The sequence below is a fragment of the Netta rufina genome (assembly GCF_964035555.1).
Source record: "Netta rufina genome assembly, chromosome: 8".
In the NCBI taxonomy this organism is placed as follows: domain Eukaryota; kingdom Metazoa; phylum Chordata; class Aves; order Anseriformes; family Anatidae; genus Netta; species Netta rufina.
In genome coordinates, this window is record NC_140131.1 from 15,421,288 (window position 1) to 15,565,466 (window position 144,179).

Sequence of the window (144,179 nt, forward strand, 5' to 3'; positions counted from 1 at the left end):
AAGCAGAAGTACTAGAATTGGAATAATGAGCTAGGAAATTGCTTATATGAAAGGAGAAACATTTGACAACTGCCTTTCCAGAAGAAAAGAAAAAAAAAAAAGTCTTCCAGTTTTATTTCTTTGACATAAATTGACTTTAAGTCTTGGTACTCAATGCTGGCATACATCAGAAATCCCACAAATAGGGCTTTTTATGTAAGTTTTTGAAGTGTTGAAATCTTTTTGGAGATTTTAGGGAGTTATATTTTATTCACCTTTGGAAAAGGAAAACCCCAGTGCCACTGACACTTTGTTTCACATTTGCCACATTATCTTTTACACGTTCTCCAGTGGAAATATCATTGGTATCTGCACTAAGAATGCTGAGCATCCAGGAGAGTTTCTAGATTTCTAACCCAGTTCCTTTTGCAGAGAAACTCTTCATGATTTTCAGTCTAATGCCTCCATACCATTGGTCATAAACTTCCTTTACAAAGGTGAGTGACATTGCATTTGTTTACCTGAGAGGAACTGCCGCACGGAAACATACGTGGGGAGTGATTCATCCAGATTGTCTTAATTGTGTTCACTGAGCCTACTATTTCTTAATACCTTGTGCCTTATTCCTGTAAAAGTTGGCTCAGAGATGAGATTTCAAGGGCTGTGCTCATGTTTAGTATGAATAGATAAAGGGGAAAAAAATACTTCAGGTTGAGGAAGTGCACAAGTAACACCAACGTCTCCTTTAAAGACAATAAGTGCAAATGAACTCAAACTTTCCTTTTGCTCTGTTGCTTTGGTTCTTGGACAGCCTGTTAAAATAAACCTGTTCAGGACCAGCTGTGAGGAGGTCTGGCAGCCGCTTGAGGAACACAGTAGTAGACAAGGTCCAAGATGGGTCACAGCAGGCATATATGCCCTGTGCTGAACTGCTGGTGTCAACCTAAGGCTTGGTGTGGTGTGTGTGTGTGTTTTTCCCTAATTAGTTTAATCATACAAAGTTTTCTAACCTTTTTAGATCTGCAGATATTAAGATGCTTCTAGAGACAGGAATATTGCTCTTAAAAGCTGTATTCAGTGACTTTAGTGCACCAGGTGAAGACCTACAAGTTACCATGGCTACCCTAAGGCGTTTCCAGGTTGCACTGGCTGAGCTCACACAGCTGGTAGCACTTGCTGTGATCAACAGGAACCAAAGGGCGGGTTCTGCTTCCACCAGACTTGTTTTGCCTCTGCTGGAGCCTGAAGTTTCTCCGCTCTGTTTGCCACAGGAAGTGGCTTCTTAGAAGTGTGGATTCTTCCTCCTTTTATGTTACCAGACAGGCTCAAACACTGAAAGAAGGTAAGAAGTTTGAGGGCTATGCCTTATGAGAAATGAATGATTGAAAAACCAAAGCCCAAGCCACAGGTGATAGCAGAAATGCTGTGGTTCCAGTCCTCATTCCAGCCTGAGTTGTTAGGTAGCAAATGTTTGCCGATATGTTGGAGAGGCTTGAAGGGAAGAAAGTTCGTCTGTTTAATAACTGTTATCCTATCAAAACGTCTATGGAAAGCATATTTTTCTTTAAATTACTTTTTATTTAAGATGTGCTGAAAGATAAATAGGGCTGAGTTAAATTTGGCTTGAAATGTCTTATGGAATAAATAAGGAAATTGGTTAAACTTTGAATTGAGGGGAGTCTGGTCCACTGTGACCTCCTGGATATGGTGTGATGGTATACACTGGTAGCTCAATGTTTTTTAAGTATTGTGAAGTTTGACCAGAAAAGTATTTAACCTTTGGTGCCAGCTGAATGTTGAGCAGATGGGCAAGTAGTTTCATGTAATTTTCCCAGAGAACTTGATCGCTATGTACATGAGACTCATAGATGGAAGCTCTTCTGAGCTGGACATTTCCAGATGCTCTTTCTGTTCCAACAGCCCCTCTGGGCTACTACTTCCCTGGCTGTAGAAGACCAGAGCCAGCTTCTCTGCTCCACTGAACTGCTGTCAGCTTATGAAAAATTCTGCATATTTTGAATCAAACCATTATTTGCTCTAGTTTTCAAAAAATGCTGATATTTCTGTTCTTTGCACTTGAATACTTACGAATCTGAACCCACGAAAGCTCTTAAATACGTTTATATGAGTGGGCTTGTTTGTACATTTAGATTATATGTATTTGTAAGGTCTGTGCTGGATGGAATCAGATGCTAGCAGCTTTCCTGTCTAACCACTTGATAAAAAAAAAGTGAACTGTTTATTATATTAGACCACTCTGTGGCACTGCTGCCAAATGCTGATTCTGTCTCAATGACGATTACTGTAGTTGTTTGCATCATAATAATTCTGCAGTAAAAATAAGTGTGACAGATGTGCTAACTGTAACTTCAAAAACCACAAAGGTTTATAAACACTGGTGACGGGGGAGGGTTCACCCTTAAGTGTTTTATCTCTGGGGTTTGATCACTGTTCTTTGTCAAATGACTGTGCTCATAAGAAGAGCAGATTTGGGCTGTACAGATCCTTGCTGTGCTGATACAGATAGAGGTGGTGAGTGGCACCAAAGAGCAGTGAAAACTCTTCAGAAAGTCTGACAACTCTCTGAGCTTGGCTGAAGGCTTTTACCCGAGTTTTCAAATTATTCTTGAAATGATACTGCTTTAAGTAAGACAACTTTTGCACGTCTCACAAGTATTGGAATTTAACACATGGGCAAACAGCCTCCACTCTCCTCAGAGACAGGCAATTACCATAACTAACACACTTTAAAAACCACTTAAAATGCCAGCATCTTCATTCTGTATTCCTGTAATAGAAGACCTGTTGGAGATGATGCTGACAGTCTCTGCTCTTGGGAAGGCTCTCCCTCCTTAAGGGTGAGGTTTTTGGGTGTTGTTCAGTGCCTGACCAAGTGGAGGTTGGTAGGAGGTGGTTTGTCTCTCAGATGCTTTACTACGGGGCCACCTGTACGTGCACATTTCTATGTATAGAATACATCTAGCAGCTCTGCAGTGGCTCCTGGGCTGAGTGTTCATCAGGCTTAAAATTTTACAGAAAAATTCCTCTTACACCTTGAGTGGTCAAACACAGCTAACGTTGATGTGCTTTGTGCTAATGACAGAAATTCTTACCTGGCTGGTGAACTTTAGGTCACGTGATGATTCACGTGAAAACCCTGCCATAGTATCTGGAGAGTTTTTCAGTGTCTGTTTTTGTAGATTGCTTCGATACAGAGTTTGTACACTAAGTCTGTCATTATGACAAGTAAGTTATTAAAGAGTAAGGCAGCTCCAGTGCAGACATGGTATCTGCCATGCGTGTGTGATCTTCATGGCCCAAAAGGCCCTTTTCTCCATCCCTGGTTAACGCTGTCAGTGCTCCCAGCTTGAGGTGAATTAAGGATGAAATGACACTGTCAGTCTGATTTTATAAGATATAAAATGAAACTGAGGTGAAATTTCTCATTGAATACTGATTCACAGTGTGTGAAGAGATTTTCCTTTTGAGTACACTTGAAAGGAATAATTACCTGCTAAAAAGGAGGAATATGATTACCTGTATCTTAATTTAAAACCAAACAAACCCAGGCTCACAAAATCTGTGAGAAGGGCACTACCAGAGTCATGGTACTGCCTATGTGTGACAGGCCGTGGGTGGCAGAGCCAGTTCTGGTCACCATGCTGCCATTCTGAGCAGGACCCTGTGGTTACCGAGTCTCAGAAAAGGCAAGAAATGGGGGAACAAATGCTTCTAATATTATTAAACTTTGTGGTTATCCAGTGCTTGTACACACATGGATGCTGAACAACAGCAATGCCTGTGTTAGGTTATAGGGTGAGTTCCGCTTTCACAGAAGTAATTTATGGCAATCCCCAGCTGTTACAATGGTAAATTATGATGAATAAAATAATTAAGTGGTGAGGAATCTGTCAGTAAACTCATAAAAGGTTGGGCACAGGGAGGCTGTAGATGGCTGCAGTCATACAGAGCTCTGAAGCTTGGGGCAAGCAAACAGAACATCACTTTAGGCTTGCTTTGTTGCTGTGTTTTTTTAAATATGAAAAGGCATGGAAAGCCAAGTCTTACACCCATTTCCTCACACGATCCTGCCTCTCAGGTCACTGAAGGAAAATGCCTTAGCTCCAGCTTGGCATTAATTGCTCTGTGTGGTGCCTTGGAGACTGGTGGTGATGGTGGTCAGTCATACAGGCAGCCACCGCCTGGTGGCTCCAGAGAAGGCCCTTGGAAGGGTGTGGAGACACCTGTGGGCTGAAGTTGATCTGTTTGTGTGTACACTCACCTGGGTTTTGTGACTGTCAGATGTCCTCTGCTGCTTGTTTCACAGCAATACCTGCTTGGCCTGATGGCAGGGTCTGCCTTTTATTTTGGTGATGCAAAAATAAGCTGTGAGTTTTATTTCTTGGCACAGGCTGATCTGTTCCAGGGATGTACTTTCCTTTGGGAAATCCCAAATCTTTGCATTCAGGACTAAGAATTAACCCCCCTGCTTTGGTTTGTGCTTTCTGTATGTAGGGACTTGCTGCTCAGACAGGCCCTGGCCCCAGGTGTAGCTGGCGCAGGTGCAAGCATGGGCCTGCTGGAAAGGGCTGCTGCAGGTCTCACAGCCAGTGGCACCCATCTGCCTGTCCCACTCCACACTGAAATTCGGACTGTGGGTCTTTGTTACAGCCCCCTCAATGGCCTTTGGCACAGACCTGGGTGGCGCAGGCTGTGCCCAGGCCCTTGTGGCGGGCAGGGACTCTCCTCAGGGGCAGAGCATGGCCAGGCTTCAGAGTAAGTGTGTGGTGTGGGGAGCAGCAATGTTCGAAGTGAGAAGTCATAAACCTGGATACTTAGACTGGTGTGGATAATCTGGTGAAAGCATTGGCTAGGCAAGGCTCTGCTCTGGGGATGTGGCTGCTTATGCTGGGACGTGTATGACTGAGTCATGGTGGAGTAGGTGAGTGTGACAGATTCCTTGCTGCTGGGATTGTAGGGTTTGTCACAGTGTGTTACAGCTGTGCTCTGCCAGCCTGAGGAGGGGGAAAGCAAGCTGGCAGCATTACAAGTCACACAGTCTGCAGAGGGGGTCCTAACAGCACTGAAGAGCTGCTGGTTAAAGATGTCTGTTCTCAAGGCCTCTCCTCGATGAAGATCAGTGCTTTCTAGAAACTGGGTTGGGTACGCTAACATGTGAGTACTGGAGAAACCAAGTCATTGCATGCTGAGAAAGGCAGAGTAAAAAGTTATCTTAACTGTCTTGTTCTGCCTTGATCCTTCTGCCCCAAAAATGTGCATTTGTCCATGGGATTTATAGCCTAGTCAAGGACTGCAGCCTAGCAACAGCTATGATAAATGCTTGGCCTTGAAATTACATAAATTCTACGACAGCAAAACGTGGAAATTTTTCTCTGCCCATATTTCAGGGCTGAATGCTTTAGTCAGTGGTTTGGGCCATCATTCCACTGAAATTACATAAAGTTAATAATGGGTTTAAAAAAAAAAGGCTATACCAAAACACAGATTGTCCTCCTAACCATAGCCTGGCCCCAAGTGTGGAAAAACATCATGATCTCTTAACCACCTGGCTGCACCCTGGTCTCAAATACTAAATGATATGCTGTGCTGAAAGTCTCACTTTAAATTCAGTGTGGGAGCCTGGCTTCTACCTAACCAAATTAAATCCAACCTTAAAAGGTTGTTATCAAGAGAATATCTTCCAGTGTCTTTTCAGGGTTGAAAGCTTGCAAATAATAGTATTAAACTTTATTAAACTTACTGAGGGATGCATCTAGAAGTACAGTTAAGGAAAAACTTGAAGCTGTTCTAGTGAATTATTTTGGAAATGTTAAGGCTTCTGCGCTGGAAATCCATTATCTAGTTATTCCTATATATCAAATGCTAGCACAGCCTCTCCTGAGGGTTTCCATTATACAGAAACTAGCAAATATATTCTTAGATGAATTTGTGGCTTTACTGTAAGATTGATTTACTCCTTCCCATTCCATCCAGCATGATTTATATTGGGTTTTCACTAGAAAACCCAATATATTTCACATTCTTGGGAAGAATACTGAGAACTAAAACTCTCAGAGTATACTAAGAATCTCTCAGAGTGTACTCTGTTGACTCGCTAGAGTTATTACTTCTCTGCTGCTGCTGAGTAAACCAGGCACTTAAAATGACGACAAAGCAGAAGTACTTAGTCTCTGTGGTTTGATTCTACTAGCTTGGTTTTAGCCCCCTTTTCTTTAGGGTAACTAAAGAAATAGAAATCCTGAGTTATGAGAAAAGACAATGAAGTTTCATAAGCAGTATCCATTGATTTTTATTTAAAAGCTTCATTCTTCTTCAAATTCCTGCACAGTTATTACTGTCACACTGCCTCAGTTAACGTCCTTGTTTCTCCTAAATATGAAACAGTGACTATTAAATGTTGCTATGAAATTATTTATCCCTCCTCCCCATTTCTAACATAAAATGTTCTTGTCTTTTTTGCCACTTTTGGGAGATGTTCAGAGCAAACAGTGTCTTTGCATTCCAAAAATGGATAAGGACATAATTTTGTCTAGTCAAGTGACCTGATTATAATCTCAGCCTCAAGCAGTGAGCAGGTGACACTCAGAGAGGCAAAAACGCAGCTCTGAAAGCACAACTGTAGTGTTAGCAAAGATGTGGTTTACACCTGAATCGTATGGGCCTGGCACCTCCCATGTTATTTAAGATTCCTTTGTAGTATTCATGGTTTGTAATGATGCTGAAACCAGCAGTTCTTCCCTTGCTTCATTTGTTTAGAGTGAGTCAGACTAAAACATCCTGAAGCACAATTACATGTGCCTTAACCTATCTTTCACGTGCTGTAAAGACCTATTCAAACTTGACACTTTCACCGAAGTGCTCATCCCAGCAGCTCTGTGAACTCCTATGCACCAGGCTTAATTCCCTTTCTACAGAACAATTAAACTACATTAGGAATATACAACCTCTGAAGACTGCCAGGATAAGATACTATTACTGGAAACCTCAAAAGAAGCACAATTAATATGTCATTAATACCACTTTGGACTGGTAGATGTGGTGCATGGTATGTATTTTCAAGGAAAATAGGTGGAAATTTACGGGAAAATTATGGGTAGGAATACACGAGGGCATGTTGCTACTGCCTTCTCAGAGCTTATGCATTAGGCTGTCTAGGTCATCTGGGACTAGTGTGCATTGCTGCAAGTGCTCTGAAAGAAAAGTGTTTGACAGCATAGCATGATAGCAGGTAAAATGAACTATGACTCATTAGAAGTGCCTGGTTGATGCATTGGGAAATCAGTCAACTCTTGTTCTTGGTTGCCTTAGTAGTGGGAAATGTGTATTCCATTTCTCAGTCTTTAGAAGTCTTGTTTAATCTGTTAGTGGACACAGGTGCTGCTTTAGTTAAGGTTTTCAGTGTACAAAGGTGCAACTAAATACGTAGCTGAATACCTTGCTTCTTGGACAGCAACAAAGCTGATAGGTCTCTTTCAGCATCAGGAATCCATTCAAAACATAACTGAGGTACCCAGGAACTCCTTGACCCAGTCCGTGTTCGCCTAGTGCCAAGGTTGCCATTTAAATCAACAAATGCAAAAGGCTCTGCTCCTGTAGTTTGTCTCCTGCCTAAGCTCACTAGGTGAGTAATTTCATCACTTATTTCCTTCTGTACATCCTTCACGACAAGTGATAAGGAAAAAAAAATACTGTGAATATTCTCCAGCTATCAACTGTGTTGACTTTTTATAAGTGCACTTGGGAGGGAAGCTGCTATTGAGAAACACAGCTGTTCAATACCGTACCGTACCAGTGGGGCTGTCTGTTCTTTGTCTCCTTGACTATCTTGTCCTGTAGGCTGTTCTTAGAAATGACAGCAAATTTAGTTCAAGATAATTGAGATGTATCTTAACAGTTAACAGCTCAAGGAAAAACACAAATTCAGAAAACAGTGTTGTCTTTAGCAGCTTTTGATATAACTTTCTTCTAAGAAGTGTTCTGTATCGTAGCATGTGATGGACCCTTCTCAGGCACATTTGACAAATTTTTAAGTCCACTTCTTTTGTCAAGTGTTCAAAGCACCACTATCAAATGAAAATTTTGTAATGTGTCTAAACTCCCTTATACTTACTGTAAGAACAAGTGAATGTAGCTTGTTGCTTTCTGTACGGTCTTGAAACTCTTTGAAGCTGGACTGGAGCCTGTTAGCCTTAACAGGTAGAGTAGATTCATCTCCAAAACAGGCAGAGGTAGATTCATCTCTAAAATTCCAACTTCCATGCTAGTGAAGCATAACGACAGGCAGAATTTTGTTGTAGTTTTGGTCTAATCTCCCTTGTTGAAGGAAATAGAACGTGTACTTTGCTTCTGAAAGCTCAGGTTCAGGAAAAAGTGACATTCTCAAGGGGGGGGGGCGAGTTTAAGCAAACATGTTTTTGTTTCTTCATCAGGTTGGCTATGCATTCTTTTTCTATCTGTATGATGAAACAGTAAAACAGAACGAGTTGAAAACTTACTTGCTTTCCATGGTTTTAATATCTGTTGGAATGTTTCCCTTAGAACTGAAAACAATTTTGGTCTGCTGTTCATGTTCACATTGCAGCAACCTATGACAAAGCTACAAGAAGCAGATACCCAGGAAATCCCTTCAAGAACCTTGTATGCTAAGCTTCACATTCATGTACGTTACCGTATCTCTGCACAAAATGGATTGTACACTTTTTCTAAGCGATGCTATCTCCTGCAAGATCAGTTGTCTTGCTTCCTTCTAAAGATAGGAGGGGTAGATGGACACTTTGTTTCATCTTAGTCATGCATACTTACTGCTTTTATTCTTCCTTTCATTAATTCTCTCAAGATTTGGCACAATAAGAGCGTTATATAAGACTAAATTGTTCTTACATAAATCTGAGTAAACGTCTTTTATGAAGTACTGGGTGCTTATAAGTAAAAATGAATCACTTCCTTTTTAAACGGGAGATTTAAACCTTGTATTTTATGTAGTTAATTGCCACAAGCCAAAATAACCTTTTGAGCTTCTTGAATTTTAACAGCTGCTGACTGGATGAAACAACCCACACTGATAAATAGAAACTTGAGAATTTCCAAAATAAATGATTCCCCATTCCAACTTCCTCTTTTGACACAAAGTCTGGCTCATTTTGCCACAATATTAGATGTTCTTAGCACTTATCTGTAGAGCCAGGGTACTGGTGTTAACATCTAAAGGATAGAAGGAGAAAGGATAACACAAGGACAGCATGAACGTGAAGATGATCCTTCAAAAACATGCAGAACAGTCAGCAGGTCAAGAAGCTCTGGTGATTAAGCTCTTGCTAGAGGCTGGCAGATTTAATAGGTTCAGGGTTCAACAGCTCAACAGTAAGAGAATAGTGTTCAACAGTAAGAGAATAATGGAAAACCTCTACATGTGTTCCCAATATACAGGGAAACAGGGTTATTCTTTGTGCATGCGTTTAAGTTAAGACAATAAATACCTGAATTATGAGGTAAGATTAGTATGTGGAATAAGACTCACCAAGTAGAGAATGTAGGAAGAAAAATTGAAGAAAAATTCATTTCTCGTCCCTTGAAGTGAGAAGTGGTGCAGGAAAACACAAGAGGCTACAGAAACAGTAGGAAGGCAGCTGGGGCTGTAGGCATGAGACGTAGTTATGCTGGAGGAGAATTTCTTTAGTCTGTCATTCTCTTCTACTACAGGCTAGTAATTGCCTGCTACAGGAGTGAGTTCCTTGCTCCACTGGATGACAAGCAAGTGCAGGAATGAAAGATTGGTGCTGGAAGAGGAAGTTTGTTTAGGAATATATTGGGCTAGCAGCAGGCAGATATCAAAAGAAGAGGTAGGTTAAAACTCAGAAACTCCCGGGCAGTCACAGTGAGATAGGAATTATGGAGAGAAGCTGAGAGAAATACTTGGTAAATATCAAACCAAGTGAATAATCCCTCTGGTGAGTGGTAGAGAAGCTCTGAGGTTGGCAAGGACATAGTTAAAATACTCTGCTAAAATAACGTGGTAATTCATCACTGCAGAAACCAAAATTCCTTGTTGGCAAATGTTGGAATAAGCGTGGGATATAGTCAATATATTAAAAGACCAGTGGATGGCAGCATATTTTTACTACCAAAATAGGGGGTTGTCATGCCATATGCTTTGGCTGCAGCCCATATGCTGACTAGAACACCACATGTCCCAAGAATTAATCCATGTTATGACTGATAAGCTAGTACCAGCTGCAAAGATTTGTGCTTTTTGTGTCATTGTTTTTTGCTGAGACAGCAGTGACCACTGCTGTAGCTGTCCCACACTGAGTCATGTGGGAGATGAGCAGCGTGTTTTATAAGGATAGGAGTGAAAGGCAGAGATAAAAAAAATGAAAGATAAAAATGTGTATAGCGTCATGATCAAGCTGTATGCACCTTCTGAAAGTTTATAAAAATATTTCATGGAACAAAAACTCAGAAGGTGAGGTCTAAAGAATCCCTCTTAGAAGTAGAAACTCTGATATTTAGTGTGTTGTTAGTCTTAAAGTAATTGTTCTGGTTCTGCTATGAAGCTGATGATTTCTTCTCAAGTTAGGAATAAAAGTGGTAGACTGTAAAGAAAATAAATCTCTTGAGATAGAAAATTCAAAAGTGAAAAACTGAGTACCCATTCAAGGTATAGCATAACACCCATCCAGCCAAAAACTGGTGAGCCTGAAGTAGTTAAAGGAAATACTTGTTTGATAATTAAACTTCAGAAAAGCCACATTCTTGTTCGCCATGTTTATTCACTGTGAGAAAAATCTTGACAAGTCATAATAGATTTGACTTACTAACATACGTGCTATCTATATTCCTTGCTTACATAAATTTCAAATGAGAAAGAAAAATCTTTTAAAAGAACAGTTTATAAATTCATTTGATAGAATAAACTTGTGAAAGCTGCAAGCCTGGAAAAAGCTTTCTTTCTTTCTCATGTTTTCTGAAGCAAAACACTTAATGTAAAGCACACCTGAACATCTGACTTGCATACACCTCAGGGGTTTTCTATGTAGTCTTCACTAAAGTGTGCTTACTAAATGTTTCACTGTACCAGAGCATGAGTTCCTCCATCAGCTTCAAAACCTGTGAACTAGATAGTCATTGTAAACAACGCTTCTGTAAAAAGGGCATTTCAAATACAAAAAGAAGAGGGCAGTAGCAGTCAAGTTTCTTTGGGAGACATTACACTGCATTTGGTTCTGACATGTTTACAAAGAGCAGCACACAAAAAGCATGGTAACCATTTCAATTATTTGAAACTCTTTAGTTTTTTAGAGCATTTGTAAAAACAGGTCTAATTATATCAGTGATATTTGCATAATTAAGTTTGAAACAAATCCTTTCGTTGGTGATAAATGCACTAAGAACTGAAATATATTAAGACAAGCTATTCTGTTTGTCAACTTGTCAGATGTGTGCTGAAGCTTCCCCTTCTAATTATAAGTACAGCACAATAGATATTTTAAAATTAACATAGAAGCTGGAATGTTTTTTCAATTGTAGCTCACTTCATCTGAGATGATTACCATGAGAAGACATGAAAAGAGAACAGGAACAAAAGCAGTGATTTATAGACGTTCTAATTTTTCACTTAGAAACTCTTCCACGCTATCTGTATTCCACTTGAGGATGCTCAGTTCTTCTGCAATGTTCCCACTGTCGTCCAGCAGCTTTAGTACAGGGTCAGAACCACGCACGTACTGAAGAAAGAAATAAGCCAGTTACTCTGGGTTGGGAAATGTATTCTCCATTTTAAATCCCTCCCCAGTTTATTTAAATCAGTTTAAGACATCAAATCAAGAATAGAAAAAAAGTCTGAATGAGTGACACCATTAGTTTAAGAGCAGTAAATGTTTCCTTTAAGATCTGGAGTAGAGTTACTTGCCCTAAATAAAATGGGTAAAAAGCAGCTTTTTAACATTTAATGTTAAAGAGAGGACGGTGGAAAAGCAAGTCAAAAAGAGATGCATGTTTCTGTCAGAAATATCTACTTGTTCTCCTTGGCCCACCACACAAACTCACACGTGCAGTGAGATAATGCCATGCACCTTGTGTTGAACGAAGGTATCATACTTCAACTGTTTTAAGTTACTAAATCTTGATTTTTGAATCAAGCAGCTAAATGATTCTTTAATCAATAGATTATTTTTTTTATCCACTTTAGAATTTTCTGGCCAATTTAACAGTGCAGTCTGCCTATAGGCTTAGCTAGTAACATAATACTTGTGAAAACTGAGTCCCCAAATACGTAATGCAAATAAAAGCTTTTAAGAGCACTGGAAGGATCTAGCCATTTAAGTTTATAGAAAACAGGAGTTCACTAGGAGTATTTTACTCTACCCTTTTACTGACCTAACCTTAGTTGGTTTCACTTAATGCAGCTAGCAGCACCTCTAATTGTTTTTCTGAATTTCTTGTAAAATAAATACCAGACCCACTTGCACATTTTTTCCTGGTAGTGCTCCATACCAATTGTAGACTAGGCTGCTTTGATGTTCAATACAGCTACAGTTTAAAATAGAAATGAAACATTCATACATGCAGAAGGAGAGAATGAATGCTTTTGAAAGAAATTGGAGGGCACACAGACATGAATACATGAGACAGACAGAGAAAATCTGTTTTAGATGTAATCTGCTGCTGAGAAGACAAATCACTTATTGCAGCCATGCATAAGTATGAAGCGACTCCAGATGGTGCCATTTGGTGAAGAGAGATGGGAGCACAAGGATGTGAGAATCGAGATGTGTATCTGTGAAGCATGCTGGAAGTTCATGTAGGATTTCAAGAGGAAGTTTTACACTAGATCCTCAAATCAAAAATTGCTTGAGCTTAAGGCAGTACAGCTTATGTGATGTTACCTATGCACCAGTCATAAGAAACATCACTCAGCATACTCAGTTGTCTAAAGCTGGATGTTTGAAGACTAAAAAAATAATCTAAGATATACTGAGGAAGATCTGAGAGAAAGGAGAAAAAAATAAAAATCTCTGAATGTATGGAAATGGCAGCTCCAGCAGAAGATGAGGGAAGAACAGAATGAGGAAAAAAGGGAACTGAAGGCATGGCAGAACAAATCAACTAAACACAAGGTATCAACAGTCAGGTCAGAACACAAGCATTCCTCACATTCTTTTAACATCTGTTTTTACTTAAGGGTTCCAATATACTTTTTCTTGGATTTAAACAACAAACAAACCTGAAAAAGCCCCATTGACAACAAATAATTGGTACCATTTACTTAGCCAATTATAGCCAATAAGCCAATTAGTGCTAGCAGCAGAAACTTGTAAAGATTTATACTGGCAAAACAAATATACATCCCCTCCTGAAGGATGATTTGATCAGCAAATAAGGAACAATCTACAAAAGGTCTGTTGCTACTACATTTAATTCTTCTTAGTATACATCCCTCCTCCCCACACCCTCAAAAACTAAAAAAACTTAGGTTACTACTCACTTTGATTTGCAGTCCCCTGAAGAGTTTTGGCTTATCACTCCTGACAAAAGCTAGAGTTTGGAGAAAAGAAAGAGAATCAAAACTTTTCCACCTGCACGGAGTAAGTTTATATTCAAGCTAGTATTCCCTTAATTATTTCTTTTGGAATGAGGCTTTAGAAGGTAGTTTCTAACAGTAAAATTCTCAATATCCTCAAAAAACTAGTAATACTAATACTATACGTAAGGAAAACCCTAATTTGGCTAGTATTCCAAACTAGCTTCTTATTTGCTTGATTTCACTGAACATTAGTGCAAACATTAAAAAAATCTATCTGCATGTACAACTGACTAGTCTTCACAAGCTCAGCCTGTGTATACGCAGATGAGAGGGAAACTGTTAGTGTTATCAAAATCTGGCTGAAGCTTTGTGAGGGAGGCTAAATATGAAACAAACACCATCAGCAGACTGCACACAAGTTGCAGCAGTGTGGGTGAAAGGGCACAGAGGAAACTGTGGGCAGAGGTGTTATTCTTGCACCCAAGAATGATTTTGTCTTAGAGATCTCCAAGATTGCATGTCGAAAAACAGCAGGAAATCAAGAATAGGAAATGAGAAGTTGGTAACTCCTCTGCTCTTAAACCTGATTGCCCTTAGGGATTTCAAGAGGGACTCTATGGCCTGTCATGTAGCTACACAGAGAGAAGTTCAGGTTTGAACTATGCTGCTGATGGACAAACTCGTCACTTGCAGGGCTTGTCAACAAACAGCAAGTGCTGATAGCAGCACAGTTCCCATATCCCTATGGCACAACACTGTCCTTGTGGTAACGTTAACTTTAAAAATAATATTCACAATATGACTTATTTCAGGGCAAAGTGTGAGCATACTCCTCTACTTCCAAACACTTTAGCCTAATGAATATCTCAGTTCTAAAAGTATTTCAAATTTTAGTCTTTATTTCTCCTTCTTACACTCCAGTTATGCTCCAGGCTGAATGTAGTATCTGTACTGACATCAAGTAGAGCCAGGATGCTCCCATGGTATCTCAGCAGAGTCTCCCCAAGCATGCACGCTGTCAGTATGGATTGACTCTTGCAGAGGTGCTGGCTGCATGTTAAGTTGCTTTTTCAAGGTTAGGCAGCAATGAATCTCTCGTGAATTGCAGGGCATCCAGCTGGTGTGTGAAGATGACTGAAGTTCAGTCCTCAGGACTGAAGTTGCATGCTGCCTTGTGAAATGCAGTACTTTCCTCAATAATTGTAAAGATGTTCCCTGACACCTTTATACCTCTCTTTGTATTACTGAAGACAGTTACCTTAACATTTCCTCAGTATGTATATACAGTGACATTTATTTTCTTCCCTCTTCCCCTGTGCTCCTGGTATAGATCAAAACCATATACTCTGCCTGCTGCACCAACCACTACACGGCATCAACTTTTTTTTTTTTTTTTTTAAAGGTGCAATAAGCTCCTAGCTACAGTTGATGCCCAAAGGGGGAAAAAAATGCTTCTGTTCTTTCTGTAGAACTGTACTCTGTCATGTTGCATGCTGTACTCATGTAACAATTTCAAATAGCACTAAATAACCACTACTTGCTCATACACCAGAGTTCAGCTCTGATTTAAACTCACAGACTCATTTTCAACTTCAGTGTTTCTCACGTCCTTTTGAGTTGTTAGTTGTCTTGGCTGTCAGTAGTAAAATGCAAAAAAAAAAAAAAAAAAAAAAAAAAGCAAAGATGTTTCTCAAGTCCACAGCAGACTGAACTATTCCATGGGGATTTTTCCCCAGTTTTTTCAATTTAAATCTAAAGCTGACATCACTGTCTAGGACTTCATATGGAAAGGAGGTTTAAAGAAGCATTTAGTGTATTTAATTGCCCAACTTACAGAGAAATGACAAGATAACACCATAAAGTCGATAAAGTTTCAGAAGCAAATCTGGACTGTGAAACTCAATTATATTCAAGAATAGCCTTCAGGGGTTAACTCAGGTTACAGCACTTTAAGCTTTCAGCAGGCATGAGGACTTGTTAATTGAGTGACAGATGAAAGCTCATTTGGACATGAGTGGTTACTCCCTGGCTGCAGTGTCAGAGAGAACAAGCTCGCATGAAATGTGAACAGAATTAGGGGGAAGCAGAAAGTATTCTGTAGTCTGTATTACATTTTGTCACTTTAAAAGCAGCTATTGCACACTCATATCAATGTCAAATGTCTAAATCCTCTGAAAGCTGAAGCACTACAGAATGTTTTTCCTGAAATTTTAGACAGCTAGAACAAAATCATTTTCTGTTAATGGTATATTTATTTCTAATGTTCATCACAGTGATTTTCTGCATTAGTCACTTGAATTTCTATGATGCAACAAAGAATAACACTCACTATATAAATAACTTAATTTCTATATTCTCAGTTTTGGAAGCTAAATTGAGAAACTAGTATCCTGACGTGCATTAAAAATACTGATTATCCTGTCAAATGCTTTTTTTCTCGTTCACAAAATCATGCTCTAGGTTGAATACACAGATGCTGAGTCAGAGGCAGCTACAGTGCACACTGTGTGACATGCAGCTGCTTGCTTACCCTGTGAAACAGTGCACATGTACCACCTCTAGCACTGCCCCAACAGTTTCCCCCCTCTATCCTGACATTAACATTATTGCTTCCTACGAGCCTGTGTCTAAGGGCTACTTACACACCTTTACACCAGCATTTAATAGTTTGATGTTTAATACTAAAATCCTAGCTATCTTCCAATTTTCCTCTCCCTGTAGCAGCTTTACAAGTAACATGCTGCAGAGAAAAAAGTATTTAATACATGGGTGAGTAGGAAAGGCATTTTGCACTGATTTCTGTAAGATGAACTCTGAGCTTGGTGCCATGACACTACGTTTTGGTGAATTAAACACCAGACTAGAAGTCAAAGCTGTTCTACTGCCTGCTTTGCAACTGTCCTGTCACATAACGTTAAGAAAATCACTTTACCTTGTGCTGTTATAAAACATGTGCAGTACCAAAGCACACGCCTTCTGTTTGAAGGCAACCCTGAGGTGAGCCTGCAGAGCATACATGATTGCCATCCAATCAACTACAACTAAAAGGTCACATTTCAGAGCACAAGACAGCCTATGAAGTTCTCCAAGGCTATCTAGTGCATGCACAAAAGGAAGAAAAGGATCAGATAAGTATCAACACTTCAAAGCCTACCCAGTACCACACTTTTTGCAAAGACAGGTACTACCTACCATTGAACTGTGCTTGTAAAGACCTAAGGTCTGCCTGTGAATACACTACAACAGAAAAAACACCGCTATTATTATAACATCCCCTTGTTTTGAGAAAGTCTGTGAAAACTAGTCTGTTGGAATTAAGACCTAGAATCCTAAATGGAGATTACTGAAAAACTGAAGTATTGCTCATGCCCAAACTGCAAATCTATGTATATGCCTGCACACGCCTGTGCTGCTGTCTCTGAGATAGGATGTACTGCAAGAAAACTTCCTGACCCCAAAGGGACACAACTCCACATCTCACCATACTAAGCTAAAGGTCTGTGCATTAGATAAATAAGTCCTAAAATTTATGAAAAAAGTTGACTATCTACTTCTAAGGACATGATCCAGATTACCAAGGATGACACGGAATAATTCACATTATTTAGTTTCCTGCTTTAGGAGAAAAGATCTGCTTGATCTGTAATTGGAAAAATCCAAAATGTTATTGGAGAAAAAATTAAAAACTCATCTGTTAATACTGGAATGAGAGTCAATATGCATTAGCAGTAAGATCTCACACTAGTCTTCAAACAACTATGCACACAGCCGAGCACTTTTAACCCTGTCTATCTCCACACACATCAGAATAAACGTAATGGCCTCAAATCAGAAAGACCTGGGGGAGATTTAAAAAACTTACTGTCCCTATCACATCAGTTTCAGATTTTAGTGCTAGGAAAGCACAAGTCATAACTAGCCAAATCTTCAGCATCATGTCAACAATAAATAAGAAAAATGTTACAAGTCTTTTAATGATGCATTTTCATGTTTCACATATTGAAATATTCCTACTAGGAAGCACATGAGTTATTTTTCAAAAGACTAATATTTTAATCAAACCATGCTACTGCATGGTACTTTGTGCAACTTGACAGTATTTTAAAGTTCAAAACTAAAAAAGTAAATGTGTTACAGGGAGTACCTGAAGCAAGCTACTACTAACACATGAGATATGTAACATACAAGAGTAGCAATGCTAGAGACACTTCTAAATCTGAAGTATTGATTTAGTTTGTATGTTTGTAATCATCTGTTTTACAAAAGATTATGAGATTATGATAAAAATGCAGGTCTCCTACCACAACATTCTACATTTCTTAGCAAGAGTTTAACTAACTTTTTTTTACAAAACGCAAGACTTAAGATGACTGGACCTTTCTGAAGTTCTTTGACCAATATTTAAGAATTAGAGAGAAAAATAACCCGGAAATAAGTGGCCTTATGTGAAAGTACAGCCCCATAACACATTGCATGTCATTTGCTAAAAGAATCCCCTCACACTTGGGGAACTTGAGCAGTACAACAGAGTGCTTGCTGCATCTCTGAAGTGAGAGGATCTAATGTGGTCGCGTACTGCATGGTCTTTGGATGAAGGTCTTTGTTACATCTACTGGGAGCACATTCATTGTCTAACTAAGGGAGCCATACAGTGAGAGGTGAGAATTACTCTCCTGATGAACAAAGACCATGCCAAGATGTGAAAGAAATGGTCAGTGAAAGAAAACCACCCAGCCTAATACAGTTTTTGTTAAACATTCTGGAAAGAACATAGGAGTCTAGACATTGTCATCTCTTATCTCATTGCGAACAGAACAGCGCTGCCACTGAAAAGTCAACTTAAAATAAATACTCTAGGTCAATCACTGGCCCACCTAATTGTGTGTTCTATTGCAGGGCCTCATCTTTATGCATGTCATTCAAAAACACTTACATTTTCTGTGTTAGCTGGTATAAGATATTGCTTCATCTATGAATCTTGCCACTTTTATTTTCAGTGCTCTACTTTGATGGATTGATAAATACTTAAGAGCTCATTTATGAAGAACAATTTGAAAACATATAGTATAGGAATTAATTTTACAGTACAACATTTATAATGCAGCAATTTCTTTTTAAGGGAAACACAACAGGAAAAATGTTTCAATACAGAAACATTTCAGTAGGACATGATGTTGGCTGGAGTCAGACTATCACATTTACCTTTTCGTTCCAACCTATAGCTCAAAGAGCACTGTTACAAATTCACATCCATAATAACAGTTGGGAATGTCTTTAAGTTTGCTACATTCAAATGGACATGGAGATAACGTGGTTACCTGTACTAACACACTTAGTTTCCCTACACACCCTTCAGTAGTACAAACCATTTAACTTGATCTTGTTTTGGTGTTTTAAAGAGTGGGAAACAAAAAGTATCTTTCCTCTAGCCTTGTGGTCAAGTAACAGAACTGTGTGTAGGTAGAGGCGGTAGAAGGAGAATCTAAAGCAGCATAACTTAGATTAATTGCAACCTGGTTTAAAATTCTTTTATTTCTTGTTCATCAATCAGCCTTCAAATGGGGTGATATTAGTACTGGCCATGATAGATGGGGATGCGCTTTTTGTGCATTTTTATTTCTAAAGCTAGATCAGTCTTTTTTTCTTTATGTCCAACTGATATTAAGTACAGTATTCGGAACTTCATTACTGAAAAAACCACTGCTGTCACCTAAGCTCTTTCCCCATTTATAACAAAATTCCAGGTTGAAATTTATCATAGAGGTTTTTCCTGCAGCTTCCTCCCCCCACACACTGATGGTATTGATTTTCCTTCTACACTGCTGTATTCTATTCACTTTAGTTGATTATCATTATCCACTGACAAAACAATTATACCGCAGGATCTGTGAAAAGAAAGTAGTTCCATAAGCACGCTATATAATTTCATCTATCAATTACTGGAGACCAGTTTCATGAGTCTCAGGTCAATGCAACTTTCCTGATGTAATATATGAAATTTATGACTACTCGTAGAAGCACTTAAAAGCGCATTTTGTCATTCGGCTGTGACAGTATTTCATATTTTAAAGAACAGTATTGGCTTTACTTACCCTGGACTTGAGGGAACCTTCCCAATTTTCATCCACATACTTCTAGGACAGCTCCTGCATAAAGCTGTAAGAATGTATAAAAGCTATTAGTAACATTAAAAATACAAATTATTAGTTTATTTATTTATCAATTTGAGGATCAATATCAAATATTTAATCTATTTGTCTTTGAGGAAAGCATAAGGCTTGACTAAACTTGATGCTTCTCTTGGATGGCAATCACTAGAGTCAGCTATGCAAGGTATTCAAAATCAATGTGATTAAAACCAAATATGAGTTCATTTCAATTCTTTAAAATGTAGTATCTAAATTAAAAAAAATATGTATTAATCTTGTGTATTGCTACATTTTTAAACTTTTTTTTTCTGCATCATGCAATTCATTCTATAGCTTGCTGCATCTTAAATATAAATTAGTAACAGATTTTTCCTGCTACTAAAAGAGAACTTCATTCTGTAAAGCTAGGCATTTAATAGGAATGGTTGTAAATTCTTAATACAAATGGTTGTCAATTCTGTTTTCCAAATCACATGTGAAGCCCCTACTGCTTGTAGGGGAGCTAACAGTTAAAAGCTTAATTTTTTATTTATTTTTTTTTGCTTCAATTCATTTCATTCCGTATACAATTAAGACCTCTGCTCTTATTTTAGATGGTGCTTTTGTAACAAATGTGCAAGTTCAGACATGGAAAAACACAACTGTTCTGAAGTAAAATTCATATTTGATTTAAAATATGAACTGTGGATACATGGAATCGAAAATAAGCTTTCACTATGAAATGTAATGAGCACCTTTCTGAAAAAGGAGTGACAAATCATAAAAGCAAAGCAGACAACTGAAATCTCAAAGTAATACAATTTTATTAAAACTTCATCATCCATCTGTGCAGGCACTATGGATGGTCAGGAGTACATCTGCATTTCAGAACGCGCATCTTCTGAATTTAGGTTCAACTCATTATTTGTCTAAATACACATGATTAGAACATGAAATACTCCAATCATTTCCAAGGAAATTATGACTTCTTGCCTGACCTGAACAGATCACTAATCATTACTTCTACAGGAAATGGAACTAAAAATACTACGTTGCATTATCTGTTTAGCACAGTATCCCAGGACCTCAACTACATTCATATTTTTCAACTAAATGTTAGATTTAAGATAAAATATTTGACTGTTAGAACCTAGTACTGCTATGAAACAACACTTGAGAGATTAAAAATACCATTTCTGAAGCTTATTTTTCACCCCAAAATAAAGATTTTCATCTTAAAAAAGAACTGATTAGAATCTCAGATACCAACCTGCATAATTAACTCCCTCTGGACTTAAACCATGAAAGTCTGAAGATGGAGGAGTTACAAAGATGGAGAAAATGTTGAACAGTGAGATTCTGAATTTCTCTTAGCCTGTCTCCATTCATTATTCTTTTAAAAACATTTATATCAGCAATCTTAGATTCAAATATTAGTTTGTATGCTCACTAAGGCCCTGAACAATGATACTGGTTCTGTGTACTGACAGTTACTTTATGCTAATTCTTGATAGAAAAATGCAATAGACATAAAAGATAAGACATGCTGTTAACTAATTATTTTCTATATGTGTACAAAAAAATAAGTACACCAAATGGTAATAGAGCATTTTTGACTTCTCATTACTGCAAATAATTCTTCCAGTTTATTTCTTCCTTTTAAACAGGGATTTCTATGGAAGCAAGATCACTGCAGGAATCTAAGATGTATAGGACATACTGTAATTGCAAAATACTCCCATTTTGTAACTCCTATCCAATAACTGATAGAAATAAAGTTTAGCAAAGAAAGCAGCTCAAGCAGTGATGCCTGCATTTTGAGCTTATAACTCTGCCGTAATTGAAGCCCAACTGTGCTGCTACTAAAAAGTTCGGATTCATGCTGGCACAAACAGCTGCTCTCTAGATGGCTAGACAAGAAAGTAAAATAAATTGACTTTATTTGTAACTCTAAACAAAGGTGTCTTTTGCACGAAATGCAGGTTTATTTGCATCACTTAGCCCACAACAAAAAGGATACTTGTTCACATCTCCTACTGCTAGTACCCCATCATGGCCAGAGCAGATGTCCACCAAACTCCCTTGCAAAGGCATTTCCTGTGCTCAAGCATTCCCAAGAATGACATGTATCACTCAGCGCAGAGGCACACAAGTATGACGAGTCAGTTCATTACACAATGCTTAACTTGTAAGTTGGTTCATTTTAAAATAATGCTTCACTTGTTTTAGCGTTCATGAAAGTGAGTTTAGTACTGCAAGCAATGAAAGAAAGACTCTCTAAACGATTACTGGTGTCCATTTTGGTGTCTCAAATAAGTACTGTTATGATTTCCATGCTGACTCATGTCTGTATCTATAAAAATCTTTGCTTTTTTTAAAGCATTCTAACAGGATGCTTTCGAAGGCTACAGTGACAAAGACTGAATTTTTCCCTCATCTTCTACAAAGCTATAACTTGAGTTAAATTTCATTCAAAAGCTTTTTTGTAAGCACATGAGTAGCTTGTAATAGTTCAAACTGATGTAATAAGGATGGCTCTTCACTACTGAGAGGGGGGAAAACACAAAAACACACCATCATGCCCAATAGAGTGGTAATTATAAGATAATAAAACACCACTTATGTAACAACAGTGTTAGGTAAAAATATTTTGTAAAAATAGTTGTTCCATTAACATTAGTGGTCCAACTAAAATAGGTGTTCAATTAACAACAAGGAACCTTGACTTAGGTGAAAGAAAGTAACATTTCTCCTGGTATTTAGAAGGGAATTGAAGCTATTTCTACAAGACAAAGTTCCAGCAATGGTTCATTTATCAATAGGTACTGTACCATAACCACAATTACTCAGACTGAAAATTCCAAAAAAGAAAAATTACGTTCCTGCTATGCAGCTGCCATAGAACCGTTGGTGTTTACAACCAAGTAAATCAAATCAAATAGAACTGAAAAAATTGTACTTAACAGAAACTGCTCCTTGATCATCATAATATGGTGTTACAGTGTAAGTGACAACAAAGTCTTGTAAAATACCTTAAGTTATTCCCTATATTTTCCATACCAGTTTCTTCCAGTTACTGACTGAGCCTGACCCTGCAGAGGTTATGAAGTGTCACTCAACTTGAATTTGTACTGCTGCTTATGATCAGCTAAAAAATTCTAGTACTGTCATGTCTTAAACATGCAATGAAATGGGTTGTTAAGATAATGCCAGACACTGGTAAAGAGCTGTCTTACGGTACCTAGATTCATTCTGGTATCTGCATATTTTCGTCTCCCAATATCAAGGGGTTTACAAACTAATTAAGCTCAGAGAACAATCAGTGAAAAAAAAAAAAAAAGCATATGACTACTGCCAGAACTCTGGAATTTTTACTCTCTTAGGTTCAAGAGAGTCTTCCACTAAATATTTACCAACAATTAATCTCTTTCCGAATGCAAAAAAAAAATTGCTCTTATGAAATTAACAGATATTTTCATTTCATATTACTATATAAGCAGATCTGCCAAAGACACCTACCTACCTTGCCCCATATCAACTCATGCTATTTTTGACTTTCCTTTAGAGTCAATAAAACTTGGGATAATTGCTGTTATTCCTATTGGCCACAGTTGCTTGGTACATACAAGACAGTATTGTTATAAAACAGCGCATGTGATTTTAGAATGCATGCAAGTTAATTTTTATTTTATTCTCCAGAAGAAGCGAAACAATAAATTAATAGTTAGTGTTTGTGACCTCATTTCTCAGGAGAGCAAACAGGAGAGACTTTGGTGCAAGTTTCTTTTGGTCTTTCCTAAACTCTCGTAACTACCAGTTCAATTGTACTTCTTTTTGTTTTTACTAGAAAATTCAATTAGTTAAGATAAAGAAATATACACCAACATGTGAAGTATTTAAACTTCTGTGAGGGAGGGAACTCAAGATGTTTGTATGGACAGTTAGTTTTCAAAATTATTCTAGTCTTCCCCTTCTCTCAAGACAGAAAATTGACAAGAATCTCTGGGTTAAGAGAGCAGCAGCCAGCAAGTCTCACTGCCAGGAGCATTATCAATTAATGTTCTGTAATGCAGAAATCCATTAAAGTCATTGCTACACAAAGATCATTTTGAAATGATGTCATAGGTAAATTTAGCTACAGAGACTCCTCTCATTCACAACTTATTATCATATGAATGAAATGTCTAACTAAATAACAGCTTGTAAACAAAGAATCAAATAGTCAAAAAAGTGTTACATATGACTTACTGCTATTCCTGTGACTAGGGGTATATAGTACAGCATCTGTGTCTGTGTGTGTGTGTATATACATATACACTATATATAAAGTATATATAGTATAGGCATATTCCTCTGAACACATCTGTTCTTCTGAAGCAGAATCTAAATTTTCGTTTATTTGTAGGAAAATAAATTTTTCAGCTTTGGTGCTAAACAAGCTCCTCTATGCAGTATTGTGTAAACATTTCTGTACTTTTCAGCCAACAACCCAGAAGCCCACAAACAACTTCTCTTCCGACCAGATCATGATTGTTAACTTTGCTCTCTGAAATGGTCTTGTGCAAGGTCAGGTAAACAAGAGATCTAAAAGGTGTGAGAGAGAAAGTGCAGAAGTTGAGCAATGAGCAGTTAAATAAATTTAGACCTCTGCAGAGCTACAGTGGAGGCACAAAGGCAAAGTGGAATAGAGAATAAGGGTGCCAGAAGAAGGGCTCCTACATACACGTGCCTACTTGAACCTAGTAAATAGGTCACATTAAAAAGTAGACAGAGAACAGTTTTTAAGCTCCAACTTTGAAATATGCTGTTTAACTTCACTACATAACTATCTACTTGCTTCTACAAGTAAAATCCCTAAATCACTCTTTTACTGTTGAGAATCTCTGCTTTTATTAGAACAGAAAGCATCTTAGGAGAGCTGCAAATAAAACAACGAGAACAGAAATCAACAACTATTTACTTGACTTTATGCATTTAATTTATTTGGAAACTGCACTTTTTGAAGTTGTTTCAACAAATGTGGAGTTAATCATTTTATCTAGATGTGTACCCAGATGAAGCAGGTCAGACTTAATTAGCTAAACTTATACCATTCCTCAGCACAGGTGCACATTAACAATTGTAACCCACATTTAGCAAATTAACCTTTATTGTTTCCCTCACATCACCTTTTTCACTGCTGAGTCTATTTATAGAGAGCTCTCCCAGCTGTAAGGCTTTCCTGCTACAGATAGATGGATGACTTGAATCTTAGTTTGTCTGAAGAAATGAACCTTCCATGAAAGTGACCCAAACACAAGAAGGTAAGTTTCTCTTGGGCAGAATAATTTTACATTTTATTTATTTACATTTTATTTTATTTTACATTACATATGATTTTTTTACATTTTACATTTCAGAAATATCTGAGTTATGTATATTGTTATATCTAGTAGAAGTTGGGCAAAAAATAATATTAAGAAGTATGTGTGTACTTCAAAAGGTATGCGCAAGGACTACTGTATCAACGTGTACCTTGTTTTACAGTGGAATCACACGCTAGAAACAGTAACGTGCACCTGAAGTAAGTTTTCTGTCTATGCCGTACATTTTAATGTCTGAAACTTCCTGTCCAACTTTTGCTTACAGCTGATGTAACCCTGCAAACTGCACAGCATTATGCTATTAGAAATACTTAACAATAGAAATTTAAAATGCTAAGTTCAAGGTGTTAGTATGCAAAATATATTTCAAAGCTCTTGTTTACAAATATTAATGATTTTTAAGGTTTGTTGCAATCCTGCACAATGCAGCTATGACATTTAATGGATTGCAGATTTCATCCCAGTATTAATTCTTAAAATCCATTTGGATTTTAACACATTCTTGAGATAAATCTAAGATAACAATTTACAATTAATGGAATATGCTTATAGCTACATTTGAAATGATCACACAGCACAAGCGAAGCTGCAGATGGAGTGCAGCTATTTTCAGCTACTGTAAAATATGGACAATCTCTCCTGCTACTACAATTTCACGCACAGTTAGCTTCACCTCCATTTCATCCTTCTGTGTTTTACACACCAGCAGCACTCTGCATCTGACAGACTGAGGCTTAAAACTTGCAGCTGTCTAAAGCAATACTGTTTAAGCTAGCTTCTGAATTAGTCTGCAGCTGAATACAAAATCTCTAGAAGAGGAGAAAATAACCAAAAGAATTTTTCCATTTTACCTACAGTAAAGTTATGAAGCAATTAAAATATTTCATTGGACAGATGGCAGCGGAATTTAAGACGTAGTGGGAGACAGGGGCGCCTTGCAGGTATTTTCAGCACTGATAATTCTCAGAATACTGGACCAGTAACAAGATGAGGATTAATAAATATCTGTCAAGAATATAAAAGAACTGAATCCCACAAACATACCTCATACAGGGTTGCCCTGATGCTACTCAGCACGAGGTATTTTGGGACTGTGCACAGGTACTTCACAGGTCATTTTTGAAAAGCAGTGATGCTGCATAAAGATTCTCAGATACACATGCTATTCCCCCTTACCTTTAATTTTAAATTCTCACTTAAAACACGGGTGCAAGTCATGCAATGAAGTAGTACTTTTTTTTTCTTTTTTTTTTTTTTTTTTTACATTTCTAACCTTTGCTACATACTTTTAAGGAGAACTAACTGTGTACTCCAAAGTCTGTCCTGGAACTATCTAATAGCATGCACGTCTGTCTTTAACACAGATAATCAGCATGATGGTAATCACCTACAAGCTAGGTGATGTACTGTAATTGTGGTTCAGAAAAAAGGTTCATCTGTTTTGAGGATATTTGAGCATGTACTCACAGCACTAACAAAATCCAGAGCACCACAGCTCTGGAGCCCTGCAATATACAAGGCTGCTAATCAGCCAGTCAGATATCTTACATCTAGATGCAGCTTTTTAGTGTAAGATTAAAAAATTTCTTCAAGCAGAAAGGTAAGGAAAAACACTTAAGATTTTTAACATCTGTTCGCTCTTAACTATCAAATTTTCAGTAGAATAAAGATTTAAGAGTAAAATCTTAAGCCCAGATGCAGACACCTACAGGAAGCAGCAGTATGTTAAACCACAAGTCAATCCAAAATGTGATGATTCTGTATATAATCCGTTTAGATATTAATATTCATGCTCAAAACTCCCAATACTAATTTTCTACTGGCTAGTCTTCACAGGAATTTACTCTGTACAAGTTTCAAAAATGCAGTAAATATGAACCATAGATTTTCAAACAGTGGCTGTGCATGAATGTAATCTTACAAAGAATTCCACACTCTGAAGCAGTGTTCAAAAGAACGTTAGAAAAGATGCTGTGTTTTAGCACTCGACAATAATGATAGAAAAATCCAATATTTCAATACAGCAGGAAATTACTCATGTTTGCAACAAAGCACAAGCAAAAAATATTAAACTGAGTAACCCAACACAGCTTAGAAAAAGCAAACTTAGATTATACCATCTCTAGGCTCCTGTGAATACACAACAGATTCCAGCTCACTGCGAAGGAATATCTCAAACAACCTTGAGACTCCTTCCAGCCCTAAGGTTTTTCTTCTACTACATTTGGCATGACTGAAATGGAAAAAGTTTTAGGACTGCAAATATTTTTAATTTAAGCCCTGATCATAAACAAGCACTTGATTAGTCTTACACAAAAGTGTGATTATCCACAAAAAGTGTGAAATCTAGGTCTGATTCCGGATAATCAGAAAAATATCTATCAATTTAAATTCTGTTCTTTCTTTGATCCAGCTTGGATTTTAATGCAATAATGTTTCCAATACAAAGTAAGTCACATATTTGAATGAATTACTAATAAATTAAGACAGATTTCTGTCCTCAGAACTTATGTTGACAGTAATGCAATACACCTCCTCTACTTTATTTCCCCAACAAATGACAACACAAATTATCCTGATCCACAGGTTCTTGTGATGTATTTTACATACACTGACAGAACTGTTATACAACTGTTTACATAAGCTGTAGGCACATTACCTGAACAAATAAAAGCACCTGCTTCTCATGTGAGGACAGGAAGCCTTGCTGCTGCCACCACAACTGTTACTCACTGCAGCACACAACCACAGGGCAGTTGCAGACTATTTCCTATTTTTACATTCCTTTTAGTACGTTTCATTAAAATTTTATTTGCAGAGTTTTCAGCTTTTGTATGTGTGCATGCATAGATACATACATACGTATTTATAAGAACAGAAGCATTCTCCAGAAATTAAACTTGCCTCAGATCTCAAAACACTTGCTTCTTGGTATTTAATGCATCTAAACACAGTAATAAGTGATTTTGTTAAAAACTCATAGGCACAGATTTATTTTTTAGTAATATGTCGAATTTAACTGACAGCAAAAGCCTGCTAGATTAATTCCATTTTGTCGGTTATTTAGCTATCTCCTAGTCATTACAAATAATTTCACCATCTCTTCTCCCCCGAGATCTCTACAGTCCTGCTGACTGTTCTATGCATTCTAGAGCACCCTTAAATTAAAGTGTATCTAAAAGCATGCATTCTTTTCACGAGTTCTGTAAAAATTCATTCTTGTTCAACACCTTAGGTAAGATAACTATTTACATACCCCAGTTAAAATAGAGGTCTTGCTTTAGCCTTTCTGATTGAAGTACAGCACAGACTCTTGAGCATTCATCCCAATCTTTCTGTTCTAACAGTGTAGGAGCTCAGCAGTCTTGTTTCTGTCACGTTCCTGCCCGTGCAGGAGTTCACCTGACGGCCGCAGCAGCCTCTTGTGCCTGGGGACTGAACAGTCCTGACCATCACACTGCATATGGGTCAGAGACCAACCAATAACTGTGATCAGCTGTTCCAGTCTCCTTCTCCTCTATTTTTGCCCTCTTCAAATCCCATACATCTTTCAATTCAAAGCAGCTGGACGCAGCTCCCAGTAGTCACTTTGCAATAGAAAAGGGCTGTCAAGAGAACCAAAGGTTCCTCTGCTCAGACCGGGACATTCCTGTAGGGCAGTAGGGCAAGTCTGCAAATCTAGACCATACATATATTGCGTTTTCCTTTTCGGATTATAATCCAGATTCTCACATATTTAGAGGTAAAAAAAAAATAATAATTTCTGCATTAAATTATTCTATAAAGGATTTAGTCTAGAACCCACCTTTCTGGTTTCCAGCTGAGCTTCTTCTTGGCAGCACTGCCTGCAGAACGGATCCAGCTGATTCAGATTGAACTGCCCGAGAAGGTTGCAAGAACTGCAGAGCAAGTTACTGGAGAAACCCAGTTCTCTGCAAGCTTCTGATGACAACTGTGCTCCATATACATATACCTGCAAATCAATACAACGTTATGTTTTAGTATTAAATTAATTGTTTTAAAGAGGAAGCTTTTAAGTTCTTTAACAAGTAGAAAGAACAATTAATCTCTGGTGACCATTTTATGACACTACCTCATGGTCTGCTCATAAGTGCAAACCACCACCTTATTTTGAGAAACGGTCTTAAAACTAATAGTGACCTCTAGACATCACTCACAATGTGTATGTTCCAAAGTATCAGACCTGCTGCTTTCACGTGTACTTCTACAACTCCAGTGTCTTTCCATTGCTAGCTCCAAAGAAAGGGCAACAGAAAAAAACGGGGAATCAGCTGAAATCCACATGGGTACGCTTCTCTAATATGTGTTTTGGAAAACAATCTCAGTTGATTTCCTATCACTGAAAACACACTCAGAAAGTAAATATAACAGCCAAGCTTGGGAAAAGCTCAAGCAGGGAGTGAGGAAGTGGACCAAAGAACTCAACAACGCACACAAGTAGGGTTTTAATTTCATTTTTGCATTGTTACAGGAAAATCAATTACACGTTTTCTGTGTAGGACACCAGTTCTGTTTTTAGAGAGCAGCCAAAACACCTTTACCAACTATCCCAGCACTTCAGTAATATATTTGGTTTTTGCTTTCACATTCTTATTTCCCTACCCAGGGAAATATCACAGGCTTGCTTAAAGCCTTTCCTTCCAGCTGCACACTGGGAAGAGAAAAAGGGAGGGAAGGAACTGAGAGAGATGAGCTTCCCAGGCACTTCTGTCTGGGTGAATGATTTTGGGCAAAAAAACAACGGATCAAACTCCAGCAAAAGGATCTGCAGGCATCTCTGTGTTCAGAGGAGTAAGAGGACATCAACAAACTGGAGTGGATGATAATAGAGCAAGAGTCAAAAGAATTATGCTGGCCCAATAGAAAATTATAGAAGAAAACTTAAATTCCCTCATTCAGCAAATTGGACTTCACATTCACCCATAATGTAACATATATACAACGTGCCAAAGCTAAGGTAGAGAGAAAAAGCACTTTCCTCCCTCAAGCTGCCATCCCAGGGCCAAATAAAAGATGTGGCACTGATGTGACAACAAATTTTAAGCATTAGGAATTGATGGAAAATATACAGGTACTGCATTACTGTTTCTGTATTTGCTAAAAAAAAAAAAAAGAGGAAAGAAATAAAGCACGTATGGAAATGCATAAAATATAGAAAAAGACTTTGAAATTATTATTTTATTCTGACAGGCAAAAAGCACTTTTTCCCACAGAACGCTGACAAATTCCTTTGCGCACATAACAGGAGGAAAGCAACAACGGGACCCAGCTGTACTGCACGAGAAGGAAGCAGCTGGGTGTCCCCGCTATTCTTCTTTATATTTTAGCACCCCAATTCCCGCACTGCGTTACAGCAACACCGCTAACTGTAACGGAAGCCTCTCGGGGCCAGAGAACAACCGCCACAAACTGCCCCGAGCTCTGCGAGCCCAACCCGCCAACGGGCCGCGCCCCGTCTCCCACCCCGGGGGCCGAGGCGGGGAGCGCCCTGAGGGCCCCTGGAGCACCGAAGCGGCGGAAGCCCCGAGGCGGAGCAGCCCCGGCCCCGGCCGCAGGCACCCGCCGAGGGGCGGGCAGGGAGCCGCGGGCAGGTCCCGGAGCCCCCCGGCCCCGCTCACCGCCTGCAGCCCCAGCAGCAGCCCGAGCCAGCCGCGTTCCGCCGCCGCCGCCATCTTGGGCCCCGCCCGCTCCTGCCAGCGTCGCCGGGGGCCCGCCGGAGGACCCCAGCCGGTGAGGGTGCCCGGATAGTTGCCTGATGGGGGAAAGGAGGAGGGGGCTACCTTCACACCGCTGGCACAGCGGGGAGGAGCGGCTCAGCCGGGGCTTTGCGCTGTTCCGGCCAGCTCGCTGTGCTCAGAGCCGCGCTCCCCGCGGGGTACACGAGGAGATCTTCCCCTCCTCAGACCGGCACTGTACGGGCAGCCCTAGAGCCGGGTCCTTTCTCCTTCCGGAACGCTGCAGCCGACCGGCGCACAGGCCCCTGGCAGCGGTGATTGACAGCCGGTCCGTCCAATAGCATTGTTCGTTCCCGGAGCACTGCTGTACCCCCGCCCAATGCGCACCGAGCAGGAGGGCGGGACCCCACGAGACCCCTCCCAACCGCGAAGCCCCGCGTGCGGGCGGGGCCGCGCTGAGCCGGGCGCGCGGAGGGGGCGGGGCCACCCTCTGCCCGGAGGGCGTGGCCTCAGCCGAGCGGGACCAATCCGGCGGGGCGAGGGGCGGGGCGGGCGCTGCCCCGCCCAATGGCGGAGGGCGAGGGGCGGGGCGCAGCGCCGGGGCTCGGCGGGCGGGCGGCGGGCGTTCGGTTGCTGAGCAGCGCGCGCAGGCGGGGGAGGGGCCGGGGGCGCCGCGCGCCGGGGCCGGGGCCGGGGCGATGTGAGCGGGCGGCGGGCCCGGTGCGCGTCCCCCGCCTCCGCCAGCGCCTCTCGGCCGCTGCCTGCCGCCGCCGCGGGCCGGGCCCCGCGTTATGTCGTGAGCCCGGGTTGCGGCGCCGCCGCCGCCGGGGCCGCCGATGGGGCTGCTCAGGATCATGGTGCCGCCCAAGCTGCAGCTGCTGGCCGTGCTGGCCTTCGGCGTGGCCGTGCTCTTCCTGGAGAACCAGATCCAGAAGCTGGAGGAGTCCCGCGGAAAGCTGGGTGAGCGGCACCGGGACGGCACCGGCACGGCGGGCGGGGAGGCCCCGGCCTTTCCCTGGGGCCCCGGGGCCCCGCGGGCGCTGAGCCGCCGCTGAGGGCGCGGGGTGAGGCCGGGGCCGCCGGCACGGGGTCGCTGCGCCCCGGAGGGTCCCGCGGTGCGGGCACGCAGCCGCTGGAGGCGCGGGGCAGCGGCAGCCCGGTGTGCCCCCCGGCCGGGCTCCTCTGAGGCACCCGCACTGCCAGCGCCCCGAGGGAAGCGGCGGTTCCAGCCGGGAGCGGGTCTGGGCACCGTGCGGCCCCTAACACCCGGCCCCTCGCACGGCCGGCCCGCGGAACCGAGCGTCAGATGGGGGCGAGTGCCGCCGGGCTGCCGCCTCTCAGCCTGCCCTGCCCGGCCTGAGCAGCAGTGGGGTGTTAGGGGCGGGAACGGACCCTGCCAGCGGCACCGGCCGACCTGCCTGAGCTCCGGGTGCTCGTGCTGTGCGCGTCTGCCACCCGAAATCGCGTAGCGATTGTCACCGAGGCGTAACCCCGGTAATTGTAAACGAAAATTTGGAGAGTGGAAGAAATCAGCAGGCAGTTTCAAGCAGGTGGAGGTGCTCAGGGTTCAGGGGTGTTTGGTACCCACCCGCTTTAAGCGCGTTGGCGCCCGCAACTTCAGAGCCTCCATTACTGGCAGCGTGTGGTACTTTAGGAGAATCCAGCGCCTGGCGTTGAAGGGATCAACATAATGCAACCTGAGAATAGAGCTTTTTGCTGGAGAGACTTCCTCCTTAACATACATGCAATGGATGTAAGTTACATATCTAGAGGATTAAAAAGACAGAGCTTGGGCTATGGTGGTGCAAGCATCTAATTACTGTGTTCTGCTGATTTCATTTTGTGAGGAAAAGGGAAAACTATTGTAAAGTATCCATTAAAAGTACGATGGAAAGATTTGCTTTGTGAGCAACTTACCAGTGATCCTCTAAAACCTAAGGGGGGCAAAAAGGGCTTTCAGCAGCAGTTTTGAACTTTGGTTCTGTTTCTGAACTTGAGTGTATGCTTTGTTAAAGAGTGTCTGGTTGGCTGAATGTCTCCCTTTTTTATCTGGTGTATATTTTAAGACTAGCAAATGTTAGTGTTTCACTGTAGAAATCACTTGACTGTGTCTGTGACATTACCACAGAGCTGTAGTATGGCGAATGGCTTCCTCTGAGCCAAGCTCGTGGCTGGCCCGAGGGGCCTGTGCTGCTGTCCTTCCCCCTGCCCGCCTAAGGAGCGATTGCAGCCATGTGAGAAGCACAAGGGCACGGCGATGGAACAGAGGGGTTCTGGCCTCTGGGCTGTGTGTCAGTGGGCTCTTCGTGTGCTACATGCATGTATTAATGTCAGGTGATAAGCTGTCATCCCGGAAAGAAGTAAGGAGTACTTACTATGCTGCGAGTAGGAGAGCAGAGTTACTTCAGATTTTATAGCAGATAAACTAATTCTGCAATTTGTCAGTAGTTCTAGTAGTAAGCATTCAGTCGTATGTTCTGATAGAAAGAGTTTTTTCCAATGTCTTCACAAAAGGGTGACTCCTGGTTCTGTACTGGTGCACAGAGTTGGTATCTGTGCACCATGTTGGTATCCTGCCTGCAACAAGAAATTGAGTGTGTTTCAGGGGAAGAAAGTAAGGGAACCTCTTTCTTCCCGTAAGTGCGATTCCTTTATATAGAGAGAATTCAGTCACCCTGGGAATTTTTTCTTTTTAAGTTGGGAAGTTTAAGAGAGAGAAGCAAATGACCATCACAAATGCTTATGTTGCATTTATCTCTCCAATAAAATTGTGATCCTAATACTGTTTTAAAACGTATTTGTAAAACCCATGTGCTTCTTCATCATATGAATGGTAACTATCAGAAATGAAGAATATCAAAATATTCATTAGCTCTGCAGCTTTTGGACTTCTTAAGCTCTTTACAAGTAGCCTGCAGTGGTGAGATCACAAACACAGCCCTGTCACAACCCTATTCCAGGTATATATTTGGTGAGATTTGTACCTAAGGCTATAAATCTTTCATTTCATTTTGTTTTCAAGTTTACACATTAAGGGCAGCTAAACTGGCAGCTGCTGCAGACCAAGCCGTCAGAACTGCAGTGGTTTTGTTTAAGCCTAGTGTATAGACTTGCCCATTAGCTATACGACCACGTAGCCCTAACAGGGAACATCGCACGTGGAAGGCAGATGTTGATGATTGCACGACCATTCATGGAACCGGGGTGTTGTGTAACCATACCCTTTGGTTTTTGAAAGCCTGGCAGGGGCAGCTACACCTATGTATACCCATGGATCTAGTATTGAACACGTGCCGGGCTGTCTCCTGTGTTGCCATTAGTGTTTGTGGCGAGTTGAATCATAAAAGCGAACCAGCCGTCTCCTCTCTTCCCTGCCCAAGAGCCTCTGATGTGGCAGAGGGGAGAAGGAATCAAAGAGGGAAGTTGGTGCCTGTCCCAGTTCTATTAAACACGGTGTATTCCACAATGGCAGGTACTGGAAGTGTTTTGGTGTTGGAATGAGGGTTGGGGGAAGAGAGTGCCTTCTTGAGGGACTGTCTGTAGGGCTGCTCAGCCAAGGCGAGCATAGCTGACCACAGAGGGTGACCGCTGTGCAATGGAAATGAAATAATACTGCTGTCTTCTAGCTGTTTAGTTATACTTATGTATTGGATTTAAAGAACAGACTTGGTCTGAGCAACATAAGGATTGATTGACTATTATGTTTCAGATTATTCCTTCAGACCATGCTGAAATGCTGGTCAGCTGTACAGTTGGGAGTATTTCTTCTGCTATGTGCTAAACAAACTTCAGGCTCATCGCATCTGATAATTTAACACCTTGCATTCAGTATATCTAAGTCTGTCATTTGGAGGAAATTTTGTACTAATTTGGGATTAATTTCTTGTTCTTCTTGTAAGTGCATGAATAATTTGAAAGGCTAAGGCTCTTTCTCTAAGCCAAGGGAAATAAATGTAATTGGTGATTAATTGATTGCCAGGTTGCATTAGTTTTTTCTTTCATCCATTACTTAGCACCTGTGGCTCTACTGGGTAGTATTGTTCTGAGCACCGTGCAGGTACGTAATGAACCACTGTTCCTTTGCAGTTAAATGGTTTAACTTCTCAGCAGTTAAATCTTATGCTTTCTAGCAATATAAGAGCGTGTACTGTTTTGGGATGTTGAAATAATGGGCTTTTTTCACTTAATTTGGAAAAAATGTACTGTCAGTATGCTTGCCAGTTGTGCGTGCTTGGAAAATCACCTGGAAAAATTCGTAAATTGTCCCTTATAATATAGCATGTGTGCTTGTTAGTGTATTGTTTATACTTGAACCTCATTTTTAGAAGTTGTTAATGATTGTTGGTAGTTTTGGCTATGCACAGCTATGCAAATAGTTTCCTAGCATTTCTTTTAAATATAGATCTGTTGCCCAATAGTTATTGTTTTATTCTGAGTAGCCTGAGGCACTCTTTCAGAAGCTGTTTTCATGTGTAGTATTTCCAGAAATAAGAGTGTTAATGCTGCTTTCTCCAGGCAGCGAAAGGTTCTTGCACCTTGCCTTGCCAGTGTCCTCATCCTTTTGCGTTTGCCCCCTTGCTGTTCCCCTTCACCATTCCCCCTTTCATTCAGACATTTCCAGAATGTCTTACCCCACTCCCATGCTATGCTTGTACACCCTGTTGAAAGAAGTGTAGAAAAGAAATTGTATAAATGTTGTATTTATTTTGTTTGTTATTTGTATGCTATTTTATATTTCCTTATTTTACTGGGAACGAGTATTGCAGCTGCTGCTGTTCTTTTTCTGTGAGATGGGTGATGTCTGAATTCTGACTAATTCAGCGCATGTTCTCCAGCACGTACCAAGACGGTTCAGACTTGCTAATAGGCTTTGAGGCTTGATCTCACCCCTTTCTGCTGGCACTCTGATATCCCTGTTTCTGGCAGAGAAAATAAGAGAGGCACAGTTGGGTTTTCTTTTTTTCTTTCTCCTTTCCTGTCGAGCTGCACACGAGGAACTTTCATATTGTTGCACTTGGTTTGCAGGCCTCATACTTTTAGAGGAAAAGGAGTTAGTGATGTGATGAGAGCTGTCTTTGCTTCTAATAACTCTTTGCAACAGCACCTGCTGTCTGTCCAGGGAATAGTTCTGTTAAAGATATTTTGAGGGCAGTTCTGAGAAATTAAGTGGGCCTGAGAAACGAGATAAAACACGCAGCTCCGGTCACTCCTGCCACGTAGCTCAGGGGATGAGGCAATCACCAGATAAGGCACGGCCTCTTTCTAGGCTCTCCATTGGAAAGGGTCAGATTTGGGCCAGTACATGTCTGTGTAAGCTACTTCTTAATGTACCAAGCTGTAGAAGAGCAAAAAGACCCGTAATACCATCTTCAAAGGAAATCCTGGGAAAGAGCTATGACTACAGCCTGGGATAGAAAGGGCTCGTTGGACAGCCAAAGAAGTGCAAGCACTGTGCTCTTTGATTTAACACAGTGCTGTGGATTCGGTAACAGCAGCTGCGAAGTAGGGAATTGGTTAAAGGCTAAGAAACTCAAGAAAGAGTCTTTAAAGGATTTTAAATCCTGCTCTTCCACGTGATTGTTTTCCCATGTAGAAAGGGAGATTGGGTTGTTTGATGTACCTTGCTGGTTTCAGCGGTGTGCTTGGCACTGGGCATGTAAAAGTGGTAACAACTACTGGAAATCAGAAAAAGTCATTTTTAATGACTGTATTTACTCTGTGATAAAGCACCTAAAAGAATGGTATTATGGTATAATGCTATGTCAGTGCTGCTTTTGTTTTTATTGTCCATTTTCTACTTCTGATCATGGAGGAAGTAGCTAAAATTTTCATATCTGCAACGTACCTTTGTAATTGCATGATTGGAAGGAACTCTTTCTTATTATTTTAGTTCTGGCTGGAGCTTATCATTAAATGAACTGTCTTAAAGCAAAGCAAAACCCAAACGAATACCAGAGAAACAAAACCCCAAGTACTTCACTAAATTAAAATCGACTCATCATATATCTTGTATGTATGTATATTTACACAAATGTGCAGACATATATATATATGCATGTATGTATGTTAACAAAAAATACACCCCAAACATCTCTTCTTAAATTACTTAAACTCGTGAATTAGCATAACAGGTTAAACCGTCCTCTCCAGTTTATCATGTACATCTGAAGTGAAGTCTTAGGATTTCTTTTTCTTCCTTAATTCAGAAAAGTGACATATTTGCAGATGGATTATTCCTTTTTTTTTCTTTCCCCTGCACAGCTTTGTATAGCCCCTGGCTGTTGCAGTTAGGGATGTTTGAGATGCTCATGAACAAATCATTTCCATACCTACACACTGGCGGCCGTGAGTCACCACTCATGTTAGCTATTCTGTCCAGACTTACCCCGTGTTCTAGGAATGAATGGCTTTCCTGAAATTCTTGCTTCTCTTCAGGAAATAGATGGCTTTTGCATATGGAGTATTTAATTGGGTCAAAATACCGCCTTTTTATGGAATGGTGTGCAATCTATAGCTGTCATTTATCTGAAGTGTATTTAAACCTTTTCAAAGCAGTATTAAAATAGTGGTGCTTTGTTTGAAATGTGATGCCATTTGTCTGCTTATACATTTTAAATACAGACCTAGCAAGCATGATGAAAGAGCTATATAGAAAAATAGCTGAACTGCTGCGTGTATTTGCATTATTTTTTTTTTTTCAACCAGACATAAAAGATAAGCCTTAGTGAAAGGAGTTAATGTTGAGAGGCATCTGAAACGTGGCCAGCTGGCTGCAACCTTTTGTAAATACGTACAGACTTAAGTGCAGTCTGTCCTGGTGGCTGGCTGGGTGGCGGGCAGGCAGTATCTCATTCAAACCCAGCTTTGCGTGAGGCTCAAGCCAGCCAAATCTGTTGGGTTGAACCCAACCACTCCCCTAAAATCTGTGGGTTTGGGGAGAAGGAGCTTGAGAAAGGCGGCATTGAATGCAACCTTGGGTCTCCTCGGGCAGAGAGGCCAGCCTGCTCCCTCCCTGGGACTGGGTTGCTCAGTTCTCCCTGCAGCCTCGACTCCTCTGCTCTACCTGGGTAGTTGCAGAGAGCTGTGGTGCCCCGTTTGGCGTTCCGGGCAGTAGCTGCCTCGACTAAAAATGCTGCCAGTGCAGGTTGCAGTTGGCATGCCCAGGCACTCTGCTAAAGGTAGAAATTCTCAGTGTTTGCTGAAGCATTCAAGTGGGACGTACATGTGTGTTTCTGTGCCAGGAGCGTGCTGTCAGGACATCGGTGTCACTGCAGGTCGTGCCCTTGAGTGTCAGAGTCTGGCTTCGCATTTGGTATCTGTGTGTTCCCCAGGAGTGCCTTAATTGCTACGCTTTATCTTATGGCTATAAATTAAGAGCATGTTATTGCCAGAGAGGTATTGTTTACAGATGTGTCTGCAGGAAGCTGAACTACATTTGTGTCTTTTTTTTATTGTCTCTGGTGTTCCGTGAATTAGCATTGTCCGTACTTCACAATATCCCTGTGTCATTGTGGCTCCAGTAACGTTACTGCTATAATTATTATTCAAGCATTCTCATAGTGATAAAATTCATCATGAGTAGCTAGGAGTTTAGGGCAGTCAGAGAATTAATAAGATAATTAAATTACAAAAAGTATTTGCAAAGAAGCTATTTATCACTTGGGCCCAGTCTTTATCTGCCTCCTCTAAGTCCATTCTCTCTGTGTATGTGGTTGGAGTTGAAAATGACAGACAGCTGACATCCAATTTTTTGTCAACTTGCTGTTTAATTCTGCATACTAATTTGTGTTGAAACATATGTAAAACTTAAGTGCTGTTTTGATAAAACAGCTTTTGATGATTTTGAAGTGTTTATGCAAACCTTGTGCATAATTGCTGTAAAACTGTAAAGAGTGTGGGGATCGGATCTTAGGTTCCTTAAATTAAAATGCATGTCTTCCCCATTTACTTCTCTAGTATTTTTTCTCTCAAAATATTTCATTTTTTCTACTTTATATATCTACACAGAGAGGTATGTGTAGATATATGTAACACAAACAAGTGAGAGTAAGGATATATTAATTAATTAATATATTAATTACAATAAATACATATACACTGCCTAAGAAATACGTATTTATTGTCTCATGTCGTGGTATCGGACTGATCTTTAGAAGACAACAGATTGAAAGTCACTACTATTTCACTTCATGTTGAAAAGCTCCAAAAAGGGTGAGAGCGTAAAGAAACTTGGAGGTATGAACAACTGAACAGAGGTGATGCTTGTTGCTGTGATCTTCTGAAAAGTGGACAGGGAAATACAGCTAATGGAATTGTAATTTTTTTTTTCTCCTGAACCTTGTACCTGGGTATCATTGCATTTTCAGTGTTTCTATTATCTTCTTTTCTGGATACGCTGTTGTTGAACATATTCAGAAAGATTGCAAAAATAGCATATCTGCTTTTACTTTGAAATATTTGTGTTTCTGTACATGGATTCTGTGGGTGCTTTGAAGGAGACTTTGCAATAGTAGAAGTCTGTTTCTGCAGTATGTGGTATTTGCAATGTGTTGTAATATAGAAAACATTAACCATCAATTGATTGTAGTGGACTGGAATTGGTTATGACCAGGGGCAAATAATTCGTGTACTTCTGAGAAGGATTTAAAAATTTAGAGCAAAAGAGAATGAAGCCAAAGTATGATGTGAAAATGACAATCATATTCTGACGTATTGCTTAGACCAAATTGTGTCACCAGAACGAAACAAAAGCAGTCTTGGATTTGACTCCTTTAGAGTTTGAATGGCAGGTTTAAATTGAGGAGCAGAAAATAACTTTTTGCAAGATTTTCAAGATTTAGATTCCTTCGGAAAAACAGAGAATTTTTACAAAAGCTGATGACAGTCACATCCTTCTGTTGTCTGTGGTAAAAGTAGTAACTCACAGGGCTGTATTCCCATGCTGAAGCATAAAGACAAAAATACTGCACCTTGTCTGTTGACCAAAACACTGCTATATTTTTAGACAGATTTTTGATTGCTCTCTGAAGATTAGTTTTGATAATGGTACACAAAAAAACTGTGTTTTTAGAAACAGTCAAAATTACAGCTTCTTTTGTATCCTGGCATTGAATGAAGTGTTTCATAGATAGACTCCTATTTCAATTGCACTCACATTGACAACTTTGCAGCCAAGATTTTTCAGCATCTGATTTGTCAGTAAGCCTTCAACACTGTGTGCTCTTAAAAGGTATTTTCCTGGCAGGATAGCTATAATTGCATACTATTCTTGATACATTATTGTATGAACTGTGCTGAGATGACCATGGCACTAAATGGTTTTCCTTAATCAAGTTACTGCCCTTGGGAATATTGAACGTCTTGTAGTTGTAGTTTGCCCCGCTTATTTTTTCACTTACTTTAAGAAAAAAAAAGTCAGAAGAAAATTACAATTCCTTATTTGAGTTCTTTCTTATTTGAAAATAATTTAGTCTGTTTTTAATAGGTTTTCAGATAATTTAACTATTTTGTATTACCTTTGATGCTGCCAACAAGGCAATCTTTTGAAGATTAAGTGCCTAAAAAATAGTTTGCTCTCTTATGAGGTAGAGATTAGATCTTGCTGTCCAATTTGATTACTTCAAAGTGTGTGAAGTAGGATTGGACTGAATATTTTTAACTTCATACCATTTATGAAAATAGCATTTCAAGAGTAAATGTATATTTGCTTTTTGGAGAATGGTCTCGCCTACAAAATAGCTTTTTGGAGTATTTTCATTTGGTAGAATCAGAATGTTTTATGTTTTGACTATCTTCCTACTTCTGTTAAAACATGTCTTATTTTATGTATGCCTCTGGGCTTCTCCCCATTTTCCCCTCTAAGTTGTTCATACAGACATGCCACTTGTGCAGCTGCTGCTAGCTTGAGCGAAGCTGAAACTCTCAGCATCTCTTCTTTTTTAATTGGACCTATTTGAGGCTTCAAATTCTCTTCAGCAGGAGTGTACTTCATGTTTTTATTTAATCAGGTTCTTATATATATTTTTATTTATTTATTTATTTATTTTTCAAAATTCTGGCACAGTGCTTGATTCATACTTCTAAGTCAGGGCTCAGTGTGTTTATGTATGCAGCAGTCCAGGTATTTTCTGCTATGACAAGTACAAGAATGCTAGTTCTTCTTTCTTGTTGGCTAGTGATATTTATTCTACTCACAAACATGCTTTCTGAGCCAAAAGTAAAGGCTGAATGACCAGAAAAACCTGTCTGAGCTCCTATATAAATCTTGCAGTGTTCATAACTTGTTATTTCTAGTACACACTTGAATTTTATCTTTGCAACTATTCAGCGGTCAAAGTTAATAGGGTTAAAAAGCGCCCCGTGGAGTTCAGGTGGAACCATTTTCATTCCAAAGTTTTGAGATTTGAGGAGAGGTTCTGGAGTGGTTAATGCACTAAAATCACTGTCAGTCATGGAGATGCGTAAGAGGACTTCTCAAGTCGCAGCTCCTGGCAGGATGTTTAGAAATCTGGCAGACGAGCTGTCAAAGTTAGCAGTGGGAACTTCAGCTGTTGTTCCCAGCGCCGGTGGGAGGCTGGTGCCCGACGGCCAGCCAGGCTGGGCGCAGCAGCAGGCCCAGCTCCTCGGCCAGCGGGCACTAGGGCATCGGGCACGAACCTGGAGCCCTCTTGGTTTCATTTCACTGTAATGCTGCATGCTCGGAGCTGTAGCAGCTGAAGAGACGGCATATATTTGCTTCTGGATAGGAAAGGATGATAAATAACCCCATCATCCAATCCAGAGGAAAGTGGGAGAGGATGATTATAAGGTTTCCTAGTTATTCATGAGGCACGGTAAATGCACTTGGCCTAAGGGCAAATGTGTCTTGTGAGCGTGTGGTTAGGCTTTGAAGAGAGTATTAAAGATGAACTTTTGAAGAGGGGAAATGAGCAGTAGTAGAAAGGTTGTGTGTGTGAGGATCGGTGCAACTTCTGCGTGTGCAAGCTATCTGCAGCCTGTCTGATCCCAACAAAAAGGCCCGCGGTGCTGGGGAATAGGCTTACTTTCAAGTCCAGCTTTTGCCTAGCTTAACAGTTAGAAACTGTACTTGTTTCTGATTCCTCTGACAATGCCCTCCACCGTACTATTAAACCCTCCTGTCCTTGCTGATTTGAAAAGCCAACATAAAACTGGGGTAATGGTTTAACAAGAAGAAAGATAAATCAAACAGTAAAATGCTTGTGTGTATCCTCTTCTGGTTTTCCTGTGTGTGGCTTCCAAACCGTACTCTGAAAACATGGCCTTGCTAATATCTTCATGTGAGCACTTTTGTAAACATTTGTGGTCACTGGAGCAATCCAAAGCATTGTTTCTGTGTGTTTTATGTGCCTATTTATGTGTGATTGCATAGTGCAGGTGCAAGGTATTCTTAGGGTAAGAGTTGGGAAAGAGAAATACTTGATATGTGAATAATTTATCAAATGTAAAAAATAAAATAAGTGTGAAGGAAGAATGTAGATACTGATTTTTTTTATTATTATTATTATTATTTTCTCATTCTAAGCCATGGAGAGGGGGGAAGCCCTAAGAAACTGAATGTAGTTTCTATATTTTCCGAAGACATTAGATGTGGTTATCTACAGGTTTTACATATATGCACTCTTTGGCCGATGGAAGCTTTTGTCATTGTTAAAAGTGCAATTAAAAGCATGTACTCTTTTGTGGTAAGTAACAGGATGTAGTCAACATATTTCTTAAGCTGATGCTATAAACTTTAAGTACAAAATATTTGTATTGCTGGAGTTAATGGGAAAAGGTTTTAAATGTTAAATGAGATTGCAGTCTTAGTTATCAGAAATGAATGTTGGAAAAGAGAGGATAAACTCCTCTCATTGTTTCATCAACTCAAAATTGTCAGAATAAAAATAGCACATCATATATTTTTGAGTGTGACAATAACATACTACATATCTGACTTGATAGGTAAGTCTGTTAAATACATGTATAGCAGCAGGAAAGTGCAATACAGTAGTTGTTCCTACATTTGTTTTACTTAATAAATATTTGGGATGTGCATGTGAACATAAAGATGAGATTGCCCTCTGGAGATAACTAGTATGGGAAGGGAACCTATCTGGAAACCCTCTCATATATCCAGGAATTGGTTTGGAAGAGTTGTCTGCCCTTGATGGATTCCAACAATGTCCAGACTCTCTGCAAATGCCATTAATTCCTCAACCTTTGCTGTGTCAGATTTCCCAATTAGATAGTGTGCTGAACAGACACGAATATTTGGCTTCTCTCTGTAGAAAAATGTCTAGATGTCACAAAACCATACCAGGCAGAACTACCAGGCAGTTTAAAGCTTGCCCAGCTGATAAGGGTTAACTGAGTACAGACATAAAACCATAAAAATGGATCATTCTTTTTCAATTGTTCAAAACCTTTGCTACAAGGTATTTGAGGAGCTCAAAACAGTGTAATGGTAAAGGACTGGAAATATGATTGTCTCAAACTTGACTAAACTTGCTGTTGCCTTGTAACTTAAGTAGCCAGCCTTTGTATTTTTCTTGCTGCATTTAACAAAGGGTATTTTGTGGTGACAAGATTTTCAGCAACTGCATGGTGTTGAGGATTGACTGTGGGCACGTAGTGCATGCAGATGGGCTGTGCTATGTCGTGGTCTTGTCCCTTGGAGGCACTCACATGGGTTTTAATTGTTTTGTTTCGCATAAGAGCAAAGAATCCTGGTTTTAGGCCATTTCTAGGCAGACAGAATTTGATGGTTTGAGGGTAATTACTTCTTAAGTTTATTGCATCTTCCTGTTTTACCAAAGTGCAAGGTGAAAATTAGCTAAAATACTCCCAGATCCTTGGAAAATATACCACTTAAATTGTTACCAGACACAAAGCTTTTCCGGAGGTGCGCTGTTCAAGAACTCTTTGTATATATGTCGGAGCATATTAATTAGTTGCCAGAAGTGTTCTTGGATAGTTGCGGCTATTTGTTTCTCTAACGTTTTCTTTAGAAAACAAATAACAATTTGCACTTGGCCAAATAGTGGCTGGTCTTGCAATAATTACATGTTTTGGTGCAACTGTTTCATTGTGCTCTGCTGCACTGACAGCAGTACTGTTTTTGGGAATGTAAAAACTAGTTATGTTTTGATTCTTTTTGAACAAAAGATGCAGTCTGATCTAAATAAATCTACCCAAATTGCACTTTACTGTTGCAGAACTATTAATAAGTCCTAACCTCCAGCACTCTCACACGATGCTCAGTGAAGCAGATGTTTTTTCAAACTAGAACTATTGTTATGGGGCAACGCATGATTTTGTGTACAGCAATAGTTATAGCACTGGCTAAATGCTTAGTCTAAATATGATTTTTAACTGCAGACTTACATCAGGTGAATTTACTGTGCTTTTGATATTTATTTTTTTACAAATGTGATTGCATTGATTGGAAAATTTAGATGTCACTGGTGCCTGAGAGCCTTGTGGCAGGCTCACAGATTGATAATTTGTGTGGCAGTCTTGAATAGCTTTTTTTTTTTTCTTTCAATTTTATAATAGTTGGAATAACACTGTATGGTGATGCTGTCTTTCATAATTGGTTGCGAAAGAGCTAACCTTTGTTTTGGCAGAGAGGTAATTGCTGGGTTTGTTTGTTTTTTGTTGTTCTTGAAGTGAACATACAATAAGTTGATTAGTGCCATCTGCTGGAGTGGCATTTTCTAATGAAAATTTAAGATCTTTTTGCCTCTAGTGGTCTATGCAGTGGATCAACAAAGTGCATGTGGCTTTCCTTGTTTGAGTTTTGTGTGGAGGTTTTCCCTTTTTATGCTCTGTGAATCTTGGCTATGATGTGAGAATGAAGAACCCTTTTACTGGGCTTTTTGCCATTTTACAGGTTAATTTGTGAACCACTGACTGAACAGAACAACTTTTACAGACTATAAAGTGCAGCCTTGTAACACGGAGTAACAGTCAAATAAAACAGTCTGTTGGGGAAAGTAGTTTTCCCACATCTTTTACACAGTCTGTACTAAAAACAGGTGCTGTAGTGTCTTGAGATGATTCATAGCAAAGCAAGGAATGACAGGACGGGAAAAGGTTGTTGCCAACGGTGTGGGTCGCTGGTGGTCATTGAGCACGGAACTGGTCTGTGGAACTTTTGCCTCTGTTCCCCAAATCTACAGAGTCTCAGGGATGTGCTTGGTTGGTTTGTATGGGGGGGAAAGAAACATGGAAATAGTCTTCATGTTTCAGGTGGAAAGTAATTTGTAAAAAATATCTTTGGGGTCCACCATAGTACAGAAATGACACAGTCAATCTGCTTGATCTGTGTGCTTTATACATATATTGTAGGCATGTCACATTATAAACTTGTACAAAAAAAAAAAAAACAAAAACCAACAACACTCTTTGTATTTGTATTCAAGGCTAAACTTGTTTCTTCATCCAGATGTAATAGATACTGCTGTGAATAGAAAACCATACTGGTATCCTTGTGTCAGTTGACACAGAACTGCTCAGTCTCCCTACTAAAGGCACAAGAGTTAGGCTTGAACGAGCTGATATGCTTACTCAGTCCTCTGCAGTCTCCCTCGAAGATATGAACTTGGGTTCTCCTAGCTGATTTCTGCCTGGGTATTTGTTCCACACCTGCATATTTCTGAAGTGCTATGTTTATAGCAGATTTAAGCATCGGTCTGGTCATGACGTGATGATGGCTGAAGTTAGCACAAAATGCCTGAACCTCCCAAGCCACATCAGCAAGCTGGAAATTTTGTCTTCTGTTGCTCTCGTTTTCTGTAAATGTACCTAATGACAGTTTGTCATTGTAAATAGCATCATGTACCTTGCTAGACAAAATTGTAACTGTTTCTGTTTTTTATGGTTTGTTTTTTTCATTTTATTTATATTTTTTGTATTTTTAGTTTTTGTATTTTTGTATTTATTTAACATTATTTTATTATTTTATTTATGTCTTTTATATTATTTTATTTTATTATTATTTATATTACATTTATTTATATTTTTTATAACTTCACATTATAAAGTAAAATTGATGTGTTTAATGCATTTCCTAATATCTATTGGATATTTGGTCTCATAAGAAGACCTAATATTTGGTCTTTGATAATTTCAATATATCATTTGGTGTAATTACATTATGTTAATAGGACATTTGGCATCCTTTTTTTCTATCCTTTTGTACTTCCAATCTCTTTCCCTCTAAAACAGGGAAACTCTTCCATTTAAATAATTATCTTAATTGTTGTCCAGCCTGTTTGTATGTGGTAATACACAGGCTTTTGTGGGATGTTGGGAGGAGTTGCTAGCTTGAATAAACAACTTTTCAGACTTTGAGAGAGGCATATGAATCTTTCTGTACTGTTTGTTCCTTTGTACATCACACAGAATATAAAGCAATTTCTTCACATGGAATGCTGCACCCATCATAGTGCTGAGAGAATCTTTATTGTTGGGGTTAAATGATTTCCTGAAATACTTTTGGTCATTAGTACATGTGGTTTGCTAATTATTTAAAGCTATATTCAGTAGGCATTGAAATAAAACCTTCATAGAGTTAGTTATATACTTTTTAGATTAATTAGAATTAAGCTTGTTAAACTAATGTTTCAAAGGATGCAGCATATATATCACCAGACAGACGACTATGTTTCAGGGACAGTATATAACTTCTACACAGTACCTCATTATAAAATCATACTATTAAAGACTCCTAGGTTGAACGTGTACATGGAAAATTGTGTAAATGCTTATTATCCTATTCCTTAAAGAAGTAGCACTCTGTCAGTCTTGGGAGCTCGCTGGCCATATGAAGAATATAACCTGCTTTGACACTTCCATGGGTTCTTCCTGTGAGCAGCTCGAATACTACTTACTCAGCAGTACGTTAAATACAATCAGCTAAGGAGAGCAGCATACTATAAATGATGCCGGTAACAGAAAAGATGTGTAAAATTGCTCGTAAGATGATAACATTTCATAACATTCTGGAAAAGCAACCTCTCATGTATTGATTTTTTTTTCTTATTTTTTTCCCCTGTCTGCAAAGATGAAATGTAGTCTTTCAAGGAGTCTTATTCCTTCCTTGAAAACTTGCTATATTGATCTGGAACCACAGAGCTGAAATTGGTCATATTTTAAGTGTTCCTTCTCTAATGACAATGTATGGCCCTACTATTTAAGTGGAAAACTTGCTGCAGTATTTCTGTTACTGGAACTTCTGCAACAGTCAGTGAGGGACTTCTAAATATCCCCTATAAGATGCTGGAAATGGAAAACTCCACTGACTTCTGTATGAATGGCTAGCACACCTCTGCAGCCGTGATTCCTTAGTCATGCTGCTTGGAAGCATACCACCACCTTGCTCCAGAATAGAGTAATGGGAGAGAGGAGACATCGAGTAACCCCTACACGAACACAGACTTGTTCCCTTTTTATCCTGATGTTCCATTTATCACAGGCCAACTAATCAACATGCTTCTTGTTAGTTCAACTTTAGTTTTCTTAAGTTTTCTTGTATTTATTTCCATCTCCCCCAGAGAAGGGACAATTTCTCCTTCTCTCTCTGCCAGGTGATGAATTTAAAAGCTTTTGTGTATTAATTATTCCTCATGATAACTATGCTAGCTGTTTTTACAAGGCCTTGCTGTTACCCTAAATATGTGGAAAGTTTTTTTATATAAAAAAAAAGACTTACTATTGAGAGAGCTTCCCCCTCTCTCAAAAAAAGGAGAAAAAAATGTTAGAAAGAAAGACTTTTAAGTCTTGTACAGGAAACAAAGGAAGTATAGAAAGTCAGAATAAACAGACACTTTTTACTACACAGAAATAGAATTTTCAGCTTTTCAGCATCACATGTTGCTTTCCTCCAATGTCATAAGCCTGTTGCTTCAGAACATGGCAATGTGTTCATAATCTGTCAGTGGATCTAAAGATGACTTACACAAGATTTAGTAACAAATATCTTCTTAAGCTAATTTAGCCTAGTCGGTCATAGTTACAGCACTGGATATACAATAGTATAATCACTTTTTTTTTTTTTTTTTTTTTTTTTTTTAAAGATAACTATTTGTAGGGTGATGATAGGTAGACTACTGAAGTATGTTCTGAGCTGGTACACACTTGGCTTTAGGGAGGAATAGGAATTTAGGACTAAGTAATTTAAACAGCCTGTTAAATTTACAGTCTCTGAACAGATTTTTCTATTTTGGAAATGACACAATATAAATTTAACATTAAATTAACAAATAACTGTAGAAATGTCTGCATAAACCATATTTTATAAATTCTGCTGTAGTGAAATTTAAACCAGGAAAAGGGCTTAAGTTTTAAGTTATAAAGCAGATGGTTTGAGGCTTTGAAAACTTTAGGTGTCCAACATGTGTTATATTACCCAATGCACAGAAAAAACAGTTGGCTAATAATGTCACAAATGGATGGAAACGAAATGAATTTGCGATGATGTACTCTGGTGAAATATAAACTCTTGCAGAAAGCGGTGTTATCAAGGAGCCATAAAGCACAACGCAGATGTATTGTTGTGCAGAATGTAAGGACATGTTAGGCACAGATTTACTGAAGTGAGATAGGAGTTAGTGAATTTGCTATTCCTCCCCCTCCCCTTTGCTACTGCCGTTGTGCTGTTCTCCTGTTCATCGCAGGAGAAATTGTTGTATGTTTTTGCACCACTTTCACTTAGGGAGGACAACGTTACCTCTGAGCTAACTGAACTAGCGCAGTCTCAGCACTGTTTGATTGCAGAGTGTGTATATAGTCAAGTAAAATTGCTTTGCATATTAAATAACAACAGTTTTTGAAGCTGAAATTTTGATCGTAAAAAATCTGCTTGCCTTGTCTGTCTTTAATGCCACATAGCAGGGTTAGTTTGTCTGGGGGGTTTGGAGTCTTCTGAGGAGTAGACAGTTATTAACACTAAAATTGATTGGTCTGAATGAGACTAATCAATTTTCTTCTGCAATTAGTTTTCTTAAGTTTCTGATACGGTCACACTGGATAGGGTATTACATAGGGAATGCTTCTGCAGTTTGTGTACACGCATATGTGTCTTTAAACTGAAATTCTGAAGAAGTCTTTGAAGGCAAAACAAAAAAAAGTCACTTGGAAACTGCTTTAACATTTTGCAGTAGGGTAGTTAAAGTTACTGGGTGTTGGGGTCTGTGTGGGCTTTTAAGAGAAGCCCACATGATGTGATCTCTGCAGGTGTCTCCTTTCCATCTGATTCCTACTCCTTCTCATGTTTCTGAGAGAGGGATGAATGGTAGAAAGAAGAATGACATTTGTGATATTTTTAAAGCCTTTCTGTCTACTTAACTAGCTGGGAAAAAATAGTCTGAATCCTTTGAGGACTCTGATTAGAATTGGTACTTAACTTTTTGAAAGTAGCATTAATTCATGGTTTGAATTTGTGATAGGCACTTTTCTGTTTGTTTTAGAGCTTATTGTGCATTGTGAAATTACAGTTTGTTGACAATAATAAGTATTCAGGGGAAGAATCACTCAATGCTAGGTGACTGGGTGATTATTACAGCTCAATTTTGTTTTATCTAAATATAGCTGGAGAGAAACAATCCTAAATTTACATACGTTAGATTCTGAATTAGCTGTACTTGCTGAAGAAGGAGGTCTCGGAGTTACAGAAGGTAGCTCCGTGAAAACATTAGAACAATACTCTGCCAAAAATGTGTAGAATGCTGAAAGCTGTTCAAAAACAAATGCAGAACCAAATGAGAATGTTGTATCCAATAGCAAAAGTCAGTTCTTCTGTGATGTCCTCTCTTGCCCTCATCTTGGAAAAGGTTATAGCAGAGTTGGAAAAGATATTTGAATGCTGGGGATAATCATCTCCCGTAAGAGGAATGACTGAGTAGATTAAGGTTCGTCAGACTTTGGAAAATATGTTGGGGATTGAAATGTAGAAGCCTGTAAAATCACGAGTGGTATGGAAAAAGTGAGCAAGCAATAGTTACCATACAAGTGCAAGAAATGATTAAAAAAACCACAACCCTATTGCTTGCTGGCTTCAAAAGTGGTGGACTGTAGGATACAATATCACAGTGTAGAAAAGAGTTAGACAAACTTGTTAATCTAAAACTTCATTGATCTATGAAGTTGAAAGTAGGTGGATAACAGTAAATACATTGGGAAGTTATGACCTTGTCCTACTTTTTGTCCTTTCTGGAAATCCGTTGGCCTTTGTCAGAAACAGGGCACTGGGCTAGATGGAGCCTTAGGCTGAACCACTAAGGCCCATAAAGTGATGTATGCCCCAGGCCACTTTTCTTAAATCCCACTTGTCCCTTTAGGTGTCCCATTCATGCTAAGGACTTGCCTGGCAGTTCTTCAGTGTTGTAGGGATTCATGGCTTTCTCTTCAAAAGACAACTAATGACTTGCTTAGCCTGACCTGTTTGTCATCGGTCACTCAAGTATCAAGCGGTACCTTAGAAAGTCCTGCTGATCCATTTCTTCCAGAAAAGAATCCAATCCTGACTTGAACATATATCCTCATGAAATGGAGCATTTCCCTTGCTCCTTTATGAATGACCTTTGGAGGCTTTCACAGCTTCAAAATAAAGCCTCATTTTTATTTTTTATTTTTCAAATTTGGCTGTGGTTGGTCTCACATTGCAGCTACTGGATCTTGGTTTGCTCTTCTGTCTCAGAGATTCTCTGCACTCCTCTCCTCATGCCCTGCGGTGTTTCTCCCTGTAGAAGTATGTATATTCTGTAATCATATCACCTCTCAATCCCTGAAAAACTTAACACAGAAAATTCTCTGAGCCTCTCATTGTAAGGTAGCTTTCTGAATCATTTTTACAGTACTTCTGCATCCTCTCTATAGCTTTTCGCCATCCACTTCAGAATGCAGACAGAAATACCGAGCAGTACTGCAGATGCAGCACCTCCTTCCTGCTCCATGCTGCATTGTTTTTCCCAGCTCTGCCTCCTGACGTGTTCCCCAGCTCTGCCTCCTGACACATCCTCGGGCTACCTGGGTCTATGGCTGGCCGGCAGCGTTGTGCAGCTGCAGATCTGACTGAAGCGGTGGCTTGTGTCAGCCAGGTGCTGTGCCCCTACGTTTTTCAATTTTGACTGAAATCAGATGGCAGATAGGCCTGTGATAACAGTAGCATTATATGAAATTGAAAACTGAGAATTTATCACGTTATCTCTGAACTAAAAATGCCCCAAAATACCCCATTTCAATTTATTTGCTAGATATTAGCAACTTAGTGTGTAAATCAAAATGCAGTTTTGTAGTATGGAAATGAAAGTATATCTTAAACTTCCTCCAAACTCCTCTGAAGTGCTGATGTTTGCAGTGTTTACTGATTTATTTTACTAGTAGGAAAATCTATCATCTGCCATCTATCAAGTACTGTGAATATATTTACTATGGAGTTTCTGGTTCCAGTCCAAAGCCGGTGTCGTTGAGCTTGCATGGAGCTGTATTTGTGCAACTGCATTGCTTTGAGGTTGTCCACACGATACTTAGAGATTCTGTATGATCTCTTCATAAAAAGCAAATTGGGGAAAAAAATAAATCCTAATTTTGAATGTCCCAGAAGCATTTGGAGGGTGTTCCAATGTGTGTGAATTTAGTATTTATTTGAAACACTGCATGGATTTTCCTTGTTATGACTGCAGTATTACTGAGCACATTTGGGGATGAATGATGGAATACATTCTGTGTGTGTCGGTGGAATAAATAACAAATCTCAAGATAATCTTCTTCTTCTTTATTCTTATAGTAGTACAGTGAAAGAGAAAGACGCTCACTTAAACTTTTATCTGTTAGGTATTTTTTGTTTATATTTCCTTAAGGAGATCTGTTTTCCTTGGCTTTCCTTGAGTAGGTAGTTAGGTTTTTCGGATTTGATAACTGACAAGTAATACTCATGCTGTTTGACTACCTTACATGTTTGAAATTCCATCACCTTGCTTTGAGAAAAGAGCAACGATTTCTTTCGTGCCTGTGTTCTGACTTCTGTTTGTCTCGTGCGTAAGCTGGGATACAGCGGTGTGAGGCTCATATTTCTGTTCTGTAGCTGATACTGTCACACAGTAGAGGCTGGAAACCCTCATGGTAGTAGTTCTACACTGAGAACATGTCATTCATTGTAGCAGCTGCTTTACACTGCATTTATATTTAAATAGGAGAAAGTGATCTATTCTGAATTTTAAGACTTTTTCTCATGGCAAAGTAACTTGCTGTCTTGTCTTTTTTTTCACCATTGATTGATCCATTTGCTTACTTATCCCCAGGAGTGGGGAGGAAGAAATCTAGAGTGAAGAAGCCTTCATTTAGGAGTATGCTGAATGCTTCCTAATAGCATTGGAGTTCAAAAGACCAAAGTCCTCTGGGTCTGGTTTATTTATGTAGTTTTAATTAGAAAGAGCCTCTTCAATGAAAATGTGCTAAGTAAAACAAGGGCATCTCTTCAAAGTCCAAATACGTACATTGTGACAGTGGGATTTGTGTTTAATCTAGGAAGCTGTGAGCTACCTGCAGTAGTTTTCATATCAACAGCTGCAATAGATCTTACCTATACCGACCATTAAGGTTTGCTTGATTCTCACTTATTCTGAATGAATTACTATTTCTTTGCATGGAAACCTTTAGAATCATTGCTTAGGTATGCCTTCTGATGCCTTCTGCATGAAGAGTTTGATTATAGCAGAGAAAATGATTGCCAGCTTGTTAGAAAGTAATCTCTGTTTTGTGAAGAAATACTGTTACAGTGCCCTTTGCTCAGGCTGAGGTTGGTACTTGGTACTGAGCACCCTGCCTGGCAGAAGTGTGGGTGCTCTTTGTCTCTGGTTGCTTGTCTGGATTTTGTGGGTGATGAAGGAACAGAGTGGCTCTAATAGCTCTGTTCTTTTTTTTTTTTTTTTTTTTTTTTTTAGCGGAAAATATGGCAATGTAGGCAATCTTGAAAGTTTTGCCAAGTACGTGAGTAATTGTGCTGTTCTATGTATTTGTTTTTAAAAGCTAGGCAGTTAAAAAAATAGCTAAAAGATAGCTACTTTGCTATCTTTACTATTTGTTTTTCTGGAATGAAGACCATAGCTCAATCTTGTACGTCACTGGATATAGGGGGTATTTTTAGAAGAGCTTGTGCATGTGATGTTCCCTGTAGCATCAGAGTGCCTTTGGTCCAAGACCGTACCTGCTGTGCCTCCCAGGGTGCTGCGAAGTGCCGGACTGTATATGCATAGGTTGACCGGGGGATTGGAGAGCTTGCTTTCTGCCCAGCTGCACCCCTTGGGTCATCGCTGCTGGAACCTCTCAGACATTTAATGGTGTAGTAATGGACAACAAGCAATTTGCTGTATTAGAAAGCAAGCTTTAGCCCGTCTCATTGATGTTATCAGGAAAATAGAGACTTAATTTTTCAAATGCAGATTTGTCACAAATGGAACTGTTTGGGGGAGAGAAAGAAAAACAGAATTGATGATCAAGAATGTTCATGATACCTTAATTTAATATTTTTTTTATTATTCTAGATGGCAAGTATGTTTCTCCATGTTAAGAAGTACATTGCGTGCATTTACCTGAATGTTGGAATCGCTTTTTGTTAATTCCCTTGGTTTTAAAGAGGAGGAATATGCAGAGAAGTTGAATGCATGCAACATATGGCTGAAATACCACACAGACCAGAGATCTAAAAATCAAAGTTGCTGTTTCCATGACAACTGTCGCTGAGCCAAAGAGTTCTCATAAAGACAGCACCCATGCACAGCTAAAGTTCAGAGTCTGGGAACCCGATTCCTAGGATGGTTTGAGGTCCACATATAGATCCCCAGGGAGGTGCTATTTATGTTTGTATCTGCTTGTAACTTCTTGTGTCGCTTGTTCCCAGCTACTTTCCTACAAAACGCACTGATGGTAGTAGAGTGCTTTATGACATCTAATTGATATGCCTGACATGTTGCAGATGGCAACATCAAACTAAGAATTAATGCCATGTTGGCAAAGAGGAGGTTTACATGGGAAATAAGAGCATTTCTATCTTTGGGTTTGGGCGTGTGGGATGATGAGAGCTCTGATTTGCAGGTTTTACTAAGCTGAATTATTATAGTAGCACTACACTTGAGTCATGGAAATTTAATTTTCCTGCCCTCTGAACTGATGCTAGTTGCGCATGTCTTCACAAAATAGGGAAAGTGAGTTTTGGCTGTGGTTGGTCAAGATAGTGAAGCAAGTGAGCCATTATCCTAAGCATGGCCAGCTCTGTGTAACTCTAGGGTTGTAACAGTGGGCTTATTGCACTTAACTCCAGTTTAATTTGGATTTTAGACTGATACTGGAACAGAAAATTGATAAGATTATTTACTGTTTATGCTTTTTTGAGTACCCAGACATAGAGATAAATCAAGGGTGGATTAACCAAATCCATCTGGAAGTCATTTTCCTTCATGCAGGCTACCCAGCAGAGAAGCTTTATTTTATTCAACTGATGCAAATGTTTCAAGTCATATTTTCTTGCTAGTCTCCAGTCTCATTTAAGCATCTTTAGTTTAAAATTAAGTGGGTAATCTACTAACCTTACTTATGGTGAACGAAAGAACTATTACTATAAAACAAAACAAACAAACAAACAAAAAACAATAAAGAACTGTCCTTTTTTCACAATTAAGAAGTAAGAATTCATGAAAATTCTTAAAATGTAATTGAACTTTCAATAACCCCATTACTGTAACTGGTTGACACTACTTTGATTTGCAAATCTTTTCTTCTAGGACAGCCTGTATAATAAAAAAATTATTCCTTTTTTGCTGCTCTGACTCTTTTATATTAAAGTATCTCAGTGGCAGTAATAGAGTTTAATCATCATATTTCTGGAATACTAATTCAAGAAAATTTAATTCCCTGGTGATATGAGTTAGCCTTTCCAACTGTTATAAATCCACATGAGAGCTGAGCTGGTGGTGATTGGCAATCAATATAGCATAGGAGATAGAAGCCATGTGGTTAGAAATCTGTTGGCCCTCCTTCAAAAAAGGGCTCTGACTCAGTCCCAGATGGGTTGTGCTGCCTTGGTTTAAGTGGTTCTCTGCCCCTCTTGCCTGACCTTCCATCTGCCAAAGGTAGAGATGGTAGATGAGTAGAGATCGTAGAGATGAGGTGGATGAAGTAGATGAGGTAGAGATGGTAGGAGCTTTGCACCTGTTTGGTCATGGCTTGGCTTGTGGACCTATTTAACTGATATCCCTCAAGGCTTGACAGGGAACTCGAGGCAAGACCAGGAGCAATCTCTTGGCTGAAGGAATAGCAAGGTACACGCACGCTGAGCTTTGGATTGAGTGTTTGGTGGTGGAAAGTTCAAATGCATTCAGGCAATTTTATCACTAACTGCGTATTTGAGGGATTAAGGAGTGAGGGTAGAGAAAGGCTTCACAGTCAGAGTGTGGGCATGTGAAGTGCCTGGTTAGATTTTCCAGTCAGAAATTTGCAAAATGAATTAATGATTAAAACCCTATTAATAAATAGCAGGGAAAGCATTAAAATGTTAGCAAATGCCTAGCAACAGATTCTCTCCTGTTTTCTGTGATTTGGAAAAGCTTTGTGGTCAATGCCAGTTATCTCCATTCTCTTTAGATCAGTGCCTTATGTTACCAGTGACAGCATCCTCTTTAACAAGTTATAGATGGAGATTGCAATAGAAATTTTAAGTTAGCTTTTTACGTGACATTGATTTGTTTAGAAATGTAGCTGTATTTCCTGAGAAATGGTTTTACAGTTAAATTTGTAGTTACTGCTTGAGGTAACTGAGTATGCTTTAAGTTTTGTCATTGAAGTCTTAACTCATGAATCAGGTTTTGAAATTTAATTTGTAAATAGCATTCTTGGAAAAAGTGCCACCCAAGTGAATTTTTTCTCCTGGTTCCTTAAGTACTACAGATGTATCACAATGTGAACATAGATGTCACAGAAATAGAATTCTTAAATATTATTTTTGGAATCAATACACTGGAAGATATTACCTTTCGTTTCAATTTTTCTTTATGCCAAGTCCAGGTGACCTTCCTCAATTTCCATAGGCGTTAGATTGTATCAAAGCAAAATTGTGTATTTTCTGAGCAATGTAGGGATTTTAGATTTTGCAAGCTCTGTCATCTGTCACAATTCTACAAGTATTTTTATATAAAAGCATCTTTCTTTTTCTTTTTTTCTGCTTTGTTTGTTTATTTATTTTCATTTAATGGCAAAAATTGGGAAAAAAAAAAAAAAAAGATTGCATTTTGCTAGATTTCAAAATGGACTTTTCATGACTAGATTTCCAGGCTCCATATTGTAGATCAAAATGTCTTTTGAGGATAGTTTCTGATCCATTTTGTTCTGTTTTGATCTTGTTCTGTTTTGCTCTGTTTGAACAATGCATATATAATTGATAAACTTCATCGGGAAGTAGCATTTAAACAGAGTTTGTGTGCGTTTGTTAAAATGGTTAAATAGTGATTAACAAGAGACAAATCCTGTCTCACTCAACGTAATTCACAAGTAGGGAGGGTTCAAGAGAGACAAGTAATTACCACTGACAAGACTGTTAGCATTATATTTGAGTTCTGAAAGCACAGATGGGCTTGAGTTACTGTACTGGGTTGAACCTTCTATCCCCAAAGCTCTGTACATGCAGCATTTTTCCTTTTCCAAGTTCTTTTATAACATACTGCTATTCTGGCATAGCACATTTCTCTCCTGACAATTTTTTTCTTTGTGCATCCTACTCCCCTTTGTACCTCAAAGGTTTTCATATCTTTCTCCTATTAATAATATTTTAATTATATAAATGCAGCTGTTGACTCCAGTGTTCAATTGCAGTGGCTTGAAGGCATTTCCTGAAGAATGATTTTTGCCTGGAGGAGAATATAACTGAGGATGGCTGTTAAACCTTGTGTATTGTCAGTCAGGCTGTTACTAGGAGTTGTTTTACAGTTCACAATCCATATTTTTCTTGTGTTAGTGAAGTCTCACCAAAATGGGTAAAATCAAGACCAGACAGACTTATTAACAGAAAACATCCTGTAAACTTCTTAGTAGTTTAAAATACATCATTCATCCTTTCAGCTACAATTTTGTGGTCTTTCTTTGCTACTACATTTCTGGCAAACTTGTGAATTTCTGATTTTTAAAATATATATACCATACGCTTAAAGCAAGCACAAATTTGTTAACATGTAATAGTAACGCTCTGGAGGGTTTATGCCTCCTTATAATCACATGTATTTGAAATAGTGTGCTACAGTAAGGCATTAAATGTGCACTCATGACTCCTGTTTTTTGGTGATACTTCCACTAAAGATATATAAATAAAAAAGTGTAGCTTGCATTACCTGTGGAGTAGTGCTTAACATTTGCATAAACATACACTTACTAAATTGTACCAAGAGGGAAAACGCAACATAATCATATCATAATTGCGTAATCAATTCACTGTGATTATATTTTCTCCCTTGATGCAATTTAGTAAACAGGAGTTTGTGTGAATATGAAGCAGTTCCTTGCTTACTATTATTTGTTCAGTTAGTTTTTGGTGTATTTTTCGTACTTTAGAGAGCTCTTAATTTAACTTAATGCTTCTTAGTGAGGTTCAAAATGAGTTTCCCTGCTGACCCTTTCAGGTTGCACAGGTGGTTTCTTGGAGGACAGATCAGCTTTTCTTGGCTTAGGTATCTAGGTTCTGTATAATTAGATCCAAACTGGAATAACATGGACAGCAATTCCTTAATGGAAAATTTTATTTATAATGATATTATAGATGCTGAATAATCAAACACACTCATTTACAGTAGCAATGAACATAGCTAGTTTTTGTGAGCAGAAAAAAAATGTTTGAGATCTGGAAGTTTGTGAAGGAGAAACTATTTGCTAGTTAATAAAGGATAAATAAAAGAAAAAGTCTTTAATATTGGATACGTTAGCATAACAAAGACACTTCTCATGTAGATTTTGTAAGTCTAGCTTAAAGCTTAGCATAATTTTCTTAAATGTCCATGATACGACTCAATGGTAAGCAACACGTGGAGTGTTGCTGACTGCTAACGTTGATTTGTACGCATCCTATTGTATTTGAGACTTTGTGTTGTGTTTGTACAGAAAAGGGCATATATTCTAGCTGCAGTTACTGAAACAGAGAGATGGGCAGCTAGTCAAGAGCCAGAACCCTGCCATGAAAGTGGTTTTCCTATTTCAATGAGGTGTAATGATGTGTGTGGGGGGGAGATAAAGCAACAGGAGGTATATAGGTGTGTGGTCCTCACAGGTACTTTATGCATATAAATTAACCAGATGCAGGGCTTTGTGTGTGTCAGCTGGTGTCAGTGAGAAGCTCTACAATTAAAAGTAGGGTACAAAGTCTGCAGGAATATGGAGTAAATTACAAGACACCTTCACAGCTGTGATTCAGGAGAAGGGGACTCTTTTTCCTTTCAGCTCTGAGAGAAGGCAGTGCCTAAATATGCACCTTCAGCAGCACTCAGAAGGAGTGCATGAGTACTTAAAAGATGCATTCTTCTTAAGCAAGGACACAGTACCATTGATTCCCACATGCATTTTGACAGAGTTTCAAGCTTTTGTGTTTATCATTACTGAGGCTTCCAGCCAGAATTTTTACACTGTGAAACAACAGTTTTAGGTGCAAAATTAGCTAATGCAGGAGAGGCCTTGGGCCTGGGCAGAGCTCCTTCTCTGCATCTTGCTGTGCTTACAGATGTCGCCGTTGCCCAGATGGAGGTTGTCACCTTGCCCATTTGCTGTCACGTGTGTCTACATTTCCCAGTCTGCTTTGATATCAGCCGGCTCGCCTGGTCTTGCAGAGGTTGTTCTGAGAGAGCTCACGTGAACCTCAAACGTGAGGGTTTTTTCCAGAGGAAAAAAAGTAAGGAACCGCTGGTAGAGGTCAGAGCCTAGAAGTGTAAGGAACATTTTTTCTTTTTTTTTTTTTTGTACGGTTGACATTGGTCTATAATTTGAAGGAAGCAACCCTAAGAAATTCTGATAGAAATAAGTGATTGCTTGCGTATTAGGTTTGTGCAGATAGAACTTGATGATTTCCTTAATTAGGTAGGATTTGTTCTGTGATCAGGCATCCTTTAACTTCAGTGAGTCAGTAGGTGCTGGTCTACAGGTTTAAGAACAGAGAAGTGCATGGCACTTCTGGGTTTTGTACTTGTGAATTTTGGCCTTGCTGTTTACATAGCAATACTTATGACACCAAATCGAAGGCTTTGTTTTTTACAAGCACACCAAGCATCTCTGCTTTGGCAGTGATGGACAGAATTGGCACTGATTTTTACAAACAAAGTGTTTTTCTATAACTATTTTATGGTATATTCATATGTCCTAGAACACTTTGTAGTTTTTAAGAACACTTCTTTAATGGACAAGATGTGACCCTTGCAGTTCTACAAGAAAGCATGGGGAAAAAAATAATTGCATCCTCAAAACAAGTGAAAAAGAATGTCCCAGAAACCGAAGATTTATGATAGTCGTGTACAAATGAGTGAAACTACTCGTGCTGAATTATCATGTTGAACTAGAAACTGACTTATTAGCAGTATCTTCAGACAGTACAGGATTAGATGTTTATCTCACTGGCAAACAGATACACAAGCTCAAGAAGGAATTAAACTCCTGGGGCACATAGTTGGTGAATATGGGTCCTCCTCCCTTTCTGAAACACTGAGAAGAGCTGTTTTTTTTTCTATTAGAAGTAAATGTAGCTTGCAAAATTGCTTTCACTATATGGTACTGGTTTAGAACTTCTAATTTTAGGAAGTACTGCTACAGGCATCTTGAAATACAAAAATTTGCTTACTTTCCCATTAAAAGGTTTGTCGCTCATGTCATGAAATCGTTGTTAGTTTTTAGTAAGGCTTTTCACCGAATGCAGAGTCATGTCACAGGAAACCTGAAATGCAGATCTTACTGGAAAATCATTATTTTTATTAGCTGTTCTAAGACATGTTAACTGTTACGTTCTGTTTTCAGGTATTATGTAAGTTGGCTTTCACATTTCACTGAGGATGAACAAGCTTTGAGAATAATGTTGCTTTTCTGAACAGCAGTCTAGAATCCAGACGTATTATTTATTCAGTCCTCGGTGTTCTAGATGTCTTGGTGATGTACTTTGACATATATTATTTTTGGCAGCAATGCTGACTTAGGCATATCCAGCTCCTCCTTGTTACTGCTTGTTACAGCCTCTGTGCAATGTCTTGGTACAGTACAGAGGTAAACCAAACCAGGGGCTTCTTTCACTGTGTAGCAAAAATGGTATTGGGAGGCATGAGGACAAAAGAGACCAGTGGAGAATGTGGGTAGTATTTAAATATTTGTGCTATTGTATGTTATTGTTGTGTCCTGTCCTGTGTCATCTTCCCCCCTCCTTCCCCTGCCTTTATTTCTCAGAACACAGATACTTTGATATAGAGTGAAGCTAGCTTCTGGTAACACTGCCAGAAATCAGGACAGGAAATTATGAAGAAGTTCATCTCACAGCAAGGGGAGCAGTAAGGGGATCAAAAAGTGTACACACACTTCTGTGTATTATCGTGGATATCTGTATCTATCATGGTAATTGTTGCTTGAGAGGTCAGCAGAGATGCTGTACTAACAGTCTACACCTACTTATTGAACATTCTTTGTCTACCCAATACCTAAAAAAGGGAGCCAGAAAGCTAGCTGACGTGTTTCAGTAAAGACAATGTCACCTTTTGGCAGAAGATGCAGTAGCTGAAGAAATTAGCTGGATTGGTAAATGCAATTTGATTTGAAAGGCATAAGGCCTTCAGTTGTGAAGGTGAACTGCAGGCTGAGTTGGAAGAGATTTACTGCTTGTTCTTTGGATAGCCTGGGTAGCCAGGAAAATATATTTGTCTCCAGCTGGCCAAGTGATTGCAGCTTTTCTTTGAGGATTTGAACAGAACTGCAGGCATCCATCTTTGTCATCTATAGACTTGATTACTATAGCACACATTTTCTTCATGTGCTTTGTGCCTGACATTTTGCTCTAATCAGCATTTCCAAGCAAAACTGCTTGTAATTGCGCTTGCTAGCCTAATGCAGTCTATTTTGCATTATTTACAACTGCTTAGTATTTGAGTATCTAACACTTCATATACCCGAGGACTGACTTTTTATGTTTTGGACACACCTCATCATGACAATTCCCAACTGCTTTAGCAATTACTTTGAATTTGTAGGAGCAAGTAGTATCTTGCTCAATTAAGACCATTCTGGTTTCCTTGAGTCTGAATCTTGCAATTTCCATGGCTTGATATATTGACTGAGCTGTGGGGATTAGCAATATTTTTATCCTTGCTTACTGAGGTCCATCCCATGTTACATTTTTCAAGCTTGAACAGATTTTTTTTTTTTTTTTTTTTGCATTGTGCACCTGGTAGTGTCTCTTGCAGTTACTTATGATTAGAATTGTACTATTTTTAAGCCTCTGAGAATGTTTGAAGTTCTGTACGTCTTAATAAATAAGGCTTCAATTGACAGCAGTAAAAATAGAGGACTATAGGGATTGTATCTGGAATTTGCAGCTGTTGAAAGTGGTCTTTGTGGTCTTTATGCACACTTGATACCCACTCTCACTAAGAAAAGACCCTCAAACCATACATGAGTCTTTTTTCAGGGTGTAAAACTTTATAATGTCTATGGATGCTGTAACACCCATTAAAAGCAGAAAACACTTGATTTACCTGTTGATACTTTGCATAGTCCTTCCTTTTTAAGTCCTACATCTGTAAAGGTATTTCAGGTTACTACGTAGGGAAATGCAACATTATAAACAACGTCTCAGGAAATAAATAGCTTGCCAAATAGTCTGCTTTATTTATGGCCTGACAGCTTGCTTGTGCAGTTGGACATAAAGACTTAGACAGGCGTATTTGAGAAGGTACTTCAGAAATATTTCTCGGCACTAGCTCTATAGAAAACCCATTGACCTGTAAAAGCGTAAGACTGAGTGCTGTATGTTCATCTGAATAGGAAATGTATTTTGTTATTCATTTATGGTGCTAGTGATCCTGAAGATGTTCTAATGCATGATTTACTGAAAGAACTTGGGTTTTCCTCAGTACTTACAAACAAATGTTATTTGGCTTCTTTTCATCCGCTTTTGTGTAACAATAGCAAAGAATGTCCCTTGGCATTCAGTTACAAGAATAAAAATTTTTAAAAAAGCTGGATATAGACTGATGTACGTGTATATACTGTCTGATTAATAAGGCACCACATGTTTTTCAGCTGAAAAAACAGGGTTCACCTGTTGGCTTTCCGAAAACATTACTGCATTGTACTCACTACTCACTTCGGATTTGCCATCGTTTTCTATCTTCATTTCTTCCTCCTCTTAATTAAAATGTTGTTACCCTTCACATTGGGAAGTTGCTTTGCTACTGATTTTCATTGCAAATAGAATCACAGAATCATCTAGGTTGGAAGAGACCTCCAAGATCACCTAGTCCAACCTCTGACCAGTCTACTACTAACCAGTCCTCCACTAAACCATATCACTAAGCTCTGCATCTAAACGTCTTTTAAAGACCTCCAAGGATGGTGACTAGCAATCCATTTATCAAGAATTAATTAATGTGTTTTACCTTTAAGTTACCCATAGATATTTTAAAAACAAAACAAAACAAAACAAAAAAAACTATGAAAACAATGGATTTGGTTCATTCTGTAAGATTTTGTTTATGGCAGTAGAAGGGTTTTAGGCAGACTCAAGATTTCTTACAATGTTTTGTTTTTGGAAGAGAACATTTTTCAAACACCCACTAAAATAGTTCATTGAAACCAGACGATTAAAACAAATTAATCCTTAAGCCAACTGCACAGGTTGTTTCTTCAAGACGTGCCTGTACTATTTGGGGACTCTGAGAGATATTTGTGATTTTATTTTTATTTATTTATTTTAAAGCACTATGTCATCTCAGAGTTCTGGACAGATTTTCCATTTAGACAAGGAAAGCTGTAGCTTCAAAACATTACCTGGTTGTGATAAATCCTATGCAGTCCTGTGGGCTGCAGTACTGGTAGCTAACAACATTGGGCATCCTTGTTCTAGTCTAGCTGGACTACTGTTGTCTTGTATTTGCAGCCACAGCAGTTCTCTGACCAACTGGTATGGATCAATCTCTCCTACCCCCTCTTGTAACACAGGAACATCCAAATGCATATATTGGAGGTTAGTCTGCTGGTATAAAACAAACAAAGATGACACAAGGGAACAACAAAAAAAACTATTGAAAAATCATTGATGTTATCTCTGGAAAAAAAAAAAAAAAACATAATGGAAAATAAGGAAGAGAGAAACAACTACAATTTATGGTTATAGATACCATTTCATAGAAATGGTGAACAGCATGATAGGGAACTGCTCGGTCAGTGACTAAGTGCTTGGGTTTGAACATATTTATGAAACAGATGTTCTGGATACTTGCTGCAAATACATGAGTAGCCTATTATCCCTGCCTCCTATGGCAACTTTTTTTTTTTTTTTTTTTTTTTTTTTAACTTTATAAACTAGAATTCATTTCCATTTAAGAGTTAGTCAGCTTTTTCTGCTGACACATTCACAATTGATTTGCCCAGGAAAAGTTATTTGTTTATTTATTTATTCTTTTAAAAATGTATTAGAGTATAAATAGAAATATTTGCCCATGTTTCCATTCATGTCAGGGAAGAAGAGATAAATAAGAACATTCAGATCATATTTTGTATATCGTAACACTTATAATCCAAAACTCTATTAAAAATTTAAAGTTAAGTTAGGTTGCTATATTTCTTGCACAAAATGAGATGTGAAGAAAGACCTGTTTTGCTATAAATTTTAATAAAATTTCAGAATATATTGTCATGCATCTTTGGTACATCAATAGAGCTGCACTATAATGCTTGCTGTTTTCCTTGAGGTACCTTCCATTACTTTAAAACGTACAGCAAACTAGTCGTAACAGTGTTTACTCATGAGAATAGTGGTGAATTAAGGCCTGTTTTTTACATTGGCGTTACTGGCTCTGCTTCTTTTTGCTGCCAGAAAAAATCAGTACAGTTTATAGCACGACTTCCAACTTCATGTTTTTGTGCTGGTTTATTGGTGTTGTGCATTATAAATGCCATCAACCCCCCAATTAAAGAACATTAATGTAAATAATGTCTCTGTAGTATTTAAAGTCAACTGGGGTTGATTAGCGTAGACAGAGGCACTATGCTCTATGATGGCAGCCACTACAGCAAGGTTGCATTTGTTTTAAACAACAAAGGGGTAATTACATGCAGACTGCCAGTTATAGGTAATGCAATTCTCAATTAGATAGATTACAGTTCTTGATCTCATTGATTGGGTCTGCGCTGGGACTATTGATTACTATTTGTAAATTTCTTAACAGGATTGTAGGAAAACCTAACAGTCTGGAGAGCTGTCATATGCTTCTACATTCCTCTAAACAGCAGGACACTAGGGGAAAAAAACTACTTTGAGGCATTTGATTTCAAACACTAATTTAGATGATCAAGTTAGAACAGTGATGGCTCTGCAGAGCAGTAAGAGCTATCCATCCCTGTAGGCATTGAAGCCAACATGGAATCTGTGAGCAGGTGGAGTGGGTCATCTTCCTCAGTTACAGCACTAGACTTTCCAGTATCTTAAATGATTAAATAATGTGGTTTGAGAGACAGCATGTGTTTCCAGAACCTTAGACTTCTATGATTTCATTTTGTAAAACTGATTAGGTAATTATATAATTATTTTTTTTACCGAATAGACTATATTATGGATTAATGGTTTCTTATTCTAGCCAGCAAATAAACCTACTGATTCATAATAAACTGTGGATAGTATGTTTTATTTTTTTATTAAAATGCTTAATTAAGGTTTTTAATTTTGTGAAAGTGAACATAAAGACGGTATGTATATTTTTTTAAACGAGTCTAATGCTTAGTGTTCAGAGTGTGAGTCTACATAGTGCCACCAAGAAGAAAATCACAATGTGTATGCGATAGAATGACAGATAATACTGGCATAGAAACTGCAAGATACAAAGATTTGTTTTCACTTCCAGAAGCACAAAAAAAGTGACTGAAAGCTTTTAAGATCAATTTTAGCATTGAATATCAAAGTGGAAAAACAAAGCAGTAATGAGCTGAGTCTAAAACGTGGGATGTTTACAAAGGTCTGCACACCTGCTACTATAAAGCTACCTCTTCCACAAAACAAGCTGAGGAATAGAGCCATGTTCTCAGGTACTGCTGCATCTAGTTTTGAGGATAATGCTGCTGACATTCTCCTTTTGCAATTTTGGCTTGATTTCCTTTTAACAAAGACTTATTTTCATTGAAATAAAGCTTGCTCTTTTAACAAGCTAAATAAATATTGTGTAGAAATTTACTGTCGGGGAGAAGGAAGCCCTTTTTACGTATATACATACCTGATAGTCACATACTCACCAATAAATATCTCTTAAAGAAAAAAAAGTGCTTCTTGTATGGGGAGGGGAAACATGCATCTTGAATGAATCTGCCAAAACTTCTTTCACCTAGCTTTCAAACATGTTGACAGTTCTACTAAATCATTGCTGATAGAGAGCAGCACACATCAGGTGGTACCAGACATCACATGAGCAGTACGTGTAAAGCTTCCAGGTCTCAGGGGTTGCTCAGAAAAGTACATCAAAGCACATGAATGTTGTGTATGTGCAGTCACAACTGTCTATCTTGTTTAATCTAATATTCTGTTTGTCCACCTGGAATCCATGTTGATGAGACTAAAATACTATGATGAATTCCCAAATACTTGATACATGAACATACAATTGCAATGTGAAACCGTATCGCTGATATCTTGGGCTTTATACTCAAGGAAAACTACAAGACGTCTGGGTAAGATAAGTCTGGTAACTAAAACTGAAAATCCATTTGAATACCGTAAACCTTGTACTTGATAAAGGCACTGATTTTTATTGCTTTTTTTTTTTTTTCCTGCCAACCCTTCACTAAATTATGTGGCAATCTTTTTGTCTCTGTGGGTGCTAGCAACTTGCTCCCATGCTAATAATCTCTTTGAAAGCCAGCCACCCTTTTTGTCTCAAGATACCTAATTAGTATAGCTAAGTTTAACTATAGAAGTGTAATTGTTTTGGACAGTATTTCTTGTCAGACCCAATGCTTCAGGGACTGAACACTTGCCCACCTGTTGCTTTTTTTCTGGCAGGTATATCATTTGGTCTAACATGAATTACACCAGAGAAATTAGTAGGGAAAGGTAAACTTTTGATGATGCCTTTTTTTTGTCTTTTTTTTTTTTTTTTCCTGAGAGTCATATGATGTCTATTGTCATCCTCAGTGGATGGGCTTCAGTGACTTAACTGATTTTGATCAGATATTGCACTTCATGTAATAACATAATTGAATTATCTGCTCTGAGTCTCAGCTTCATCACTCTTTTGATTGTCTGCAGTATGCAAATTTAAGACCTAGCACAGTGGGTCCTTTTAAACTAGCTGCTTCAGTGTCAAGTACCCAAACACATAATTTTAGGTATATCTGAGAACTGTATTGGTAGCGAAATAGGACATGAGGTGATACTGCTGTGAAACCAGTCCTGTTTAGCTATTTGAGAATATACTTCTGGGGAAGAAACAGAAAATAAAATGTGCTTTCTGTTGTACAACTGAGGTTTTTATCCTGAGAAACTAACTTGAATGGGATTTCAGGAGGCCCTTCTTGAAATATCAGCTGTTCTTTTGGATCACTCAGGGCTACAAGAACTACGACGAGTCAAACTGATACCATGATTAAAGTCTGAGCTCAGGGACTGATGCAGTCTAGTTTAAAGTTCTGTCGGTTGTGCACATAAATGGTTTCTTTCTCTGTGTAACACTGTTTATAAAACGGAAAGAAACATCTTCCTGTCTCCAAAGAATTTTGGGAGATTATGTCCATAAATTCTGGAGTCATGCAGGGTTCTTGGCAGATGTGTGGCTGTCATGGTCCTTCCAGAAATTCTTAAGGTACAGGAAAGCAGTACCCTACATGCTCTGGACACAACAGTCAAATTAAGGACCACTGTATACTAGTTATTTATTTAAAAAAAAAAAAAATCCTTTTTTCCCCTCTCTACATTTAAATATATATACACACACACACACACAGAAAATCCTTCATTTTAGGAGTGCACCAGCTTGGAAGCAAGTAACTAGATAAATGCCATGAAGTTTTCCTGGCATCAGTTATCTTATTCTTTCTCACTACTTCTATGAAGCAGGCCCTGCTCAACATTAAAAACATCCTTGCTAGAAATCAAAGCTTTGAGGACAATACTTACTTAATATATAGTTGTACTCATTTGAAGTTTGGTAATTATGCTGTGCTGGGATATTTCCCTCTCACTGGAAGAGAAGAAACCAGAGCAGATTCTAGGGAGGAAAAAGCAGCACCATTTCAGCATCCAGCCCTTTGTGGTGATCCAAAGAGGGAAAAACAATCATTGTAGATCTGGAGATAAATTTTTACAAACAGAATTGGGCAATCAAGCTATCAGAAACTGAGATGGGAATTAAGTTTGCAAGGAGTAAACTTGCCAAGTGCATTCACCCAGCTCCTCTCCCAGCCATAGAATCGGGAGGGCGGCTGAAAGAAAGAGTGGGGAAGGAGCTGGTTCTCTATGTTCAGTCAGTGCTGAGGCTCTGCAAATATGAGAACTTAATGCCATCATTGTGGAGCTGCTAGTATATTTACTAGTTTTGATTTCTCTTTTCCAGTGCAGTATCGATGCCAGACTAAAACAAGCTAACTGTAGCAGTTGTTGTTGTACATTTTTTAGACAATAAACAATAAATACGCAGCAGTTCTTAGGAGATGTTTTGCAAACCTGACTAAATGAATAGCACTCCTGGGGAAGAGCCAAAAAATGCCTTCTAATATGCTATTTCACAAAATGTAAATCAGACCATCACCAGTCATGAAATTTTATGTAGCAGTATATTAAAGTTGGTCTTAAAATGTGAGTGTTCTCGTCATTTCATCCTGCGTTAAGCTTCCAATCTATGTGTATTTATTGTTGCAGAAATTTAATTGTGTTAATGTAGTGCCTGACTCCTAATGAATAATTTGCAAAAGAAGTGGACTGACACTTTCTCAGCATATTGTGTTTGCATCTTAATGAACATTTTCTGCTTGGTCATGATCAAAATGGGAATGCATTTACATAATGTTAATCAAGCACTTGTTCTTAGCATTTGCAAAAGGGCAGGACTTAAATTTAATTTTTAGTGCATGCATATATCTAACACAAATTTAACAACTAGTTTAAACTACAAGTTGCTGTCACAGTGAAAACCGATATTAACTATCCCTTCTACAAGCTCTATATTAAATGTTCTTTTAGGATGTTTTATAGATTGATATTTTACAACTCATTCCTATTGCTTCCTCTCCAGATATAAATCATACCTGAACTTTCCCTAATCTTTCTCAACCTTTTTAATTTCAATGATCACTTTTCATTTTTAGCTATTTATGAAACAATAATTCTTTTTTTTTTTTTTTTTCCCTAGTTCGGTGCTACTTCATCTTTGGGAGTAGAGAATAACAAGTGCTTAAAAACATCTTTAAAGATTTTTTCTTAGAGTGTAAAGAAACAAAAATGGTTACAAACAATTATTTTTCGTCAATGGTATTGCCTGATTTTTTGTTTCTTTTTCTATTTCTGGCTATATTATTTTGTGTTCAAGAGGATGAAAAGAAGCACAGGAAAATATTGTAGTGCTTCAGTCAATAAAGATAAAAGCAGTCATAGGCAGTCTGTTTTGGTTATGTAATATATAATCTGTACATGTGTATATGTACGTAGCTTTGTAATTGTTTTTTTTTGCTTTCTACTTCAAGAGCTTGGTATGTTTCAGTGCTTTATTAATTGATGCTACAGAAGTTAGAGATTACTTTTCTAGAACTGGGGGGAAAAGAAGCTTGTGTTGGGGGAAGGAAGAGAAATAGGTAAAATATGCTTTTCTCATTTTACAGTGGCAAACAGTAAAACTGCAAAGACTTGACATATGTCTTCAGGTGTATCGACGATCAGCTTATGAGGGAAATAAGCAGAAGTACAAATGCACTGTATCATCTGTTGCACTTTATGCAAGGGATTCCTAGATGGTGTTTAGCAAGTCATTTGAAACACAGTCTCGTGTTGTCAGAGCTTCTGTAACATAATTTGTTAGCAATAATTGTGTCTGGAATGATTCTTCTAGACCTGCTTTGAAATGTCATCGTAGTTCCAATATGACTGGAATCAGGTCTCATTTAATGTAGGAGTCCAACTGTCTCCCAGTTCTTAATTGTCATAAAAATCACAAGCAGACTGTATGAAGAAACACAGTCCTTGATGTTTATTCTCACAGGTAGAAGCCACCATTTTCTATCGGCTTCTCACAGAGATAAATCATTTGTTATCAGTGTTAAAACATGTAGCCTTAGGCTGTACCTTTTACTCAGTGGTAAGCTCACACAAGTTATTTTCTTTTGGAAAAAATTGTGTATCTGTGAGAATGAGTATAAGACATCAGCAGGAAAAAAGAGAAACTAATACTGATTAGTAGCAAAGCAAAGACAGTTTATTTCTCTTGCTAATATTAATCCATATATGGTAAGTTTAGCTTTGTGACTTGTTTGACTAGAGCCTGTGGATTTACTGAGAAAACTTTAAATTTTCCCTCGATTCTCTTTATGCAACATAAATAATCTGGCTTTTGTTATCCCAGACTTTTTCTTTGCCATTTGCCAAAGCTGCCTGCGTAAGGAAAATACCCTTCTCTCAGAACTTCTTCACCTCCAGTGCTGCTGCCCAGACAGGGCAAAAATCATAGGATTGAGTTAAGAATGATTCTTTGGTCATGGTAGGTGAATTTTGCTGTATTCTGATGTGGCTGCTGGAAAAGTGTACCTACCCTCAGCTTCCCTCAGCACTCTGCCATATCAGAGCTGGTGTGTACAGTAACTCAGAGGCCAAAGGAGCTGGCAAACATTGCTGACATTGGGAATCGTAGGAAGCCAAACAAAGGCACTGAACTTCTGCCAGCACCTTTGCTGCAAATGCTTTGATAGGAGCAGACACTCTGGTGAATTAAATGTGAATTTAATGAGTACCCTTGTAAAGGCCACTACCGGTTTTGATTTTACAGTGTGTGACTGTATGATGATGTGTATATAGTGAAGCTGTATAACGAGAATATGATGGTTTATAAGGCAGAGTACTTGTTTCAAGGAGGAACTGCAATGTTTTCATGTTCCAGGTTCCCTCTGAAATGAATTACCAGCTCACTGTGGTGAACCTTCGAAGGCTCTGAGAAGTCTCTAAGTTAACTCACTGCTGGGAAGAGCATCACAAGCAGATACGTAATAGCTTCTAAACAGATCTAAAGAACAGGCTTTTCTCAGGAAGAAAGGCAGCAGCGTGATTGAGCAGTCTCACTTTGAAAGCAAAGCCTAGTGTCTTCTAACTCATTATTTCAAATATACATGAGCACTATCTATTTTTTTTTACTGGCAAAATTGTTTCCACTCAGAGGAAGTTCTGATTTTGGTGTCATTAAATATTCCGCTGGGTCTCTGCACTTGAAGGATGAAAAAATTGATCACTTAGCATAAGTTTCATTTGCATAAGTATGCTATATGTGTACTGTATAATTACAGACCACCAATTCGAGCAGCTGAATATTGCATGTCTAGAACGTGAAAAATTCTTTTAATCTGACATTTTTGTATTTTTATCTGTCAAGGTGTTGGTTACATTTTGTGGAATAGTGGAATAGAAAAGCTATGATTGAAGTACCAGTTTCAAACATCTAGTCTGTATGTTATCTGTCTTTTTCCTTTACACATACTTTACAACATCAGTGTTTTATCCTGTATTATAATGCAAGAGTTTTGCATTCCTTTTAATTTTTAACCAAAATATTTGGGTAAAAATACATGAAGCAAAAATCAAATACAACTGAAACAAACCAACATTTGTCAGTATAGTGATTATCCAGATCTTGACATACATAAGAGAGCTTAAGAATAAGAACTTGCGTGATTTTTGTTTGAATAGTACTCACAGCTTCTTCAGAGTGAATCTTTCCAGAAAGCATCCATATATTATCAAAACAACAAAAAGAACAATAACAAAACATTTGAAAATTAATGATGAGGTGGCAAATGTTGGCAACAGGATAGAATCTCTCAAATGTGAATTGGAACGAAGCTGTTCTCAGCTGCAGAAATATGTATTTTTTTGTTTATTTTCTGTAGGTGTTTTTGTCCTTGGGGAAATTTCTTGCAACTGCCATTATCTTAATCTGCAGACAGCTTCAGCAAAGATAGGTACAGAATTATATTAGTGAATAAGAACATTTCCATCCATAAGAGGTTAGTTTCTTTATTCCTGTTGTTTTGTTTTTAAGTCTAAATGGCAACTAGGCAACAGTGAGTTAGTTTCAGGCTCCTTCACATTTGAGGGTGTTTAAGCCAGAGGAGCAGGAGCTTCAGCATGCTCAGTGAGGAGCAGAGAGCGAGGAGAATACAAGGAAGATTTGACGCTGGAAGCTGAAGAGGTGAAGGCTGCGTGCTTACAATGAAGTCGGTGAAGTGTGGCAAGGTGTGCTAGAGAAGACACCAATAGCTGTGAACAGAATGCAACAGGGCCCTGGTAGCTGGAAAAATGTGGTTGTAGACTGTATGACAAAGTACTTGATCTAATGGTATACCTACTGCTAAGCAGTCTTTGATGTTGGTGGCATGGAAAGATTTTGCTTGTTTTCGTTTTTTTTTTTTGTTTTTTTTTTGTTTTTTTTTGTTGTTGTTGTTGTTGTTGTTGTTGTTTTTGGAGGAACTATAATTGAGCACTAGATTATTTTTTTTCCCAACAACAAAAAAAAAAGGTGAAATAATAGAAGACCTGAGTTAAGTTGCAAAAAATTACCATGTGATTTCATGTAAATTCACCCTTCATATTCATCAGTTTCTGAGGGATGTTTGCTCCATTACTTTTAATAGCAGAATAAGGTGGCAGACCAAGGTCTGTGACTTACAGCCTTCCAGATTTCTATAAAGAAGTAACTGTTCTGCCTTCCTAGTGATAGAGCTATGAGGAGAAAGGAGTTGGATGATATATTTTCCCCCTTTAATTTGGGGGTCTGCAATCAAAAAGCTTATTTATTTTGGTCTGGCAGCGCAAATACCACGTGTATTGAAAGATCCTCTAGTTCCTTGCTTTGATATATTGCAAATGCCAGGGTAGTCTCTCTGAACAGAGCAGTGGTTTTCTATACTTGCTTCTTTTTTCAGTCTCTAATATATAGGCAAACCGACGTCTTGATTATTTTTATAGAAATAGGTACATTCTGTAGAGCAGATGTTTGCAATGGCAGGGATTTTAAGGGGAGCTAAAGCGATGTCCCCAGTGTTTTCAGCCTGCTCACGAGCCTTTTGTATGTCAAGCCGTATTACTTCTGAGTTGGAAGATACTAAAACAAAATCCATTAAGACAAGACCTAATGTTATCTCAACTGCCTTATATAAAAAGATAGATGAAGACTATCATTCTTCTGTATATAGAGAAGCAAATGTCTGTTCCCCCTCAGATTCCTGAGGCTTAATAAGCAAGCATTTGCGCTTGTTCTTTGAAACAACCACAGAAAAAAGGCTGAGGCAGTTGATTGCATAAGACTGATGGTTGAAAGATGGGATTCTTGGGCCTCTGACTGTGTACTGTATTCATTTGAGTCTATTAAAAGCTATCTAAAAAACTTTAAAAGCTTCTGAGACTACTGCTTTTTTTTTTTTTTTTTTTTTTTTTTTTTTTTTTTTTTGATGGAGCACTATTTCATTAACTCTGGTGCACCTGGTTAGACCTCAGGGAAGGCATCTGGTCTGCCTTCATTGTACTAGCGTCTCAGCAGGTTACTGATGTGTATATTTCTCCTTTTGAGATGATTTCCTTTTTTTTTTTTTTTTTTTTTTTCCCCCAGTGGTTTGCTGGCTGCTTTTTTTCCTCTATCTTCACTTGCTAGAACTATGGTTTTATTTTTAACAGTGTTTTTCAGTAAAGCCTAGGACTCATTCTTTCTGGTTTGGGATAAGGGTTGTTATTCAGCTTCATAATATAAAATAAAGAGAACATTGTTAATTATAAATGACTGGCCTTATTAACTGTGTCCAAACATATATTAGAGAATGCTGATGCCCTTCCCAAGGGTAAACTTGAGATATCTGTAGGCTGCCAGGTTTACTTTCTGTATTCCCAGCTTTCATCAAAATAACCTAGACCTCATACTTTTATGCTGTGGTATGCGTCTGTATGTACAAGTGAAAAATTCAGAATAGGAAGTTGATCTTTTAAGGGAGTGTGGAGTAATGCAGCATATTCTAATTTGTAGCCAACTTTTACACTATCTTTCTCTCAAATTCCTTTCCTTTCTCCCCATGGTCAAACTACTTAAAGTGCTTTGGCTTCCTGTATTCACCACATTGATTGGGAAATTAAGAATGTTGTTTTGGATGAGCTTGAAGCCCTGTGAGCTTGGTGTAATTAATAGTAAAGCCCTGTCTTGTTTAAAGCCTTTTGGAGCTCATCAGCGATTTTGAAGGTTGGTCTGTATTTAAGATTATTGAAACATTGTGTTTGTGCAGAAAGAGAACTGAAATTATAGAAGGTGAAAGTATGAAAAAAACAACATAAAAGCTTTCGTTGGTGAGTCTTGGAAGAAAATAGTGAATTCAGTGTACAGACCAAAATACTTCTGTTGATATTGACTTATGTGCTAAAGGAAACATTCCTATAGTACCTAACATATTCTGAAGTCTTGATGGAGTGATATTTTGGAGGTTTGATAATTTTCAGATAGCTTTATATATCTACTTATCAGTTGCTCGATACAAATCAGTCATCAGAGTTGTATCTCACAACAAATAGCATGCAATCTATTTGATAAGGTATGTTAAGTATTCCAAGGAGTGCTTCACCCTTCACATCTCTACCTTACCTCCCTTACCCCCACATTCCTCTTGGATGACATGTTCATCAGCTGTTATTCTGACACTTAGATTTTTACTACAGCCTTTCTATATGATCTCTCTGTTATACCTCCATAGCATTGATATTTACTTTTTAAAGTCCTGGCAATAAAGCAAAGGGTTCTGATTAAATGGAGTTCAAGACAAGACTATTTCAAAACAGTCTTATTGATTACAAGAGCTGATAGTGCTTTGCCCTTAAATTAAGGGAGAGGTTTATTTTCACGCTAAGTTAGTTAGACATCTTGATCTTTGCTTGCAACTTGAGTAACTTTCATATCTGAATGAAATAAACAATGAGTTTCCTACTCTATCCAGGACAGTTTATTACAGCTGATAATGGAGAAGTTCAGTACGTTTCTGGGCTGTGATCTTATATTCAGCTCTTACGGCAACCTGAAGCTTTGCAGAGCTTCACTGATTTCTGCTGTGCTTCAGACAGAAGTGAGATTTGACCTGTGAAGTCTTCATCTTTAAATGCAACTGAAATGCATTTTCAGGTGTGTTCTTTGGTGGGTGGTTTTGGTCATATATTGTGTACTTAAAGGTGAAACCAGTCTTATTTATGCCTAGCCTACATACAAGTGATATGAAAAAAGTATGGATTAAAAATAGGTTTTGTGTCATAGGCATTACATGGATTCCTCTGATTTTTTTCAGTGGTTTGATGTTGGCTAATGGAAAATGTTGAGCCTATCTTCCCCCGCCCCTTCTTTTTATATAAGTTTCTGACAGGAAATCTGTAGCTAAATATCATTTTATGATTTCCATCTGTTCGCATATAATGGTGTTTTATAATGCAGTCCAGATTGCTGCCCAATAGAAATGTCTGATAGCAGGAGATAGGCTTTAAAGTGATTGTTGTGCATAATTATTTTTTAAATGAGTGATTCATTTAATTTTTAAATTAACTAGCTCATTTTAAATACAACTTCCTTGATGCAAAAGTTTGCATTAATTAACTAAAATAGTGCCTTATGTCTCCAAAAAAATGGTTTGAATAGCTGTACTACCATGGCAGAGTAAGAAAATAAAATGCATTCTTAAATTCAGAGTGAAGGAAAAAGTATGCAGTAGAAATAGAAAACTGTTGCTAAAATCTCTTTGTAGCTAACTTCTGTGATCTCTGCAGTGTGTTACTCAACTAGTGTGGACTACGTTAAAGAGTATTTAGGGTAGCCAAAACCATTTTAATTTTGATAACTCAGGTGATTTCCTCAAGTGTGAAGAGTAATTGATGAATATGTTAAGCACTATCTCTTTAAAGATGTGTGTCAGCATATTTTTTTAATGAAACTTGCCATCTTACACAGTTGGGAAGAAAGGCTTGGTAATGGGAACCACATATATCCATATAGTGGGAAAATAAGAAGGCAAATTAAAAAAAGGGGGGGGGGGACGACCCTTGATTTTCATGCTTTTCATCGCTTGTCAGTCCTGATTTTTGTACAACAGACTGTATGTACAACTTTAAAGACTTAGGATGGGCAGTGCTATGATAAATGGTAAATTTATTGTTGTTTTACAATCAAGTTGTCTTTAAATATCTTTACTTCCTGTGAGTTTACATCTTTCACATTTCAATGATACTCTGAATAATTAACAAGAAAGTTTTACTACTTATCTGCTCGGGACTAACTTACAGACTACTGCCTTGCGTGTTAAATGAGCCAGGCTGCTGGGACTTCAGGATTGGACTTGCAGGTACCTCTGAGTAGATAACTCTGCTCCCTCTAGTGGGGATTAGCTTTATAATACCCTAACTAATACTTGTTAGAGCTCTACTCCGTAAAAAGAAACTTACTATTTATCTAAGTTGAATTTCCTTTCACCAAGACAGTCTGTTGCAAACACTTTAATGGCATAAATACGATTCTTTGTAAGGTTTGCAACTCAGTCGTTAACAATCCAGCTAAAAATATGTGTAGATAGATAGATAACTTCCTCTGGTTTGTTTCCTGTGTCTGTCTGCTTTGCACAGGGTGAACCTTTGCAGCGAACAAGGCAGTAATCCATCTTCAGCTCTGAAGTTGGAACTATTCATGTATGCAGTCATGAGGGAGCACTGGTCTATCATTTTGTAAAATGAAAGCCATTGGACTCAACTGCTTTGATGATGATATTGAATGAGTTAGTATCTGGGCTGAAAGCAGTGATTGTTCTCAAATGCTTATATCCACAACAGATGTGCAGAGACAGCTAGTCTGACTCCCACAGCTCTGTTGGGGCGAGACAGCCCCATTAAGCTTCTGTCAATTCCACCACTGCCAGTCACAGCAGAGCTTCTTGTGACATCGTTCCTCTGATGCACGGAGATAGTCTGCTGTGTTCTTCTGCTGCACAGCCCTGCTTGCCTCCTTAGAGAGAAGCAGTGTGAAACTCCTTTGCAGCAAAGGAGAGAGGGAAGCATCCCTGAAATAATAACAACACCGCCCCCACAATGCTTAAAACAACTTTTTTCCACCTCTAAGCTGCTGGAAGAGGCAAAAGCACAACAGAACTGTGGCAGCTCTGCTTTTTGTTCAAGAGGAATCGTCAGTTTGGAAATGTGTTATATTTTAAAATATGTTTTTTGTTATATTTGTAAATATATTTTTAGAAGCTAATATGTTGCAGAAATTGTACCACAGTTGAACAAGTTAAAAACAGCTTATGGGGCATGAAAAATATCTGGAACTTCAGTAAGTTATTTTAAAGTGGCACATGCAACATCAAGGTACATTTCTGCTACCTGTTGAATTTGCAGTCTTGTAACATTGACCACAGAAGGGAACCTTTTCTATAAGCACTGGAAGAAAAGTTGGGGGGGCGAGGGGGAGAATGCCAACAAGTGTATACTAGTAAAAAAGGGATTTATTTTTTTTTCCTTCCTGTCTCTGCAATGTGTTCTTGTGATACGTATTGTTTGTTCTTGTATTTCTCCATTTATTAGATGTTGAGGGTCCTGTCTTCAATTTTTCTCTTACTTCATGAACATTTAAGTTCTTTGAGAATCTCCAACTAAAAATAAAGTATTATTTGGCCCAAGACTTGTATTTGTTTGGTGTTCAGATTTCAAAGACAGTATGAACAGAAATACTTTCAGGAGTATTTCTGGTGTTTATCATTTAATCCAGCAGGAATGCAAAGTACTTGCAAAGAGCCGATGTCTAAAAGTACATGGGTTTCTTTCAAGTAATTAATGGAAGCTTCATATTGTTTGGAAAACTGCTCTGCTATATGATAGGAAGTATTTAAGTATTTTTGATGCACCTAGGTCTTGCAAGGCTTTTCCTATCTTCCCAACTAGCCATGGGCTAGCAGTGTACAGGGATGCGAAGTCCTGATCTGTAACAATTTTGATACAGAATTTTGTTTTGAAGTGACCCATTTTCACATTGATATGGTGATGTTTGAAACAGTGAGAATTTTTACCCTATGTCAATTTTAATGCTGCAAGTTGCTGTCAGCCCATGATATCCTCTCCTTCCTGAGAAGAAAGAAGATAGCGTGATATGAACTAGGTGTCAAAGGAGGTGTGAAAACGTTTTGATGAGGCTGTGCAGAAACTAAGAGAAGTTACTTTTATCTGGGAACTGGAAATAATAAAGACTTCAGAAATTATTTTCGTATGAACAAGGGAGGTGAATTTTTGCAACTTAACATGTAGCCCAAGTCTGGCTTCCTTTTGAAAGATAAAGCTGTGTATTGAAGGAAAAGAAAAAAAAAGAAAGAAAAAAAAAAAACTGAATCAAAAGGCCAAGTGACTTTGCACTTGAAAAATGTGCAGTAGCAATGTGGCTTTTGTATGTCTTTAAAAGGCATTTGTAGATGTCATGGTCTGGGAGAAGGCAGCAGAAATGTATCCAGACAGGTCACTGTAAGTCTAAATGACTCCTGGCAAACTGAGAGGAGCTGCGTGATGATTAGCAAGGTGCCGTGAGTGAATGAGAAGGGCTACAGCTATCTGAAAGGTTGAGGGGAAGGTGATGTGGCAAAGCACTAATAGATGTAGGAAGACATGAGATAAAGCAATGGCTTTATTGAAGGAGACTGGTAGGCAGGTGCTATTCTGTAACAGCCATAGAGTAATGCTGAGTTATTTGTTACAAAACTGTTTGAATTTGTCAGTTACATTTCTGAGCACCGATTTACTAAACCTGTGTTCTTTTTCCCCATACACTGCTGCTTGGCTCCTTTGTATTGCCTATTTAGAAGGGACAATGTTGTTTCTTCCTTGAAGAAAAGTCCAGTGAAGGGAGACAGGCTTGAAGAGATGAGAATAACCTTAAACGCTTGACACGAGTTGTATTTGGGGTGGACCTAGAACAGTGACTTTGGGGAAGTGAAGGGGGGTTAGGAGCATTTTCATGACTTTTCCTGGGGCTTCCCTTGAACCAAGTGGTATTATAAGCAAATAATGCCTCTCAGCTTCTGCCCCGCTTTTCTGCTTAGCCTTGTGTCTCAACTGTTAGTAACATGAAATGGTGTCTTTAGAGCTCTGTTTCAACATAGTTATCAAACTCCCTGCAGTAGTAAGAGAAATGTGTGCTGCTGCTTCTGTGGGATGTTACCAGGCCTGTGGAAGAGGCAACTGAAGAGGTGGCATTGGTTTAATGTCAGATGGCATTGGCTGGCAGCTCTGCAGCGCAGGGCCAACACATGAGCGTGAAAGCAGCACTTGGTAATTAGTATATGGGTAATTCCCTCTCTACCCACAGCTAAAAATAAGAATAAAAAATAAATGCTGAGGATGGTGAATTGATTTATTTTAGTTTTATCGTTTATTTTATTCCTTATACAACAGTGTTGCCAGAGAGTCTGTGTTATGTCCAAAAAGTCATTTTCATGTTTTGCTCTGAAGAATAACTACAGTGACATGTTTTTGGAAAGCAGTGTGCCATCTCCCTGGAAACAAAATTGACCAGTGGTATTTCGTGCTTTGAAGTATCCCAAATAAATAAGATATAATACAAAAAACTATCAGTTGGTATCTTTCCACAGAAGTTGATAATATTACAACCCCTATATAGTTTGGATTAAAACATCTTTCTGATTTAGCACTTCAGAGTAGTAACTTCCATTTCATATAACAAAAAGGAAAGCTTACATGTTTTTTTAACGTATGCTTTATTTAAATTACCAACAAATACTTAAAAATAAATAAATAAATAAATAAATCCTTACATGGTTACAGCTTGTTAATATAAAAATGCACTTCTCAACTTTGCTATTCATAGACACAAAAATAGGTAGTTGAGATTAATTGAATTCAAGGATCATGACTTAATACAACAGCATGGCAAATTCAAATTTTCCATATGGAAACCTTCTGGAGTTCCTGGAGACTTAAACCAAAAGAAACTCAGGCAATTTGGGGTTCATGTTTGGAGATGTGAAGAAAAAAGGCCAAGAGCTTGTTTTCCATGATTCCTCGGTAGCTGTACTGCCGGCACAGAGAGGCAGTGTTACATCTGCACACCTTTTTGGGGGAAAGCTGGCCTGAGAACTATACCCGTACCTCTGGAGAGAAGGCCTGGTTCTGCAGGTCACAGACCTTGTTTCTTTGGGAATGTGGGCCGGGTGTTATTCTTGTAGTAATATGAAGTTTCGTCAAATCTGTTTTTCAAAGAATAGTTATAGCACTGCTGCTCCTGCCTGTGCTCACCATCTAGTATATTATTTCAAATCAAGTAAAACTATTTTAAGTGGCTCAGTATTGACAGTTCAAAACACTTTCCCTGTATTTCTCAGCAAATGGATTATTCCCTCATAGAGTCCTACAAGTTTCAGCCATGTTAGAAATGGGTTAATGCTAGATTTTAGGCTATTGACTATTGTTAGAAGCGGATTACTTTGCTGTTATAAAATAAAATCTGACAATTTGAAGTCTTAATATCTGCAGAAGATAATCTGACCAAATATGTGGATGTTTCCTTTTTTCTTTTTTTTTTTTTTCTTTTTTTTTTTTAATTCTGCCAAGATCACTCAGCCATTTATATGCTGTGTGTAATTGCTATGGAAAATCTGCACAAAATGCCAACAAAACAATACGTAAAGCTAGATTAGCTTTTTGATTGTTCCAGAGGCCTTCATAAAAAGAGTATTTCAATTGGAATACTGAAAAGAGAATCTTGATGTCTTTTTTTCTGCTCTTACTGGGAGGATACCTTGAGCAAATTTTAACTTCTGTTTAAGTGGCACTCCATTACCCAGTCTGACTTCCTACAGTTATGATTTTTAGTCAGCTTTGTGCTGATGTACCTTCGGATAATGACTAATTACGGTGTATTAACGTCAGGATGGGTGGTTAGAGATTGATGGATTCAAATCTACCTATTGTGTCCCTCACTGATGTGGGACCAAAGGTTTGAGCAAGAGACTGGAACTGTTTTTACCTTTTTGCAACAACTAAGATTCAGCAAGTGAATTGCTGGCCCCTTTATTCTAGTCAAATTTTCATCAAATAATCACCCTTGTACACAAAGGAAACAATTTGGTGGAGAAGAAAATATTTCTCATGTGTAGGAAAATAATTATTTTTTAATTGCAGAGCTTAATCCAGTGTAAATCAGGATTAACACCCAGAGGCTTTCAATGAGCAGCTGGCTCTCCTAGTATTGGGAAGTTTTTTTTTTCTTTCTTTCTTTTTTTTTTTTTTTTTTTTTTTTTGTACAAAACCACTTCACCACACACCTCACCAGCTCTGGACTGTTCCTGTTTTTATCAAGGACGGGGGGCTCCTTATCGCTGTGGGGTGGTACTAGATAAAGCCCGTTCGTGTAATTTTGATTTTCCTAATCAACGTCTTCCACAAAGAGCTTCTATGGTAGCGCTGTTTCTCTTTGTGTACATTCGAACTGAGTGTGACTGCTGCTGCCTTAGCATGGAGAGAACGAGCATGGGAGGTTTACATTAGCTGCCTAGATGTCACAAGTGTTCCCTCATGCATCATTTATAAGTAATCCTGGGGATTTCATGTAGGCTTCCATCATGAGAGGCCAACTAAACTTCCCAGGTAGGTCCAGGGAGGGGCGTGTTGTGGGGGCTTGCAAGATTTTCTTTGTGAAAGTCCCTCTACCAACTCCTTCAGTTCACTGAGCCACTGCTCCTTTTAATCCTCGGAAAGTCAGAGGTGAAGGACTATTTTTAATCAGGTGATTATTTTATTCAGAAAAGAACCAGTTTCCTAGTTCTGCCTGAGTTTGGCTTGGACCCCCAGGTCTTTCACAGAGGCATCAGACATAGCAAGGAGAGATTTTCAGAGGTAGTTGAGGAACTAATTAATTCAGTGTTCACTGCAGTTTCAGCATTTAATTCAAAGAGTGTTTTTCTCGTACCTGGGTTTATTTAAAATGGCTTTGATTGAGGCTTCTGAAATGTGGGGTCTATGTGTTGTTAGACTTACTTTTATTCATGCTTATCTTTTTCATCGCCGTGTGAGATGAAGTGTTCAGGCTGGCAGTATGAGATTAAAATAAAAGATAAGGCTGTTGCTGTCTGTATTTGTTATTATATTGATATTTAGGCTATATGGGCTAGTAAATCTCTGCAAAGTTTAGAGGAAAATAAAAGGTACTTTTCATTTGTATATAAAGCAACCAGGGTACAGAATGAAATTGAAGTTCTTAAAATGAAATTAACAGGAGCAAGTGGTTTTCACAAAGAAAACAAAGAATATAATCAAAAGCTTATCTAGTCAGCCTTTAAAAATGTAATTAAAATTAATTCTCTTATGACTTAACAACATTGGGCTTCATTCAGCATGCAGACTTATTTCTGTTGTTTGTTTGTTTGTTTTTTTCCAAAGGATTTGCACAATTCTATACCTATGTTAAGGTCAGCAATTATGTTTATCATTGTAAATGTTCAGTCTGTATGCATCTGGTGTTATTTAAGTACATATCCTGGTGTATCAGTTGTTATCAAATAGAATTATCATGAGCTTATTCTTGGCACTTTAACTTAGTAAGATTCTGAATAAAATGTTTACATCAGCAATTCTGATCGGAAAGCAATGCTGTTTGCTATTCGCTATTTTTTTTCAGGGCTGTTAGACCAACTGGCAATATTTTATTTTCTGGATCAGGTTAGTTTAGCCAAGAAGTGCAAAGACAAGCAGGGATATAAGTATAATATGCTGGAAATAACAGTATATCTTTCCAATTAGGTTTATTGAGTGTGATGGTGAATTACTGTTATACAGCGTTGTCCATACATATAGGTCCCTAAATGATTTTAACAGACAGTTTAATGATCCTTTTTCCTTTTATGCTGCACAATACCCTTTCAGGAAAAGTAAATAATTTTGTCTGGAGAAAGCTTGTATAAAATAAATTGTCTCCAGCCTTTCTTGCTATATGGAGTCAGATGATCTATATTGATCTTGCTTTCTTTTTTTTTGAATTGGATTTTGCTTGCAGGAGTGACATGCACGTTTGTGTAGCAGAACACTTCTGACAGCCATAGCCATGTATAAAGCAGCTCCATTAGGTTTTCATGCTAACTCCGAAGGGCCTGCATTACGATATTAAGACACTAGGTAAGAGCAGGCCCTTCCATTATGTACTAAACCGTGGTTTGTATTTAGAAAACAACTCCCTGATATGCAAGTATTTTTAGCTGCATTTATTGTAGCCACAGTGCTTCTTAACCGTTCAACACTCCTGGCATTTTGAAAAGCCACAAACCTTTTCCTTACGTGGTTACATCTTTATATTTATCTGTTAATCAGGCTGTTTCAGCCTCAAGAAACCTGAAATTGCAGGTGACTGTGAGGAAAAAAGCTGAATGGGGTCTATTTTTTGGAGGGAGGTGGTCCTTTGGGGAGCCAGGAGTTGGACTTGATCCTTGTGGGTCTCTTCCAATTCAGAAATTCTATGATTCTGTTGTTTGCTGTCATACTAATTTAATGAACTTGAATTCAACGTTGGTGTCAAACAAAACAGTCTGAAGCTGCAGAGTTAATGGAGTTATTTGATATCTGATTATTTTTAAATCTTACTGCTGCACCATGTTGCCTAAAACGTTTCTGTATTTTTTATGTGACTTTTTAACTAATATTATTTGCAGTGTTCCAGACCAGCAGTGGTGCTGCTGTATTTACAGCTGGTATGCAACTTTTCTTTTTAAGCTCTAGTAAATTTTTGAAAATCCCATGTTTGGGGCAGTAAAGCCTCCTTTTTTCTGTAGTATTCAATGTTATTACACAAGAAAATCTGCTAAGAAGGCATACTTTTTCTGGAAATAGTCAGGCTTCGTGGGATATCTCAGCTTTGATCTGTAAATGAAATTAATTTATTCTGTGGCTTTGCATGGGCTTTCTGTTTAGTTTTTCTCTTCCTGAGGCAACTTGAGATGTAAGGAATGGTTAGCATTCTGAGTGCAGGGCTGCTTGCTCTCAGAGGGCACTCAGGCTGGAGAGTGGGGCTGACTGGAGCCTCATGGAAGTAAAATAAAGCATAAAACCTCACACCTGGTATAGAAGTGGCCTGTGGAACAGTACAGGCTGGATGTGCTTTGCAGGAAAGTAGACAAGTTGAATTTGAGTCAACAATCTGCCAACAGTGGTGAGGGCCAACCTCAGAAGTCTTTTCCACTGTAAATTATTCAGTTCTGTGTTGCTGTAAAGAGTGTGCAAGGTAATGAAAATCACTCGTGTCATTTGAGATTACTGAAATCACTCCGATTCTTTTGAATGAGTGCAATAAACGGATTGCCTGATCTTCTTTATAGAGACCCCCAAACTTGCAATGGGAATACATCCAGTGTTTTATATAATGAAAACTTTGGGTTAGCATCTAAATTTATTTTTTTGGCTATTCTGCCCAACAGAAGACTGTAGGAAACATATAAGGCCATACATATGCTAACATGTGTATTTCTTTTTATATATTAATATATATTTAGAACTTAATCTAGAAGTGCTATGTCTATCAACTGCATTTGTAAGGATATCAAAAATTTACAGAAAAAATGAGAAATAGTCTCAGGTGTTGAAACCAGCTTGGATGTATATATAGTATAGAGATTTTTTCGTTTGTTTGCTTGTTTGTTTAGTTTAGTATCAGACCCTGGACAATGTCACATGCTACTCAATATGTTTCAATTTATGTGTTAAAAATAAAGCCCTGACAAAAATACTATCTTGAAAATAAATGATGAGTATCAAACGCTAATGGAGCCATAGCAAGTTTTTCAGAATTGCTACTTGTAATTTTCAGACAGCTGCTGCATTAGATTTTAGTTAATGATTTCATTGCCTTGTTGGAGTTGCTTCCTTGCTGCTCCATTTTGTTGTTGTTTTGTCTTTAACCAGCTCAGTGAAGTGCCATGTGCCTTTTTTGGAGTCTGAAAGCAATTCTTCTCTGTCTGGACTATTCTTTTTCCTTCTGTTCTCAAGATGCATTAACTGCTATTAAAGAAAAAGATCGGTAATGTTAGTGAGTTGTAATTGTTCGCTAAATTACTGCTTCTTATAGCAGAAGTTTTTATACCTGTTCCTTTCTGTTTGCCTTACTGGAAAAAACAAGCTGGAATGCAATTTATAAAATTAGTTATTAGAATCTCTCCATACAAAGGCAACTGAGTTATCAAAAGGAGTAGGAAAAGGTGGGTCTTCTTAACCTGACCTAAAGTAGTTAAAGTAGTACCAGAGAAGTTATTTTAATTTTTATGCTCTGTTTCTGTCCTTGCATGTGCTCTGCACGTGGTCTTTACTTTCTGTAGGTAAGAACTGGTCCCAGAGCATGTGTGCTGAGCCTCTCATGGGATCTGAGTCATTGTTAAAATAAACATTAAAGTTTTTAGTGGCTATCTCTTAGGCTGATTAAAAATAGTAAGATTTGCAAATAAGGCCAATGGTCTCTTTGACTGAAGTGTGTTTAGCTAAGTTGTCTTAAGGGTTAAAACTTACCTAATTAGGCAAGTCATAACCTGCACAGAAAAATATCTAGGAAAAGAAGAAAGCAAAATGCTCATGTTGATCTTTAACTAGAATAAATTATGGGCTATGGGACGTGGCATTAGCAGTGATTTCTGTAAGTGTGGTACACAGGTTCCCAGATGATATCTTTAAGCAAAATTTGTGAGGATCTGAAGTGGTTGGTGGCAGTGTGTGCGTGAGGAGCTCAGCAGTACCAGCAAGCCTCTGTGCGAGGATGGCAGTGTGCTTGAGTTGGGCTGTCACTGGGTCAGATACCACTGGTGACTGAAATTGCTGTTTTGTAAGCATTTTTTTTTTGTTTTCTTAATTAAAACTTGGCACGGTGGAGGTTAGTGTACCTCTGTGTTGCTTCGCTCTTGTGTTGAATTGGCTAGCAGCTTGTATTTCTATCAGATTGCAAGTGTTTTGCTATCCTTGCTTAATGTTGGTTCTAAAACCTTTATTAACATATGTTAATGGGGGTCAGAATCTTAATTACAATTTTAAGGATGATCACTTAGCGATAGCTGCAAGGAGTTGCTCTAACCTGAGAGAAGCTGGAGTGCCCTGGAGCGGTGTCAGCGCGCTGCCACTCCTGGAGCAGGCAGGAAGGTGTCCCAGCTCTGTCCTCATGCCCCCCATGCTTCCCCCACAGCTGCCTTCGGAAGCAGGGAACTGTCATCCATCAGCAGGCCTCATGGAGTAGTGCTTCTACAGAGGAATGGAAAGTAGAAGTATTTGGGGCAAGCCTTTGATTTGACGTTGGTAGTTAAGTCATGAAGTTGCTGAAGAACCAATGCAATGGTTCTGCTGTTTGTAAGACTTAACATTAGAGCAGAACAGAGTTAGTATTCTTACGGGTCTTTGGAAGAGGTGGTATGTTATTACTGATACCTTCAACAAATTTAACTTTAGGGTTTTTATATTAATTCAGTGTATATTTTTCCTGTAGTTTTAATTGGCTGTAGTAACACAAATCCTTCATGGCCACAAATTGTCATAGCACTATTGATTCTTTTTCTTCCTCTCCATCCTCCAAGTATTCATATTCACGTACAGCAGCAGTGCTCTGGTTTGTCAAAGTGGTGTGCTGCTGAACAGCTCCCACAGGCAGCCACATTTCAGCAGAGGATGAGGTCTGTGTGTATGGTTTGTGTATATAATTTGAAAAGTGAATCAGGACGTGAAGTTTGCTAAGTAATTATGGATAATTTTTAAGCTGCTATTTAGTTTTCATCCTTCATTGGAGGAGAATGGCGTCAATATTGAGTAGGTTTTTGGTCGTGCTCTGGTTCAGTATTCAGGCCAATGAAGTGCTCAGTGCAGCTTTTGGGCAGTGAAACAGCTTGAGAGCTGCACGGTGCCTCAGGCTACCAGCTGCTTGCCTAATCGGCCTGGGAGCTGGGTGGAAACAAAGCTGAGACACCAGGTCAGCTGGCTTCAATATTGTTCCCAACTGGAAGAAAGCTGCTTATTGGTTTGAAGTGGCATCCAGTGCCACAGATACACAGCAGCTGTTTGCTCAGAGATGGTGCCAGCACACTTGCCACATCTAGCTGTCCGGTTCCTCTGCAACAAGTCGGTGTTGAGGTATAATCCATATCTTTTTATTCCATTGGGCAACACTGGAAGGTTGCTGAACTCAAAACTATTTCAAGACTGAGCCTTTCCTCATCTGAGTGGGAGGTTTCACAAAGAAGTATGGCATGCACACAAGAGATACCGAAAGGAGAACCTACATAATATCCGTGGACATGTGCAGAAGGAAAGTAGATGCAAAGGACAAAGAGCATTGGGTGGTGTGCCCTGAATTATTCTTCCAGATACTTGGTTAACTTCACTTTGATCGTCAGCAAGGCTCAAAATGTATTCTTGATCAAAAGTGATACGGGCTAAGACATAGAGGAAAGAAAAGTTTCTGTTACTTTCAAATTTTCTTGTTAAGAAATGCCTAAGAGGTTCTGGAGTTTTAGTGAAAAATGTGACAAGTTTGAAGTGTTTAGTTTTGTTAACATTTAAGTTGATAGGATCTGTGCTACTCTGTTTTGTTTGGGAAGATGTAATTTTTTATGCAGTTAGCACTTGGATTTGCAGTAAATGCTAATAAACTTGTTCAAAGGCATTTGTCTGTTTTAATATGCAAGGTATTATATTATATTAATATTATATATTTACAAACGACTTATAATCAGTGATATATTTCTGTAATTATTTCAACATTGTTCATTTCAATATATTTTTAGTGCATTTTCACATGTGATTTTTATTAGACAAGATCCTAAGAAAACAGGCCTAAGCAATCAAACTTGGTCTGTCCATATCTCTCACTGTGTTAATAATTTTAAAACCTGTTGACAAACTGTTGACTTGAAAGGGCAGAGATCTTGAAGAGAAATTATTTCAAATTTTTCCATAGCTGGTGGTGACGCACAGATTGAATGCTGTTAGTAGTACTTCTGGTAAAGGAGAAGACAGAACTCACCCATTGTACGCTACTTTCTGGTAGCATCTGACTGGCAAACTAACTTACTGTTGGCTGTGGTATTTCCTCTTTTCTGCTCATGTATGGTACTGCCCGTGTGCAAACTGACTTAGAAATTGATGAAAGTTTGCATGTAAGACAACACATGACAGAGCAACATTTTTCCACACTGTATAAAAATGATATTAATCAATGAACCTAAAGGGGCAGTAATTAAAAAAAAAAAAAAAAAAAAAAAAGGTGAGACAATATTTTCTAACTTTAAATTATCATGCATTATATTACCATGAAAATCTCTCTTGTATTCAAAATACCACTTGCTTAAATGCTGCTTAGTGTGAACAGTCTTAAGCCAGTTTAGACATCTCTTAATAATTTTGCAAACCACTTTTCTTCTTTTCTTATAAAATCAGGTTTAAATAGAATGCAATGAAAACAGTGAGTCTGTAGAACATCATTTTGTCCATGGGGTTTCTGATATGAAATAAAAACCTGACTTTTTAAACTGATTTCAGTGAAATCAGTCCAATCCTGTGTAGAAAAGTTCTCAAAATGAAAATTAAATTTCCATGATTGTCATCTAAAGAGATTTCTAGTAAAGTCAAGTATATTCAATAAATAGCTAGCATCTTCCTCCAGATGATCCTTAAGGGTCCCTTCCAACTCAGGATATTCTATGATTCTTACTCTTTGTTTTTCACGTGTAAAAAATTGTTAAAACATACTGATTTCAATTTGTTGTCATAAAAAATATTTTTCATGTTAGTTTGAAGCTTAAATCTTACTTATTCTTTGATAATAGCAGTGTGTACTTTGTATTTATGGAAGTTCTTGCATAGGTTCTTGTTTTCCCCTCACACCATACCGGCTTTAAGATGATTGTATGCAGCAGCCTTTCTGCTGCTTGCATTTAATCATGTCTTTTGTATCCTACACATAGCCTTTACAGTTCACTTCTCACACTAATTCTTGAATCATCATGGTTTCAAATATCTCAATAGAAGAATATTTCTCATCACTCTTTTTGAAAATCCTGTCCATTTCTTGTGCCTTTTTACTTTTATATACATAAAGCTTACTGCATATAAATTGGAAGTTCCTTGTGGTACCGTGCAGCCACGTGCAGTTCTGTGCAATCATCATTCAAATCTAGCTGAGATGTACGACTCTGGTGTAGAAATGCAAATGAAATGTTCCATTTCAGCCTCTCTAGGTGGCATTTAGTATCTGTGTAGCCTTGAGCAGCCATGCAGCCATGGGTGTCCCATACCAAATGCTTCCTCTGCTCAGTTACTGGCAGGAAGAAGAGTTGCCAGTCACTTCTTCTTGTAGCCACCTTCAGTTAGATGAAACCTGATTCTGTTGCCTCATCTTTCCGAAATCAGAGGTTTGCCAGCAGTGATGAGAGAGGTATCAAATGAGAAAGGAAGGAGTAAAAACTGTGACTGATGTAGTGGGGAGCAGCAGATGTCATGTGGAAAATTGAGATACACTCAATAAGCATTTTCTACAAACATTTTCATACTGATGTAACTTAGTTATGGGGTGTGAGATGTGAGCATATGAGAGAGAAAGTTTAAGCTTTGAAACGTTTCAGACAGATGGAAGTTTGTGGTTGAAGACAACTTATGTGGAATTACAGGCTAGTGGTGTTCACAGCTTAATGATTCTGTTTTAAAGTGATTTTATGTTATAATTAAAGAGATGTGGTGAAAGAAAATACAAGGAACTGAGTTATTGGAAGCAAGGGAGGTAGAGGCCAACAGCTTTGCTGCTAAGTATCATCCTGCGTAAGAACATAATACAGAGAATTACAGGTTACTCTTGTAGTATTGACTTCAGTGTGCGCTGTTGGCCATCAAAGATTTACTTGAATATATTATTAAAGACAGTATCACAGTAAGTGAATAAGAAAAGATGCTTTGATATGTGTATAACAAATCGTATTAAAGTATATACTTATCTAGGACAGAACAAATCTATGTCTGAATCAGTAAAAAGCATTTAATATTCAGTAGCAGAAAAAACGCCATAATAGTCTGATACTCATTTTACAAATAGGCCGTTAGCACTTGAAGCAGCGTTCAGTTAGTCAGTGTTGCCCTTTGTATAAAAGGAAAAATGGTTTGTCATGTACTCACCTTGCCAAAATGTTGTCCATAGCTTGTTTTTTCCACGTCTCTTCCGTTTTATGTATTGAATGAATTTCAGTACTTGAGAGATCACTTTTCTCTTTCATGTTCACTGTTTTGTAAGCATCTATCACTTATATTCTTGTTGAACTTGAAATCAATAAATCCAATGGAATTTTTGCAAAATCGGTTATTGGATTGTAATGCTTTGCACTTGGGTCTTGTGTTAACTAGTCTATCAAAAATGTTGGCTTCATCTGAATTCCAGTGCCTCTATAGAGTTAATTGACTAAATCTGTAGTGTTAGTAATTCTACTGGTTTGGGAAAATCCATATTCTCCAGGTTGCTTGAGTTATTTCTTTTATTATAGTTTTTAAATAGTAGATATTTTATAGAAATTATTTGAGATACTTCTTCACCATTGTGACAAAATGTCACCATTTTCATAGCACGTAATAGATACTTTTCCTTAAAGGAAATGTTCAGTAGCATTTACATGAGTCATAGAATATGGTATATGTTCCCCAAGCATACTGTTTTCTAGTCTTTGTCAGACTAAGTCACCTTTTATCATTTGTACATTTTATAGTCTTTTTTGCTTTATAAGTCAGAAATATGTATAACAGCAAGTGTTTATTGCTGAGGCAGTATTGCTCTTCACCAGGTTATTTGCATTCCAAGGTTTGAACTTCAAAATTGGCAGTCTTTACACTGAAATCTTGTATTTGTCATCCTTAACAGAAAGGGCTATTGCAAGACATGAAGTCAGAGAAATAGAGCAACGTCATACAGCAGATGGCTCCCGACAAGATGTGACACTGGATGAAGAAGATGATGTGGTGATTATTTACAACAGAGTACCTAAGACTGCCAGCACATCCTTCACAAATATTGCCTATGATCTTTGTGCAAAGAACAAATATCACGTTTTACATATCAATACAACCAAAAATAATCCTGTTATGTCTCTGCAAGATCAGGTAAGATGCTGCATTTGGGATGTTTTTATTAAACAAGAAGAGAGCGCAGAAAACTTTTTTTGCTGTTATACCCATTTATCATCTGAAAGAGTTGGCTTCTGTGTTGCATTTTCCCGTATAAATGAATTTTAATATGTTTATATTTTCTTTGTTGAAAATAATATTTATTAGATAATAGGTTTAGGTTTTTGCTGTGCTACTGGAGGTGGTAAGTACCTCTTCTCAGGAGAAAAACTAAGGTAAAAGGGACATGGCTAAGGCAGTAATGACCTTTGTTATAATTGTGTGTAGTGGTTTATTGTATTGTCAATGGTTTGCCTTTTGGCCTTGTAATAATACTTCCCTATTATCTCCATCTGCAGTGAATGCAGTCTTAAGTGCTCTCCTCTCTGTGTAGTACAAGTGCTGTGCTGTCAGGGCTGTGCTGCTGTCTTTGCTCAGGGCTCACAGGTGATGAAAAACAGGTAGAAAGAAGTGGCTGTAAGGAGCCACTGTAAGTGGGTTGTTTTGCATCCACTTTGAGCTCTTAACTAAACTCATGACAGTCTGCTGTTTTTTTCTTTGGGGGAGGGAAAGAAGTTTTATTTTGTGTGTGTTTTTTTTTTTTATAATTATTTTCCTACTTGTAATGAGTGCAGATTCAGGAAACCTAAGTCAGTGGTCTGAAACAACATTATGTCCTCATCCCTGTCCATAAAATAAATGTTGCCAAACTCTCAGTATGTACTACTGGTTGTATGCTGATCATCTGAAGCTGATATGCAGCAGCAGCAGGAGCTGTTCTGCATTGCAGCATATCAGCACGGAGGCTTCCAGCTCCTTTAAGTGCATGCCTACAGGCAGGAGCAGCTCAGCGCAGCTGCTGTAGTCTGGAGGAGGAGGAAGCAGATGGTATTGGGCACTTCAGTCTCAGTTCTGTATGTGGGAGAAAGATTGAGGTCAGAATCTCAGCATCCAGGACATAGAGTGTGCTTGGGGTGGGACTGGAGACCTGTTTCGTGGAAGCGAGGTCATGTCACTGTTGGGTTCTTGCTGTTGTGAAATATTTCCTAAAATACGCAGGTGGTACTGTGATACATGATTACTGAGATTAAGAGTAAATCTGGCAGTCATCCCTGTAGTCTTGTCCACTGCACAGAACAAATACTGAAGTTCTGTGCACCAAGAGCAGGGAGAATTCCAAAAGATTTAACAAGCCTGTATCTTTTAATTGAAAATTCCTGCTCAAGTCAATCACACTTAGCATTGCACTTCCAACTGCAGTTTCTGTTTCTGTGAATAATTAAATCCATTCAATGCTGGGCATGTATACAGTACTGGCAGTTTTAAATTAATTTGATACTGTGCTATTGTCCAAAGTGGTGATGATTCATGTTGTTTAATTAGACAGTTGATACTCCTCTTCTTCAGTGGTTATTAACTGGGAGATGCTAACAATGAAAAGCTTTATATATTACATAGTTCTTCAAAGAAAAAACATTTCTTTAGCATATTGAAATATGTTGTGTATATGATTAACAACTTCCCATTGCAAGACATAACACACAATTCTGGAGATGTCAAAGGTGCTGAGTAGTAGCTGATGTGTGCTTGCTCCTTGTGGGCTTGGATATGCATGACATATTCACATGCTGCCTTCACCAGTCCCACTGAGTTGAGTGCATTAGCTGTATATATACCACCAGCAATATACATGAACACATCACAAAGGCAAATTTGTCCTTATCAGCGATACTTTCTGTTTAAAAAAAAAAAACAACACCTCCCTGAGCAAGGTGAAGGTTGTCTTAGGCTGACATAAATAAATCAGTAAAATAGTAAGCCCTCTGGTATATACTATTTCTGCTGTACTTTTTCCAAACTATTCTAATTCTGTTACAGATTTTAAGTTCTCTGTCCATCTGTGAAACCTTTACTTCTTGAACGCAATCTGGGAAAAAAAGCTACTTAAAATCCACTCCAAATATAAACTGTAGCTGCTTTGAGATAATCCCGTAAGAGTCCCTAACACATCCATTTTAGTTTCAGATGGATTTTTTCCCAGCTGCCCTGCTCTCTTTTGCAGCTTGCCTGAAAGCAGGATCCTGGGAACTGCCTCTCTTTCCACAGGTTGGGCCTTTTATTTGTAGCGAGCTCAGTGCCACGTTTACCATGTTGCATTTCAGACCTCTGTGGTCTGTAACAAAAACTCTTGCCTTCATTAAAATGGAGAAAACATTTGATTGGAATTTATTTGTTGCTTGCATGTTTCAGTACTGATGTGTTTTGCCCATACAAGTATGCCTTTGTTATGCCTAACTGGATGGCATACCAGCCACACAGACTTTAGCTTTTTTTGTTACATGGAGGAAGTGTCATCTAACATATCTAAAACTAAATTGCTATCTTTCAGCATGTATTCTTGATATATTATTAGAAAAAAGAGGGTATGAGTACATATTTTGTATTTTTGTTGTGAACATACAGAAAATGTGGTATGATTATCCCGCATTTCACTACCTCAACTTGCTGTTTGTAGTTTGTTCTTATATCTCCTGCAGTTTCTCTCCCCATTTTCCTCAAAAAAAAGACAGCTGAAAGCATATAATCTTTCTTCCTAATGTATTCTAAAACAGTGACCTCTCAGAGGATACCAGTCTCATACTGACTTTAGTAATATGTATTTCCTCTACTGGTGATGGTTTCAACAACCATCAGAAGTGGAACAACAGAAAGGTTGCAGTGAGTCAGATAGCAGGGACAGTGTCATCATCTGGTGCTGAACATTTAGGAACTTTTCTCTCCAAGTTAGATGGCCAAGTGCATACTAATGCCCACTACTGCGCATGGGCCATTTCCTTCTATTTTCTTTGTATTTTCTTCTATTTTTTTCTTCTGAGGAAGAGCTGCTCATGCCAGGCAGGTATACTGGCTTTACCGTGGCTGGATTGGTGAACTCCCATCTCTTCATCTCACAAACTTGCTTCTCAGCTGCCCTTGCCTTGAGCTTGCTTGTTGTTTCTCACGGCATTCAGCCAAACCTGTGCTGCTAGCTGGTTTCCAGCGGTCCTGGTCCTCTAATCTGGACGTAGCTGCAAGTTATCAGCCTGTATGACAACTTAGATAGCTAAGCTACCAGTGCCTCCCTATGAAAGGTCTTGAAATCTGAGTCAGGTGTTTCTTGTAATGGTGACACTGTGTTGGTGTGCAGTCTCCCTTGAGAGCTTTCTTCTTCCAGGTCAAATGGAAAATTCTCAGGCTTCTGGTAATCATACCCCCATCTACTTGTAATATCCATTCAGTTATTTAGCAATTGATAGATCTATAAAAAGATGTAAAAGCTGGGGAATTCAGTGTGCAAACATCCACGTGATGCCGGGCCATGGGATAATGACCAGAATACTGGTTTGCATGCATAGATTCCTCTGGACGTGTTCCTCAGACCAAGTATATGCTGAGGTGGTTTTTTTGTTTGTTTGTTTTTTCCTTCTTTTTTTTTCTTTCAGCTCACTGATACTTGCTTAAAATTCTTATCATCCTAGAAACTGAATGCATTTAACTTACCTTTCAGGACATCTTACGCCCCCAGAGTACGTTTGATCTGACTTTTTAATTCAGTGAAACTCAGCTGATTTCTCACTTACTAAAGGCTATGGAGCAACTTTGTAGCTGATTATATAAAAGCACCATGAAACAACTTCACAGGAATTCCATTCGCTTCTATCTGAGGTTACTTTTAAAGTAACCTCAAATTTTTTTCATTGGATTCAAGTTGGATTCAAGTTGAGAAGCTTGCGTGGTCTCTTGAAAGCTCCAGTATCTGCTAAGCCCTGAAAAGAAAAATAAAATTGATCATGTCTGACAGTAAGAATCAGCAAAGAGTATTCTTCTCTGCCCTAAAAATATGTGAATCCAGACTCGTTAGGCTATCTGGGACCTGGAATGCTTCTAATTTTTGCAATGCTGCAAATTATGGGAAAGGGAGAAAAAATCTCTTGCCTGCAAGCTAGATAGAGGTGTTAAAAACTTGTATTCTCATGGGCACAGTGTGTTGCTGAACAATATCTTAAGGCAGATGTAAATGTCGTATAAAACCTTCTTAGCTTCCCTGGTTTTAGTGTTAAAGCTAATAAAAGGCTAGAATATCCAGTCGGGTCTCTGGTATACAGCATAAAATGTAGTTTCTTCTATAATAACCCTGTGTTCATAAAAAAATTATTAGCAAAGTAATTGTAAGACAACCCCCTTTTTATTTATTTATCTATTTATTCTGAAAAAACTGTTACTGGCACATTTCAGGTGAGAAGGCAGATGGTGGTATGGAGGTCTGACAGAGACTGACAGAACTGACCCTTGGGAATTTGCAGTTAACATTTTCCTGTGTCTAGGCCTAGTCTAGTACAAACATAAATCTAGCTGGTGCATCAGAAAACTTGCCAATGGAAGTGTAATTCAAATCTAAGCTTTATTTGCATGCTGGATTATACAAAATAGGTAGCATAGCTGGTTATCTTGGAGAGTTGTATCAACCAGCTGTAGCATTTGGGGGCTTGGGGGTGAAGGGAGGGAGGATAACGTGTACTCTGCATTTAAGAAACTTCTTTCCTAGGTAAAGAAATACTCAGAGCTGAGGCTCCCCACTGAAAATATTTTGTCATTTATCTTAAAAAAGGTACAGTCAATGGAAGTTGGGTTTGTTTCAGTAGTAGCATAAGTAGTCTGACTGGATTCAAAGTCATATAGATACATTATACTTTGTGCTGTAGACAAAACGAGGCAGAAAACCAGTGCAATTTATGAAATGCCATTATATAACATTAAGCGGAGCTTTTCAGATAAACTTGCACCATTTTCCTATGCAATATATGGTTTAAATTGCAAAATGCCTAAGACTGTGAAATCTGTGCACTAAAAAAAATCTGTGTATGAGCACTGCCTGTTAGGAAAAAATGATACCCATTTATTTTACCTGAGTCCAAGAGCCAGTGTTTGAGCGAAAAAAGGTAAATTACCAAGTGTGAGGAAGCAGTAACAGGCCAGTCTTCCCTCTTAAAATCTTCATTGGTCAGTGCTTTATTTCATGTTTCAAGGCACTGTTACAGCTTACAGAGAATGTTAGCATGTTGTTGTGAGCTGTCAAACTTTCATTTCGTGACTCTTTCGTCTCAACTGAGTATCTTTGTGCTTATCTATGTCACTGTATAACAAAAAAGACACTATAGGTTTGCAGGAAATACACATCTGTCTTCTAATTCTTACTGTCAGAAATGGTGTAGCATTGTACTACAACCCAGGCAGTACAAATTTATCATCTTTTCTTTATTATCCAATTCACTAGTTTTGAAATAATTTTCAGAGCTAAATTCTTTGATGTTAAAATATTCTTCTTACCTAATAAAGGCAAGCTACATCAGGATTTGTATGCCCCACTTAATTTAATCATACTTTCTGTTTTGGGGCATGTATCTTATTTTGTTTTTATCTTTGAAATGCAAAACTGTTCCTAGTTACTGTGAAGTTTGCTGGTACCTCTTTTTTCAGCCTTTGTTTAAGGCCTAATTCATGCTTTAACTTGGAAGTTTCACTGAGATGTTAGACTTATGGTAACCATTCAAGGTCATAAACTGTAAATCTAATTTACACTTTATAAATTTACAAAATTTCTGGATTACTCATGCATTGCATTTTGGGAGGGGGGGCCAAATGAACCATTGGATTTGTTTTTTATATCCCAGTAAAATAGGTCTAAGAATATGCTTGTAAGTCTGCTATGCTTTTATTTGAAGAATGGAATACAGGCCAAACAATTCCATCAAAGGTATACTTGCATTTCTACTTAAAGTCAAGAAAATTCTGGATTCCTTTCAAATTACAAATAGGATTCACCAACAAAAATTACATGTATGCATTGTTAATGTTGTTGTCGTAGCTTTTGTTGGATTTCTCTTCTGCTTGCTGTATTCTGCTTTTGGTTAGCGTCCGATCATTAAATTGTGATGATCTAAAAATAGTCATCTATGTGATCGCAAAAAGTCTAACTTTAGTTTGCACAAACTGTTTGGTAATATTCAAAAAAAACTTCAAATGCATTGTAAGATTTTACTTGAACAAAAGCAGAAATAAAAAATCTACCATGTTAGGCAAAGCTTTGTGTGTTCCAGCTGTACTGAAACACTCTGTCTACTTTTACAGGTTCGATTTGTGAAGAACGTGACTTCCTGGAAGGAAATGAAACCAGGATTTTACCATGGACACGTATCTTATTTGGACTTTGCAAAGTATGTTACCCATGGATTTATCTGTTGAGTATCATAGTAGTTTAAATAAGTTGCTTGGCTCCTTCTGGGATATTACTGCCCTCTAGTGATGAATATCTGCTGTTTTTTAAATTCAAGTGCTGAAATTCCTAGGAGGAGCAGTATTTGGTTTGATTTTCACAGTTTTCAATTGTCTTTTTGCATGATAACACATAGATAAATCTTATTTGAAAACTATTTATATACTAGGTTTAGTATTCCTTGGCTGAATGTCAGTTTGTTTTGCTGAAAATTCTCACTTTTCTCTGGGACATTGGTAGTTCTACCTAAGTGATTGTCTTCCCTTTCCGAGAAGCTTTAGATACCTGTTCTAAAATATGTTCCTATCAAGTAATGCCACATCCTTCTTAAGTTATGTAGTTATTCTCTTTCAGAGTATCCCTTTACACTTTATCAAGATATTAAGCTATATTTTAAGCATTTTTTTTCTGGCCTATAGTAATCTGACATGCTGTAAAAAGCATAGAAATAATTCTTGTGGAGTTTAATCCTGCTACTTCTAAAATTAATTTAAAATAAATCACCTCCTGGTGACTTCAAAGGTTGAAGGATCATATCTATATTCTTGCTCACATATGTTTCTATTCTTGTCTTATTTTTACTTCTGGATCTAAAGCTGTGATCCTGAGTAACTTTGTCTTGTGAAACCTCCCCTTCAACTGGCAATTCAATTTTGCTTAGCAGTGCTTCATCCCAGACTTGTAGTATGAGGAAAAAGGCTTAAAATTGAAAATGGATTTTTTAGATCTGAGCGTATTCTGCTGCTGCACAAACAATAGCACCTTTACTTCTTGCTGCTGGTCAGTCCTGAGTAATGATATATTTCTGTGTGCTAGAAATTTTAATTTAATTAAAAGACTTTTTTTTTTCATGTAGAAAATTTTTAGTCATTGCTTTCAATGTTTCATTCTGTTATATACACTAACTTTTAATTCTAGCTTTTTATTATAGAGAATGAAAAGGGGAAGTGAGAGTTTCATGGTTTCCCAGTACAGTAGGTTAGATAATAGAAAATGCTAAAAGCTACAGTAGTGACTGGAAATTACCAATGGCACCAAGTAAAAGCTTGAAGTTTACAAAAAGTACTAGGCAAGAAGTCTTAATGGTAAATCTACCAATAAAATAAAATGCATCAAATTTCATTAGCTTCCCTTCTGCCTTTAAAAGTTAAACATGAATAAACCACTGAACTGAACTCCTATTGGAATAACAGCTTTCTGGAACAGCAAAGATGAATCAAAAATGAATGTCATTTTATACCCTGTTCGCTTCATGAAGCTGAAAACTTTTTCAGATACCAGAAGTCTTTAAAATAATTATATCTAGAAAGCATCTAAGCAATTTCACAGATTTTCTTCATCTGCATCTTCCCTCTAGGACTGCATTATCCTTGTGTACATTGCTGTCCTTTCATCCAAACAGTTAATTTTTTTCCACAACAGCTTATTGTTTCATATTTGTGGTTTTTATTGAAAGATGGCATTTGTACAAAACAGGTTTGGTGGTTTAAATCTTCTTCATGTGTCCCATGAGCTCACGAACTCATTTCATCAAGCTTCCAGCTTGTATCACAGTAAGTAAAAATTAGCTTAGGTAGATGTGTGAGGAAACATTTTTCTGTCTGTGATAGAGAAATCAGTATGGTTACAGATACTATCTTAGGCTCCTATTTAATAAGCAGAGCCATACATCCAAGTAATCAGCCCAGGTAACGGATGGGCTCAGAGTTTTGTCTTCTGTTTGTCAGCGTTTGTCGCTGATAAGTGGAGCCCTGCGAGGAGAACTCTGTGCTCACTGTACAGGGTGGGTTAGGAGGGCAGTGGTAGTAGGAGACAGGAATTCAATATTGAGTGCCCTGTCTGCTTATTATTAATATATATGCAGCTGCTAGAATAATTGAGACATTTCTAGAGTCAGGGTAATTGTATAAACACTTGTAGTATCTGGTGTGTGAGAATATTTTAGTTTAGTTTGTTTTGTTAAATAAATAATCAACCACTGTACTAAGAAAACTGAAATTGAACTGACTTGCACATCCATGTCATGCACTGGGTATAGGGGTGAGTTGAATCATTAAACTTCCTCTCATCTTCGCTGCATATAGATTTCAGTTGTATGTTTCTTCAGTAGAGACAGGTATTTATAGATAGAGGCTTTTAGGTGTTAGATGAGAAACTTTGATTCACCTTTAAAAGACATTTTTTTCCTCTTTTACTTTAGATTTGGTGTTAAAAAGAAACCAATTTACATAAATGTCATAAGAGATCCTATAGAACGACTAGTTTCTTATTATTACTTTCTGCGCTTTGGAGATGATTACAGACCAGGCCTACGAAGGCGAAAACAGGGAGATAAGAAGGTAAAGTACACTTTGCTCTATGTGTTGTTCTTACCAAAGTTAATATGAAAACAATTTAAGAAATATGTACTGATAAAAGCTGAATACAAGTTCTTGTATAGTCATTAGTGATGGTGGTGGCTTTGTAAGTTATAATCTCCCGTTGGTGTAAGTACTGGACCAGAATGTAACATTGACTGTGTTCTTTGTAACCCTATAAGTTAGCTTTATGTTGCAATCTGTTTAAAATTAAATTATTGTTTTTAGTGTTGCAAGTATCACACTAAGTATACTCTTCTTGTTGAAAATTAAGCTAAATACATTTTCCACCAAAAGCTGTGGAACTGCTGATGATTTGGCCTTCACATTTATCTTATTTATCACTAGAAACTCAATTCATGTATTATTTTAATGTAAATATTACAATGAAAATATATAGAGTCTTCTTGAAAGCTGTGGAGTATGAATCATATTTCTCTACTTCTTCCATCTGTCTTAGAAGGCTATGAGAGTAGTTCAGGTAAGCTCATTCAAATCTTGGTTGCTATTACAGCCTCAGAACTATAACCTCATTTAGGGCTCATAAGGTTATTCAGAAAAAAAATCTGTACATCCACTATAATGGTTTACAGTAAGACATTCATCAGAGCGTGTTGCTTTTGCTTTGGACTTTCTTCAAATCAGGAAGGAAAATAAGGTATTAAATAGATTAATAAATAGATTAATATAGTTTATAAGACTACAGCTTTTTTTTTTTTTTTTTAAATGTGGGGGGTGGGGTGGACATGGATTTACTTTACAGGGCCAAACCATTTTTAAGCTTTCAATGGCAATAGTTTTTAAATGAGGCTTTTTTTTTTGTTTTGTAATGAGCTAAGGAAAAATCACGTTGATTACATCTTAGTGCATATGTCTATAAACACCATAACCACCAGAAAATGTAACTAATCATTTTGCATACTTTCTACACTACCCCAAGCAAATGCTGTTTTTTGTTGTTTTTTTTTTAAATCCTGGGTAGGGACCATTCTTCTTTTTTATTTTATTTATTTATTTGTTTTTCTGCTGCTAATTACTCTTCTAGCACTGATCTTGTTACACATCACTTACCTTCCTCTGTTACTGAGGTTTTGGCGCCATCTTCTGCTACTGCATTTCAGTTTGTCCAGGCATCCTACAGCACAGACGGAGGAACGCTTCAAGCAGAACAGTAAATTATATCATGTTTTAAAAGACTTAGGGAGATGATTTGATGTTATGGTATTGTTAAAGCATTTTTAAAAAGAGACCTAGGATCCAGTCCATACCATACCATAACTCGCCACTTTCCGAGGCGATCGTCTCCGGGGCAGACGCGTTCTGCAGCGGAGCGGGGGATCGGACAGGCGTGCTAATTTCTCCGGCACCGAGCCCACTCGAGGGAGCCCCCAGGACCCGGCAGCCCTCGTGAGGGAGGTGAACGAGGCGAGAACGAGGCGTAGGCGGAGCCAGCAGCGCCCCCTCCCCGGCCGTTCAAAAGCTGCCCCTAGGGAGCGCAGGCGACCAGGACTGGCAAACAGGGCGTGGCACGTCAGAAGGGAGTGGCGCGGCAGTTAACAGGGCGTGGCACAACAGATAGGAGGGCGGGGCAGTTAACAGAACAGCCAAACAGGGCGTGGCGCGTGAGAAGGGAGTGGCGCGGCAGTTAGCATGACAGTTAACAGGACGGGCAAACAGGGCGTGGCACGTCAGAAGGGAGGGCGGGGCAGTTAGCACGGCTGTTAATACGATGGGCAAACAGGGTGTGGCGCGTCAGAAAGGAGTGGCACAGCAGCTAGCACAGCAGTTAACAGGATGGGCAAACAGGGCGTGGCATGTCAGAAGGGAGGGCGGGGCAGTTAACAGGATGGGTAAAGAGGGCATGGTGCATCAGAAGGGAGTGGTGTGGCAGTTAGCGCGGCAGTTTGCGCAGGCATGGCGAGCAGGAAGGGCAGAGGATTCCCCCCATCCATCCGAACACCTCCTCCAACAGTGGTCTACCGCTAGCTCAGCTGCAATGGTGTACACCAGGCACAGTGTGCTCTCTAGGAAGTCTGTTCACACCCAGACCGACTGCCCGCTCAAAACTGCAGCAGTTCAGGTCTCCGGGTGCAGGGAGTGCCTGCGCCTGTCGCTACCACCTGTGGGGGGCAGAGAGACTGTGTGCGTCAGGTGCGAGCAGGAAGATGACCTGGTCTGCCTCATGGCAGAACTCAAGGAGGAGGTTGAGAGGTTGAGGGATATCAGGGAGCGTGAGTGGGAGATAGACTTGTGGAACTGAAGGACAGGCACCAGGGTGAGACACCCCAAATGGGGGTGGACCCCCTGCCCTGTTGCTGTCGGGCAGAGGCAGGGGACCTAGGAGTTGAGGAGGAATGGAAACAGGTCCCTGCTCGACATCGCAGGCGATGCCCCCCCCCCAGCCCCACCTTCCCAGGTGCCCTTATGCAACAGGTTTGAGGCCCTGCAGCTTGAGAGATCGGTAGCTGAGGAACAGGTAGAAAGTCTACCCAGGAGGATGCCTAGGGCGAGGAAGTTGACTCCACACCTCAGGACTGTCTCCACCAGGACAGAAAGAAGGGTGATTGTTGTGGGTGACTCCCTTCTCAGGGGAACAGAGGGACCTATTTGTTGGCCTGACCCTACCCGTAGGGAAGTCTGCTGCCTCCCTGAGGCCAGGGTCAGGGACATTGCCAGAAAGCTTCCCAACCTGGTTCGCCCCTCTGACTATTACCCTCTTTTAATGACACTGAAGAGAGAAACCTGAAGACCATCAAATGGGACTTTAGGGGACAGGGATGGTTAGTGGATGGAGTGGGAGTACAGGTGATGTTTTTGTCCATCCCTACGGTGGCAGGGAGAGGTACAGAGAGGACACGGAAAGCCCACCTGATAAACACGTGGCTCAGAGGCTGGTGCCAACACAGAAATTTTGTTTTTTTTGACTGTGGGGCACTTTACTCGGCATCCGGCCTGATGGCCACAGACGGGTCCCTATCTCTAAGGGGAAAATGGATCCTGGGCCAGGAGTTGGCGGGGCTCATTGAGAGGGCTTTAAACTAGGTAAGAAGGGGGACAGGGCTGAAACAAGGCTTGTTGGAGCTGTGCCAGGGGGAACAATGGCAAGGCTGGGAGAGAAGGCAATGGCCCGACTGAAGTGCATCTACACTAATGCACGCAGCATGGGTAACAAACAGGAGGAGCTGGAAGCCATTGTCCGGCAGGCAGGCTATGACTTGACTGCTATCACAGAAACGTGGTGGGATCACTCTCATGACTGGAGTGCTGCAGTGTCTGGCTATAGGCTCTTCAGAAGGGACAGGCAGCATGGAAGGGGTGGTGGTGTGGCTCTCTCTATCAGAGAGAGTTTTGATGTTGTGGAACTTGAGGCTGGGAATGATAAGGTTGAGTCCCTATGGGTTAGGATCAGCGGGAAGGCCAACAAGGCAAGTATCCTGGTGGGGGTTATAGACCGCTGAACCAGGATGAGGAGACGGATGAGGAGTTCTACAGGCAGCTGACAAAAGTTGTGAAATAGTCAGCACTTGTTCTCGTGGGGGACTTCAACTTCTCAGATATATCCTGGAAGCACAACACAGCCCAGATAAAGCAGTCTAGGAGGTTTCTGGAGAGCGTGGAAGATAGCTTCCTGACACAGCTGGTTAGTGAGCCTACCAGGGGAGGTGCCTCACTAGACCTTCTCTTCACAAACAGAGAAGGACTGGTGGGAGATGCGGTGGTTGGAAACTGTCTTGGGCAGAGTGACCATGAAATGGTAGAGTTGTCCATTCTTGGAGAAGTCAGGAAGGGGACCAGTAAAACCGCTGTATTGGACTTCCAGAGGGCTGACTTTGAACTGTTCAGGACACTGGTTGGTAGAGTCCCTTGGGAGGCGGTTCTGAAGGGCAGAGGAGTCCAGGAAGGCTGGGCGCTCTTCAAGAAAGAAATCTTAATGGTGCAGGAGCGGTCTGTCCCCACGTGCCCAAAGACGAGCTGGCGGGGAGGAAGACTGGCCTGGCTCAACAGAGAATTGTGGCTTGAGCTTAGCAGGAAAAAGAGGGTTTACAATCTTTGGAAAAGAGGGTGGGCCACTTGTGCCGACTATAAGGATGTTGCGAGGCAGTGCAGGGATAAAATTAGAAAGGCCAAAGCTCATCTCAATCTGGCTACTGCTGTCAAAGACAACAAAAAATGTTTTTACAAATACATTAATGCAAAAGGAGAATCTCCAGCCTTTACTGGATGCGGCGGGGAACTTAGTTACAAAAGATGAGGAAAAGGCGGAGGTGCTTAATGCCTTCTTTGCCTCAGTCTTTAGCGGCAAAACCAGTTACTCTCTGGATACCTAGTACCCTGAACTGGTGGAAGGGGATGGGGAGCAGAATGTGACCCTCACTATCCATGAGGAAATGGTTGGCAACCTGCTACGGCACTTGGATGTACGCAAGTCGATGGGGCCGGATGGGATCCACCTGAGGATACTGAGAGAACTGGCAGAGGAGCTGGCCAAGCCACTTTCTATCATTTATCAACAGTCCTGGCTATCTGGGGAGGTCCCAGTCAACTGGCGGCTAGCAAACGTGACACCCATCTACAAGAAGGGCCGGAGGGCAGACCCGGGAAACTATAGGCCTGTCAGTTTGACCTCAGTGCCAGGGAAACTCATGGAGCAGATTATCTTGAGTGTCATCACGCAGCACTTAAAGGGCAACCAGGTGATCAGGCCCAGTCAGCATGGGTTTATGAAAGGCAGGTCCTGCTTGACGAACCTGATCTCCGTCTATGACAAAGTGACACGCTTGGTGGATGAGGGAAAGGCTGTGGATGTGGTCTACCTTGACTTCAGCAAGGCTTTTGACACCGTCTCCCACAGCATTCTCCTCAAGAAACTGTCTGCTCGTGGCTTGGACTGGCGCATGCTTCATTGGGTTAAAAACTGGCTGGATAGCCGGGCCCAAAGAGTCGTGGTGAATGGAGCCAAGTCCAGCTGGAGGCCGGTCACTAGTGGCGTTCCCCAGGGCTTGGTACTGGGACCGGTCCTCTTTAATATCTTTATTGATGATCCGGATGAGGGGATCGAATGCACCCTCAGTAAGTTCACAGATGACACCAAGTTAGGTGCGTGTGTCGATCTGCTTGAGGGTAGGAAAGTTCTGCAGGAGGATCTGGATAGGCTGCACCGATGGGCTGAGGTCAACTGTATGAAGTTCAACAAGGCCAAGTGCCGGGTCCTGCACCTGGGGCGCAATAACCCCAAGCAGAGCTACAGGCTGGGAGAGGAATGGTTGGAGAGCTGCCAGGCAGAGAAGGACCTGGCAGTATTGGTGGATAGTCGGCTGAATATGAGCCAGCAGTGTGCTCAGGTGGCCAAGAAGGCCAACAGCATCCTGGCTTGCGTAAGAAGCAGTGTGGCCAGCAGGTCTAGGGAAGTGATCATCCCCCTATACTTGGCTCTGGTGAGGCCGTACCTCAAGTACTGTGTTCAGTTTTGGGCCCCTTGCTACAAGAAGGACATGGAGGTGCTTGAGTGAGTCCAGAGAAGGGCGACGAAGCTGGTGAGGGGCCTGGAGAACAAGTCCTACGAGGAGCGGCTGAGGGAGCTGGGTTTGTTCAGCCTGGAGAAAAGGAGGCTCAGGGGCAACCTTATTGCTCTCTATAAGTACATTAAAGGAGGCTGTAGCGAGGTGGAGGTTGGTCTGTTCTCCCACGTGCCTGGTGACAGGACGAGGGGAAACGGGCTAAAGTTGCGCTAGGGGTGTTTTAGGTTGGATATTAGGAAGAACTTCTTTACTGAGAGGGTTGTGAGGCATTGGAATGGGCTGCCCAGGGAAGTGGTGGAGTCACCATCCCTGGAGGTCTTTAAAAGACATTTAGATGTTGAACTTAGCGAAATGGTTTAGTGGAGGACTCTTAGTGTTAGGTCAGAGGTTGGACTCGATGATCTTGAGGTCTCTTCCAACCTAGATAATTCTGTGATTCTGTGATAACCTACTCTGTTCCTTTTCATGAAAAGCATAATTTGGTCAGTGGAACTTCTTCCTGATAGAGATGAGTGGGGTAGAAAGCTCAGCATGCTGCTGAGTCCAAGCCATTTATAGAACTTAATATTTACAAAAAAGAATGAATCTAAAAGTGTTGTTTTAGGTTTTAATTACATTCTGGACAGACTTGGTAAACAGTCACTGGGAAACATTAAACCAAAATGCACAGTACTACTGCTTGGTTAGACTGTGCTTTAACTTCTAACTTACTGGAAGAATTTGAAATTCTTTTCTATTTATGTAATGCATTAATGCATTGCATTAATAATTTTCTGTTTATGATGTTATGATCACAATGTACATGGGGGAGTTCATTTTCTTTCTGTGCCCCTGTACTTCAAAAGTTATAGTTCAGCTCCAATAACAGAGTCTGTAAAATGTTTCTTAAGGTAAAGTTTCTGTATGGGGCAGTCAAAGTATGTGTGGAAAAGGAAGTGGGGAAGGGGACTTCTCCTATTTCATCTTAATTTAAAAATTATTTCCTTTCTTACACACTTTAACTATAAAATAACCTCCAGGTATAAGCAAAGTCTTTCTTTTGACAGGTGCCAGTTCATACTTAGTATATACATTCATAAGTTAGGAGGTGCATTTAAACGATTTAATTTCGAGGTGATGTTGATGCTATGAAATAATCATGGTAGATCACACTAGAATTTCTCTGGAGAAAGCATACCTTGGAAATTTTTCTAGAGAAAGCATACCTAGGAAAGCAATGTTCATGTTTACCTTGTTAAGCTGTGCATTCATGTGTGATGTGTAACATGTATCAGCTATTTGAAACACAAAGTGCAATGCAGAACAAGACTACAGGTTAATTCCTGTGTTGGGCTGATAGCATGAAGTTTTTCGGGTTATCTCAGGATCTTTACCTCAAAATAAATCTAGGTAAGGAGGTCATATGTTGATTAAAAATACCATAATTACTCATTTTATGGTGGCTGGGTAAAATACTTGCACGTTCTTTACAATGCTAATGGATTTTTTATTGTAACTGTTGCTGTAATTGAAATTCTGTGTGGCTACAGCTGTCTGTCCATGCTGTTTGGAATATTCTGTTACCCAGTGAACAACTTGTTTCACTTCTGATTGCCTCTGAAACAACAGTTCTTTGTCATAATATTTAAAATGTAATAGAACAGATTTCAATCTAAAACACAAAAGGCACGGTATTCTGTGCTCTAAAGATCCAGCTGTTCCAGTATTGCACAAGTCCCAATGACATTTGACTCTGTATCTGTAGTAACTTCTCGCATGAGGGGAAAAATGACAATACCAACACTTCTTGACTGGTTCTGCTAGTTTTGACATAGCACCTTTGTCAGGGGGCACAAGTAGGACCCAGTTGTTGATTACCTCTATTTATAAAAGGTTTTCTGAATACTAGTTTGATTTAGACAAGTAGGTCCTCCCAATAAAATATTGTCATAGCAAGACTTGAAGACATTATTTTCATTCTTTCACATCATATCTTGTGATTTTGTGTCCCCGCTACATTTAGCAACTGAGCAGGTCGAGATGGGTGATACTCATACCCAACTGTAAAGCTCAGTTCCATTTGTCTTTGTTTCAGACCTTCGATGAATGTGTGGCAGCTGGAGGCTCAGACTGTGCTCCGGAGAAACTTTGGCTTCAAATTCCGTTCTTCTGTGGCCACAGCTCCGAGTGCTGGTAGGGAGATAAATGTGGCTTAAGTTCTTAGTCAAGTATATCATCGCTGAAATTTAATTGTAACGAATTTGAATATGTAGTACAGCTGGGGGACTGGATGAAGTGTAGCAGCAGGTACTTTACTAATTCTTCTTATTACATATTTTCTTTGAAGCGCCTCAAAATGCTTTTTACTGAAGCAGTATTGGAGTCCTTTAAACAAGCAGTATGTTAGGATACTGTATCAGCAGTGTTCTGAGGAAAAACTTCATTTCGTTTTAAAAAATTATTTGTAGATTTAGGATCTTTACATTTTTCCTTTATGTCAGGTTACAATATATGTTCTTCTGAGTGGAGGTATTTTGTTCAAGATCCTGGAGTTGTTTGGTTGTGCTTTTTGTTTTTTTTTTTTGAGAATGAAGTATTTGAGATCTGGATAAATTTATCTACTTAAACGTTTATCAGACTTCAGTAGTCAATGATATATAGTAGAAACAAATGCAAATAGTGTCCATCTGTCAATGCATCTTGTTTTATAACAATGGCACAGGCTTTAAAGAACTGTTTAGCAAAACCAAATTTGGAAAAATGGTTAGTCACATAAAACAATCACATTCAAGTAGTATGTAAAAGAGAAAATGATAATAAAATTAAAACAAACAAAAACACACAAATAATATGATGGATTCTGAGTGAAATCAAGGGGAATTATTTTAGTTTGTCACAGGTACTGTTCATCCAAATGGAATTAATTTAAGCATAAGCAAAGCAAATGGTCACTTGGGAACTTCTCTTTCAGTGCCTCTTGGCCATACAGCTGAACAAGCAGAGAAAAATACATCTGAGCCTATGTTTTCACCCTGTCTAGATCTATAGAAAGAAGGAAAATGCTAGTTTAATTTTTTCTTTGTTGTTCAATGGGAAATCCTCCCATTAACTGCAATGACTTTCTAATACAGAATTATGCTTGAACAATGTAAAAGGGAAGGTGCGTTCTTACCAGAACCATATATATATATATATATATATATATATATAACCTGACTATATATATATATATATGCTGTTTAAATAGTAAGTTATTATTCAAAACAACTAGCGAAGTGAAATTTTAGGTATGATAGGTATGATGTTTTAGGTATGAACACAGGTAAGAGAAACTGGAAAGGGAAATGAAGATAGAAATCGTTATAATTTGAAGTGAATCTTGCCTTTCCTATACAAATGTCCTTGAAATGATCTCCACCTAGGGACCAAGGATTGTTGGCTGACATCAGAGCTTGCTGTAATTGTTATTTGCCATTTTAGGAATGTGGGAAGTAGATGGGCTTTGGAACAAGCCAAGTACAACCTGATTAATGAATACTTCCTAGTGGGAGTTACTGAAGAGCTTGAAGACTTCATCATGTTATTGGAGGCAGCTTTGCCCCGGTTCTTCAGGGGTGCCACAGAACTGTACCGGACAGGTATTTAAATAGTTGATTTCCATATCCCATTCATGTTCTTATCACTCTTTTTTATGTGAATTATTTAAACACAGATGAATAGTTTTGAGTCTCTACCAAGCTTGCCTCTCCGTTGACTGATATCCTTACAGAAAAGAGAAACTCTTCCAAGAAAACTCTCCATACAAATTTTTGAGGGCTACCCAAGTGTCTTACACAAACTGTAAATGTTGAAGACTGGGCTAAAGGCAGTTGTGTAGGTATGCTACATTTGCAAATCACAGAAAGCTCAAAATATATGCTTAGGAAATTGCAGCAGGTGTTTGTCAGAATATTTTTGAAAAGGCTTGCAGGGGCTTCAGTTACATTAAGTAGTTGGTATTAGCAGATTATATTTCCTCAGAAGTTCTGCTGAAATTCTGTTCTTGATGCAACCTTATTATCTGTGTAAAATCAGTTATGATTTGACTGGGTTTTCTTTTTAAAACAAAAAGGAAAAAAAAACTCATCTTGTCTGCACCTGTGTTCAAAATCAAAATTTAGATCTTCAAATGACAAAGGGGAAGAAAAATGAGTTTTAAACAAGAAAACTGAAACATTTTTTTGTTCAGATGGCTTCCTTAAATTTGCTTTTATCACAGTGATTTCAAAAACTTCAGTAATTATTCTTTAGTTCAGACATTCTTAAACTCAGTCACAGATCATGCAGAAGAAGTTTTGAAGACCTCCTGTGGATAACCTGGAAATTCTGGCCCAATATGGCAAATTGTTCATTAAGGAATGTCAGGACAGAGCGAGCAAAATGATATCTCAATAACTGTGGGAAAGTTAACTTAAAAATGCTACACATGGTATTCAGAAACAGGGAGTGTAATGATGTTTTTTTTGGAGAACTCCGACTCCTGTTACACAGTGTGTATCATAGGATTTCTTGGTCAGACTGAAGATCCATATGGCTCGTGAATACCTAATTAGATACTTAAAGCTCAGTGTGTGGTATCTGGCAGTGGTCATCAGCAAACGTCAGCGAAAGTGTGTAAGAACAGGACAAGTGAATGATAGTCATCGCTACAGGTTATCTTCAGTTCCGAAGAATGAGTAAAATACACTTTAAAGGATAACTTTTATTTCTTTGGAGAGTTTTTAGTCCATCAACTGACTTTTAAAAAATTCTCAAACTTGCCACAAGTGACAGAAGTTCCACAGTTAAGCTGAAAAAACCTACAGTTTAATATGACAAAACCTACTTGTGCTTTGAACCTATCATGTAGTTCCATTTGAGGACCCCCATTACTTTATGAAGGATCTGAGAACAGTAGTACTCAGTCTTTTCCAAGTTTTATGGCCCACATTATTTTCACCTTATATATATTATTTTCACCTTATGTATTTTTTTATTTTGTTTTTAATGATTTTTATTTTACTACGGTGGTGGGACTGAAAAATTCTAACCTGAGTTCTTTCTTCTGTGGAAACTGTTTTACACCTGTGATTTGCTTTGTTTCCTTTGTCTGTACCTTTTCCAGCACATAGACCACTGTCCTTCACACAGTATTTGAGATTTAGGTTCACTGTGAGTTTATTTCTTTCTGCCTATATGAAAGTGTTCCCTCTCCAAGATTATCTTGTTTCCACAAACTGTTGGTTTACTTGGGATACAAAGGTCCAAGTACTTCTGGAGTCATAGTAAGATTTTTGCTATACAGGTAGATCACTTTCTGTGAGCTGGCCATGCAACTTATGATGAGGAAAAGATCCTTCTTAGTAGGGCTTCTATCTGCAAATGGTAGAAATGGAACTGATGCATCAAGCCCTAGATAAGTACTATTGACAAATTTAATATAAAACAGCAGAGAGCACTTCTTAAGGAAAATATTTTCAGCATTTTGGTCATCTTTGTCTCATTACCTAAGTCTCTGGCTCTGCAGTTTATAAAACTCTTAACATTAGATACCATATTAACATCTAAATAATTAATTCTGAAAGACTAATCGTGCTCCAAGTACATTATGTGGAGTAATCTTGTTCCTTAAATGAAATGTTCATTCCTTGGTTTTATTAGAGTAAGAAGAAAGAATTGAAAGAACTGTTGCAAAATTCATTAACATTTAGTGAGAGACTGCGATTTTCCAGCCCAAGATGTTGCGTTAATAAATTCTGGATTAAGTTGTGTCACTTCAAATGCTATCGGCGTGCTGAGAGTGTGAAAACTCTGTAAATAAAAGGACTGTATACATTTTTTCATCACGTGAACGTTAAAGTGAAGCTATTGCTTTCATTTTGCATTTAGGAAAGAAGTCTCATCTTAGGAAAACAACTGAGAAAAAACTTCCCACAAAAGAAACTATTGCCAAGCTACAACAGTCTGAAATCTGGAAAATGGAAAATGAGTTCTATGAATTTGCACTGGAGCAATTTCAGTTCGTCAGAGCACATGCAGTTCGGGAAAAAGATGGAGAATTGTATATTCTGGCTCAAAACTTTTTCTATGAAAAGATTTACCCTAAATCAAACTAAGAACATAATACTGGTAGATTTATGGACCTAAATCTTTTGTCACATCATCATCACAGTCCTCAGCCATGGAAACTAGGTTGCCTGTAGACCTCCAAGACATTTCTCTATAGATCTGAGAAAAGTGGGCTGTGGATCACCTCCAGGGTGTTGGATACCAACTAACCATGTTGGTAATCCAGAAGCAAAAGTTTCATTTCTTTTATCTAACTAATACATTCAGTGGGAGTTAATACCCTTTACCTGAAGAAATCTACACTTTAATTTGGAGCAATTAACACACAGCAGTTCTAGTTGAAAATATAAACAAAAAATGCTTCTGTTAATGCTCTTTTTAATTTTCAGAGCAATTTATTTTTGTTTATACTTCTGTGAAGAGGAAGTCATTTTTCCCAGCTTTCAACATGGAAATTTTGGTTGTATACTATATGAGTAGTGTTAATAACTGGTTGACATCTGTGCTTTGTTTTTGTGAATCATGTCACATGATATTATTTGGGATGGTTAATCATGTTCTGCTGAGAAATGCTGCTGCTGGAATTGCCCATATTTATATATGTGGTTTTATTAAAAAATTACAACTAATCATTAGTGTTAAAACAACATCATTTTCAAATTAATATTGTAAAAAGTTAAAGAATCAGAGCAGTGGGGGGGAGGGGTTCTTTTGGTTTTTTATTCACGCCACCCCTGACTGAGGTTGGGAAAACTACAAAGAAAGTTGGTATCGTCTGCAGTTCTAGTTGATGCTTACAGTGGTATAAAAATAGTAAAGTCAATATAAAGTTTCTCCATGGATTCTTTGTAGTAATTGTAAGCTGAGGTATTGGTGAATCCATATTATGACTCCATTAGTGAGCTGTGGTATGGTTAGGGTTTTCCTACTACTTTGAGACTTTTACCTGTAGAATATTTTTACTAAGGTGCTTTATAATGTGTTTTAAAGCATTGCATTTACAAAAAGAGTAAGATGCTGTAAATACTGCTTATTTTATGTATTTGGACCAAAAGGTTTAAAGTAACGTGTTCAAAGTGGGTTTTTGGTTTTAGGGTTTTTTGTGTTTTTTTTTTTCTTTTTTCTTTTTTTTTTCTTTCCACCCATTCTGTTGTGTGAAGTAAAAAAAAAAAAAAATAATAATAATAATAATCAAAAATCACATATACTTCCTGGTTGAGTTAACTGTTGGACATTACAGAAATGCACTTCAGTGACCTCTATGACTTTAATACTAGAATGTTGTCCAGGGATTCTCTTTACAGAAATGTTGTCATCATCCTTTATTATGTTAAGAGGAAAAGAAGAAAAATGTGATGTGTAGTCTGGTTGAGAAAGATGCAGTGAGCTTGACATAATTGTATTTATGTAACTGCCTTATGTGACTATTGTAAATTTGTGAGTTGCCATTATTAACCATGTGAAACACCTGGTAAATCAAGTAAATTGAAACTTGAGAACAGATGTTTGGGGCCACTGCATTATAGCAAATGGCAGTGGAGAACTACAAGAATTTGTTTCCTATTGAATTTTCGTAAAGATCTGAGTATTTACACATCTTACACCTGCCTTTTCTTAAAGTGCTTTTCACAGGGTCTGATGGGGGAAGGCACTGAGGAGACAAAGTAAAAAATGGTTGTAAAGTTTTTAATTCCTAAGGGATGATGCTGAAGGCTTAGTTTAAAATTACCAACTGGAGTTTCTTTAACCAGCTTGTTCTTGTAATGAAAACAAAGGAAATGGAAAATGGTCTGTGAACTGGGTGTCTGCAGCCAAAAGCAACAGTCCAATTACAGACAGGATAATGACAGACTATCAAGTACATCTTGCCTTTTCTTTGTTTTCTTGGATTTTCTCTTTGAATTTTAAAAATAGACCTCATTGTTCTTCCCAAATAATCAGGGAAGTTCCTTCTGGTAGTTTACCATTTATATTGCGTGAACCATGCATAAGATTTCCTGTGCTAGTTCTTGTCTACTGACGTCATTAATAATGCCAACATGCCTGGGAATAAGATGTGTTCACACATGAAGACAGTTTCTTGCTAAAGGAAGGAGCTGAGTCGTACACAAGAAGTAACTAATGGAGATATAAAAACTTCTAAAACAAAGCAGTAGCCTTTTTGAAATAAGTGGAATATTTATAATCCCGGTAAAGACTATCTACTAGGTGATAGTTTTATTTCAGATATTTTTGACTATATTGCTTTCCTTCAGTATGATTTGGTAAGTTACCTTCTTGAGTCAAAATTCTAAGAAGAGCACCTCTAGGAGAATGGAAGCATTTACTAAGTAAAAACATAAAACATTCACCTTAGTAATGAAAAAAGTTATGTACGCAAATACTTCTGTATTCACAAGAAAAAAAAAAAAAAAAAAGCAGAGCTGCTACTGATTTCAGTACGGCCTATAGAAACCTATTCTATTTCATAAACAATTCTTAAAGTTGTATGCCTTCCCCACCCTCCCCCCCAGAATTAAGGATTTCTGAAATATGAGCCTTCAGTAATGGTAGAAAAAATTGTATTTTTGTTTACTTTTAAGAGCAATATACTTTTTCATAGTTCGTATAAGTAAATACATTATCTACTTCCTGTTCTTTGCTATGAACTGACCAGATTGAGACAAAAGTTTGACTTTTTTTTTAATGTTAGCTACAGTCGGAGAGGTGAATTCATTGTAGATGTACTCTGAAAATGTTACTGTCTGTGAAACATGAAAGGAATTGAGACTGTGTACTTTTGTATGTAGTGCTACCATCTGTCTGGCCAGCTGTGAACTTTTTAGAATCCGTTGACTTAAGAACTATTGATCTTTGATTTCCTAAAAGCAAAGAGTTTAGGAAAGGAAACTTACAAATTTTTTAATAACCTGCTGTGTTCATCTTCTATTCAGAAAGGAAGCAATCCAATCTGTTGATATTAAAAACATTTTACAGTACATAAACAGAATTTATCTTTTGCGTTTTCCCGTAAAGAGTTTGAATGAAAAGCAACAATACATGGACTCTTGTTGTTGCAGGTTGTATGATCAGAAAACTTACTATGCAGCCTCCTGAACACTTAACTGAACTCTGAACTGAAGTCACTGTAGTCTGCAAAGGAGTAAGACTTACTTTTTGCTGGGCTGAGTTCATTTGAAAGGTGCTGAAATGCTCATATATGTAGTTGAGTGTAGGTGTGTTATGTGGTTCTGTACTTTTTGTACAAAATTAATGCTCAGATTTTGCGCAAAATTCTAGCCCTGTTGAAACTCCTGATTGTCAGAGTAATGGCACTAGGACCAGCTGTGCTGGCAACTACATAGCCATAACCCCAGCATGTCTGGAGCACTTGGGATCTACTGGGCAGTGTTGATGGGAGAGCAACAGTGTTTTCGGCTTCTTCCCATAATGATCCTGTATCCATGCAACAAGAATTTCACTCCTGTTTTCTTAGTGCATCTGTGGGCAGACAAAATGCTAGGGTGTGGAGTGTCCTACGTGTACATTTCTGTTTGCTTTGGGTTTATTTTCGTACGGTCTCTATTAATGGTATGCTGATCGTAGCATCATTTTCAAACAGGCATGAAAATCGGTAGCTCTACAATGTGGCAAAGGAAGCAGCAGTCCATCCTGGTCATTTGAAATGCCTTTTCTGGGTACTTTGCTTTTCTGGAGATACTTAGCTGTTCTTGCTTTCCAGGAATACGCATTTCCTTGTTTATGATCTCAGTCCTATTTTGATATCAGGAAGAATTCTGTTATAATTCTGTTATAATTCTGTTAACATTTTCCATTAAGCTTATGTGGTGTTGCTAAGTATGTATATGACGAAAGCTATGTGATGACGCTGTCTGAACTGTGCTGCTTAAGCAGTCAGTGGAAAAACCTGATTCAAGTGCACTGCCAATGTAGCTCTTCAAAATTAGAGCATATTTTATGACTACTAGAGATTAAATGTAAGGAAACTGTAGGGCTACGGAGTTGCATGGAAGCATCCTTTACAGTAAGCCTATGCAACTACGTAACCTTTACAGCAGTATTTATAGAAAGAGCCCTTTTCAAGAAGACTTTTCTGGAGTATAATTATAAATGTTTATACACTTGTACTGTCTTATATTTACATCAGCAGGTTTCTGTAGCTTCTGTAAAAAAGACAGGTTTGTGAGCATTTCTAAAGTAGTACTGAATGTAATTTTGAAAAACATGGATTGTGCTTCATGACTTTTTTCTTTTTAAATACACACAGCTAACTAGTGCCTTTTTTCCTCACAATCCATGTTGAAGATGTTTGCTCCCTCTCACCCTCAGTAAATTGATTCATTTGTGCAATACTATTCCAACTTGAAACCATTTTGTCACAGCTGTTTGAGAAATAATCTCCATTTTTCCTTATTATGCTGCCAGCTTTCTGTTGTTGAAGTGTTTCAGTTGATTACCTAATGCAAATGCTATAAAATAAAACACCCAGTGGGAAGGGGAAAAAAAAAAGTCTGCTGTCCTGTCTTAGTATCTGTATGTCACATTCACATGAAAGGATCTTTTCCTAGAACATGTTGTCATGCAGCATTGTAAACTTCACTTGCAGTGATTGCAATTCTGGAGGGGAGGGATGAGCTGCAGCGTAGTTCACCTGTAATAATTTCATATAGCCACAACCAAATACATTTATAAGCCTTTAGAATTTGCATTGGGCTTTCTGTCCAGGCACATAATAAATTTCTAGTGGGTATACATTGTGTTGGAAGTGTCAATGAAAAGTTCTTCAATATTAGAACTGAGATTTGTAAAAGCAGAAAATTAGCATTAAAACAATGAATTGATGCATACATATGTCTCTGGCTGAAAGAACAAACGACATGACAGATTACCGTGGTGCTGGAAGATGCTCGCTTACTGCGGTAATGAGCGTGGTGTGAGAATTTGAGTGGAATAGAAATGTGGTTTGCATTTGTAGGCAAGCACTTAAAACAAGAAAATATAGTGAGCATGAGGACGACACTGTTTAGGATTTCTGATGCATACTGTAAACATCACCCTATAAACATTCCTAGCTGTACGCACTATGGAGCTGAACAACTGTCTGTCCCGGCCAAGTTTCCTAATGTAATAGTTCCTAAATATTTAGTTGTCAGCCTTGATGATTAAGAACCATCATGCAGTTACTCAGCAACTTCCACTTGAGGATTTTGCTGACCTTAAATCCCACTTCTGTTGCAAGTAGACTTTTCCTTATTTCCATCACTGGAAGCGAGAAGTGTAATTGCTGTATGGAAAACAAGGTCTCTGCTTCTATCAGCCAGTGGGAAGTGAATGGAAAAATTTGGCTGGCCTATCTAGAGGTAGAGGGCATTCTACGGTCACTGTACCTCTTCCTAAAATGATGAAGTAAACAAAATGGCAGCCCCAAAAATTGACAATACAAAAAATGTTTTATTTAAAATTATAGTAGCTTTTCCTGTGAAAGACAGAATGCTGTTACAGGTATGAGGTAAGTACTGCTTGAACCTTCTTTTTTAACCGATGCTGCTATTTGCACAGGTAATTAATTGCATCAGTTGGAATTCATGAGAGGGGCGTGAAAGAAAGGAGAGGTTTTCGTGTTAAAGCTGGATTCTTTGCAGGTCCTGTATTTTCATTTTATTATTTACTGTTTGAATCTTGCATTTGATTTCAGTATGATTTCCTTACTTAATAAAATACAAGAAGTTGCTAGTGAATGTCAAAGCAATGTCCAGATGTTTTCTTCAAGCACAAGTCCCCTGCTATGACCTCCCCCTGGCTTCATTACCACATAACGCAGATGTGGTAACTTTCAATAAGAGCTAATTTAAAGGACTAATAATACTCTTTATTAAAAAAAACCTCTACAAAGAACACCTGTGGCCTAAAAATGAAGGCTTTGAGACCTTTCACCTTGTCATAATAACCAACTGCATCCTCATAAAAATGGAAAATACTGTGATAAACATTCTCTACCCACTTTTTACATGTTTACAAGGCTTGTCCTGAATACCAGTCTGATTTGCTGCATGCAGGCAATACCTTCTTATAACAAACATGGATGTCAATAATTGCACAAAGAAAACTACCCGTCTCCCTATTTAAAAAAATAAAAAATTAAGAAGATCTAAGAACAAAACATTATAAAGGTGATTGGTGGGAATTGGGGGTGTAGTCTAAGCATACAGGTATCATTCCTCTAACATTTTAAGAAATGAATTGTTGCCTTGCTGGTAGATGCATGTGCATTAGTATGAACTAATACACTATTAGTATGAACTCATCTGTTGGTTTTTTTCCAACTAAAAAAAAAAACATATTTCAAACAAATTTGGTTTTAATAAGAAAAAACACTTTTTTTTTTTTTCTGTTTTGAGAGAGAAACATACCTAATTTGGTGTGATAATTTAAATGCTCTAACTCAACCAGAACTTCTAGGCTTGATGCAGCAGTGACTGGAAAATATTATGAACAGTCTCTTTACCAAAAAAAAAAAAAAAAAAAAAAAAAAAAAAAAAAAAAAAAAGGCAGTCTAGAGAATAATGTTTTTCTGGCCCTAAAGACGTTATTGTCTTGACAAATATTGATTGCAATTTTTAGCACAGAATAGAATTTGGCATCCTTAATCTCCTTTATTTAGAACTTAATAACTTTTAAAATGTTGCTTGACTTTGGAGAACTGGCAAGGGAAAAAGGAATGCTCAACTGCTGGAGTCTCGTTCAGTTATAGGCTGGCTTTGTCAAGGCTGCCTCTGTGTAATGATAACTGAATATACGGGCAAAAGTTCTGTAACACAGTCAGTATGGGAACAAAGTGTGTATGTGCGTCTGTGAGGACAATAGGTACAGAGTGGAGTGGAAGCATAGGCAGAAATATAAACCAGTATATGAGGTTGTAGACGTCATAATGTTAACAGCTATGATGGCTATCTTTGGCCCAGTTATCTGCTTTGGATCTTCAGTGCCTTCCCTAGACTGAATTAATGAATTCAAGGTTGGAACCATCAAGGCTACTGCTATTATAAGCAAGGCCTGTGCACCAATGAATAAAATCTCTCCTATTTATAACTCCAGTCCAAATGCCTACTTCCAGCACTTCTAACTGCTAAGCTATAGATCTGGAAAAGCAGATTGTGCTGCCTGGGAGGCTTGTATGCTCTTCATTTGAGATCCTTGCATCTTGAAGATAAAATGGACAGTAATGGCATAATAGAAGTCAAATCCATGAAGTCTGGGAGAAAGCATCTTATACTCACATTACAGGAAACAAAAATTACACTTTTTTTGGTGTCCATTCAGAATGAGCTCAGAGCTTCTAGCCAGACATCTGTTAATACTAAATGCTACTGCTGAGAGATGGTTGGAAAAGTGAGGTTTACTTTCAGCACAAATTGCCATACACAATGTTTTCTCTACAAAAAGTTTTCAACAAATGTGGGTTGTTTTGTTTTTCCTAAGACAACTGGGGATTTTTTCCCTTGAAAACAGAGCAAAACAGGAAAATGTCAGTACCCCCCACCCCAGTGAACGTTCCTTGTCAATGCTTTTTTTTCCCCAAGTGGATGGAAAAATGTATGAGAGTATGACATCTGCATTCAGCCTCTCCCTTTTCTCAGCTGGCTCTGGGAGATAGTGTAATAGGTTTCATTCATTCACAAGCCTTGCAAAGGACAAGTCTTATCTCGCAGGTATTATTGTGAAACATGAGGTCACGCTCCGATGGGGAGTTTATCAAACTTTGTGTTTACTCAGGATCACCTTTGAGAGTAGTGGTGGCAGCAGCGCTCCCTGTCCTGTGTGTCGGAGGCAGTGCTCACGTGTTGTGCCGAACTGGCTTGTGGGCACTACTGAACATGCGTACAGCATTGGGGAAGTTTGCCCAATGCATCTGATGGTCACTTCATCCAGTAAAGGTATCTAACTTCTGCTTGCATATTTATTTATTACTTTTAGTCTTTGTACAGGAAAAGTGCATGACAAGCTGAGAATCAGACTACAATAAATGGGTTTTATTAACTAAAGATTTGCAGCTGGCTCATGTGTAGCTTTAAGCATTGTTTTGGTTCTATAACCCCTCATCTCCAATGCACCCATCCAGGAACATCCCCATATTTATATCTATATGTGTGTGTCTGCACACATGCAATCGTAGTTCTTATTGCTCTATTGTACTGGAGAAGTCATATTTGAAGGCATCTTTGGAAGCCAAGTTTGAAACCACTGTCAGTAGTCAGGAGGAACAAAGCATGCCTAGGCAGGTGCTCCATTGCACTTTCAAAACCCAGCTTCTTTGTGTATCTGAAATGTCCTCTCAGCATTTGTTGAGCAGTGCAGCTTGGGTTTTACCTGGTTCTAGTATCTAAGAAACAAATTTAAAAGATATTTCTCCGATGAAAGATCCTTAGAGTAAAGCTTATTGCTCCTTTACCACATGGTTTCCAAGACAATTGTGTACCTTGTGACTGAGAGGAGGGAGAAATCCTGATGTAGTTTATCATAGATATTGAGATGGATATTTGAGTATATTTCAGCATTTTACATTTTGCCTATGCACGCTGATTTAAATTAATTCTTTTTCTTCTGTTTTCTACATGCATTGAAAAAATCTGATAAGCAAAAGAAAGTGCTTTTGTCTGTATGCTGCGTTGATCCCTTCAGTGGTGGTAGACTCTCCTCCATAACAGTCTCATTTTGTTCATCCAGATTCAAATAATGATTGATAACTGGAAGTCTTACTGTCTAGTCCAAAGATGCTGTAAATGACTAGGAAGTGGGAACTGGTATCACAGCCATACAGGATATTCTAACAGTATTGTGGTAACAGTATTTGTCTATTTTTCAAATGTAGAGGCCAAATTTAGATATTTGTTAGATTAATGTAGTTATCTAACTTTTTTCTTCACATTGAGCAAATATTAATAACTTTCTAGGAAAGCAGTATAACTAGTTTTACTATTTAAGTAGTAACATCTGCCCACAGCTTGGCATCTGAGTTTGTAATTGTTGACTTTATTCTTTTAAAACCAGACGGAAAATTGTTTTCTGTTGCTCTTGCTCCTTGTTATGAAAATACATTTCCAACAATTTTTTAAAAATCACTTCCTCTACATATTCTCTTTTGTAATCACATCTGCAAGAAAAATGTGAGTTACGAACATTAATCATTTGGGAGTCTTGTATCTGAGTCTTTGAAGACAAAGTGCTGCTTCTGCTGACTGTAGACTTTTTGCCCAGGGTGGTTTCCTCTTTCCATATAAATCAAAAAAAAAAAAAAATCTGCTGTTACTTCCAAATCAGACTGGGGGAAGGGAGAAACCTAAAGGAATAAATAGATAGTTTTTGTGTGATGTCACTGCCATAAAAAAAAAAAAAAATAGGCCAGTAACAAAATCTTCAAGACTTTTGAGAAACATTGTTAAAGTAATGTAAATGAAAAACAAAGCCAAATTCTCCACATGCCCAAAGCTGGGGTAAAAAATCCACACATATCACTTCAAAAAACACAATATATTTCCACTCTGAAGATCTGTCCAGATTAGAAGGAGCATTTCTTAGGGTTTTGCAATTTGGTTTCTAAGCTGCAGTTGCATATGTATCAGCCTTCTGTAAGAAACGCATCAAATGGTAAGTTTGCTTAGCAGCATTTGCTCATCCCCCCTTCCTTCCCCAGTTTCTGTGAAGGATACACAGCTTATGAACAAAACTGGCTACTGGGCAAAGGCTTACCTATTGAAAAGCAGTGGGAGGCTACTTGTGGAATATTGATGTCTGCTTCTAGGAAAGATGATTTACCAGTCTGCCAGGTGACAGCACATAACTGAGAAGTTTAAGCAACTTCCCTGTTGTTACTTGTCAGAGACAGATATTTCACCCAGCATGTGCAAAGCCAGTAGACTAACATAGATGCAGGTGACTTCCTGCATCTTGTGTGTTTTGTCTTTCTGTCCCTTTCTGGGCATCTGTTATCATCATCTATCCACTAGAGAGAAGTCCCTCCATCAGGTAAGAGCTTTCTTTTCCTATCAGGAGCAGCACAGATTCTTGTTTGTTGTAGATGACTTGGTGTAAGAAGCGTGTTAGTATTATTGCACACAAACAATTTTAGTGGCACATAAATCAATAGTGCTGCAGATCAAAAAGAAGCCTGTGTTGGTAAGCAGTATTGGCACGTGGCTGCCATAATATCTGATTATTACCTGGTAGCATTGAATAGCATCTTCTTTATCCTTTGCAGTGTTTTTGTTAGAAAGCTTAGTAGTTACCTGTATTGGAGGTGAGGCACTGAAGCACGGGTGGGATTTATTATCCTCCCTGCTGCCTGCGTGCAGGCTCAGCCCTGGCCTAGCTGCGGTGGGGCCCACTGGTGCTCCAGCAGAGATGCACCACACTGGGGAGGGAGTGGCCATCTGCTCCACTCCTTCTGCTGGCCACTGGGTTCAGTAAACTGAGTGGTTCTGAGGAACGGGGCCTTGACCTGGTGGGTGTGCCTGCTGGAGTGTTTTAATATTGAAATACCATGCTGAAGTAACAGCAGGGTTGGGGGAACAGGTTTTTTTGTTGCACTCCTAATCCAGGAATGCAGTGTTTGGGAACAGAGCAAGAATGTAGGTGAATTGCCTTTGGTTCTTGCAGTATTCAGTGTGAAAGCATTGTGGAGAAGCCAGGAATTAAACTGAGATCTCCCGAGCCCTTGCAGAAGGGCTCATCCTGTCTGTTCACTAACCTTCCTCTCATATAACTTTCTACCTTGGCATGACTAATGCTTCAGAGTAATGTATACTAACCTCTAGCATTTTAATATAATAGCATAATTTATGTCTTAATACAGAATTTAATTTTTGTACTTGCCTGTCATGTTTCAGGCAGCGGGAAGGGTCAAGGAACAGGTGTGGGTGCTGGGGAGCACTGTGCTTGCAGCTCTCCCTTTGGTCACAGGTTACAGATGCCTTGAGCTTGCTGTTGCTGGCTGAAGCTGTACCAGGGTACAAATCTTATTCCCCAAGACTCCAAACAGAATTCTAGCACCTGAAGTGGAAAATAAAGCAACAAACAGCAACTTTCTGAATGTTGGAACTAACTCCTTTGACTCATTTGGAAAAGGGTCAGAACAGAAACAGCTGTGTGCTGCAATGGTAGGGGGAGGGAGCACAGCAATTGCACCCGTTTTCCTCCCTCTGAGTCTTGCTTCTGTGGTTTTATGCGATTGGAAGAAAGAATTGCCACAATTACGTTCTTCATGTGTCTGCTGTAATATGCCCTTTAATAACCAAGGGGATAAAGATCAGAAAAGGTGATCTGATCGTTTTAGACATCTGTAGCCATTGGGAGCGGTGGTTTTTCAGAGTCTTCTTCAGCAAATGCTTGGGATAGCCTTGTGGTGAAGTATGTGCAACAGGTGGGAAGAATTGGGGAGACAAAAAACAGTGCATTGTATGGAATCTGCCCATTTGCATTTCCAGGCCAACGTGTCACTTGTCCAAATTCTGCTAACGTTGAACAGGGTAAAGACAGGTTATCTTCCTTTCATTTTGAAAGAGAGTCACCCCCCTGCATCAGTAAAATTAAAGATATTTGACTGAGATAGTGCCAAAAAAATAAATAAAACAATAAATAAATAAAAATTAATTTTATGCTGTATATTCAGGCCTGTGTTTAACTAAAAACATGCCCAGCAGTACCCGTGTCCCTGCCATGCAGTATTCAAAAGGCATACTACTTTCCCATACTTTTCATGCCATAAATATGCTCCTATGCAAGCTGAGTGCTGCAGCATCACATCTGCTTTTGGGACCGATGCTTGCAGGCCTTTATGTGCCTGCTGGATCACTGCTTTTGGGGGCTCTAAAGCAAGAGACTTAAACTCTACCTGACCACTTGCTGCACAGGCAAGTACTGTCTGTCGTACTGTTCCTGTTGCCCCCTGATCACCCGCTCTGCAGCTCAGTGTTTGCAGGGTAGAGCTGCTCTTGTGGCCTCCAAAAGCTTGCTGCATCTCCAGGGGATGGGGACTGGTGCCCTTCACAGGGCAGTAACTTTAAAACTGACATATGTTGCTTTGCACTTGCAGCAATTATTTAGAAACCTCTGTGTCAAATGGCCCACATTAAGCCAAAGAGCACATTACTAGGGGTATGCTAACTGCACAAGTGCACTAACCCAAAGCTGACAGCCTGACCCAGGACCGTGCTTTGAGAGGGCAGGGCCGTAGTATTGGGGATGGAATTCTGCTCTAATTAGGCCATTACCTAACCTTCAAAGCTGTATTTTCTTCCTCCTCTGCATGCAATGCGGGAGGAAAGGCTGCTGGAGAAGACAGGAAGAGCCCTATCTGATCCTTATCGGGAGCGGACGAAAGCCATGCGTTGCTTTTTCCTTTTGACGTGTGCAATTAGCTTGGCTCGTGTGGAAGAAACATGTCAAGGTAAATGGGCGCCTCCGTCCCTCCCCTGCAGCTCCCTGGTGAGGCCGTGGCTTGGCCCTTCTGCACGGGGCTGTTTTATCACCTGCTGACAGCCATGCCCCTCGTAAAGCCTGCCGTGTGCCCTGGCTGTGCCCGTCCTGGGGTCCTGCTGCCAGGCTGAGCACCCAGTCTTACAGCCTGAGCATGCGCCTCATAGACCTCAGCATGAACCCGTGTCTTTCTGTCTCTCCTTGCCTGGTGCTTTATGCCCCCTCATCTAAAGAAGCCTTTCTGTTTTCATGGGGAGAGGGTGGTGTTTCTGCCCTGGCAGGCAGCTGTGGCCCTTCCGAGCTGCGGAGGCCGCGTGCTGCCCCTGGCCGCAGGCTCGCACTGCCGTGCTGAGACCGTGAGGGGACCGAGGTCAGGCACGGTGTTGGAATGGGAGGAGTACTTGGAGCTGGAGGTAACAGGACAGCAGGGTCTTTATGGTTAGAAAACGTGCTTAGTTTCGTCTTATAAAGGGGGAAATGGTGGCAGGGCAAAATCCAGCAGCTTCCCCACAGCAAGTTTACACGGTTGGCCTGACCAGGGGGTGACCCAGCCGGGAACACCCGCGGCGCAGTGCCCACGGCGGCCCTGGGCATGCCGTGGCCCTGGGCACGCCGAGCCCTGGGCACGCCGAGGGCCGCTGCGGGGCCACCCTGAGGGCCAAAACCGTCACCCAAGGGCGACAGAAGCGGGCCCGGGGGGGGGGGGGGGGCCGGCGGCGGCGCGGCGCTAGGTGGCGCACAAGGCCCGGCACGGCCCGGTCGCCACCAGCTCCCCCGGCCGCACCGCCCCGGCTCCGAGGCCCACAGCGGGGTGGGTGTTTTTTGGGGGGAGGGTGGGCACGACACGACGGCAAAAAAAACCGCCGGCGTTATTTTCTTGTTCCCGGGTTTCTGCTTTGCTCGAAGTAAAACCTGCTGTTGGCTTTCTGTGGCTAATTTTAGCACTAAAGTGAGCCTAATTGCCTTGCTATAATGAAGGGCCGCTTGAAGTTAAATAATGACCCTTGCATTGTATTTATATGAATGAAGAATTAACCTTAAAAGGTTGCCCTTCTAGGAAAATGGATTGCACACTTGGTTCTCTCTATTGATTAGTTTAGGTATTTAAAGTGCTGCATTTTATCTCACTAGCCGCACGGTAAATTTGTCATGATGATACTTAGAAGAGCAAATTGACATTGTTTATTTTCCCAAAGCTTTTTGGCATATTTCTTGGCTTCTTACTGCACCTTTGAGCTATATGGTGTTGTACGGAGGAGCGGTGTTAACCCTTCTGCTTAAATAAGCATGACAGTACAACATCTCTGTTCAGCCGAGACACCACTGGAAGGGATGCTGCAGCGCGAAATGTGTTGTGTTGTAGCTGGCAGAGGGAGGTGAGCAACCCTGAATAGCTTTTCAAGAGAGGTAGAGACTCCCCATATTGAAAGAATGATGAGAGGTTTGTCAAAATTTCTGTTCTCTCCAAGAGCTGGAGTTCATTTCTCCTTGGAGCTGCCAAATAGTGGGAGCCATCCTTGTAACTGTAAAGTACTTCAAGACCGGGTACCGTTAGGGGTTTTGAATGTGACATGTGCAGCTTAGCAAGAAGAGACGGGACACATGCGTGCGTTGCTTTAGTACAGATTTCTGAGGAAATAATGGGATGATGTTGTTTTAAAGTTAAATACAGGCATCTGGTTTTCCTACTGAAGTTTCTAAACCTTTTTAAATTGTCCCCCAAATGTACTGGGGAACGGGGGGAATTTTGTGTCCTGATGCTACCAAGAGCTTGAAGTCACTCCGTGTACATTGTTGCGGGACGCAGCGCTCTCTGTGGCTGTGCCCCCCAGGGTGGCTGCTTTGCCCTGGGATCTCCCTCTACCCAGAGGCCCTGGGGATCACTGTAGGTGCGGGTGCCCTGTGTCGGGGAGCAGGTTTGTGGGCATCTGCCGTGGCAGAGCCCAGCAGTATCCCCACTCCCCACGCTGGGGCCCAGCCACCCCGATGGGCTGCGCGTGCAAGGGGCATGAGGCTCTGCCAAGGCGGCTGTTTCCACAGCTGGCAGCCTCTGATGTGCTCCTTCGGCTCCCCTCTCTGGTTTCTCGAGTTTGCAGATCTGCTTTTGGTCTCTGAATGAGCGACTGCCACCCCTTTCCTAACCCGATATCCTGCTCAGCGGTGGGAATATGCACGCTGCTTAAATCCCCAAACAAAATGGAAATGGAAAGGCTTCGGTTTAGTTGAAAAGAACAGCGAATTCTGCTCGCAATCTGTAATGCAATTAGCGTTATTTGACTTGGCAGCCTTCAGAGGGCCTGCGTGGGCCGCAGGCTGCGAGGGCCTGGAGTCAGCCTCTGTCTAGGAAGCAGGACTTGGGAGGAACTCGTAATTCTTACATATGAAGCCTCTCAATGTTTTTCTCCCCCAGCTCCTCTTCCCTCCACCCTCAGTGTTTGGAGGCTGCAGCCGAGGCTCCAGCCTCCAGACCCTGCCTGCCTGCGTGCCACGGGTGCTGCCCCGCCGCCTGCCACAACAGAAATAATCCTGGGTCAGAACCCACAGAGCCATCTGCGTTTCTGAGGCTAAATTATTTCTTCTAAGGGAAATAGTATTCGGGTGGTGTATCTGGCCTGCTAATTGCTTTAACTGGCTGAAAAGATTTCAGTCTGTTCTTGAACTGTTTGTGCAAACTTACCAGAATAGCCTCACTTTCAGATCCTGCCCTGTCCACAGCCAGAACGTATAAACAAGTCTTTTTGTAGGAAAAGCAGCACAAAGTTTTGAGTTATGCTAGCAGAGGTTATGAGAGACAGGAAGTTATGGGCAAATTGATTTCACCACTGGGAAACCAGGCATTTTTTTTCCCCCAAGTAACGACTGTAAAGCATGCTAATGCTATTCAACATTAGTGCATTAAAGTGTGGCCTTATTAATTCAAGACATAAAGGCAACAAAATAAGCTGTTAAATTTAAAATATAATACATATATAATGAGAAAAAATGTGTGAAAGCTTTATTCAAATGAAAATGCAGAATTGTTAGCGCTAGTGAAGTATCTTTTGTGCTGAGTTATGAGCATATGTAATAGATTTAATTATTAATTTCTCCATTGTTCTATGCACACAGACAGGGTTCAAGGCACAGTCATTCTCTGGCTTTCATAGATCTAATTTGTATAATTATTGCCTGAATAAAGAATTGCTCCGATTCCTAGCTCACTTCTGTCCTCTCCTAAGTACTACCTCGTTGCTGCTTTCCAAAAGGAGAGCACCTGCCAGTTCTCCAGGAATCAGCTGATCACTTCCAGTGATGAGGCACGCTCCCGGTGACGTTCCTTTTCAAGCCTTTTTGTCAAAATGAATTATTGTGCATCCTTTTTAATTTTATTGAACAAATTACATTTGTCAAGGTCTAGCTTTGTAAATAAATAGCTAGAGACACATGGATGCATATTGCTGCTGTTCAAGGTCTCTTGTTCTATTTATGGAAGCCAGATGAATGTGAAACAAAAGAGAAACTTTTCTCTAAAAGCAATTATCTTTCTGCATTCCCATCAGTATAATTATATTGCAGGGAATTTTAAGAAGTCATACAAGTAGAATTGAATACTTAAAATCATGGCTGAATCATTATGCAAAAGCTGAGCAGAGCATCTTGCCTCATGCTAAGAAAACACACCATGACTGGCTGCTCTCCTCTACGTTTACACCTGCAATGTGTGTGTATTCGTCAGCAAATAAGAGCCCGAGATCCTAGAGCATGCTCTGCAAATGAAAATGTTCATGGGAATAAGTACTGAACTCCTTTCAGTTTTTTAGTCCTACTATTAATGGGTTGAAGTATTTTATCACTCAGGCATTTAGAAAGTTGAGGCCCTGTTCTGTGAGTATCCTTAATCATGACAGTTTTATTTGACTTTGTAGAAACACTGTATTATTAAAACAGGGCATCTTCTTTGTTTATGAGAAGGCCTTTCTAGGTGATAAAAGGAATAAGACATTAGAACACATGGCAAGCTCTGGTCTGCATCTGCAAAGGAATATGGTAAAAATCATGATGTTGGCCAGTAATGCTTTGAAAAAAACTGTTAGGACCTTTTAGGAAGTTGCAGTACCTGCATGGTTTGTAAAAAGCCATTTCTACTTCCCCTGGGAGGGAAGTAGAAAAAGTCTGCCAAGAAAGTGATTTTATTATTTTATTTTGTTTTATTTGTTCCATTGTCCCATCAAATTTGGTGAGCCTTTGTTGAAAGCATGGTGTTCTTCCCCCTTTTACTCATTGGGGAGATGCTGTCAGACTACCAAAATACGAGCTGTGGAGATGTTGTATGCATGTGTTTGCACTGCAGTCAGAGCAGCAGCAGCTGCAGGGGCACTGCTCAGAGAAGGAACAGACCAGCTCAGCTGAAAGCCTTCTTCCAAAGCAAAGGAGGCAGAGGTCCTGCTGCAGGGCCTCAGCTGCTGCTCCACCACCGTGTGTCTGAGCACAGAGGTGCTGGGGAAAGGTGAGAATATGGTCATACCATTACACAATACTTGTGTAAGGAGGCCAAGTAACAGTGGCACAGGACAAGTGTGTGATGTTTCCAGGTTTGAATTTGTAGCCTATGTTTAGGTGTTTATTTGTATTAAATATGAGAAGTTGACGGATGTATTCTTTCCAGCTAGATCTTTCCTTTCACCTCCCTCCACCCGTATGGCATCCAGCATTGCCTTTTACCTCTGCTGTTCTGCCTTTTTCCCTCTCCCAGCCCTCCTTGGGTTAAGCAGGACCATGTAACTTAAACATTTGAAACCCAGCTATGGAGAAATGAGGTATTCGGCACAACCTTGGCATGCAGCTTTGGCAAGGCAGGAAACTTTCCTAAGTCCTGGTGAGCGCCCATGCAGAGCTGCGTGCTGAGCGGTGCCCGTCCCACGAGGGACCAGCTCCGTGCTGCATGCCGACATCAGCTGCAGCCCAGTGTTTTCTTTTCTGTGAAAGCCATTTTGACTGCCATGTGTTTGCATTTATTGCCTTTCCGGCTCCGTACATGACTCATCCGCAGCAGGATGGAGGAGTGAGGACAGAGCTGGGCTGCCAGAGAGCTCCTTTCTCCAATTCCCAGCCCTGCTCTGGGCAGCTCTCTGCAAGGCATTCCCATAGCAAGCAGCTGTTCGCCAGGCTACAGGAGTTAACCCCCTGGGCACCCATCAGCAAGGCTCGTCAACTCTTTACAGGGCAGGCACATGAGGGCTGTCCCCTTCCAGCACCTTGATACCGGGGGCCAAATCTCTTCTCTGTAAAGTGGTGGAGGCTGCAGGAAACCTTTAGTCATTCTAGCTTTGAACCCTGCTGTTCCCTACATGTTGCCCTCAAAATGTACAGCCACAGGTCTGCTGCTGCTAGGTTTTGGTTCAATTCAGACTTGAATCTTTTCTTCTTTCTCCCGAAGCCCCACTGGTGCCAGCATTTTCTTGCATTCAGCCATGGGCAGGGGTTGTAGAAGTGGTTTCCTCTTCTTCCCTCTGGGATCCTGTGCCAGGGCAGAAGGTTTACATCCATCTGATGAGGGTCCTCCTTGGGAAGGACTGTTACTTCTTTGGGAGTTATGTCTGAACCATAATGGTATTTTAAGGGGCTTGTTTTTAGTAAATAATTCTCCAATAATCAGCAAATCTGGTACCAATCAGAATATGATACGTATCCTCAGCCAGTTTCAGCGGGGCTTATTTCTATTACATCTGGCAGTATGTCCAATGGGGGAGAAAAAGCCTCAACCAGAATTAGCTGCACTGAAATCAGCTGAATTTTGGATGTGTTCAGTCTTTTTGGCCAGACTCATTCTGGTTCATGAGAAGTAATTATCTCTTGAGCATCGCATTAATATTAAAGATCCATAGGCATTAGTGTTTAGGCAATATACCTTCTCCCCAGCTCCAAAAAAAGATGTGGGATAATTGATCTGAACATGCTCCAAATGTGCATATGTCTTTATTTATGAATTCCAATGTGGATTGTTTGGGAGGAAAAGGAAGAATAAGGAAAAGCAGGCAACAAAGTTGAGACCTCTCATCTCCCTGGCCGTTTCTGTTAGGAATAGTTATAATCCCTTGAAAATGAGTTGTGAAAGCTAACAGCATGTTAATAGCATGTGTTGCAGACACCAAATCCCTGTAGCTGGTATTTCTGATTTACGCCTTCCCCTATTTCTTAGATCAGGGAACTACTGCTGGTTGGAGCACCAGCCACTGCGTGTGGGCAGGATGCTGGCTGCAGAGCCCAGTCTGGGCACCCCGATGGCTTCTCTGCCTATGGTCGGTGTGAAATTACACCCCGGCCTCTGCCTGATGAAGGAGAATTTGGCCTTGGAGCACCCAGAGCACTGTCTCCTGCGGGGTGTCCATCTGCTAGCCACAGGGGTGCTGGGTTGGCCCATCCCAGATGTGGAGGTGATGGTGGCCGTGCTGGGATGCGGTGGTTGCACTCAGAGGAAACCACAGTCTTGGTGGTTTGGGTTCCACTTGCAGCTGAAGCACGGTGGGACCCCAGAGATGGCAGTGCTGCAGGCTGAGGGCAGGGATGGAGCCGCTGGGCATCCCCACAGTGCCGTGCTTCCCATCACGGCTGGGACACATCTGCCCTCGGGTGTGCTCATGGCACAGGGATGGGTTTGCATCGCTCTGCCTTCCTCCAGCAGAAAGCTCGGATGCTCCATTCTTGCCAGCAGTGTCATCACATGAAATGGTAGGGGAACTTCTTCCTTGCTAAATTTTATATGGTGTTCAGCTTCACTCAGTAGGGAAAAACAAGCCTGTAGAAGTGCCGCCAGCTTGATTCAAATCCTGCGTGTGCACCCGCCTCGTCTCCACACCCTCCCGAGGGGTGTCAGGCATGGCCCTTTTGCCCAAGCGGCCACAGACTGGGCCAATTTCCTGCAGAGCGCAGCAAAGGCCGTAGATATCAACTTCAAAGGTAAACAATTACCTTTTATTATCACACATGGCTTTAGCTCTACCCGTTTCAAATAGCACATAATCACAAGTCTGTGATAACATTTACTCCTGATGAGAGAAAATTTACCAAGTACTAAATTGCTGCTGAGATGACGGGAACATGAGCCAGGCAGGAATTAACTCTGATGATGAGTCAGCAGACGTTAATGTCTTGCACCATGCTGGATACATCTGCCGAGCCGTCCACTGTTGAATCATCTTAAATATTTCTGTATTATTACCCCTCCAGGAAAATGCATCGGAGAACTTTTGTGTGTCTGTGTTTATATATGCATAAGCTATTTTAAAATAAATATATGCAGGCATATAACAAGTGTATGCATTTAGGTATGTAGGTAATTTTCAGCTACGGGAAGGATGAGCAACCAGCAACTATTTAAAGTAAAACATGCGTGGAAATGCTAATAGCAATTGCCTACATTTGGTGTTTGGAAAGCAATAGCTTTGCTCAGCTGTGGCTCTGATGAGCCTGGGAGGGTGACCTCATGGCCACACCGCACACCCTGGACCTCTACACAGCCTGGCCTGGCCTCAAAGCAGGAGCTGCAGGCTCACTCAGGGCTCCCCATCCCCGTGTTTTGGAAATTAATCCCTCCAGAACTAACACAGCAGCTGCAGAGTGCTGTGTTCAAGTGTACTGTCTCTTTGACTTTTTCCCTTTTTTCTCATATGCCCAGAACGTCAAAATGCAGTTGGATGAATGTAGTGTCTAGGCACAAGCAAAAGCATCAGATGAATTCAGTGGAGAGGGGCAAATTACTTAAAAGAGATCATTTTTCATAAGGGCCCTGCAATCGTGCCATCATATGCTGTCCTTGTTCGGCAGTGTATCTTCAGCAGATGCTGGATACTGGCATATAACTGGGGATGCAGCAGGACTTTACTCTGGACAATGTAACCATCGCACAAAGGAAGACGTAGAGCTTTATTTAGTAAATTCTTTGTTGTATTCTGCTTATCTCACTGTGGCTAAGCACATCAGGTTGTTCTGAAATGATTGTCTATTCTGGCCTTAAAATGTATACAGAGTTGACCGATTGTAAGCACGTGAGAGCTGCAGTAATTTAGTGCACATCTTGCAAAACTGCTTTTTTTTAAAAAAAAAAAAAAAAAAAAAAAAAAAAACTCCAACTTTCTGAGGTCCGGAGGTCAAAAGTTAACTCTAGTGAGAAATGTGAGAGTTGTCCGTGTTTGCCAAAAGATTTGTTGTTTCAGGCATTCTGCAGGCTGAGTCTCACCACTCCAACTTGCATTTTTAAGGTTTTCCCACCCCCCTAAGTTTCATACGCAAGTTTAAAAAAAAACAAAACAAAAAAGCGAAACAGCCAATGTTTTGGAAAGCAGATCAAGGGCAGGGCTGGCTGTTGCAGATGGAGGTGGGAAGCCCAAGCTGACAGCGGAGCTGCTGCCCCCAGGTGCAGCGTGGGGTTGTGTTGGGGTGGTGCAGCCTCATGGTGCCCATCATTTTGCTCTCCTTCTCACTACCGCTGATCCCAGGTTTAGCCTCCAGTCAGGGTGAGCCCGTGGCTGCCTGCCATCTGGTGGAGGTGCCCTCATCCCATCTCCTTCTTGTCCCGGGGCGGGCACAGCTGCCTACTGCTGATGTCCCTGCTAAGGACCTCAGGGCTGGTTTCAGTATTAGATGCCTGAAATAGCTCAAAGGAAATGATGTGAACATCCCCTGAACAGTGTATTTTGCACTCCGACACTGCATTTTCCAAAAATTAGAGCTTGCAACTCATCCTGAGGTACCCTAAAATAACAACTTAGGGTATTTAATGAATGTTAAGGGGGAATTAAAGTAAGCTAAATGGTAGCTTGGTTTCAGGCTTCTTAGTAGTTGCTGCACAAAAGCAAAGCAATGTTTTTAGACCAAACAAGAAATACATCCTTTGAGGATTGGTTTACAGTCCTCCAAAATTTTCCGTGGGGTTAATAACCAAGTGAAATGTCCCGGTGGGAATGATGACGTTCCCACTACTGCCCAACCATTAGCACGATGTGTCAGGAAGCTTCAAGGCAGTTGCAGAATTTTTCCTCCACAGTGGAAGACGATGCATCTCCAAATCTATCTGAAAATCTTTCTCCCATTTTCCCTTGCATCACAAGCTTCTCGGGCACAGAGTATTAACTCTTCTTGAAGCACAAAATTAAGAATACAAGTGCCAGAACATTTTTGTCAATGGTTTCCAAAAAACTATGGAATTTCCTGCCCAGCTACATCAGATCAGCCAACAACTTTGTAATTGCTAAAAACAGCCTGTTGATTTTCCTCCCAAGTGTTTCAGCTGGCCTGGCTGAGCTTTCTCTTTTCCACTGTCTTGAGATGTTTCTCTCATTGTGCACTGCACTGTATTTTTATGGTCAACATATCCTATAGCAAACAATTTCAGGCTGATGGCGGAAGGGAGATCGGATTCAGGTCGGAGATTTGAGCCTGGGACAGGGAGCCAGGAACGCCTCAGTTCCTGGACCAGATCTGCCACTAAATCAGGAATCCACATAAAGCAAAGCCACATGATGAGCGGCTGCAGGATGATTTGATTTTCTGTGCAGAGGAGGAAGCAAGCGCTTGAGCGCGGTTCTTGCTTTGGCATGCCCACTGCAACCAGAGCCGCCGTTACAGGTGGGCCGCAGGCTGGGGCGGGCAGGAGGCTGCTGTCTGAGCAAGGACCGCGGTGCTCGCCGGGCGGCGCTTGGGCTGATGTCTCAGAGGGAAACACAAATAAATTAGTTAAGTGCGCCTGTATGAAATTTTCCTGTTGAAAAATTCATTCTATAAAAACATTTATACCGTATTCTTTATTGTCAGCTAATCCTGCCCAAACTCATTAAATGGCAGTGTGTGGGTTACTCGCTGTCAGTGAAATTATCAAAGGCATTTTTCAGCTGGTGCACCGGGAAAGCATGTGCTTCAATGCCAACTAAAACAATAACGAGGAAATGTTATGATCAGACTTGACCAAATGACCTTTCCCATTTTAGATTAGTTCTTAATTTCAGCACAAGGGTCACCCTGTGAGAATACTCACAATAAGTCACTGCTCACCTCTCACATGAAAAAGAAGTGACTTATTAGAAATCTCACTGTACTCATTGCACTTAATGAGATGTGGAAAGCTTTGTAATTTGATTTGCTGGACCATATGCTGTAAAGGGATACTGCTGATTTCATTCCTCCACATTTAATTTAAGCAGTATGCAATGGCTTCTTCGTATGGCTACTTATATAATAAAAATTAACTTGAAGTATAAAAAAAATACACCATTGTGGGGTTTATTACTCTGTGGTTGAGTTTCAAGTGTTTTTCATTGAAACATCTGTAAGTAATGTGTAGGTCTAATTTTAAATCCTGGCAAATATTTTCCATTTAACATTTGGTTTTACTGACAGGCTTGGAGTGGTGGTTTTCAGAGCTTGTCAGTAACAGATATGCATTTTCAAAGATAAACATTTTTTTAATTGAAGATAACTGTAATTCAATGCTTGCTTATCCAATCCGTCCTGTGTTTTAGTGGCTGCCAGCAACAGTGCAGACGCTTGTCCCCTCTTCCTGCAGACCCCTGCAGCCCTTTCCCGCATGGCTGCCGGGGCTCTCTGTCACCGATAGACCTGGGCCTGTGGAGCAATGGCAGGGCGAGTAGAAGTGTATCTCCTGGGGAATGTCCCATTTGGATGTCTTGTGTGGGACATTGAACTCCAGAGGGTGGATGTGGGCTCAGTGCAGGGTGGAGCTTGGCAGGGCCTGGACCACGGTGGCTCACCATCAAGACTGTGTTTCAGGTTATTTGATTTTCGGCTGCAGACAAAATGAAACAGCTTGAACAGGCGGGCTGGCCCGCGCAGCCTGTAAAAGTGGAGACCAGGCTGGCTTGTTGGTGCACGCCGTGCTGCCCCGCGCGGCCTTCTGGCGGTGGCGCCTCACGTGAGAGCCCCAGCCAGGGCTGGCAGGCAGGATGGACATACCCGGTGTTGAGCAGCAAAGGGCCCATTTGGAAAATGAACATCAAGACTGTTTTCAAAAGAAAGCCTTGGAAGGCTAGTAATGCCAGATGCTTATTGGTTTCACCCTGAAAGAAATACCACAAAGTTTTTTGCAGTTATGTCTGAGGTACCCATGGGCTCTAAGCACAAGGGCTACATGTGTTTTAACTGAACCTGTTGGTTAAATCTGAGACCGGAAAAAGAAATGTTTTTCAGAAAAGTGTGGTGGAGCGTGACAAGAGCTGGGAGGGCTGTGGCCGTGCTGTGGCAGGGATTCAGCAGATAGGCAAACATGGCTGTGCTATGAGGCAGGCGCAGTGCTGGCTGTGCTCCTCCTGCCCTGCGAGCACTGCTGTTCTCTCACCATGATTTTGAGAACAAGCTGGATTCTGCTTTCACTAAGAAATAATAATACTGAATTGTTTCCCTTCAACCACTGTTGTCATCTTGTTGAACCCTGAACCGCAGCAGCAGGGAATTAGGTCTGGGTGCAGATGGATTAGCTGCTGTGAGGGGCTGTGGGAGGCAGAGGCCTGATGGACGCCGGCACAGGGGGCCCTGTCTTTGTTACCAAAGATGTCACATTTCTTTTTAATTTGGAAACTCTTTAATGCCTGGTGACTGGATATGTTTTTGGTTCAGCTGCTGTACCTAAGACAAGGGTCTGAGAAAGATCTTTGTGAGTTTGAGGTCTGTGTCCACCTTGGTGGTGACTCTGCCAGGGCCCTTCATGCATGGATCTACAGATTAAAAAAATAACAGCAAAATGGGGTTTCAATTTTAACATGTCCCTGTTTTCTTTCATCAGAAGTTTCAAAATGCTTCTGAGGAGGTTGGCGATAGTCATAATCTCAACCACCGTGATTCCTCATAAACAGCGAGAGAAACTACAGCTTTATTGAATATAGCGTCTGTTTTAAATGGCTGGTGGTTCACTTGTTTTTAATATGAGTACAAGCACAGAGGCAAGTAAAATCTAATGAAAGTGCTTAGAAGATTTTGTTTTGATACCCCACAGCAGCCCTGGTTTCTACTAAAGGGGTAAAAGATTTCTTTATAGACAGGCCTGCAGAAGCCAGAAATTTAATCTTTCTATACAACTTATTTTATTGCATTTTTAATTTTCTCTTGCATTATCCTGACCCTTTTCTATAGCTTTTGACGCCTGGTGCTTAATTACTTATCATTAGCAATGTACACGGGGGCCTTCCTGCATATTTATAAATGTGATCATTAGTACATGGGAAGACAAAGACTTCTTTAAGACTGTCATTAGTTATTCTGTTTTCATAGAAATGTTCATTAGAGAAACTACCCACCTGGTTAAATAATTATAATTAAGAATTGGTTATCTCCTTTGCATTTTTAACTTGATCTTCAGGATGTGTGTACATAGCTAAAGAAGCCTTGTTTGGCCGTCATACTACCCTTTCTTTTCAATTTGAATTGTCAAGCAGGTTTAAAGGCTGAGTTTTGAAACTGTATACTCTACGAATGATTTATGGAAAGATAGGTTATTAAAAAAAAGGGGGGGGGGGGAGGGGAGAGAAGAAATCAACCCAGCAATTATCTCTGAATTCATTAACTGCGCACTGGTGGCGAGAGGTTATATAACCCATTTACTGTAATGCATGGTATGGAGTTAAAACAAAATGTCACTGGAGCCTGATTTCCCTGCCCCATCTGCGTTACTCTCTGCAGACACCCAGCCTGCTGGGGTACCAGTACAGAAAATATCATTTCAATTTTTTGATAGGGTGTTACTTAGAAATGGTGACAGTAAATGCGAGTGTGTCAGTAATCCTGCTCCTGGCCGTCACGGGGAGCTGGTGGGAAACCTGTCCGAAAGCGGCGTGCACACGCGTGTCTGCTGCGAAGCTGCAGGGGAGGGAAAGCATTGGCACGGGGAGGGCTCACCTCTCCTGAACAGCAATGATAGAAGAGCTTGTCGGTGGCATAAATATCATCTGTAAACAATTAAGCAGCTACTGCTCATTCAGGGCAGTTTTGAGAAGCAAAGGAAGTCTGCAATCAGTTATATCTCCAATTACCATAAAAATATATTAGCCATTCATTCATTTATTAATGATTCATCAGTTAACCACACATAATGAGCAAATAATTAGCAATGCTGTACGGTTGCCAAAATTGAAGAAGTGTTGGCATTTTAAAGATGAAAGGTTGCATTTATGTAAAAAGTCGTGTGGTGATAAAGTTAATACAGAAGATAATTATAAAAGTGTCTGTCCTATTTTAGAGGCTGAGGTCCTGCAAAACTTGCCTAATTGAACTGAAATTAATATTCTTCAAAAGCATGCATGTTATAGCATACTAGCTGCTGAATTTACTCGGAGATCTCCCTTCAGTAAGGTACGTCGCACAATACAAGTTAATAAAATGCCAGACAGCAAGACTGCCTTCTTTGTTTGCTCGGTTCAGGGCCTTGTGGAAAACAATAAATTGCATTCATGTCAGCCGAGGCCCATCCCTTTGCTAATTACCGTTTGGTGCTGAAATGACTTCTGTGAAATTGGGAGCATGAAGAAACACAACCGTACAAGGGAGGCTTTTCAGACTACAGCAGTAAATGCGAGATAGGCCTTAGGCACACAGATGTTAAAACAGTGAATTCCCCTACAGATTACACTAATGGAAACCCTGTCAGGGTAAGTCAAATCCGGGGTCTGTGGTCAAAATCTAATTAATGTTCCTGTACTTAAAAAGAATATGAATGCCTGGAGGTGAGGAAGAATATATAAGAAACTCGCTTGTTTGTAAAATTGCTTGTGTGAATGGCAAGCACTACCGAATCCGTCCTTATGAGGTAACACCTGTAGCTGAGCTGCTTACAGCACTTAACGCAGCACCTTGGGCCACGAGGCTTGACCCCTTTGGAGGTCCTGCACGAAAGCAGCCATTAGCACCTGGGCCGTGTCCCCGGTGGACACTTGTTGGCATCACTAAACGCTCCCTCTTCATTTGACACAGCTGAGCAGTGTCGAGTTCTTTGCTTGGGAAGTATTCAGAGTTGAAGACATACAAAAAGGCCAGCTTCTCTCCGTGCAAAAAATCAGGCTGCTCTGCGTAGGTTGGGCTTGAGGACACTGCTGGGGCTCTTACAGCGCTTTCACAGCTGCACTGTGCATGGCCTGTGCAATAGCAGAGGAAATGAATTTATAATGCAACAATCTCTTCATTTTCACAAGCACAAAAATTCCCCTAAATACTTAAAATAACACTCAGAGTGGGACAGACCTTAAATTTTGAATAAATGAAACCCTACTCCAGTGTGTTGCTGAAACAAGCTTGTTATTAAAGAAATAAATTTGAAACAGCAAGTGGTTGGAGAATTTTGGATTTAATTATTTAAATCTACTTAAGATAACTCTCTAGCAATGTGTTTGGGTTTCCTATTGAGAGCATGTTTTCCAGGAAAGGTATCCCACCCAGTGCCTTGGAAATACTAACTTTCTTATGCAACTCTGGTTTAAACAGTAGAGACAAATAATTATTGTTATAATCAGGCAAAGTATTGTATGGCAACTTGGTGATATTTATTTCCTTGACATGTTCTGCCATGAAAACTGCACAGATCTGTGGGGGAGTTGGAAAGGCTGCTGTTCTCCTTGGCTAAACATGTAATGCTGCTCCAGATGCTCTTTACGTAAGAGAGAGAGAGAGAGAAGTTCCCTCAGCGTACTGCAGAACCAGCCACAGCCAACAGTACCTGAACTAGTAGGTTTGAAATTGAAACACTTGACTTGAGATATTATGTATGGTCATTAAACGGATAAATGTTGGCTATTGGATTTTGTTCATTGCTGGTTGTTGTACATTGGCACGCATGAAGAATCACACCTGTTGATGTGTTTTGTGGTGGAAATCTACCATATCATCTTCGGGATGTAAGATTGTTCCTATCATGGCACAGATCAAGGCAATAAATCCGCCTTTTTTTTTGCAGGGCCATTAACAGGACCTTGCTGGATCTTGGCTCTGTGTTTAGGGTGAGAATGAGGCGTGTATACAAGATGCCTCTGTTCTGCACAAAACTCAAGAGAAGGACAAGAAGCAAGGAGGTACGTACCCTGTCCCCAGCCACAACTCATGGGGGAAGGAGGTGCACCCACAGCTGCTATGGTGCAGTCAACTTCCTCAACAGCCAGGAGGGAGCAGGGGAGAAAACTCGGGTGCTGAGTCACATTTCCTTCCCATGGGCTCATGCTGAGACAGACAGATGTGACTGCACTGTGCTGGCTTGGCTTGGCTCCTGTGGGGCAAGCACGCTGTATGTGTGCTGTGCTGTGAAGAACAGGGATGGTATTTTTGTATTTAAATATCCTCACAAGTGAGTTCAGCACCGGGTTCTCTAAAATTCACAACATGTGCAAGGATGATGTTTGACCAAAATCAAAAGAGCTGCCTGGTTTTCCTCAATCAAGCATACTCACTGGTTTACCATATGATTATTAATAATGTTTCCTTTCATAAGAATTTTTATATTTTCAAGAAAAGACAGTAGTCCTATAGATTTTTTTTTTCTTAAGAATAAATAATAATGATGATTATGCTTATGAGTTACATGAGGTAAATGCTGATTTAAAGGTTAGTTCCTGCTTAAGAGAAATGTTCCAGTTCACCAAAAGGGGTTGATTAGTGTCCCCTAGCTGAACCATATTTCCCTCTGTTGCTTTGACCCATTGATTTAATTAAGGTCTAATAAAGAGAGGGCTGAAAGATTGTTAAAAATCTTTTTTTTTTTTTATATACATGGATCTGACCTATTCTGGTCTGTCAGTGCATTTTTGACTTGTACATGCCCTCTTTAATATGTAAGTACACTGACACAGAGCTTCTCTTCCTTAGAGCCAGTTGGTTTTTTTCTTCAATGGTAGGTCAGATTTAGTTTTGGTTTTAACCAAAACAAATGCTTTTCTGGAGACCCTTTATTTTAGTTAAAATAAGTAATGAAAAAATAACCAAAGCAAGTCACAGTATCAAAAGGAAAGACCTTAGAAAACTTAGTGGTGACCCTTTCTTTTTCTGCTTCCTTTCCCATCCTCCTCTTGCTAGCAGAGAAAGAGGAAGAGAAATGAAAACTCTGGTTTTGCTTTCCAATTAAGTAACAAGAATGAATGGAAGTTTATGAAACATGGAAGTTTTTTTCATTAAAAATGCTTGCTATTTTTCAACTGATCCTATTCCTTATAACTTTGTGTCTTATTAGATCAGTGCTAATGCTCAAAAAAATACTTCACACTACTTGTCATAATGTCAGCCTCTCCTTTTCCTTTCCCTTCTCCCACCAGCTCTACAATTTGCTACTTTGGGGTGAGAAGAGCTTTTTTCAGCATGCTAATTTTGCTACTGAGCAGGCTTATCTGTATCTAATAAAAGGGAGATTACCACCAATGTGGCGCTAATTCTGCTCTTGCAGAAGGAGAGGTCTCCAGCATCAGTGCTCCTTGTGCTTTCTGGACACACCAGGACTGCACCAACGTTCTTCAAAAGAATAAAAAGGAAAAAAAGCCCAAGCTCCAACTTCAAGAAATGGCTCTGACATGCTCTTTGTAGCTTGAAAGAACAGTGTTGCTATCGAGAGTGGCAGTTTGTGGCTGTGAACCTTCCTAGATGGCTCTTGGCTCAGGTTTCCATGCTGCTGTTAGTTAGCAGGAGAGCTGCCTGCAGGGCTGCAGCAAGTTTGCAGAAAAGCAGGATGTGCACTACAATAAAAATCCAGTTTGTGTCGTGGTCCTGGTACTGGCTGAGCACTAGCAATTAAATCTGGAAGAGACAAGCCACCTGCACTTTGGGACTACAGGGATGTGACATACTGCTTGCTGGGGTCCATCCCTGCCCTGTAAAGTGCTAAAGCAGGTATATAAATCCTACTGTGTTCACTGGGAATTAGGCATCTGCTTAAAGTTAAGCACTTGTTTAGGGAGTTTCCTGAATGGAAGCCTGACAATTGTGCCCAAGAGTAACATTGAAATTAGCTTTAATTTGCTCATCATGACCAGCTGTCATGAGTTTGTGGAAGAAGCTGACTTGGGGAAGATGAAAGACTTCCCAAGCCCTCAGCTTTAATGTCAGTGCCCTTCCCAAGTGTCCAGCGCCCATACAAGCCTCCAGCCCTGCCCTTGTTCCCAGCTGCTCCGTGCTGTCCCGGCTGCAGTGCCAGCCCCACACTCTGCAAAGCAAGCTCTCCTGTGCAAGTGGAGTCACCCAGTTGTGCCTCACCAGCCATGCCCCATTTGGGGCAATCTTTGCAGGCTATATTGGAGGAAGAGAAAGTCCTTGCTGTATTTAGTCAGTGAATGCAAAGAGTAGCTAGGAGAGAGAGCCAGAAGAGATTTGTGTCGAAGCCGATGATTCAGCTGAAGCCCCTGCTTGGAAACACAGCTGGCACCACATCCATTTGTGTCACCTGAGTCAGAAACTTTCAAGAGCCTTTTATTTTAGGATTTTTTTCTTGGTAACCCCTTCTTTCTCACAGTGATGTAGGAGGCTAAACTTGAAACCTGTCTCAAAGGAAAAAACAAATCCAACAAGCCCAAATTACTACTTAACTCTGTATGTGCACATGTATACGTGCATCATCTACTTAAGGCAAGCAAGACTGTGTCCATGTAGGCTAAAGTTTCTTAATTTTTTTTGCTTAAATACGTGGTTAATTTGTCAATGGATTATAGCACTGTTGTGTAGCTCTTGAAAAAACTGAATTCACAATTAAAACATTTTAAAGGCTTTCTTTTTAGAGTCCTTAGGTAATTAAGCTGAAGTACACGTACATTTCCATGTACAAATGTACTGGAGCAGTGGTAGCTGATGTGGTAGTTAAGGTCAGGTAGAAACCAGCCTTGCATTTAGTCTTATTTCCAGTGCTTCACTCAAAAATCTCCTAAATCTAAATTAATCTTCCAGAAATGTATGGGAAATTTGGTTTATGAGGGGAAAAAAGAGTCTTGCATTATTACCATAGTCTATCAGTCTTCCCTCAGCGTGACTCCATTTGTTTTGTGATGTGTGGCTGTTCAGCATTGCCACAGCCGAACTTTGGAAGACTTTTGCTGGGAAGAAGCACAAAAACACAGCTTTGGGTCAGCCAGAAGCATCTGCAGGAGGCTCACACAGAGGTGCTTCCTGCCTCAGCGTGGGTCTGTGACGTGCCAGTTCATGAGCAGTGCCAAGAGCTGTTTGGTGGAGCCCAGGGCAAAGGGTTCCTGAATACTTTTTGAAAACCAGAAGTGTTTTGCTTAGAAAATGAAAGAGCAGTTTTAATTCTCTCCTTTTCATCTTTTGCTTACCACCTTTCTTGTTAGGGTATGGCTTATTCAGGGCTGCCCCTGTGCCTTAACACAGGTGCTTGTGAGATGTGCATGATGCAGTGAGGGCAGCATCGGATGCAACCAAACTGGGATGCTGTAGAGAGGAAGTTGCAGCTGGTTATCACTGGAACGGGCACGTCGGGATGTCCCCACCGAGGCAGGAGGGGCTCAGCCTTGCACAGCTTCAGTCAGGGGCTGGGGACAAGCATGGGGAAAGCCCACACCCAGCTGGCAAGAAGGGATTTGGGGACAACACGGTGCTCAAGGATGCTGTGGCAAAAGTGGCAGCAAGCCTGGCTGTGCTGCTCGTGCCCTGCTGCAGCACTGCTGTGGCCTGAGCCCTGTCCTGAAAATCCCTGCTCTAGGCTGCAGCTTCCCCTCTCTGCGTCCCGAATCCATTCCCTCCCTTCCAGTTTTAATTCCTTTCCTTCTTGCCAAGTACACTGACTCCAGCCTGATCTGAAAGTTAATTTTAACAAATAACATCTTGGGCCAAGCCAAGTTAGGATCTGGAGATAGGACACGCTGCGGGAAGGGAGCAGGGTGGAGGGTGTAAGAGAGCATGAACGCACAGCCTTGTAATATGTGTGAGAGCTGATGCTCTCTGAGCAATTGAGTGCTTATTATTATTTCTCTTGGATAGGTCACCTGGGAGTGGAGGAATTTTTCATTTTAAATTAAAAAGAAATCTTTTGTAATGCTCATTTCTGAAAGGGGGAAAAAAAATACCACCTCATCACGGAAGCAATTATATGGAGGACACACAGAAAGGAGTGATTAGTTGTTAATTTTTGAGCTATTGGCCCTGACAGAGGGGTTTTGTGGTTTTTATTTTAAGGTGTCTTTCATATGCCTATAGTCCAAGGTTACTTCTCATTCGATAGTAATTACCCGATGTCCATTACATGCTGGGGACTGCTTAAGGTGGGTGCAGTGGTCCCTGTCAGAGCATGTGCCAAGTCAAAATGCCAGTAGCTCTGTGAGCTGTAGGATAATTCTTTGTATCTGCTGCTTCTCTTTTCCAGGTCTTGGTAAATATTTTAGAGGGTAACTTCCCCCTTTCTTGATGCAGCCTGAAACTACAGCCCTCCAGTTTGCATTGCAGGTTCCAAGTCAGCCATGTCAAGGTTTGAACAGGAATCAAGGAGGATAATGGGTCAGGTGTAATTAAGAGGCAAAACTACTGGTGAAATAACTGCACATTTCGGGTTTCTGTTTTTTTGCCCATCAGATTACAAACCTCAGTCCCACCACCACTTAAAAAAACTAATGTGTAACTGCAAACCCTGTATAACTGCTCTATTGTATCAGATGGAAGCAACTAACTAAGAAACCACAATAAATTAAAAAAAAAAAAAAAAGAAAAGTACCTCAAAAAATACAGGGCTGAAAACACAGACAAAAAATGCAGTCTTGTTAAAATATGGACATGGCCAAGTAATAGAATGAGTAGGGAAGCTTGAATGGATCATAGTCAAAAAACACTCTGCTTAGTTCTTGGGGGTTTTTATTTGCCATTCAGCTTACATCAGTGCTAACATCTACTGAGAAATACAGCCATTTACAATTTGCAGTTCAATGTGTTACTTTAATTAGTATGAAAATTAAAGGGCAACTATAGGCCAATGTGAATGATTATGGAAATACATGTGCATCACATGCAATGCTCTCATTTAATTAATCGTCTTGTAAACTATATCGAGCACTTTAAGTCAGCTGCTGAGTATAACAACTCTATTTTAAATAACCACTTAATACTTAACAGGATGTGGAGAAAACACTGTAGCACACGACTGCTTCTCAAGTTTCAGTGTCTGAGATTTTTTAAAGCTGACCCAAGTCAACCCAAAGAGTGTTTAACACCCCGTGTCTGAACACAAGAAACTCTGTGATGTGCAGACATTCAATTACATTTTTTAAAAAGTGAGAAACATTTTGTAAAATAGTGACTTTAGAAAACTAATTGGCAGCAGCAAACTTGAGAGTGAAGGCCAAAGCTAGAGGGGAACTTTTATTACAGTAACTCTAGTGAAGGAAAATGGAAATAAAGGCATCTTTGTTTCTCAGTCAAATTAGCTGATTAAGAAATAAAACATTTTAACATGCTTTAAATGCAGCATTAATTATTTTATGAAAAAAATTAAAGCCAGGTTCCATGAATTACACTTTGTGTGTGTGAATTTAACGTTACGGGAATAGTAATCCTTCTACATTCATGCCTTACTTCATTAGGCAAAACTAAATATTAAGGGCTCTATTCATTCAAAAAATTCTTATGCATTCAGGTCACACCTTTTCTGTGGCCTTTTTTTTTTTTAAAGAGTACAATTTACGGCACTGATTTTTAACTATGATTCAGGAAAAGCAATCTACTTCTGCAGGATGGGCTCTAGTAAATGGATGGGTTTAGAAAAGAAAAAAGATACAGTGGTGGGTTTTGTCATCAGTGATAAGACGTAAAGTAAGTTGTATTTATGGGCTCAAAGCTGGTGTAATAAAATATATAATCAGATGCATTATCAGTAGAGAAACTGAATCCTGTGAAACCCTTTTCCTATAGATTGGTTGGTAAATATTTCTTTCCCCTGATTGACTGTTCCCAATAAGCAGGCAGTGCCTTATTCAGGTGAATGAAGATCAGAGGCTATTGGCTTGGGCAGGTGTGTTCAGCGATGTACTTTTCTATTTTCCAAATGTGCTCATTTCAGCAGTGGTGTGTCCCATGCTCGGATCCCCAGGAGGAAAATTTATTCACTGAAGCTGTGCTGATGCCCGGGATGTGGTTACACCCTCATTAGAGTCACCTGTCTGCTGTTCATTGAATGCAGACCCCTCAGGTAGGGAACTGG

At 39.7% G+C, this 144,179-nt stretch overlaps 2 protein-coding genes across 2 annotated transcripts; one reads left to right on the forward strand and one right to left on the reverse strand.

Moving 5' to 3' along the window:
* Positions 1–10,695: 10,695 nt before the first annotated feature.
* SELENOF (selenoprotein F) lies at positions 10,696–30,742 on the reverse strand. Its single transcript, XM_084291515.1, has 5 exons — positions 30,653–30,742; positions 28,819–28,986; positions 19,615–19,678; positions 13,484–13,533; positions 10,696–11,723 (listed from the first exon to the last, which is right to left on the reverse strand). The coding sequence occupies exons 1-5, from the start codon at positions 30,704–30,706 to the stop codon at positions 11,592–11,594; spliced, it is 468 nt and encodes a 155-aa protein (XP_084147641.1). The 5' UTR covers positions 30,707–30,742; the 3' UTR covers positions 10,696–11,591.
* Positions 30,743–31,392: 650 nt separating this feature from the next.
* On the forward strand, positions 31,393–115,060 carry HS2ST1 (heparan sulfate 2-O-sulfotransferase 1). The gene is made up of 7 exons (XM_084290805.1): positions 31,393–31,669; positions 90,073–90,311; positions 96,483–96,568; positions 98,828–98,966; positions 106,578–106,675; positions 107,963–108,120; positions 110,390–115,060. The coding sequence occupies exons 1-7, from the start codon at positions 31,546–31,548 to the stop codon at positions 110,614–110,616; spliced, it is 1,071 nt and encodes a 356-aa protein (XP_084146931.1). The 5' UTR covers positions 31,393–31,545; the 3' UTR covers positions 110,617–115,060.
* The last annotated feature ends 29,119 nt before the right edge of the window (positions 115,061–144,179 follow it).

Coding starts and splice junctions, on each gene's coding strand:
- HS2ST1 (XM_084290805.1), top strand. CDS start 31,546: ATGGGGCTGCTCAGGATCATGGTGCCGCCCAAGCTGCAGCTGCTGGCC. Junction 31,670..90,072: donor GGAGTCCCGCGGAAAGCTGG/GTGAGCGGCACC, acceptor CATCCTTAACAG/AAAGGGCTATTGCAAGACAT. Junction 106,676..107,962: donor GGCCACAGCTCCGAGTGCTG/GTAGGGAGATAA, acceptor TTGCCATTTTAG/GAATGTGGGAAGTAGATGGG.